At 44.7% G+C, this 144179-nt stretch overlaps 3 protein-coding genes across 3 annotated transcripts; 2 read left to right on the forward strand and 1 right to left on the reverse strand.

The window, feature by feature from the left end:
• The first annotated feature begins 11625 nt into the window (after positions 1-11625).
• Positions 11626-49230, forward strand: LOC139544140 (brevican core protein-like). The gene is made up of 13 exons (XM_071350927.1): positions 11626-11790; positions 19926-19997; positions 21774-22163; positions 23830-24004; positions 24118-24245; positions 24345-24649; positions 39229-39331; positions 39517-39630; positions 42081-42239; positions 42961-43043; positions 44935-45079; positions 45782-45964; positions 46077-49230. Exons 2-13 carry the CDS (start codon positions 19937-19939, stop codon positions 46226-46228), a joined length of 1998 nt encoding a protein of 665 aa, XP_071207028.1. The 5' UTR covers positions 11626-11790; positions 19926-19936; the 3' UTR covers positions 46229-49230.
• A 4592-nt stretch (positions 49231-53822) lies between these two features.
• Positions 53823-60874, reverse strand: LOC139543435 (hyaluronan and proteoglycan link protein 1-like). Its single transcript, XM_071349538.1, has 6 exons — positions 60782-60874; positions 59451-59475; positions 55945-56033; positions 55518-55717; positions 54533-54697; positions 53823-53895 (listed from the first exon to the last, which is right to left on the reverse strand). Exons 1-6 carry the CDS (start codon positions 60872-60874, stop codon positions 53823-53825), a joined length of 645 nt encoding a protein of 214 aa, XP_071205639.1.
• A 5403-nt stretch (positions 60875-66277) lies between these two features.
• Positions 66278-87081, forward strand: LOC139544141 (uncharacterized). The gene is made up of 9 exons (XM_071350928.1): positions 66278-66436; positions 66604-66630; positions 70705-71041; positions 83188-83309; positions 83586-83780; positions 83958-84023; positions 84158-84232; positions 84760-84837; positions 84938-87081. The coding sequence occupies exons 4-9, from the start codon at positions 83276-83278 to the stop codon at positions 86257-86259; spliced, it is 1770 nt and encodes a 589-aa protein (XP_071207029.1). The 5' UTR covers positions 66278-66436; positions 66604-66630; positions 70705-71041; positions 83188-83275; the 3' UTR covers positions 86260-87081.
• Positions 87082-144179: the final 57098 nt, after the last annotated feature.

Here is a 144179-nt window from a genome sequence, read left to right on the forward strand (position 1 = left end):
CTGTTACACACTGAAAAGGATTCTACTAGTCTATGTGACATACAGTACTACAGTATATTAGTAATAATACTAAAACAGGAATATGACCTGTAATTGGTTTAATGGAATCATAAGCAAGCAACCATTTTGATGATGGTGATGTGTCATCTCTTCCTCTTCTCCTATCCTCCATTCATGTGTCTATTTCCCGCTCTCCTCCTCCCTCCATTTCTCACTCCACTTGTCTCTTTGGGCACTTTTCCCTATCCTCCCATCAGTCAAACATGCTGACCTGTTTAAGGAAGGAAGACACCTGTTCTCCCTGAGAGAGAGGAGGGGGGGGGGGGGGGGGGGGTTAGAGAGACGAGGAAAGGAGGAACACACAACTCCTTCCTTCTGGACAACCCAAAAGTTGGTGGCTGCAGACCCAAACTCTGGTTGTGTTCACAGTCTGTTTAAGAAGCTGAGACACATGTAACTATGTAGTAGAAGTTTTAACATCTTATATAGTAGAGTCAAACATTCTGTTGTAGTCTATTGGTCTGAACCCAATCTTACAATTGGACTCCGTATTGACTCTATGTGACTCAGTAGCTCAAAGGTTAAGTTCATATATTTGACCTCTGTACTGACTCCTGCATGTTCTCTCCTCAGGGACATTGCGTAGCCGAAGCCCATTGGACGACAGTCTGAATGACATCACCGACATGGTGCCCTGCCGTAAACGCCACTTCCGCCACCTGCAACCTCCTGACACGGTTGCTAAGAGACCAACCTCAGAGCCAGCGTAGAAACAGACATACTGATACAATGCACACACACACAGCCTCACTCACTCATACTCTCCCTCTCGCACACTCTCTCTCGCTCTCTCTCTCTCTCTCTCTCTCAATTCAATTCAAAGGGCTTTATTGGCATGACAAAGCAAGTGAAATAGATAATAAACACAAGTGAAATAAACAGTAAAAAATAACAGTAAACACCTCTCTCTCTCTGCGGTAAGTCTCTCCATGTTTCCTTCTCAGACATGTGTACTGCCAGACTGTAAATCATTAGGTAATCCTCAAATGGGTCTACTTAGTAAGGGTGTTACACCTGTGATTGAAAATACCCCCCCCCCACACACACACACACACGCACTCACAGACACATATAGAGGAAAAGGTGGCTGAGAAACAGAGGGGTGACGTGATGATGAGTTTCCCAACATGGTCTCCTGAAAGCTTGTTTCCAGTCTGCCAAACACACATCCACTGGGCTTTGGTCTTTCTCTGTATTCCTCTTCTCTCAAATAGATATGTTACTTTGTTGCCCTCCCCACCCCCCCCACACACACTTCTCTAGCTCTCTCTCTCTCCCTCCCACCCCACCTCTCTCACTGTCTGAAACTTTGCCAGAGACATGTAAAAGCTTTGCCAGAGACATGTAAAAGGCTTTTCCACTGTCTGTTTCTGGATGGTACAGCTTTACACTCCTAGCTTCAGATGAGCTCTCAAACTAGACTGCAGTTGCCTCTTTAATAGCCACAACATAGGGACATACTGTACCTTTGAAAACCAAAATATTTGAGCCAAATGGCGTATAGGATTTACATGGTAGCTGTCATAAACTGGTCCACTGGCCACCTCACATTGGTGACAACATCTCTCAGACAGAGTGTGTGTGTGCGCTTGTGCATACGTGCACACTGGAATGTGTGTGTGAGTCAGTGCGAGTGCGTGTATAAACATGTGACAGAGCCTCTCTCCCTGCTCTTGTCCAGGAGTCACACATGACAGGCAGTGAAAACATTTCATCACCAGGCCAGCAGTCTATGTTTACTGTGAGAGCTAAAGAGCTCAAACTTTTGGCTGACTGACTGAAGTTAAGTCACTTTTGGACCGACTCAGAGGGTCTTGGAAGAGACTGACTTTTAAAAGTACCTTAAATAATCCCTATAAATAAAAACACCCTATAACCTACAGACAGTAGCTTGGCATAGAAAACAAACATGTTGTATGATGCAACATTAGATGAATCCAACAATGCTACTGGTCTGTCGCGATTAACTCATCACTGTTGGTTTATAGAGAGGAGGAGACAGGAGATGAGAGGAGAGGAGAGGACAGAAGGAAAGGACAGGAGAGGAGAGGAGGAGACAGGATGAGAGAAGAGGAGGAGAGGAGAAGACAGGACAGAAGAGGAGAGGAGACAAGACGAGAGGAGACAAAAAGAGGATCATGTTCATAACAAAACCCTTTGATATTTCCAACCACTTTAATAACTTTTTGTTAACAAGATTAGCAAACATAGGTATGACATAGAAACAACAAATGCTGAGCCTTCATATTCATGCATAATTGACCAAATAATGAAAGTCAAGCACTGTAGTTTTGAGTTTCACAAAGTGTGTGTGGAAGAGGTGATTTTTTTTGTTGCTATCTATAAATAAGGACAAACCACCTGGTACCGACAACCTGGATGGTAAATTGCTGAGGTTGGTAGCGGAATTCATTGTGACAAAAAATAAATAACTGAGACACTTCACATAGAGCTCCAGTCAGTTTAAGAATGGGTAACTAGCAATAGGCTGGTGATAAATATCTCAAAAACTAAAAAACATATTTTTGGGAAAGATCACTCTCTCAACAATAAACCTCGTTTAGATCTAGTATTGAATAATGTGGCTGTTAAGCAAGTTGAGGAGACGAAACTGCTGGGTGTAACCCTAGATAGCAAGCTGTCATGGTCAAAACATATAGACTCAATGGTTGCTAAAAGGAGAAGAGGTCTGTCCATGATAGGGCGCTGCTCTGCCTTCTTGACATCTCAGTCGACCAGACAGGTCATAGGTAAATTGCAGTTGGTCCAGAACAAAGCATCACATATCGCACTCACAGTTGAAGTCGGAAGTTTACATACACCTCAGCCAAATACATTTAAACTCAGTTTTCACAATTCCTGACATTTAATCATAGTACAAATTCCCTGTCAGGTCAGTTAGGCTTACCACTTTATTTTAAGAATGTGAAATGTCTGAATAATAGTAGAGAGAATGATTTATTTCAGCTTTATTTCTTTCATCACATTCCCAGTGGGTCAGAAGTTTACATACACTCAATTAGAATTTGGTAGCATTGCCTTTAAATTGTTTAACTTGGGTCAAACATTTTGGGTAGCCTTCCACAAGCTTCCCACAATAAGTTGGGTGAATTTTGGCCCATTCCTCCTGACAGAGCTGGTGTAACTGAGTCAGGTTTGTAGGCCTCCTTGCTCACACACACTTTTTCAGTTCTACCCACAAATTGTCTATAGGATTGAGGTCAGGGCTTTGTGATGGCCACTCCAATACCTTGACTTTGTTGTCCTTAAGCCATTTTGCCACAACTTTGGAAGTGTGCTTGGGGTCATTGTCCATTTGGAAGACCCATTTGCAACCAAGCTTTAACTTCCTGACTGATGTCTTGAGATGTTGCTTCAATATATGCACATAATTTTCATTCCTCAAGATGCCATATATTTTGTGAAGTGCACCAGGCCCTCCTGCAGCAAAGCACCCCCACAACATGATGCTGCCACCCCCGTGCTTCACGGTTGGGATGATGTTCTTTGGCTTGCAAGCCTCCCCCTTTTTCCTCCAAACATAACGATGGTCATTATGGCCAAACAGTTCTATTTTTGTTTCATCAGACCAGAGGACATTTCTCCAAAAAGTATGCTCTTTGTCCCCATGTGCAGTTGCAAACCGTAGTCTGGCTTTTTTTATTGCGGTTTTGGAGCAGTGGCTTCTTCCTTGCTGAGCAGCCTTTCAGGTTATGTCGATATAGGAATTGTTTTAGTGTGGATATAGATACTTTTGTACCTGTTTCCTCCTGCATCTTCACAAGGTCCTTTGCTGTTGTTCTGGGATTGATTTGTACTTTTCGCACCGAAGTACGTTCATCTCTAGGAGACAGAACGCATCTCCTTCCTGAGCGGTATGACGGCTGCGTGGTCCCATGGTGGTTATACTTGCGTACTATTGTTGGTACAGATGAACGTGGTACCTTCAGGCGTTTGGAAATTGCTCCCAAGGATGAACCAGACTTGTGGAGGTCTACAATTTTTTTCTGAGGTCTTGGCTGATTTCTTTTGATTTTCCCATGATGTCAAGCAAAGAGGCACTGAGTTTGAAGGTAGGCCTTGAAATACATCCACAGGTACACCTCCAATTGACTTATATTATGTCAATTAGCCTATCAGAAGCTTCTAAAGCCATGACATAATTTTCTGGAGTTTTACAAGCTGTTTAAAGGCACAGTCAACTTAGTGTATGTAAACTTCTGACCCACTGGAATTGTGATACAGTGAATTATAAGTGAAATAATCTGTCTGTAAACAATTGTTGGAAAAAGTACTTGTGTCATGCACAAAGTATATGTCCTTGTCACGGCTTTCTAATTCCTCCTCCTCGGACGAGGAGAGGCGAGAAGGATCGGACCAATACGCGGAGTGGTTAGTGTCCATAATTTATTAGCATCGAACTGAACACTATAATGAAACAAAATAACAAATAGAAAACCGACAAACAGTCCCGTGTGGCACAACGACTACACGGAAGACAAACACCCACAAAACACAAGTGAAACCCAGGCTGCCTAAGTATGATTCTCAATCAGGGACAACGATTGACAGCTGTCTCTGATTGAGAATCATACCCGGCCGGACACAAACATCCCAACATAGAAAATACCACATAGACAAACCCACCCAACTCACGCCCTGACCAACTAAATAAATACAAGAAAAAGGAAAACAGGTCAGGAACGTGACAGTCCTAACCGACTTGCCAAATCTATAGTTTGTTAACAAGAAATTTGTGGAGTGGTTGGAAAACGAGTTTTAATGACTCCAACCTAAGCGTATATAATCTTCCGACTTCAGCTGTAGAGAAAGTGTCAGCAATGTGCAAGTCAGTCTCTCCTGGCTCAAAGTTGAAGAGAGATTGACTTCATCACTATTGGTCTTTGTGCGAGGAATTGATGTGTTGAAGGTACCAAACTGTCTGTTCAAGCAGTTGGCACACAGTTCGGACACTCATCGGTACAACACAAGACACAGTTCCCAGGTCCAGAACAGAGGCTAGAAATCGCACAGTATTAAATAGAGCCATGACTTCATGGAACTCTCTGCCACCCCAGGTAACTCAAGCTAGCATTAAACCAGTTTAAAAAACAGATAAAAAACACCTTAATGCTCAAAGGGGACTGTGAAGAGACATAGCCATTTTATATATATTGTATTGTAATTTGCACTGTACTGTATTAGACCTATGTACAGTATTAGACCTATATACGGTATTGTGTGTATGTACTGATATGTACACTGTGTGATTTTTTAAATGTATCTATTTCAGTCCTTGACTAATAATGTTCTGTACTATGTATTTGTTCATGTTTCATGTGGACCCAGGAAGAGTAGCTGATGCTTTTGCGGTGGCTAGTGGGGATCCTGATAAATACCAAGTGTCATTAAAGAGTCTAGCTCTTAATAAGGATCTCTTATTCCTCATTCTCTCACCACACACTTAACTGTGTGACATCGTTCCTGGTGTCATGGATCTGCTTGTGGCTGTCATGCAGTGACAGATGAAGAAGACATAATGACACTGCCTCCTAGTCCTGAGGAGGGGAGAAGGAGAGGAGAGGAGATTCAACAGAACAGAACAGTGTTTTCATTGGTCCATAGTCTCTCCATGTTGTAGCTGCTCGCTCGGCCGTTCCTGAACTCACCCCATCAGCTGCAGTCATATTTTCCACTCCTGCAGTTTGGGGGAGGACAACCTGTAGAAAACACCTGCTCTCCTGCAGTTTGGGGGAGGACAACCTGTAGAAAACACCTGCTCTCCTGCAGTATGGTGGAGGACAACCTGTAGAAAACACCTGGTCTCCTGCAGTATGGTGGAGGACAACCTGTAGAAAACACTTGCTCTCCTGCAGTTTGGGGGAGGACAACCTGTAGAAAACACCTGGTTTCCTGCAGTTTGGGGGAGGACAACCTGTAGAAAACACCTGGTCTCCTGCAGTATGGTGGAGAACAACCTGTAGAAAACACCTGGTCTCCTGCAGTATGGTGGAGGACAACCTGTAGAAAACACCTGGTCTCCTGCAGTTTGGGGGAGGACAACCTGTAGAAAACACCTGGTCTCCTGCAGTTTGGGGGAGGAAACCTGTAGAAAACACCTGGTCTCCTGCAGTATGATGGAGGACAACCTGTAGAAAACACCTGGTCTCCTGCAGGCTCTCTGGCTTTATGGTAATGCTGATTGTGTTTTAGACTGGAACACACAGACTCACGCACATACTCGCACACTCAAATGCATGCACACAGAATATACACACACACACACACACACACACACACACACACACACACACACACACACACACACACACACACACACACACACACACACACACACACACACACACACACACACACACACACACACACACACACACACACACACACACACACACACACACACACACGCACACGCACACAAACACACACACACATATGGTAGCTTCAGGCGGTCCAGCTGGTCATGAGGAGGCTGGTACCCCAGGAGAAATAACTGTTAACACAATAAGACCTGAAGCAGCCGTGTTCTAACTGCTGCTCTCTGCTCTGATTGATTTCTCAGCCTGGCAGTCTGGTGTTGATATAACAGCTGGTCTAGTCATCTGCTTGTATGTCTGATGGTTAGAAAATCAATTGAGAGTTTATTGGTCTTATACACAGTTTAGCAGGTGTTATAGCGGGTGCAGCAAAATGCTTGTGTTACTAGCTCCTAACAATGCAGTAAAATGTCAAATAATTAAAATGTATAGGGGGAAAAAGGCAAGAAATCAAGAACAGTGGGACAAATTTATTTAGCAACCCAAATAGCAGTAGCAGTAATCAAATGCAATCTATATGTCACATTGTATAATGATTGGAGACAGGCGCCGGAATACGTAATAGGGTTTTTTATTTTCTCCACCCAAACAAAATAGAGAGGTGTAAACCTCTAAATAATACATGGGACGAGACCAGAAAAACTAGTGCACAATAACACGCAGCATGGAAGCCGATATAATACCACAGGTACTCACACAACCAACGGACATTATAACAATAACCGACAAGGACAATGGGGAACAGAGGGCACATAGATGTTCCACATTGTCCTTGTCGGATATTGTTATAATGTCCGTTGGTTGTGTGAGTACCTGGGCTGTTGTATCGGCTTCCATGCTGCATGTTATTGTGCACTTGTTTTACGGGTCTCGTCCCATGTATTATTTAGAGGTTTATACATACGTATACTACCGTTCAAAAGTTTGGGGTCACTTAGAAATGTCCTTGTTTTTGAAAGAAAAGCAAAAAAATGTGTCCAATAAAATAACATCAAATTGATCAGAAATACATTGTAGACATTGTTAATGTTGTAAATGACTATCGTAGCTGGAACGGTAGTGTACACTGAGCATACCAAACTTTAGGAACACCCCTTTTTTGCTCTCAGAACAGCATCAACTCGTCGTGGCATGGACTCTATAAGGTGTCGAAAGCGTGCCACAAGGATGCTGGCCCATGTTGACTCCAATGCTTCCCACAGTTGTGTCAAGTTGGCTGGATGTCCTTTGGGTGTTGGACCATTATTGATGCACATGGGAAACTGTTGAGCGTGAAAAACCAGCAGCGTTGAAGTTCTTGACTCAAACCGGTGTGGCTGAGCCTGCCAACTACTACCATACCCCGTTCAAAGGCACTTAAATGTGTTGTCTTTCCCATTCATCCTCTGAATGGCACTCCTACACAATCCATGTCTCAATTGTCTCAAGGCTTAAAAATCCATCTTTAACCTGTCTCCTCCCCTTCATCTACACTGTGTGGTGGATTTAATAAGTGACATCAATAAGGGGTCATAGCTTTCACCTGGATTCACCTGGTCAGTCTGTCATGGAAAGAGCAGATGTTCTTCATATTTTGTACACTCAGTGTATTAGAGTAAGCTATGTCAAGAATCCAATGTATTAAAATAAATATGTTGTGTGTAGAAACAGTGGAACTAAAATACAATGTACAGTAGTAGAAATATGATAAATAAAGTATTGTGAGGACATTGGATATTATGAGCAGATTCTGTGTAAAGCTAAGGAGGTTGAGCAGACTGACAGTCCACTGGTAGCTCTCATAATAAGACATTATGTGACACATGGTATTATTGTCATGTCCTTGTGTTAAAGGCTTTATACTAGTTCAAGAGAATGCATTTGTCAGTTTACAGTTCTGCTGTGCATTGGCTGATTTTCCCATGACAAACTGACCCTCTCTGGTTGAAGTTAGACTGCAGTACACACACACACACACACACACACACACACACACACACACACACACACACACACACACACACACACACACACACACACACACACACACACACACACACACACACACACACACACACACACACACACACACACACAAACACACACAAGCTCTGCAAACCATAAGCACTGATAATCGCTACAAGACCTGGTATTGATACAGCGCTGTGTGTGTACTCCATGTGTGTGGTTGCATGTGACTGGTTTGCGTGGATTTGTAAACAATACCTGGCGCACACACACACACACTAATCTCCTCCATCTGAGGCTCAGAGACGGACCTGTGTTTACATCAGTCAGTACTACCTTCTGTTTCATACAGAAACATTACCCTGGAGGGGGTTACTGATGTGTCACAGGACCACCTGTATGTATGTGTGTCCAACCGTGTTCTACTGTTCTCACCTCTCCATGCACTCCCCTAGGCCTGTGTGATCTCACCTTGCCTAACTACTTTCAGGAGTTTAAACATGTTCATATTGGTGATAATGATTTATAACAAGTTGAATGGCTTTGCTCTCTTCTCACACACACACACACACACACACTCAGGATGAGTAACACTATGCTATACTATACTAAATGTAGTGAAAAGCTGATATAAATTTGTAAAAATGTATTAAAGTTTAACCCTTTAACAAGCCAACCTGTGGTGTCAGACCGACTGTAGTCAATCACACTACTGTCTTCTGTTTGATGGAGGTCGTTCAGCAGGTGAGTGAAGCACACACACACACACACACACACAGGTATTCAACATGCCCATGTGTTTCCAGTCCTGCCTAACAGGCCACCTGATACACACTTCCAGTTTCCACATGGAGACCAGGCTGTAAACCTGCTTCATTAGCCCAATGACCTGTTCCCCCTCCTTCCTTGAACTTGGATCTCAGTAGCATACATTCCAATGGGGTTTTCATACAGACATACAGCCATTGGTTTGGATCTCAGTAGCATACATTCCAATGGGGTTTTCATACAGACATACAGCCATTGGTTTGGATCTCAGTAGCATACATTCCAATGGGGTTTTCATACAGACATACAGCCATTGGTTTGGATCTCAGTAGCATACATTCCAATGTGGTTTTCATACAGACATACAGCCATTGGTTTGGATCTCAGTAGCATACATTCCAATGGGGTTTTCATACAGACATACAGCCATTGGTTTGGATCTCAGTAGCATACATTCCAATGTGGTTTTCATACAGACATACAGCCATTGGTTTGGATCTCAGTAGCATACATTCCAATGGGGTTTTCATACAGACATACAGCCATTGGTTTGGATCTCAGTAGCATACATTCCAATGTGGTTTTCATACAGGTACTGTATACAGCCATTGGTTTGGATCTCAGTAGCATACATTCCAATGTGGTTTTCATACAGGTACTGTATACAGCCATGGTTCGAGGGAAAAAAAGAACCCAGCACACTCTCATTGCTCTGATGCAGTACATGCAATAAATACCAGTACATTGTTTTACTGCTTGGATTATACGGATGTTTTAGTGTGTGTGTTGGCAGGAGGGACCCCCGTCATCGTCCAAGGCTGCAACCAATGAGGATCAGGCTCTCCAGCGTTCTACTGATGTCAGACCTGACTCTGAAGACCTGTTTAAGGACTTCTGAGTATTGACCTTTCACTCCTCCATCAAATTCTGTCTATCCCTCACTCCTTTTATCTCTCTATCCTCCATCACTTACTTCTCTGTCACTCTATCAGCTGGTCCCAGCTCGCTCCCTACCCCTTCCCCTTAGCCCTAATAAACCCTTCTATGTTTGTAAATCTACAAGATCTGGATAGGTATAAGCAGTGTAGTGATGGAGCATCCACCACATTCCTTCCACATCTGCAAACATCAAAGGGTTAGGGCCAAGGGGAAGGGGTAGGGAGCAAATTGGGATATTCTATCACTCACTATTTTCCCTTTCTATCCTCCATCCCTTGCTTTCTCTGTCTCTCTTTCCCTCTACACAGGGGTGGCCAACACCTGGTACTAATCAGCTGCTCATCATAAGGACCTTGGCAAGCTGAATCAGGTGTAATGGCAGAGCTGGAACAAAAGCCCACTAGCTCTAGAGAAAAGGGTTGGCCACCCTTGCGCTATCCTCCATCTCTCCACCTATCAAGACGTTCTAGTTCCAGCTGTATAGATGTAACGGCAGATTTCCTCCTCTTCCTCTGAAGAGAAGGTGTAGCGGGGATCGGACCAAAATGCAGCGTGGTAAGTGTCCATGTTTTAATAGAATCAACTGAACATGACACAATACAAAATAACAAAGTGAATCTAACCGAAAACAGTCCTGTGTGGCACAAACACTGACACAGGAAACAATCACCCACAAACCAACAGTGAAAACAGGCTACCTAAATATGGTTCCCAATCAGAGACAATGAATGACAGCTGCCTCTGATTGAGAACCATATCAGGCCAAACTAGAAAACCCCACATAGAAACAGACAACATAGAAAATACCCACCCAACTCACGCCCTGACCAACAAAATAAAGACAAAACAAAATAAATAAGGTCAGAAACGTGACAATAGAGCCCCCCGACCACTCAATCCTGTGCCATCCTCTATCACTGAAATTACTGAACAGAATTACAGAGGATGTCAAATAGACTGTTAAATAGACAGAAGTGAGGAAGTGTGTTTATACCGTACCATTGTTTACCAATGGGATCATTTATAATAATGTAAGGGATATTTGTATCCTCAAGATGGAGGAACATGAACTAAAGCTCAGGGTGCTTATTTTAAGATGATTACAGTTCTTTATGTAATGCTATATGTGTATGAAACTCTAATAAAGTGAAGGCTAATATAAAATATAACAAGGGCTGTTTTGTTCTCTAGTATGTTAACTGTGGTTTGATAATTATCTGTTTTGGGGAGGCTACACACAGACAATGATGGAAAGACAGTTATCTTATATGGCATCCTTTATATCGCATCCCGGAGGACATTGAAAACATTGTGAAATGATTACCGGTAACTTATTTTGTTGGGATTCTGCCTGGGTGCGCTACTGAGTCATTTGAACTTATGGAGCATAAATTGTTTTAGGCAATCTCTCTCTCTCTCTCTCTCTCTCTCTCTCTCTCTCTCTCTCTCTCTCTCTCTCTGTTTTATGATACGGGGCGGTATGTAGGGTGTAGGGCATGTGCGCCCCTCCTCTAGCTGGTGACGGATAATAGTAGTGGGTGTGAGGTGGATTTGAACTTGAAGCCGGGGCAGAGTGGAGGAGACTCCTAACTGATGTCAGAGTAGACTGCGCTCTGAGGAGAGAAAGAGAGCGCTATACAGCGGGAACTAGAACGTATATTAGTCTGGTTCTGGAACTAGAATCCGGGATCTTTGGAAACTTGATCGAAAACTTAGTTGGTGGATATCTGGACCCAAGGTAGGATATTATCGTTGCTTGATTTAATTGCTTTTTTATGTATGCCTGTTGTCATTTATCATAGGCTAAGTAAGGGTAGTCTTAAAATTACTTTTTAATAAACTGCCGTTTTCTCCTTCGCATATGAGTCGATTTGCAGTGGACATTTTTGTAACAAGGCCTCAGTTGTCGATGATGGTTCACATTGATGTCTGCTCATTGACATTTTTCACGCTTTGCTTGCTGTGATTTATCACCGTATATACTGTATATCCACGGTCATTCAGAGAGAGAGGTGTTTGGGTGGTCAGGTTGAGGTTCTCACAATGATCGAGGATCTATAGCTTACAACACCTCCATTAACAGACCTCACACCAGGGGTTAGCGCTTTAATGGTCAGGCCATTTACAGTGATCGATAACATATAACCTTTTCAGCACAGCGGCTGCTGTAGACGATCGAGAGGCAAGCGAATTTATAATTTCTGTTTCAGGGACGCCTCTGAGTGGCGCGCGTCACAGTTGTCCAATTGCGCGAAGGGACATCTGGAGTGAAGTTGTCCCCATTGCCCTCAGCTTCAGCCAGGTGTGTGTGTGTTTAGCCATTTTCCACGGAGCTGCTGGAGAGATGTCCCTGCTTGTCAAAGCTGTTTTCAGTGTGTAATTTCACTGATTGTTCCAATACGACTCAACGCAGTGTCCCAACAAAGTTTTTATTACTTCCATTATCCTACTTAGTGGCTGTAGCTTTTATAGTCATGAGTCTCTTGTCCATCGGTTCCCCTGTTCCAGAGCAGCACCACTCTCTATTGTCAGACAATAGGGCTCATAGCTCTGTGTTTTGTGTTTTACCTTTAAACACCATAGTGAAGTGAAGTAGGTTGTAGTAAATTTAGCATGTAGGCATTTCAACACAAAGGCTAAACAAAAATAATCATGTAAAGTACATAGTCTACTGAAAGGCTGGTAATGGCTCACATCAACATCATTATCCCAGAAACCCCAGACCCACTCCAATTTGCATACCGCCCAAACAGATCCACAGATGATGCAATCTCTATTGCACTCCACACTGCCCTTTCCCACCTGGACAAAAGGAACACCTATGTGAGAATGCTATTCATTGACTACAGCTCAGCGTTCAACACCGTAGTGCCCTCAAAGCTCATCACTAAGCTAAGGAACTTGGGACTAAACACCTCCCTCTGCAACTGGATCCTGGACTTTCTGACGGGCCGCCCCCAGGTGGTGAGGGTAGGTAGCAACACATCTGCCACGCTGATCTTCAACACTGGAGCTCCCCAGGGGTGCGTGCTCAGTCCCTCCTGTACTCCCTGTTCACCCACGACTGCATGGCCATGCACGACTCCAACACCATCATTAAGTTTGCAGACGACACAACAGTGGTAGGCCTGATCACTGACAACGACGAGACAGCCTATAGGGAGGAGGTCAGAGACCTGGCCGGGTGGTGCCAGAATAACAACCTATCCCTCAACGTAACCAAGACTAAAGAGATGATTGTGGACAACAGGAAAAGGAGGACCGAGAACACCCCATATTCTTATCGATGGGGCTGTAGTGGAGCAGGTTGAGAGCTTCAAGTTCCTTGGTGTCCACATCAACAACAAACTAGAATGGTCCAAACACACCAAGACAGTCGTAAAGAGGGCATGACAACGCCTATTCCCCCTCAGGAAACTAAAAAGATTTGTCATGGGTCCTGAGATCCTCAAAAGGTTCTACAGCTGCAACATCGAGAGCATCCTGATAGGTTGCATCGCTGCCTGGTACGGCAATTGCTTGGCCTCCGACCGCAAGGCACTTCAGAGGGTAGTGCGTACGGCCCAGTACATCACTGCGGCAAAGCTGCCTGCCATCCAGGACCTCTACACCAGGCAGTGTCAGAGGAAGGCCCTAAAAATTGTCAAAGACCCCAGACACCCCAGTCATAGACTGTTCTCTCTACTACCGTATGGCGAGCGGTACCGGAGTGCCAAGTATAGGACAAAAAGGCTTCTCAACAGTTTTTACCCCCAAGCCATAAGACTCCTGAACAGGTAACCAAATGGTTACCCGGACTATTTGCATTGTGTGCCCCCCCCAACCCCTCTTTTACGCTGCTGCTACTCTCTGTTTATCATATATGCATAGTGTCAGGTTTTGGCCAAGACTGTTCGGGTTTTGGTCACTAGATGTCCCCATTGCACCTTTTTTGTACCTTTTGTTTTTCTTGCTCTAATTATTGTTTGCACCTGTAGGTCATTCCCTTGTTAGTATTTAAACCCTGTGTGTTCCTCAGTTCCTTGCTCAGTGTTTGTAAGTTAGCACCCAGCCCCAGCCCAAGCCTTGTTTTATTCAGATATTTCTCTTGTTGGATTTTCCAGAGGTTCTCTGGTTTAGTTCTTGTGTATTATTTGAGTAGTCTTTTGAGGTTTGTTTTTCCCTGCTGTTTTTTACCACTTTGTGGAGTTTCTTTTGTATTTTGGAGGATTTCCATTTTGTGCCTTTTGGCTTTATTTTTGGACATTGTGGATTTAGTTTCTTTGCCTGAAGATTTTGTTCTTTAATTAAACCACCATCTCTAGTACTGCTGTGTCTGCCTCATCTTCTGGGTTCTGACGATTATTAGTGACTGTTTCTCGCACCGGGTCCTGACAGAAACACTGAGCCCTTATAATGAACCCAGAGGCAGCCAGTACCCAGGATCTTTTTTCCATGCTGTCCCACCACGAGGGGACTGTCCAATGCCACGAAGCTGCTCTGGTTCAGCAAGAGGCCTTAATGGCTAGACATTCTCAACTTCTGTCAGAGATGCTGACTTCCATAAAGCAGATTACGAAATCGACTTTCCCCGGCAACCGCTTCTGCTCCAGTTCATCAGATTCAAGTGCCCCTGGCAGTTAACCCCCTGGCTGAACCTCGTCTACCGCCTCCCCAACGGTTCTCAGGGGATCCGAGTGTTTGTAAGGGGTTTTTCACCCAATGTTCTCTCTCCTTTGAGCTGCAACCATCGTCGTTTCCCACCGACCGGTCCAAGATAGCATATATCATCACCCTGCTGTCGGGAAAAGCCCTAGCCTGGGCTACTGCTGTGTGGGATGCCCAAAGTCCCTGCTGTGCCAGCTACTCTACCTTTGCTGAAGAATTCAAGCGAGTGTTTCAAGGTCCTACCAACGGCCCTGACTCAGCCAAACAGCTCCTGACTCTCCGCCAAGGTCGGCGCAGCGTGACGGACTATGCCATCCAGTTCCGCACTGTGGCAGCAGCAAGTGGCTGGAACGACGAGGCGCTCACAGTGTGTTTTTTGAAGGGTCTTTCTGACACCATCCAAGATGAACTGGCCACTCGGGAACCACCGGACAACCTCGAGTCCCTTATCAAGTTGGCTTCACGCATAGACCAGCGTCTGAGAGAGAGAGAACTCAACCGTAGACCGCTCACCCTAGCTCCTATCGGTTCCAGCTCCGAGTCTCCACCTTTATCCTCGCTGGCTCCACCAGAACCCATGCAGGTTGGACGCATCTCCCAGGCTGAGAGAGACCGCCGGATGAGGGAGCGATGCTGTCTATATTGCGGCAAACCGGGCCATTTCCGCTCCACGTGTCCCGGGCTCCAGGGAAACGCACTCTCCCGTGCAGGCCTGGGAGGACTGTAACGGGAAACATAACCTCCTCCCATCCATCCAACTCCCGCCTGCTCATTCCAGTTACCCTTTCCTGGGACGACCACGAGTTTTCTCTTCAAGCCTTGGTAGACTCTGGAGCCGCAGGTAACTTCATGGATGGGGTCTGGGCGAAAGAGAATGGCGTTCCTTCTGAACCTCTGAGTGACCCCATAAGGGTTACTACGTTGGATAGAAGCCCTTTGGGATCTGGACTTGTTACTCGTGCCACTACCCCCTTGCGACTTTCAGTTTCCCAACACCAGGAAGTGATGAACTTTCATCTGATCTCCTGTTCCGAGTTCCCTCTCGTCCTTGGTTATCCCTGGCTTCACAGCCATAACCCTCACATCGACTGGTCTGTGGGCACTATCAAGCAGTGGGGTCCTACGTGCCAAGCCACTTGTATCTTCCCGAGTTCCCCGAGTTCCCCTTCCGAGTCTCTAGAATCCATCGACCTGTCCCGAGTTCCCGAGTGTTACCATGACCTCAAACTGGTATTTAGCAAACAGAGGGCCACCAAACTACCACCCCATAGACCTTACGATTGCACCATCGACCTGTTTCCGGGGACCTGCCCTCCCAGGGGTCGGATCTTTTCCCTTTCTCCTCCCGAACGAGCTGCTATGGATACCTACATCAAGGACGCTCTGGCAGCAGGCCTCACGCGTCCATCTACCTCGCCGGTGGGAGCAGGGTTTTTCTTTGTGGCCAAGAAAGACGGTGGATTACGACCTTGCATCGACTACCGGGGACTCAATGCCATAACCGTCCGTAACCGCTACCCGCTACCCCTTATGGCCACAGCCTTTGAGCTGCTCCAGGAAGCAGTTGTCTTCACTAAGCTTGACCTGCGGAACGCATACCATCTTGTGCGGATCAAACCCGGGGACGAGTGGAAGACCGCTTTCAACACGCCTACTGGTCACTACGAATACTCAGTGATGCCCTTCGGCCTGACCAACGCTCCGGCTGTGTTCCAAGCGCTCATAAACGATGTGCTTAGGGATATGCTTAACATCTTCGTGTTTGTTTACTTGGATGACATCCTCATCTTTTCGAGCTCCCTTCAAGAACACACTAAGCATGTCAGACAAGTGCTCAAACGCCTCCTAGACAGCCATTTGTACGTTAAGCCGGAAAAGTGTGAATTCCATTCCTCTCGAGTACAATTCCTGGGATTTATAGTGGAACCCGGTCGAGTCCAGATGGACCCTAAGAAGGTAGGGGCGGTAGCGGATTGGCCCACCCCCAAGTCCGTTAAGGAAGTTCAGCGTTTCCTGGGCTTCACCAACTTTTACCGCAAGTTCATCAAGAACTTCAGCTCGTGGCAGCCCCTCTCTCAGCTGTAACCAAGGGTGGCAACACAAGGTTTCTGTGGGGAAGAGAAGCTGAGACGGCCTTCCAAGGACTCAAGCAGCGCATCCTCTTTGCTCCCATCCTGACACTACCAACGGCGGATGAACCTTTTGTGGTGGAGGTAGACGCATCAGAGGTTGGGGTTGGAGCTGTCCTGTCTCAGAGGGGTGAAGACAAGAAGCTTCATCCTTGCGCCTTCTTCTCTCACCGGCCTCCCCCTTCCGAGAGGAATTACGATGTGGGGGATCGTGAACTCCTAGCGGTTAAGATGGCATTGAAGGAATGGAGACGCTGGCTCGAGGGGGCTTCTCAACCGTTTCAAGTGCTTACGGACCACAAAAATCTGGAGTATATCCAGCAGGCGAAGCGGTTGAACTCCAGACAAGCTCGATGGTCTCTTTTCTTCAGCCGATTTCAGTTTATCCTCCCCTATAGACCCGGGTCGAAGAATCTCAAACCGGACGCCTTGTCACGAATCTACTCTCCTGCCATTCGAGAAGATACTGACATGACTGTCCTTCCGGCCGCTAAGATCGTGGCTCCGATCTCGTGGCAAGTGGAGGATACCGTGAAACAAGCTCAAGCCATCGAACCGGGCCCTGGAGGAGGTCCTGCTAATCGGTTGTTTGTTCCCAAGGCAGTAAGGTCCCAAGTCCTTCTGTGGGGGCACTCCTCTCGCCTCACCTGTCACCCGGGCGTAGGTCGCACCTTGGAGTTCATCCAGCGTAAGTTCTGGTGGCCCACCATAAAAGAAGACGTTGCCACTTTCGTCAAGGCCTGTTCCGTGTGCTGCCAGGGCAAATCTTCTCACCTCCGCCCTCAAGGACTCCTTCACCCTCTATCTATTCCCCACCGACCCTGGTCCCATATCTCGTTGGACTTTATTACTGGCCTTCCTCCGTCCCATGGTAATACTACGATCCTAGTCATCATCGACAGGTTTTCTAAGGCGGCCAGGTTTGTTCCCTTGACCAAATTACCTTCTGCCAAGGAAACAGCTGAGTTGGTGATTAACCATGTGTTCCGAGTCTTTGGGATTCCGCAAGATATGGTTTCCGACAGAGGTCCCCAGTTCGCCTCAAGGTTTTGGAAGGCCTTCTGCCAACTCATAGGGGCCACGGCCAGTTTATCTTCAGGGTACCATCCGGAGTCCAATGGCCAAACTGAGAGGATGAATCAGGAGCTGGAAACCACCCTCAGATGCATGGTTTCCAACAACCCGTCCACATGGTCATCCTTCATTGTTTGGGCCGAGTACGCGCACAACACCTTGTGCTCCTCCTCCACTGGTATATCCCTGCATGAGTGTCAGTTTGGCTATGCGCCTCTATTGTTCCCGGACCAGGAGGCAGAAGTCAGAGTGCCTTCAGCCTCGAGGTTCATCAGACGCTGTCGGCTTACGTGGAAGAAGGCACGTCTTAATCTTCTGCGTTCCTCTCAGCAGTACCAACGACAAGCTAACAGACGTCGCCGTCCCGGTCCTACCCTGTACCCCGGCCAGAGAGTATGGCTCTCAACTAAGAATTTACCACTACGGGTGGAGTCTCGCAAGCTGTCCCAGAGGTTCATCGGTCCCTTTAAGATTGCCAGGAGAGTCAATCCCGTTACTTTTCGCCTGCACTTACCCAGATCCCTTAAGATCAATCCAACATTTCACATTTCTTTATTAAAACCTGTTGTTTTTTCTCCCCTTATCCCGGCAGGCAGACCTCCCCCTCCGCCCCGTGTCATCGGTGGCCAGTCGGCTTATACCGTCCACCGGATACTGGATTCCCGCCGGGTGCAGCGGTCCTGGCAGTATCTGGTGGACTGGGAAGGCTACGGTCCCGAGGAGCGCTCCTGGGTTCCTGCCAAGGACATACTGGACCCTGACCTCATTCGTCAGTTCAGGACCCTCCAGCCTGAGAAGGCTGGTAGGAACGTCAGGAGCCGTTCCTAGGAGGGGGATTCTGTCAGGTTTTGGCCAAGACTGTTCGGGTTTTGGTCACTAGATGTCCCCATTGCACCTTTTTTGTACCTTTTTGTTTTTCTTGCTCTAATTATTGTTTGCACCTGTAGGTCATTCCCTTGTTAGTATTTAAACCCTGTGTGTTCCTCAGTTCCTTGCTCAGTGTTTGTAAGTTAGCACCCAGCCCCAGCCCAAGCCTTGTTTTATTCAGATATTTCTCTTGTTGGATTTTCCAGAGGTTCTCTGGTTTAGTTCTTGTGTATTATTTGAGTAGTCTTTTGAGGTTTGTTTTTCCCTGCTGTTTTTTACCACTTTGTGGAGTTTCTTTTGTATTTTGGAGGATTTCCATTTTGTGCCTTTTGGCTTTGTTTTTGGACATTGTGGATTTAGTTTCTTTGCCTGAAGATTTTGTTCTTTAATTAAACCACCATCTCTAGTACTGCTGTGTCTGCCTCATCTTCTGGGTTCTGACGATTATTAGTGACTGTTTCTCGCACCGGGTCCTGACACATAGTCACTTTAACTATACATTCATGTAAATACTACCTCAATTGGCCCGACCAACCAGTGCTCCCGCACATTGGCTAACCGGACTATCTGCATTGTGTCCCACCACCCGCCAACCCCTCTTTTTACGCTACTGCTACTCTCTCTTCATCATATATGCATAGTCACTTTAACCATACCTACATGTACATACTACCTCAATAAGCCTGACTAACTGGTGTCTGTATATAGCCTTGCTACTGTTATTTTCAAATGTCTTTTTACTGTTGTTTTATTTCTTTACTTAGCCACACACACACACACACACACATACCTTTTTTTTCGCACTATTGGTTAGAGCCTGTAAGTAAGCATTTCACTGTAAGGTCTACATCTGTTGTATTCGGCGCACGTGACAAATCAACTTTGATTTGATTACTTACATCAGCCGACAGTATGTCACTTGCTCAGACTTGGTCAATACTTGTAGTAAAAACTGACTGTGCATAGTTGTTCCAATAGGGCCATGCAAGGTGAGGCCCCTTGAGTGTGTGCATGTGTGTACAGGTAGAGTCACTAGTTTAGGTCCCACTCTGGATTTCCCCCCTCAATCGCTACAGTTTATGTTAAAGTAGGTATATACTGTATGTCATTCATGATCATTTTGATATGATGAACTCAGTGGGTATTGGTTCCACAGGTTCTATAGAGATGTTACATCTCAGGCACCTGCTCTGGCTGATGTTTCTCTGTTCTGCTTTAGCTGAAAAAGGTGAGTCTTGCTGTGTGTGTATGTGTGTGTGTGTATGCGTGTGTGTGTTTTTTCACTGACAAACTGGAAACAGGTCATTAGTTTTACACAAAAGCAGAAAGAGACATTCACGCAGCTCCATTCATCTTTCTCAATCCTCAAGACACACACACATGCACACATGGTTGGTTAAGTAACTTTCTAAATGTAATATGTTAGTTACTAGTTAACTGTCCAAAGTTGTAATCATTAACGTAACGTTTGCATTACCCAAACTCAGTAACGTAATCTGATTACTTTCTGATTACTTTTCCCTTAAGATGCATTAGAAGAAGACAAAAATTATCCATCAAACACATTTGGTATCATCCTGGTGGTCTCTGACTTGTGGTCAGACTTGCTCTGGTGGAACAAACATAAACTTGTGCATTTTTTCATTGTCATTGAGAAAACGGAAAGGTGTCATAGTGTATTTTTTTCTGCAAAAATTCTTTCTGAATTTAAAAGTAATCCAAGAAGTAATCATCTAGTTTTTCAAAAGTATCTGTAATCTAGTACTGAGATGTAAAAAAAAAAAAAAAAAAGGGTTATTAAACAACTAATTGACCAACTTTAGTTCGTTTTTTGTGAGTCCAACGCACCGTTTCTCTAGAGAGAAATAAAATAATTCACGAGAGAAATCAAGTCAAGAACTGTAATGTCTTTAGTCATACTATTTAGCTAGCCTGCCTAAGTATGCTGCAGAGCTGTATGACATAATCCTTTGACAAAGACAATGGAATATGTTTTATATGTTTGCAATTGAAAGTTCACAATTCTTGGCTGTGAAATTTCCATTAAAAAGCTCTAAAATCATTTTAATGTAACTATTTCAGAATACTATTTCAGAATACATTTAATGTTGAAAAAAAAGAAAAAAGCACTACTGTAATCTGATGACAGTTAGATTTTTGTAATCAGTTTACATGTAATCAATTACTCTCCAACCCTGCACACACATGTTTCCAGTTACTGTACCTACATCTGGGGTTGGATTAATCACACTGTAAGCCATCCGCACCACATACAGCCCTCCACTAAACCCATTCACAAACTAAACCCATTCACAAACTAAACGCATTCACAAACTAAACGCATTCACAAACTAAACCCATTCACAAACTAAACCCATTCACAAACTAAACCCATTCACAAACTAAACCCATTCACAAACTAAACGCATTCACAAACTAAACCCATTCACAAACTAAACGCATTCACAAACTAAACGCATTCACAAACTAAACGCATTCACAAACTAAACCCATTCACAAACTAAACCCATTCACAAACTAAACCCATTCACAAACTAAACCCATTCACAAACTAAACCCATTCACAAACTAAACCCATTCACAAACTAAACCCATTCACAAACTAAACACATTCACAAACTAAACACATTCACAAACTAAACACATTCACAAACTAAAACCATTCACAAACTAAACACATTCACAAACTAAAACCATTCTCTGTGTATCTGTCTGCTCTTTGTCATTTAGTGACTTGCAGGCGATCTGTCCTGAATTACACCCATCCACCCTGTGTGCTATCTGACCTGATATAACTGTACATGCTCATTCTGTAGTCATTTGAACTATTAACCCCTGACCTAGACCCTCACTTTATGACCTTTAACCCGACCCCTAGCCATGACCCCAAACCTCATATACTTGCTCATCAGTTTTGATAATATAGACACTTGTGTCCTTACTTGAATGGCTAGATAGTAACTCCCTCTTTCTCTGTCTTTAGATCCATCATGGAGGATGACGGTAGAGAAGGCTGCCCCCATTAGTGGTTCGTTGGCTGGCAGGGTGGTGCTACCATGCCACTTCTCCATCACCCCCACCACACACACCCCCACACTCACCCCTAGCACCCAGGGCCCAGAGGACCAGCTGAGGATCAAGTGGAGCAAGCTGGAGGGAGATGGGGAGCGTGTGGTGCTGGTGGCCCATGGAGGAGTGATCAAGGTGGGGCAGGAGTACAAGGGAAGGGTGTCTGTGCCCAGCCACCCCCAGGCAGTAGGGGATGCCTCGCTGATCGTTGTCCACCTGAGAGCTAGCGACGCTGGGCTCTATCGCTGCGAAGTCATGCATGGGATGGAGGACACCCAGGATACTGTTCATCTCAATGTCAGTGGTGAGTGGACACACACACGGTAGCAGGCACACACAGTAGCACACACTCACACACACATTTCGCCCATTAGAATGTGTAAATAACATAATATACGCCATTTAGCAGAATCTTTTATCCAAAGCGACTTACAGTCATGCGGCATACATTTTACGTAGGGGTGGTCCATGCGCTTTTGTCATTAGTTCCAGTAGTTGTTGGGTAATATAAATAATGTGAAACTCCCTAATACTAACTGTTTCCTGTTATTCCCACTCAGACATGCTGGTCCATAGGGAGCCTTAAGTTAGTCTGTAAAGGTGCCACGGTGTGGTCATGTATCAGCCTTATTATGGTGGAATAGTGCAGTTAGCTTTCTTGGACAGCAGAGCTGAGCAGCAGGCCAAGTCATCATCGCTAGACTGAGGAAGTAACTGGCAGACAGTGGTGTTGTAGGACTCCAGGAGGGGGATGGTCTTGTACATCTTGAGACCTGAAGACTGGTGTTAGTGACTCAGCTTCATCATTACCTGCTCAGATGTCAGGAGATTCAGACTGGGGCTGTGATGTGTGAGGCAGAGCAGATGGCTGGCTGAAACATTTAGCAGGTCTGCATACGTAGATGGAGAAATATTATTGTGTATCCTGCCCTGGGAGTACTGCTATGTTACTCTGGTTGTAACACATTACCTCATGCTGGGTCTGATCTGTGCAGACCTACAGAGCTGGTGTAGGTCTTCTGAGGATAAGGTAGAGGTGGTCTGCTCTTTGGTCTCCTCTGCCCAAGGACACTAAGAGAGGGAGAGAGACTGAGAGTACTCCTGAGAAATTAACCTAGAAATGTATCCCTCATCTGACAAATTCATCAGTAGTCTACAGTAGCTAATATCACCATGTTTCACAGCACGGCAGTCAAGTGTCCATTAGCTGTGCCAGAGTAAACAAAACCACAGATTGTCTGCAGGTCTCCCTCTCTGAGTCTTTCTGGGTAGCATGCTGATGTCAGCTGGCTCTACACCTGTAGTGTTGTTCACTAAACATACAAACCTGTGTTCCAAATATTCTGCTCTGATAGATTTGTCCTATACATTGTGTTATGTAGCTCATTTTGGGGGGTGGTGGGGGTTACAATGTACTACTGTGTGTGGCGTTCAAGCTGGCTATCTTTCAAAAGGAGAGACCCCCTAAATAGCCCAGATTATCATAGATTCCACATTAGAGATGAACAACAGCCTGTTGATATAGTACAGCCTTTGTGTGTAGATACAGCCCCTGTTCAGTCTCTGTTCACTAGGCAACAGACAGAGACTGCTCTATCAGACTAACAACTGTCCTTTTACTGCACGTCAATCTACTCAGTCGACTCTATAACTGGAGCCAGCTTCCTAGAGGGAAAAATAATCAACTCTTATGAACTTGGAAAATAGGGGTCTGATTCCTCTGCAGAATGGTACTCGTGTTACTTGGTTGTCGCAGTTTCCTTATTTGAATGCACTTTTTGTACAGTAAGTGGATCTGGATAACAGTGGATCCAAAACTACACACACACACACACACACACACACACACACACACACACACACACACACACACACACACACACACACACACACACACACACACACACACACACACACACACACACACACACACACACACACACACTGACCTCCTGTCTCTGTCTCTCCAGGTGTGGTGTTTCACTACAGGTCTAGCTCTAGTCGTTACACCTTGTCCTTCCCTGGGGCCATTGACGCGTGTCTCGCTGCCGGGGCCACCATCGCTACAGCCGAACAGCTGACCGCCGCCTTCGAGGACGGACTGGACCAGTGTGACGCCGGCTGGATAGCCGACCAGACTGTCAGGTGTGTGTGTTACCTGAGCTCTCAACTGATATACCCATCTCAGGGATACCTCCATCCTGTCAGAGTTTGTATTGAAGATTACATTTCCCATGCTCCCTCTCTCTTCCCTGCAGATACCCAATCACGAAGCCCCGTCCTGGTTGCATGGGCGATATGAAGCACAGACCTGGGATCAGGACGTATGGGCTCAGAGACCCTAAAGAGACCTATGACGTCTACTGCTATGTAGACAAACTACACGGTGAGGGAGTGTTATTGTTGGTGTTTCATGATAGTGAGCTAAAGCTATGTCAGCGTGCCTCTTTGGGTAAAGTGTGTGTATATCTCCCCTGTACTGTAGGTGAGGTGTTCTACGCTCTTGTCAGCTACAAGCTGACCCTTCGCCAGGCCAAGCATGAGTGTGAGAGGCAGGGGGCGGTGCTCGCCTCCCCTGGTAACCTGTTCGCCGCGTGGCGTGGAGGATTGGATCGCTGTGATTACGGCTGGCTGTCAGACGGCAGCGCCCGCTACCCCATCTCCGTCCCCAGGCCCCAGTGTGGAGGAGGGCTGCTGGGGGTCCGGACCCTGTACCGATTCCCTGACCAGTCAGGCTTTCCCAACCCTATTGACAGACATGGAGCTTTCTGTTTCAAGGGTAAGACTACTGTAATACTATTACCACCACTGTTACTGAAGCTGCTGTCGCTGCTGCTAAGAAAATGATGACAATGGCAATTACATTTATGCTGATGAGGATAGGAAGGAAGAGGAGGAGGACGAGGATGAGGAGGGAGAAAGTGAAGAGGAGGAGGATAATGAGAAAGAGAGGGAGGAGGAGGAAGAGAAAGGGGGAGAGAGGAGACATGCTCTCTCTCTCTCTCTCTCTCTCTCTCTCTCTCTCTCTCTCTCTCTCTCTCTCTCTCTCTCTCTCTCTCTCTCTCTCTCTCTCTCTCTCTCTCTCTCGAGAAAAGACAAGAGAAAAAGTGAGAGAGTTGATCCTCTATTGTAGTAACAGACAGGCAGACTTGGCAGGGGAGTATCACCAGGGGTATTTATGCAGCTTGAGTTTCTCTCAGGCTCAATGAGTTATGACCCGTCCTGTGTGAGGAAGAACTCTCACCCTGTTTTCACTTCCTGCTGAGGGTTGTCTAAATGGCCAAGCCTGGGGGGACAGATCACATCTCAGTAGAGAGAGCAAGGAGGGGATGGGGAGAGAGAAAGTGAGGTATGGAGGGAGGAGTAGAATGAGAAAGAGTGAGAGAGACAAAAAGGGGGGAGAGGAGGAGGGCAGTGTTAGGTGAAAGTCCTTTTACAGCAAAAGACTTAAGAAATATGCATGTAACTCACATTTATTCCTACATCTCCGGTTGATATCAATGCATGATTTATGTAATAGTTAACGTTACGGGCATGTGTTCTACGTTAGGATCTGGCCCACAAAGTGTTTAAAGCTTTTATTGTGTTATCATGTTGGACATGTCTGTTTACGCACTGAGCGTTTACTTTATATCACATCTGGAAAGACAACGGCCCGCTCCCTTCCTCTCCCAGACCTACTGTATCACCCCATACTCCCAGACCTACTGTATCACCCCATACTCCCAGACCTACTGTATCACCCCATACTCCCAGACCTACTGTATCACCCCATACTCCCAGACCTACTGTATCACCCCATACTCCCAGACTTACTGTATCACCCCATACTCCCAGACCTACTGTATCACCCCATACTCCCAGACCTACTGTATCACCCCATACTCCCAGACTTACTGTATCACCCCATACTCCCAGGCCTACTGTATCACCCCATACTCCCAGACTTACTGTATCACCCCATACTCCCAGACTTACTGTATCACCCCATACTCCCAGACTTACTGTATCACCCCATACTCCCAGACTTACTGTATCACCCCATACTCCCAGACTTACTGTATCACCCCATACTCCCAGACCTACTGTATCACCCCATACTCCCAGACTTACTGTATCACCCCATACTCCCAGACTTACTGTATCACCCCATACTCCCAGACTTACTGTATCACCCCATACTCCCAGACCTACTGTATCACCCCATACTCCCAGACTTACTGTATCACCCCATACTCCCAGACTTACTGTATCACCCCATACTCCCAGACCTACTGTATCACCCCATACTCCCAGACTTACTGTATCACCCCATACTCCCAGACCTACTGTATCACCCCATACTCCCAGACTTACTGTATCACCCCATACTCCCAGACTTACTGTATCACCCCATACTCCCAGACTTACTGTATCACCCCATACTCCCAGACTTACTGTATCACCCCATACTCCCAGACTTACTGTATCACCCCGTACTCCCAGACCTACTGTATCACCCCATACTCCCAGACCTACTGTATCACCCCATACTCCCAGACTTACTGTATCACCCCATACTCCCAGACCTACTGTATCACCCCATACTCCCAGACCTACTGTATCACCCCATACTCCCAGACTTACTGTATCACCCCATACTCCCAGACTTACTGTATCACCCCATACTCCCAGACTTACTGTATCACCCCATACTCCCAGACTTACTGTATCACCCCATACTCCCAGACTTACTGTATCACCCCATACTCTCTGCCTTACTGTATCACACCATACTCCCAGACGTACTGTATCACCCCATACTCCCAGATCTACTGTATCACCCCATACTCCCAGACTTACTGTATCACCCCATTCTCCCAGACTTACTGTATCACCCCATACTCCCAGACTTACTGTATCACCCCATACTCCCAGACTTACTGTATCACCCCATACTCCCAGACCTACTGTATCACCCTATACTCCCAGACTTACTGTATCACGCCATACTCCCAGACTTACTGTATCACCCCATACTCCCAGACCTACTGTATCACCCCATACTCCCAGACCTACTGTATCACCCAATACTCTCTGTCTTACTGTATCACCCAATACTCCCAGACTTACTGTATCACCCCATACTCCCAGACTTACTGTATCACCCCATACTCCCAGACTTACTATATCACCCCATACTCCCAGTCCTACTGTATCACCCAATACTCGCTGTCTTACTGTATCACCCCATACTCCCAGACTTACTGTATCACCCCATACTCCTTGCCTTACTGTATCACCCCATACTCCCTGCCTTACTGTATCACCCCATACTCTCTGCCTTACTGTATCACCCCATACTCCCAGACTTACTGTATCACCCCGTACTCCCAGACCTACTGTATCACCCCATACTCCCAGACCTACTGTATCACCCCATACTCCCAGACTTACTGTATCACCCCATACTCCCAGACCTACTGTATCACCCCATACTCCCAGACCTACTGTATCACCCCATACTCCCAGACTTACTGTATCACCCCATACTCCCAGACTTACTGTATCACCCCATACTCCCAGACTTACTGTATCACCCCATACTCCCAGACTTACTGTATCACCCCATACTCCCAGACTTACTGTATCACCCCATACTCTCTGCCTTACTGTATCACACCATACTCCCAGACGTACTGTATCACCCCATACTCCCAGACCTACTGTATCACCCCATACTCCCAGACTTACTGTATCACCCCATTCTCCCAGACTTACTGTATCACCCCATACTCCCAGACTTACTGTATCACCCCATACTCCCAGACCTACTGTATCACCCTATACTCCCAGACTTACTGTATCACGCCATACTCCCAGACTTACTGTATCACCCCATACTCCCAGACCTACTGTATCACCCCATACTCCCAGACCTACTGTATCACCCAATACTCTCTGTCTTACTGTATCACCCCATACTCCCAGACTTACTGTATCACTCCATACTCCCAGACTTACTGTATCACCCCATACTCCCAGACTTACTATATCACCCCATACTCCCAGTCCTACTGTATCACCCAATACTCTCTGTCTTACTGTATCACCCCATACTCCCAGACTTACTGTATCACCCCATACTCCTTGCCTTACTGTATCACCCCATACTCCCTGCCTTACTGTATCACCCCATACTCCCAGACCTACTGTATCACCCCATACTCCCAGACCTACTGTATCACCCCATACTCCTTGCCTTACTGTATCACCCCATACTCCCAGACTTACTGTATCACCCCATACTCCCAGACCTACTGTATCATCCCATACTCCCAGACTTACTGTATCACCCCATACTCCCGGACTTACTGTATCACCCCATACTCCCAGACCTACTGTATCACCCCATACTCCCAGACTTACTGTATCACCCCATACTCCCGGACTTACTGTATCACCCCATACTCCCGGATTTACTGTATCACCCCATACTCCCGGACTTACTGTATCACCCCATACTCTCTGCCTTACTGTATCACCCCATACTCCCAGACTTACTGTATCACCCCATACTCTCTGCCTTACTGTATCACCCCATACTCTCTGCCTTACTGTATCACCCCATACTCTCTGCCTTACTGTATCACCCAATACTCTCTGCCTTACTGTATCACCCAATACTCTCTGCCTTACTGTATCACCCCATACTCTCTGCCTTACTGTATCACCCCATACTCTCTGCCTTACTGTATCACCCAATACTCTCTGCCTTACTGTATCACCCCATACTCTCTGCCTTACTGTATCACCCCATACTCTATGCCTTACTGTATCACTCCATACTCTCTGCCTTACTGTATCACCCCATACTCCCTGCCTTACTGTATCACCCCATACTCCAAGACTTACTGTATCACCCCATACTTACTGCAGTCACCAACCTCTCCACTCTCTCTCTAGCTTACTGCATTCTCCAACCTCTCCATCCTCTCTCTACCTTACTGCAGTCACCAACCTCTCCACTCTCTACCTTACTGCAGTCTCCAACCTCTCCATCCTCTCTCTACCTTACTGCAGTCTCCAACCTCTCCATCCTCTCTCTACCTTACTGCAGTCTCCAACCTCTCCATCCTCTCTCTACCTTACTGCAGTCTCCAACCTCTCCATCCTCTCTCTACCTTACTGCAGTCTCCACCCTCTCCATCCTCTCTCTACCTTACTGTAGTCTCCAACCTCTCCATCCTTTCTCTACCTTACTGCAGTCTCCAACCTCTCCATCCTCTCTCTACCTTACTGTAGTCTCCAACCTCTCCATCCTCTCTCTACCTTACTGCAGTCTCCAACCTCTCCATCATCTCTCTACCTTACTGCAGTCACCAACCTCTCCATCCTCTCTCCACCTTACTGCAGTCACCAACCTCTCCATCCTCTCTCTACCTTACTGCAGTCTCCAACCTCTCCATCCTCTCTCTACCTTACTACAGTCACCAACCTCTCCACTCTCTCTTCCTTACTGCAGTCTCCAACCTCTCCATCCTCTCTCTACCTTACTGCAGTCACCAACCTCTCCATCCTCTCTCTACCTTACTGCAGTCACCAACCTCTCCATCCTCTCTCTACCTTACTGTAGTCTCCAACCTCTCCATCCTCTCTCTACCTTACTGCAGTCTCCAACCTCTCCATCCTCTCTCTACCTTATCTGCAGTCTGCAACATCTCCTTCTTCTACTTGCCTTGCTGTTGTCTGCAGTCTCCTACCTCCCATTATTCTGCCTTACTGCAGTCTCCAAGTCTCCAACCTCCCCTTCTTGTCCCTGCTTCCCTGCCATACTGCAGTCTCCAACCTCCCCTACCTCTTCAACCCTCTCCCTACCTTACAGTCTCCAACTCCATGGCTGATTTAGCCCAATGTCTCCAACATGGTTGGTTAAGGCCAATTCTTTAAGCGTCAGGGCTTAAGACTGGATCCTGGCTCGAAACATGGCTCTGATTTGTTGGGTCACTAGAAAACTTTAAAAACTGTAGGTGGGTCGCAGCAGAGACCCAGTTACAGTTAGGAACCCAAGTTTATAGTGTGGTGTTGCAAGGTGGATGAGTTCTGCAGAGAAATAGGGCTCTGTTTAACTATATCTCTCTCCTGTTCCTCACATTTGGGGCTGTGTGTTTTTTACGAGGGGAAAACCCAACTCATGCTTTCTAAGACAGAAACAGGACAGGTCCCTAATGCACTACAGCTGGCCCCTTCCCAGAGAGAGAGTGTAACGAGAGAGAAAGAAAAAGAGGAGGGAGAGAGAGATACTGAGTAGGAGAGCGAGCAGGCAAGTCTTACTTGCCCAGGAGTATCATTATCATCATCATGATCATCATCATCATCAGAATAGATTTACGCACTTGCAACCTTCTTTTTCCAGGAACAAAATATTATGTTGCAATCTACTGGTTTCTAAAATACCAGAAAATGAAATCCATGACATAATTCCCACCTGAAACAGTAAGGTCTCTGACAGTGTGGTAGTGATTTATACAGCTCAGAACGTACAGTATATGTGAGCTGCCTCATGCACAGTGGACGTGACATAGCTATAGGGACAGGGGACAGACTGCAGCCCAGCCAACCAGATGGCCTGGCCCAGCCAAACCAATGACATCAGACCTGGGCTGGAGCTAAGCAGGAGCTGGTCCCCTCACAGTGTGAGTGAGAAGCTTACTAACTCCCCTGAGGGTCTCTGCTCAGAGTAATGCCAGCTATAAACGCCCCCAACACTCACACAGAGAGAGAGAAAGAGGGAGGTGGGGGTGGAGAGGACAATAAAGTGATGGAGAGAGGGATTGAACGACTGAGAGAGAGAGAGGGAAAGAGAAAACGTAAGGTTGGGGAAGAGAGAGAGGGAGCGAGAAGGGGTAAGGGGGGGGTCCCAGCTCCTTCATCTATACATGGCCTCAACATTTTGAGAGGAGGTGGGGTGCTGAAATGGAATATATACATTAAACATAATTATGTCATTACCGTGTGTCAATAAGGTTAACATGTGTCAGCTGCCCATGTGTGTGTGTGTGTGTGTGTGTGTGTGTGTGTGTGTGTGTGTGTGTGTGTGTGTGTGTGTGTGTGTGTGTGTGTGTGTGTGTGTGTGTGTGTGTGTGTGTGTGTGTGTGTGTGTGTGTGTGTGTGTGTGTGTGTGTGTGCTTATGCCAAAGAATCTCCCAAGGGAAAAAGGAGGTTGGAGGTGTACAGTTGTTGTAAAACAGCACGTTTTGGCACAGTTCAGACACCATGCTGTCTAAAAACACAGACCTCCTGGCAGTTAGAGAGAGAGGGTTATTATCCTGACAGACTGACACCACTGGCACTGGCACTGACACTTCCACTGGTTTATTCTTGACGGCTGACGTCTCTCTTTAAAAATAAAACTCTGAGTTGGATTGCCTTTTACAGCCTGTTGCTGTGAGCTGACACGGTTCTGATTCTGACAACACCATGTTTAGCATTCTCTGTTAACGTTGAGATTCTTGTTAGTTTTTTATTTACTATGGCACAGCATCGAACATCTGACCCCAATCTGACGCCCATGGTTCATCTGGATATCTGACCCCCATCTAACCCTCATCTGACCCCCATGGTTCATCTGGAACATTACTGTACCTTGACTGTTATCTCAGGTGGGGGTATATGTTCCTGTTAAAGGTGTTGTGACCACAGCTCAGCATCTCCCGTCTCTCTGTCTCTGCAGGGAAGGAACCCGAGATCACCTCTCCTGGACCTGTGACGACCACAGACGCTCGCAGGACAGACACAGCTACAGACAAACCTGATGCCATCTACCACACAGGCAGAACTGACCACACAGTTACAGACCCTATTCACTCAGCCAGAACTGACCACACAGTTACAGACCCAACTCACACAGCCAGAACTGACCACACAGTTACAGACAGAACTCACTCAGCCAGAACTGACCACACAGTTACAGACCCTATTCACTCAGCCAGAACTGACCACACAGTTACGGACAGAACTCACTCAGCCAGAACTGACCACACAGTTACAGACCCAACTCACACAGCCAGAACTGACCACACAGTTACAGACCCAACTCACACAGCCAGAACTGACCACACAGTTACAGACCCAACTCACACAGCCAGAACTGACCACACAGTTACAGACCCAACTCACACAGACAGAACTGACCACACAGTTACAGACAGAACTCACTCAGCCAGAACTGACCACACAGTTACAGACAGAACACACTCAGCCAGAACTGACCACACAGTTACAGACAGAACTCACTCAGCCAGAACTGACCACACAGTTACGGACAGAACTCACACAGCCAGAACTGACCTCACAGTTACAGACCCAACTCACACAGCCAGAACTGACCACACATTTACAGACAGAACTCACACAGCCAGAACTGACCTCACAGTTACAGACCCAACTCACACAGTTACAGAGAAACCTCACCCCACAGACAGACCACACCAGACTACTGCAGAGCAAGACAGAAGTCAGCATGCAGGTGGACTACATGAGACAGCTTATACAGGCACAGACAGACATCACACAGCTACTGACAGAACACACACCACCAAACACAAACATCACACCACTGACTACACGACAATAGACAAAGACAGAACTACAGAAGACATAACTACAGGCAGAAAGACAGACTCCTCTGTTGGTACCACTCTGTTCCCTGAGAATGACGTGGATGACTTTGGCCCAGACCTGACCAAGGTAGAGTCAGTCCCAAGCTGGGGTGATACCCTGTTCCCTATGCAGCTGCCCCCTCTCCCCACCACCCACTCCCAGCCCATCCACCCCCACCTCGACATCAACCAGGGGGGAGACCAGGTGGGAGAGGGAGAGACTCAGATAGGCTCAGGCAGAGGGGAGAGCAGTGGGAGTGGGGAGGGGAGCAGTAGTGATGGGGGAAGTGAGGGGGAGGACAGGGTAGTAGTGATTCCTACACAGGGCTTCATGGCCGGGACAGGGATGGGATCAGACCCTTCACGCCCAGGACAACCAGGTTACTCAGGACGTCCAGGGTCGGTCACCCCAGAGCAGGGCCAACCAGGCTGGGACAGAGTGACAGGACAGAAGCCTGCTGTGGTCTACAAGGAGGAGGAGGGCCAGAGCTCTAGAACAACAACCCATAGCATACCAGGAGCCACGGAATCATACAGCGTGGACCAATCATACAGCGTGGAGATCCCTCATGAGGCATCTCCCACCAAACCACCCTTCCACCTCATCATTGTCAACGTGCATGACAAGAACCAAACAGGTGAGAGTTTACTGTTGACTCTAGTGACATGGTGTGGAGATAACACAATATTGTTTAATGTACTTCACAACCAACCTAACTCTTATCTCAGGACTGCTAAGTAGACGCACTGTAACACCTGTGTTTAGAGGGATTTTCCTCATGATTGTATCACCAAACTATGCAGTGTCTCAGCCCTCTTGTTGTGAAGTGACTTTAATAACTTCTGTTGTGTACTCTAATATTCGGAGTCTCTGTGGGTGACTGTGTGCTGAAGGACTCTGTACTCGCTGTACCAACAGTGGCCTGCTTCTATTGATGCTCTGTAGGCAGACAGAATAGAGAGATCGCATGGAAAGAGAGTATACAGGACACACTGTTAAAGAGTGTGTGTGCCATGGACAGGAAGGAGACAGTGACCACTCTTAAACCAGGCTACTGCTGGACAACTGTGACCTAAACTGACCTGATACATCTCCATAATATATTCATATCTCCAGATTACCACACAAGACACATTTACGAGGGGTCTCTGAGATCTGTCATGTCAGGAAGCCTTGGCTGCTGTAGGACTTCAGGATCTGTGGGAGCATTTTTAGATTCAGGGCTGACCTCATTTAGCTGCGTGTGTGTGTGAGTGCTTGCAGTCATGCCTTGAGGAAATGTGTGGCTTGACGAGGTTGAGCTCTGGATGCTTTCTAGGTGTTTTAAGTCTTGTTTTGATAGAGAAGTTGTATCATTATCACCCCTGTCCATTTACAAGCAACACCAGTTTACATGCAAACACATCACATTCTGCACAAACAGAATCTGTTGGTCTTAACTTGGTCCTCCAGAGAGAGCGAAAAAGAGAGAAAGACACGCATGCGGATGCACACACGCACACGCACACGCACACGCACACACACACACACACACACACACACACACACACACACACACACACACACACACACACACACACACACACACACACACACACACACACACACACACACACTGCAAGTAGGCCTAAGCATTTCGTTGGATGGTGTATACCATGTGTATCATGTACATTACGACCAATAAAACTTGAAACTTAAACTTGGAACACACACAACCCGGAGGTCAAATGGCAGAGCCTCTTTTAGATCAATCAGCGATGTAATCATTGTCAACTAATTACTCCCTCCTTCTCCAACCTTCATCCCCCCTAACTCCCTGTCCCCGTGCCTCTCCCCCTTTCCCCTTTGATGTGCGTGAGTCGACCCTGCTCCCCTACCCCCATCCAAGGTATAACATTTATGAATGGCTATTGTTTATTATTAAAGGGGCATATTGTATTAGGTAACATTTCACCCAGTAACTCAATAAGAGCTCAGTTATTAAGTGGGTTATAGTCCCACTGTTTCTACATTAGAGGAAATTGAGAAATTGAAATATATAGTATTATGGTTCACACATCCTGTTTCACATATAGTAGATCTTTTTGATTCAGGGTCACAATTGGACACCTCTTTAGGTTGGGAGTGGGTTTTATTAAGATGTGTAAGTCTGACGCATGCACACACACACATTTAAGTAATTTATTAGATGCTCTTATGCAGAGGGACTTACAGGAGCTCAAGGGCATGTCGACAGATCTTTCACCCAGTCGGCTCAGGGATTTGAACCAGTAACCTTTAGTTTACTGGCCCAACGCTCTTAACCGCTAGGCCGGATATATATATATATACATACATACATACACACACACACACATGCACACGCACACAAACACACACACAGATTAAAATGATTTATTTATACCATCTCGTCACGGTTTTTATTTGTCCCCAGAGATATAACTAACCTCAGGTTTAGTGCTGCCTGTCCATATGTGCTTCCCCCTTGCACCCGTTCCCACGATATATGTTCCATGTGTACCATAAAGACCTAATGAAGACACACAAACCTGCCTTGTTCCAGTAATACGTCTGGCTCGGATCGACCCACTCTTTGTGGATGGTATTGCAATGCTGAAACAATTATAATTTATCAGCAATGTGCATGAGGGATTCCCCATGGTGTTTCTGGTAGACCTTAATCTGCAGGATCTGCAGGTCCTGATGCACGCATGCACGCACGCACGCACACACACACACACACACACACACACACACACACACAGAGATGTACACACACACACACACACACACACACACACACCCTTATTTGGATCCACAATGTAGATTTCAAGAGGTATACATGGACACTGAAAGATAAAGAAAGCTCCTTCTCCAAACAGCTAGGCTGCCTCTAACAGCTGAAACAGAGCACTACCTAGCCAACTGCTTTGCTTGGGTCTGGAGGCCACGTACTGCAAGCCTATGAATGTGGCTGAGACTGCCAAATATAAGTATCACAGTATATCAGAGGCTGTCCAAGCGTGCTACGAGGGGCTGGTATTTTATGTAGCAGTCAAATGAGCAGCTTCTGGAATCAGCCCCCCCCCCCACCATGCAAGAAAGCACATCATCATCAACATCGTGGGAAATGTCCACAAGGGAGAATTGTTATTGTTTTACTATCCTTGTGGGTCCCCACTAGGATAGAACCAACCCACACACACACACTTTCTGACTTCTCCCTGTGTTGCTCCTGTGTTTCCAGTGGACCACATCCTGCAGATACTTGGCCAGCCTCTAGGGGGTAATGGAGATTTCCAGTCCCCTCTCATCCCGGCCTTCCCATTCATCCAGACTGAGGCCATCCAGGGCAGCGAGGACTCTGACAGTATCCATCCCATCACTCTCCCCCCAACACTCAGCTTCATCAACGGGAAACACCAGGTCAGATTTACTGTGGTTGTCTGGATTTGTCAGATATATTCAGCCTCTCTTTCAAGGACAATGGAAGTAGAAAAGCATAATCAGGATGGGTTGCATAAAGTGACACAAAAGGAAAATGAAAATGAATTCATTCATTTAGGTGACTCTGGAGCCAGAGCTGCCGGGGAAGGAGCAGGAGGCGAGAGGAGACCAGTTTGAGACGGCCACACCAGTCCACAGTGAACTGGGAGAAGAGATGGATCATGACGAGGAGGAGGAGAGCCTCACTCCCTTTGACTATGGAACCATTCATACTGGAGAGACCAGAGAGTCCACTACTACAGACAGAGACACAGACAGAGACACAGACAGAGATACAACTACAGACAGAGACACAACTACAGACAGAGACACAACTACAGACAGAGACACAACTACAGACAGAGACACAGACAGAGACACAGACAGTCACACAACTTCAGACACAGACAGCGATACAGACAGAGACACAGACAGAGACACAGACAGAGACACAGACAGAGACACAGACAGAGACACAGACAGAGACACAGACAGAGACACAGACAGACACACAACTTCAGTCACAGACCGATATACAGACAGAGAGAGGACACAGACAGGAGGAAAGACAGAGAGCTCCAAAGAAACATCCCCTTCTTCCCTACACACATCCCCAGTCTCTTCCCCGGTCTCTTCCCCAGTCTCTTCCTCAGTCTCTTCCTCAGTCTCTTCCCCAGTCTCTTCCCCAGTCTCTTCCCCAGTCTCTTCCCCAGGCTCTTCCTCAGTCTCTTCCCCAGTCTCTTTCCCTGTCTCTTCCCCAGTCTCAGCCTCATCCCCTGGTTCCCCCGATACTTCCCCAGATGGCATCTTCCCCTATGAGGACACGGAGGGGTCGGGCGGCCTTACCCAGGAGGGCTCAGCAGATGCTACCCTGCCCACCCCAGCCTTAGATAGCCAACCAGGTGTGGTCACGGACGAGACAGAGATTGGAGGGGCAGAGAGCGTCACACACGCTTCATCTCACACACACTACACTTACACCAAAGACACACAAACTCCCTCCCAGACCGAGGTAGGAGACTTTGAGGGGTCTACGTCGACAGAAGAGGAAGGCTCGGCCCAGGATGTGTACCCACCTGAAGACCCCAGATTCACCAGCCCTGGCAGCCCTGGAGCCATTGAGGCTCCCCTGGTGGGGCCTGGGGTGGAGGGACAGGTGACTGTTACACCCGAACCGGGAGCCAGACCAGGAGCCAGACCAGCCCAGGCAGGAGGGACAGTAGGAGACCGCACTGCACATCACATAGACTCTTCTACACAGCACACAGACTACCCCCTCCAGCCTACCACGCAGGATAAAGATCTCTCGACTCATACTAAGGATCAGACCAGATACCCACCTACACATGGGAAGGACCAAACCACCCAGCATCCAACAGACGATAGGGATCACTCCACATACACTAAGGATCATACCAAATACCCCACTACACAAACCACCCAGCATCCAACACACGATAGAGATCACCCCACACACACTAAAGAGCAAACCAAACAACCCTCTCACCCTAGATTCCCCACCACCCACCACCAGGAGCAAACCAGCCTCTCTACCACAGATCAGAAGACCACACAGCACCTGAACCTGACACACACACCCGCTGCACACCCCTCCACTCCACCTCCCACCCACTCCTCCACTCCACATCCCACCCGCCCCTCCACTCCACCTCCTGCACACCCCTCCACTCCACCTCCCACCCGCCCCTCCACTCCACCTCCCACCCGCCCCTCCACTCCACCTCCCACCCGCCCCTCCACTCCACCTCCCACCCACTCCTCCACTCCACCTCCTGCACACTCCTCCACTCCACCTCCCACCCGCCCCTCCACTCCACCTCCCACCCGCCCCTCCACTCCACCTCCCACCCACTCCTCCACTCCACCTCCTGCACACTCCTTCACTCCACCTCCCACCCGCCCCTCCACTCCACCTCCCACCCGCCCCTCCACTCCACCTCCCACCCGCCCCTCCACTCCACCTCCCACCCACTCCTCCACTCCACCTCCTGCACACTCCTCCACTCCACCTCCCACCCGCCCCTCCACTCCACCTCCCACCCGCCCCTCCACTCCACCTCCCACCCTCCCCTCCACTTCATTTCCCACCCACCCCTCCACTCCACCTCCTGCCCGCCCCTCCCGCCCCATCCCTGACTGGGCCCTGACCACCCAGACCCTCCTGCCTGACGGGGAGGAGTTTGTGGATTATGACCATGTGAATGGTTCTCCTCTGCTGGAGGCCAGTCCCCCTGTTCCTGAGGAACCCCAGTCCACCTATCAGCCTGAAACAGGAACTGACTACTACATCGAGGCCCAGACCGTCGATGTTAGACGTAGGTGTAAATCTCAGAGCCTATTCAATGTTTAACGATGGGTGTATGATGTCATCATGGCCATTAGTTGTTGTTGAATGTTGATGATAATAATAATGTTATTGATGATAATAATAATGTTATTGATTATGATAATAATGTTATTAATGATGATAATAATGTTGTTGATGATGATAATAATGTTATTAATGATGATAATATTGTTATTGATGATATTAATAATGTTATTGATGATGCTAATAATGTTATTGATGATGATAATAATGTTATTAATGATGATAATAATGTTATTGATGATAATAATGCTATTAATGATGATAATAATTTTATTCTTGATGATAATAATGTTATTAATGATGATAATAATGTTATTGATGATGATGATAATGTTATTGATGATGATAATAATGTTATTGATTATGATAATAATGTTATTGATGATGATGATGATACTGTTATTGATGATAATAATGTTTTTGATGATGATAATAATGTCCTTGATGATAATACTAATGTTATTAATGATGATAATAATGTTCTTGATAATGATAATAATGTTATTGATGATGATAATAATATTCTTGATGATAATAATGTTATTGATGATGATAATAATGTTATTGATGATGATAATAATGTTATTGATGATGATAATAATGTTATTGATGATGTTAATAATGTTATTGATGATGATAATAATGTTATTGATGATGATAATAATGTTATTGATGATGATGATGATGATGATAATGTTATTGATGATGATGATAATAATGGTCTTGATGACAATGATGATGCTGATGATGATGACAATGATAGCGATGACGATGTTAACTTTGCGATGATGCTAATGATAACTGCTGTGATGATGATGATATGTGTGTGTCTGTCTCAGCTCTGCAGCAGTGCACGATAAATGTGTGTCTGAACAAAGCATCTTGCTACCAGAGAGGCAACGAAAGCATCTGTGTGTGTGCACCTGGATACACCGGACAGCGTTGCGAGACAGGTACACACACACACACACACACACACACACACACACACACACACACACACACACACACACACACACACACACACACACACACACACACACACACACACACACACACACACACACACACACACACACACACACACACACACACACACACACACACAGTTATATTATATTCTATGTCATTTGTGTAGATGTTGATGAGTGCCAATCCAACCCGTGTGCTAATGGAGCCACCTGTATGGACGGAGTCAACTCCTTCACCTGTGTGTGTCTACCCAGCTACACAGGACAGCTCTGTGAACAAGGTAACACACACACCAGTGCAGCTGCTTTAAAACCCTAATCAAAGCTTTTACAAAAAGAGGCAGCCTTTCAAGACAACTCACAGTTCTGTCCAAAAGTGGTAAATGGTTCTCGTGGAACTGCCAGCTCTTGGTCGTATTTAGTCAGTAAACAGACTCCATTCTCTGGATCAGGCTGAGAACACCATTGTCCAAGGTTGACTACGGCTGTGTATAGGGTGCATCACACACACACACACACACACACACACACACACACACACACACACACACACACACACACACACACACACACACACACACACACACACACACACACACACAGTGAGTCATGTCTATGCTCCCTGGATATCCCCTAATGCTGGGCGTTGGCTGCACACTAGATTAGTTCCAGCTCCATCCCCAGTACTGCTACTTTTACTCAGCACCTATACTGTACATACATGCATGCTCACATGCATACACCCAATAACATGTGCATTCACCCTCGTACTGTATCTGTAACAGTACATACACAAATATCATGCTAAACAAACACACTGACAGCCACACCTGGAGAGCCACATCTGTGTTCTGATGCTAGTGGGCCAGAGGAGAGAGAGCAAGGACAGAATCAGTCCATTATTTTATTAGAAAGATGTTGCAGCTGTGGTGAACTGGATCAATGCAGGCTGTACTAACCACTGGCATGGACCAAACCAACTCTTTATCCAATACAGCGCTGATCGTTGACAAGTTTGTGTATGTTTGTGTTTGTGTGTGTGAGCATGTGTGTATGTAAGCGCGTGTGTTTGTGAGCATGTGTGTATGTAAGCGCGTGTGTGTGTGAGCGTGTGTATGTAAGCGTGTGTGTGTGTGAGCATCTGTGTGTGTGTGTGTAGCCAGTGACAGGGGTATGATAAGTTAATAGAGCTGATCTGAAGCTCGCTGATGATAGACGCACCCTGAGGCCTTGATTAAAAGTCATTTCATTGTCAATTGCACTCAAGGTCCAACTGAAACTTCCTCCTTTAACCCATCCCCTCTGAATCTGAGAGGGCGTTACCTGCCTTGCTCACGGGCAGAAATACAGATTTTTCACCTTGTTGGCTCAGGGATTCAACTGGTCAACCTTTCGGTTACTGGCCCAGTGCTCTAACCGCTTGGCCACCTGCCGGCCCATAACCCCCCACCTGACACACATCACAGACATGCTCAGTCTACCAGTCTTGCTTTAACCCTTTATAATGTTTGCATGTTTCTCTAGACATTATAAATGATGATGTAACAAACACCTGCTCGTTCAGCCTGTACGATATGAATAACACTGGTCATTCCCTTGCAACGGACTTAGCAACAAGACCCACGGGAAACCCGCAAAACAGACCTGAGAAGGGATTTTTGCTGTCACGTTCTGACCTTTATTTCCTTTGTTTTCGTCTTTATTTAGTATGGTCAGGGCGTGAGTTGGGGTGGGCAGTCTATGTTTGTTTATCTATGTTTTTCTATTTCTGTGTTTGGCCTGATATGGTTCTCAATCAGAGGCAGGTGTTAGTCATTGTCTCTGATTGGGAACCATATTTAGGTAGCCTGTTTTGTGTTGGGTGTTGTGGGTGGTTGTCTTCAGTCTTCGTGTGTCTGCACCAGATAGAACTGTTTCGGTTTTGTTTATGTTCACCTTTATTGTTTTGTATTTCTTAGTGTTCAGTTTATGTTTGATAATAAACGTGATGGACACTTACCACGCTGCACCTTGGTCCTCTTCTTCTCCTCCAGACGACAACCGTTACATTTGCAGATTGGCATTCGTCGTATCAAGTGTCTCATCATTAAATTATGTCAACACATGATGTGTTGCTTTTCATAACATATTGAACCCGTTCAACATTCTACAGTAGAACACTCAGAAGAAACTTCAAGAAGAATGGAACTACTCTAAACAACTATTCAGAATTCTAATTCTATGACAACAGCTCATCCAAGCCAGCAGCATGCCGGATCATGGTTTTCTGACATAGCATTGTGGACCCACTAACATACACAAATCTTGCAAAGTCCCAAAACTACAAAGAGGGTTCAGTATGGAGCTACAGTCCCTTAATGATGTAATACATGCTCTTCTATTCTCCACTAACACAGGTGGATCAATGTGGGTGAATGCATGTGAGGGTGTGTGTGTGTTTGGCCTAGAGAACAGGGGAACTTGTGAGGGTTTCCAAAGCGGATAATGAGCTCCAACTGTGAGTCTGTGAGCTCATTCAGTCAGGGACCTTTCTAAACCAGCTGGAGCTCTTTCTCTTTTACAGTCCACCCTTCGTTTTAGTTTCTCTCTCTAACTCTCTCACTCTGTTTTGATCTCTTTCGCCCTCTGTTTCTCTCTCTTCTCCTCTAATTTTGTGCAATTTGTTTAATCTCTGTGGATGTTGTTAGCCATTGATTCATCTGTTAATCATTGATTCCTCTCTCTCCCACAGACACGGAGGTGTGTGAGTATGGCTGGCAGAAGTTCGAGAGCCATTGTTATAAGTACGTCACCCACCGTCGGACATGGGATGCTGCTGAGAGAGAGTGTCGTGTCCAAGGAGCCCACCTAGCCAGTGTCCTGTCACAGGAGGAGCAGCTGTATGTCAACCGTAAGTCCCGCCTCCCTTAGGTTGTCATTAGTCACAGGTAACAGGTCCAGGTTAGGGTGAGAGGTCAGAGGGTAGAGAGTATGGAGCGTAGAGATATTGTGTGTCATATGTAGCACTCAGGACTCCATAATGAAACTGTTTTGATGAGTCTGCACAACAAACTGTAAAAGACTGATGTTTGTGCAACATGCAGCTCAGGCTGTGGTAACAACATGACAACAGTTTTCCTAACTAGTTTATTGGGGACAGTTCAGAGTAGGGGGGACTCATACCCTAGGGCTGCTTACTTACTGTACAGTAAGTACCCCCTCTGATTTGGTCTGTATCATTCATACACACACCGCAAACTACCCACTGGGCACAAACGTCAGCTCAACGTCTAGTTTTTATTTACATTTGGAGTTGTCAGCTAACGTGAATTCAGCGTAAAATCAACACATTTCACCATGTCATTGGTTTTAAAAGTTGGGTGACAAAAATATCCAATCAGTTTTCCACATGGATTCAACATCATCACATAAAATCTTTGGTTGAAATGACGTGTAAACAACGTTGATTCAACCAGAAAGGGGGAAAGAGGGAGAGATCGGCAGTGTTTTGGGCCTTAGAAAGCAGCCTTTGGGAACAGGAAGCTGGTGATTCACACATCTTAAAATGTATTTGTGATTTGCTGTTGTAGAGTTAGACAGATGCAGTCTTAACTGTTGTTTCTCACCCCCAGGTCTGGGCCATGACTACCAGTGGATCGGTCTGAACGACAAGATGTTTGAGAGAGACTTCCGCTGGACAGACGGCAGCATCATGGTAAAACAGGAGAAAATCCCCTGATAAGATTCACTACATGGTAAAAAGTATGTGGACACCCCTTCAGATGACTGGATTCGGCTATATCAGCCACACCCGTTGCTGACAGGTGAATAACATCCAGCACACAGCCATGCAATCTCCATAGACAAACATTGGCAATAGAATAGCCCGTACTGAAGAGCTCAGTAACTTTCAGTGTGGCACCGTCATAGGATGCCACCTTTCCAACGAGTCAGTTCATCAAATTTCAACTGTAAGTGCTGTTAATGTGAAGTGGAAACGTCACAAAGTGGTTGGCCACACAAGCTCACAGAACGGGACCGCCGAGAGTTGAAACGCGTAGCGTGTAAAAATCGTCTGTCCTTGGTTGCAACACTCACTACCGAGTTCCAAACTGCCTTTGGAAGCAACGTCAGCACAATAACTGTTCGTTGGGAGCTTCATGAAATGGGTTGCCATGGCCGAGCAGCCACACACAAGCCTAAGATCACCATGTGCAATGCCAAGCGTTGGCTGGAGTGGTGGAAAGGTCGCCGCCGCCATTGGACTCTGGAGTAGTGGAATCACGCTTCACCATCTGGCAGTCCGACGGACGAATCTGGGTTTGGCGGATTCCAGGAGAAAGTTACCTGCCCGAATGCAGTGCCAACTGTAAAGTTTGGTGGAGGAGGAATAATGGTCTGGGGCTGTGTTTCATGGTTCGGGCTAGGTGCTTCCAACTTTGTAGTAACAGTTTGTGGAAGAACTTGACTGGCTTGCACAGAGCTCTAACCTCAACACTATCGAACACCTTTGGGATGAATTGGAACGCCGATGGCCTAATCGCCCAACATCAGTGCCCGATCTCACTAATGCTGTTGTGGCTGAATGGAAGGAAGTACCCACAGCAATATTCCAACATCTAGTGGAAAGCCTTCCCAGAAGAGTGGAGGCTGTTATAGCAGCAAAGTGGGGACCAACTCCATGATTTTGGAATGAGACGTTCGACGAGCAGGCTTCCACATACTTTTGGCCATGTAGTGTATGATATGATGTGATATGGGTGTTACAAATGGTTTTAAGACACAAACACACACACACACACATACTACGCAGAGAATGTCTAGCTGTTTTCCCTGTATGAAGTATGAGCTGAGATATGGAGTAAGGACAGTGTGTGTGTGTTTGTGTGTGTGTGTGTTGCTATCGCTCAGTACTGCAAGACACAACCTTGTTCAGTTCTAAGTGTACATGTGTGTGTTTGAGTTAACATGCATTGATGCATAGCTGTAGCCGTTTGGACCAGGGACACTGCAACAAAAAAATCCTAAAGAAGAGAAGGGGGAGGCGGGGAAAATTGGGGAGAATTCCCCCTGTCCCAATGCCAGAGGGTGGTGCTGGTGGTCGGTGGTTAGCTAAACATCTGGTTCAGTTTCACAGTAGAGATTACAGGTCTGGCTCACTGAGATGGAGCAATAGCGCCCCCGTATGACCTCTTTGTGTATTACAGCCACATGCTAACTCCACCTCAGCACTATTCTGTCACAGTAGGAGTCTCCACTGGGTTCTTTCCTCTAGAGGCTGTTCTAAGTAAAGCTTCTGACAGCTTACAGAAAAGCAGGGTTAACAAAGGAATCTTGTTTATAAACCGATAGGCTTGTTAAAAGGTACTGTCATCTGGTTCCTATAGTGGCGAGTGATGAATGAGATAGGTAAAGAAGTTACAATGAGATTCCTCCCTATGTTATACAGTGACTACCTTATAGGTTAGGTATACTGTGAATGATGATCTTATACAGTAAGGGCTGTGTGAGCTATCAGGGTAACTGTGGAGCTGCTAATGAATATGACTGTAGTAAAAAGGTCTAAACTTTTGGGATGATGAGAGTGTGTGATTGTTTGTTTGCAGCAATATGAGCACTGGCGTCCCAACCAGCCAGACAGTTTCTTCCAGTCTGGAGAGGACTGTGTGGTGATGATCTGGCATGAGGGAGGACAGTGGAACGATGTACCCTGCAACTACCACCTCACCTTCACCTGCAAGAAGGGCACAGGTAACACAAACACAAATGGGTCAATTCCAGTTCAATTCCAGTCAATTCAGAAAGTAAACCAAATTTCAATTTTTCTTGTTGAAAAACATTGAAGAGAATTGGCATGGGTCCTCAGATCCTCAAAAGGTTTTACAGCTGCTCCATCGAGAGCATCCTGACTGGTTGCATCACTGCCTGGTATGGCAACTGCTCGGCCTCCGACCGCAAGGCACGACAGAGGGTAGTGCGTACGGCCCAGTACATCATCGGGGCAAAGCTTCCTGCCATCCAGGACCGCTATACCAGGCGGTGTCAGAGGAAGGCCCTAAAAATTGTCAAAGACCCCAGGCACCCTAGTCATAGACTGTTCTCTCTGCTACCGCACGGCAAGCGGTACCGGAGCACCAAGTCTAGGTCCAAGAGGCTTCTAAACAGCTTCTACCCCCAAGCCATAAGACTCCTGAACAGCTAATCAAATGGCTACCCAGACATGCACTCTCACACTCTCTCACTCACACACACTCACACACACTCACACACACACACACACACACACACACACACACACACACACACACACACACACACACACACACACACACACACACACACACACACACACACACACACACACACACACACACACACACACACACACACACACACACACACACACACACACACACACACACACCTTAACCCTGTCCTCTCTCCTCCCTCCAGTCTCTTGCAGACAGCCCCCATTAGTGAAGGATGCCTGTGTGTTTGGTTCTATGAAGCCTCGTTATGAGATCAACAGTCTGGTTCGTTACCACTGTAAAAACGGCTTCATACAGAGACATGTCCCTACCATCCGCTGCCGTGACAATGGCCAATGGGACAGCCCCAAGATCACCTGTATGAGCCGTGAGTACCTTCCATTTCCGCTGTCTCAATGACTACCGGAACTGACTACAGCCACCAACTAATCAGGGCCTTGATGCAACGACATTAACAATCTCTGCTTTTGTTTTTTCAGCCGCTACCTACCAGAAGGCTTTCGTTTCTAGGCAACGTACCGATAATCACAATCATAACCAGAATCAGTACAATCACAACAATCAAAACCAGCACCAATACAACTATCGAAACCAACAATACAACTATCGAAACAAACAATACAACAATTAAAACAACCAAGACCAACAGAAGAACTACAACCAGCAACGTCACGGCAGCCGTAACCAGCAGCAACAGAGCCAGAGAGAGATGAGACATCAACACTAATCTGATCTCTGGTCAGTCCTTAAAAGCGCAGATAAGGTTGCAAAATTCCAGTAACTTTCCCAAAATTCCAAAGTTTTCCAGAAATCCTGGTTGGAGGATTCTGAATTTCCTGCTTATTCCCTCCTGATTCCAGGACTTATTCCCTCCTGATTCCAGGACTTATTCCCTCCTGATTCCAGGACTTATTCCCTCCTGATTCCAGGACTTATTCCCTCCTGATTCCAGGACTTATTCCCTCCTGATTCCAGGACTTATTCCCTCCTGATTCCAGGACTTATTCCCTCCTGATTCCAGGACTCTTCCAACTGGGATTTCTGGAATTGTGAGTAATGTACTAATCCCAGACCAAGTCAGATCGGATCCAAGGGGCTAGCTAGGGCCAGACCCATTGACATACATTCAGAACTATTTATAAATATGTATAGCTATGGCTCTGGATAGGGACATGCGGTATTTCACAAGGCATAATCATAATCAGCAAGCTAACTCTGATCAACTCTGATATAACACAGGTTTAATAAACATTGTTACATAGAGTATTGAGTCCATTTCAAATTCAACTAGGACAAATTAAGTTTCAGAATATTTTTGAAGTTAGTTGGCTAACTTGATCTTGATCTTGCTTAGTGAAATCCACCCCAGATCACGTCTGATTCTTCCTACAACAACACACAGTGTCTTAATGGTTAACACAGCAACAGGGTCCATCTCTAGAACAGGAGAGCTTTTCTATGCCTGCTCTAGAGGGACACATCTCAATCCAATGCTTTCTGAAAATGTCCATTTGATCCTGTTTCTTTCTCCTGATAAATAATCCACTGAAAAGACATATAAAATATAGAATTGTCTCACTACTAGAATGTCTGCCTGTGCCCTGGTGACAAGTTTGCAATTATTCCAGTGAAAGAGACCCTAGTTTATTATTTGGAATAATGAGCATTCACATAATCACATCAGCAAGTTGGGAAGGTTTATATGAATCATTCCATATTTTCTGCTCACAGAATGGAAGATAGAAGTTGATTGTTCTCATATACAACCCCCCCCCCCCCCCCCTTCAGAACAGCTTCAATTCATCTGGGCATGGACTCTACAAGGTGTTGAAAGCGTTCCATGCTGGCCCATGTTGACTCCAATGCTTCCCACAGTTGTGTCAAGTTGGCTAGATATCCTTTGGGTGGTGGACCATTATTGATAAATACGGAAAACTGTTGAGTGTTAAAAATCCAGCAGCGTTTCAGTTCTTGACACAAACCAGTGCACCTACTACCATACCCTGTTCAAAGGCACTTACATTTTTTGTCTTGCCCATTCATCCACTGAATGGCACACATACACAATCCATGCCTCAAGGCTTAAAAATCCTTATTTAACCTGTCTTCTCCCCTTCATCTACACTGATTTAAGGGGATTTAACAGGTGACATCAATAAGGGACCATAGCTTTCACCTGGATTTACCTGGTCAGTCTATGTCATGGAAAGAGCAGGTGTTCTTAGTGTTTTGTATACTCAGTGTAGACTTGGTTCAATATTGTGCATACAGGCAAGGCAGTATGTCATGTGAATTCATTTTATGTAAAAAATAAATAAAAAAAGGAGCCACATGTTTATCACCATCTTTGGTCAATTAAAAAGTCAATATGAAGTGCAATCATTGTTCATGACAAGTGACTGTTAACATATGGAGCATAGAACTGATATCTGTGACAGTCACCTCCTGCAGTGGCTCTCCAGCGTATTAAAAAACATCAGTAATACCTTCATCTTAAAGATAATGTTTTTAAAAGGGAGTGTTTACAAAAAAAATATTCTTATACAAACAGTATGTATACAATGATAAAGAGGGAAAATATAGAGTATAATGAATGTCAGGTATGTGGGTGAACGTGTGCTGTGGCTAGAGGCCTGACTCATAAGATAGAGGATAAAAGTTATATATGAAGACATATCCATTTAATTTATTGTATATGTTACACCAATGAATGGACTGTGATACTGTTAAAGGTCATGAGAACTGAAGGGATTTTTACAACAATGACTTCTTTTGCTGCTTACAGAAATCTGTCTTGTTGTACGTTGCAGAGAAAGACCCTAACCTTACATTATGTCTCCTTTCAGTTCTTTATGTTGCACACGACCTGTTTAGTAAAGTTAAACAATCCAGATATCTGAGCTGTTACCGTGCTGGGCAGGGGGTTGACCTGTACCCGAGAATCACCCCAAACTGCTCTCAACAGAACCAACTTTGAGAAAAAACTCAGGTCGTGTTCCCCTGCTCAGACAATGCATGTATCAACCAATGGATGCGTGCCAGATCATTGACTGTGCCGTTAGGCGCCAGATTGCTGTAACATATGAATTTGTTGGCTGATACGTAAAATACCTATCCAGGCACATCTAAGCAGAGTAACACAACCTCAAAGACACTTGAACTATGACCTTTTAGAAATACAAATGATTTCTTTTTACGTAAGGAACATTATTGGTCCTCAAAAAATAGCTCAAATACTTTTTCAGTATATCCTGTTACTATCGTCTGTAAAATATCTGTATAAATCAATTGCTCCTGATTAAGCATGAACAACAGTACAAAGAGGAGACTGTATTGAACGTTTATCGGCTAATATCGCTGTTCCTCAGTTAGAGGATTCTGCTGCATTTGTCTTCTTTGTTTACTGCTTTCATACATTCTGTTTGCTCTGTTTTATCATCCATGTCTGTTTCTACCCAGAGAGTGTTGGGGATACTGTATCGGAGGAGGCAGTGGGAATGTGATTTATCAGAGAATACTTTGTCTGTTTTTATGTTTATGTTTATGTTGTGTATGTCGCCAAAGACCCACTAATAATGTACCTATACACCATCGCAACTTCTGCTGTGTGTGCAATAAAAATATTATAACGGATTTCATCCTTGTGTATCAATGTTCTCTCGCTTCATATCTCAATGCAGAAGAACAGAACAGGAATACCACCAAAAACACCTGTGTACTTCTGTAATTCCTCAAACTGGCAGGAAAACACTTATGCAAACGTCCCCCACGTTTGGAAACACGTGCATTACTGAGGGCCTGCATGTGTGTGTTGGTACCCCTATCCTCCTACTATATCTTCTACCCCTATCCTCCTACTATATCTTCTACCCCTATCCTCCCACTATATCTTCTACCCCTATCCTCCCACTATATCTTCTACCCCTATCCTCCTACTATATCCTCTACCCCTATCATCCCACTATATCTTCTACCCCTATCCTCCTACTATATCTTCTACCCCTATCCTCCTACTATATCTTCTACCCCTATCCTCCTACTATATCTTCTACCCGTATCCTCCTACTATATCCCCTAACCCTATCCTCCTACTATATCTTCTACCCCTATCCTCCTACTATATCCCCTACCCCTATCCTCCTACTATATCTTCTACCCCTATCCTCCTACTATATCCCCTAACCCTATCCTCCCACTATATCTTCTACCCCTATCCTCCTACTATATCCTCTACCCCTATCATCCCACTATATCTTCTACCCCTATCCTCCTACTATATCTTCTACCCCTATCCTCCTACTATATCCCCTACCCCTATCCTCCTACTATATCTTCTACCCGTATCCTCCTACTATATCCCCTAACCCTATCCTCCTACTATATCTTCTACCCGTATCCTCCTACTATATCCTCTACCCCTATCCTCCTACTATATCCCCTAACCCTATCCTCCTACTATATCCCCTAACCCTATCCTCCTACTATATCCCCTAACCCTATCCTCCTACTATATCCCCTACCCCTATCCTCCTACTATATCCCCTAACCCTATCCTCCTACTATATCTTCTACCCCTATCCTCCTACTATATCCCCTACCCCTATCCTCCTACTATATCCCCTAACCCTATCCTCCTACTATATCCCCTAACCCTATCCTCCTACTATATCCCCTAACCCTATCCTCCTACTATATCCCCTAACCCTATCCTCCTACTATATCCCCTACCCCTATCCTCCTACTATATCCCCTAACCCTATCCTCCTACTATATCCCCTAACCCTATCCTCCTACTATATCCCCTACCCCTATCCTCCTACTATATCCCCTAACCCTATCCTCCTACTATATCCCCTAACCCTATCCTCCTACTATATCCCCTAACCCTATCCTCCTACTATATCCCCTAACCCTATCCTCCTACTATATCTTCTACCCCTATCCTCCTACTATATCCCCTAACCCTATCCTCCTACTATATCCCCTAACCCTATCCTCCTACTATATCCCCTAACCCTATCCTCCTACTATATCCCCTAACCCTATCCTCCTACTATATCTTCTACCCGTTTCCTCCTACTATATCTTCTATCCCTATCCTCCTACTATATCTTCTACCCCTATCCTCCTACTATATCTTCTACCCCTATCCTCCTACTATATCTTCTACCCCTATCCTCCTACTATATCCCCTAACCCTATCCTCCTACTATATCCCCTAACCCTATCCTCCTACTATATCCCCTAACCCTATCCTCCTACTATATCCCCTAACCCTATCCTCCTACTATATCCCCTAACCCTATCCTCCTACTATATCCCCTAACCCTATCCTCCTACTATATCCCCTAACCCTATCCTCCTACTATATCCCCTAACCCTATCCTCCTACTATATCCCCTAACCCTATCCTCCTACTATATCCCCTAACCCTATCCTCCTACTATATCTTCTACCCGTTTCCTCCTACTATATCTTCTACCCCTATCCTCCTACTATATCTTCTACCCCTATCCTCCTACTATATCTTCTACCCCTATCCTCCTACTATATCTTCTACCCCTATCCTCCTACTATATCCCCTAACCCTATCCTCCTACTATATCCCCTAACCCTATCCTCCTACTATATCCCCTAACCCTATCCTCCTACTATATCCCCTAACCCTATCCTCCTACTATATCCCCTAACCCTATCCTCCTACTATATCCTCTAACCCTATCCTCCTACTATATCTTCTACCCCTATCCTCCTACTATATCCCCTAACCCTATCCTCCTACTATATCCCCTAACCCTATCCTCCTACTATATCTTCTACCCATATCCTCCTACTATATCCCCTAACCCTATCCTCCTACTATATCTTCTACCCATATCCTCCTACTATATCCCCTAACCCTATCCTCCTACTATATCCTCTACCCGTTTCCTCCTACTATATCCTCTACCCGTTTCCTCCAACTATATCCTCTACCCCAATCCTCCTACTATATCCTATTCCCCTATCCTCCAACTAAATCCTCTACCCCTATCCTCTTACGATATCCTCTACTACTATCCTCCTACTTTATCCTCTACCCCAAGGGCTCCTGCTATATCCTCTACCCGTATCCAACTACTAAATCCTCTAACCCTGTCCTCCTACTATGTCGTCTACCCCTGTCCTCCTACTATGTCCTCTACCCCTATCCTTCTACTATATCCTCTACCCCATCCTCCTACTATATCCTCTAACCCTATCTTCCTTCTATATCGTACTACTATATCCCCTACCCCAGGGCTCCTACTATATCCTCTACCCCTATTCTACTCCTATATCCTCTACCCGTATCCTCCTACTATATCCTCTAGCACTATCCTTCTACTTGATCCTCTTCCCCTATCCTCCTACTATATCATCTACCCCATTCTCCCACTATATCCTCTACCCCATCCTACTATATCCCCTGCCCCCATCCTCCTACTGTATCCTCTACCTCTATCCTCCTACTGTATCCTCTACCCCTATCCTTCTACTTTGTCCTCTGCCCCATCCCCCTGCTATATCCTCCACCCGTATCCTCCTTCTATATCCTCTACCCCTATTCTCCTACTATATCCTCTACCTCTATCCTCCTAATATATCCTCGACTCCTATCCTTCTACTATGTCCTCTACCCCTATCCTTCTACTATGTCCTCTACCCCTATCCTCCTACTATATCCTCTACCCCCATCCCCCTGCTATATCCTCTACCCCTATCCTCCTACTATATCCTCTACCCCTATCCTCCTACCATGTCCTCCTACTATATCATCCTGCTATGTCCTCTTCTTTAGGGCTCATACTATATCCTCTACCCCTATCCTCCTACTAAATCCTCCACCCCTATCCTCCTACTATATCCTCTACCCCTATCCTCCTACTATATCCTCTACCCTTAAATGGGGTGATTTTCTGGCCCATTCATGGGCTAGTCTAGAGACGGCTGCTCTACTAGTGATGAGTGAGGGTATTGCAGGCTCTGTGTTAATGCAGATAGATCGGCCTGAGCTGTAGGCCTGATCTGAGCTCAGACATGCAGACTAACTTAGCATTGTTAGCTTGCTAACAGCCGGTCACTGTTCAGACGACCAGCTCCACAGATATCACTGGGTCTACTCATTCACTCTAAGAAACAATTTGTATAAAAAATATCTGTTTTTTTGTTTTGTTTTAAGAAATATGAAATTACACTGCAAGTGTTTTTTTTGCCTTTCTGCAGTGCATACAAGCTCAGATGCTCGCCTTGTGTTTCTAGACTCTAGAGGCTAAGCCATACATAGAGGTACAGAAACTAGTGTCTTACATAATGATTATACTGCAGGTCTGCATGTCACGATACTACCCAGTGGCACAATACTCTATTGCCAGGCATTTTGTGTTGCTACTGAGGACTTAATACTGTTTACCTTGTCCCTTCTAGGCCATCGTAAGTCTTCTGACATAAACACAGTGTTCAGTGCAACATTTTTATTTTTATGTTCCTTGTTTTTATGTTTCTGGGGTTAGTTTCAACACTTTAGCCCTTTGACTGATCATGAAACTCTGGGATAGCATAGAAAATAAAACCATAATGTTAATATTTATATCTCAAAAGATATTCATAAACAGAAATACAATTCTAGATAATCACATTCTACACATTCATATTTGAAAACCGAAACAATGCTAATGGTTGGCTTCTCCTTTTTATCCATTTCTATAATGAGACTGATGTTTGGTCCATACATTATAAAATAAACTACTCAAAATGATGATGAAGTACATGACACTGTTGTAGCACCCTGCAAAGATGGACAGTAGACAGGCTTTTCATTGTGCTATACACTGAGTGTACAAAACATTAGGAACACCTGCTCTTTCCATGATATAGACTGACCAGGTGAATCCAGGTGTAAGCTATGATCTCTTAGGGATGTCACCTGTTAAATCCACTTCAGTGTAGATGAGTGTAGATCTGTAGATGAAGGGGGAGAGACAGGTAAAAAAAAAAAAAAAGAAGCCTTGAGACAATTGAGCGATACAATGGGAAATACAAGATTTATGTGCCTTTGAACAGGTTATGGTAGTAGGTGCCAGGCACACCGATTTGAGTGTGTCAAGAACTGCAACGTTGCTGGGGTTTTCATGCTCAATCATTTCCCGTGTGTATCAAGAATGGTCTACATCCAGCCAACTTGACAACAGTGGGAACCATTGGAGTCAACATGGGCCATCATCCCTGTGGAACGATTTCGACACCTTATAATCCATGCCCCAACGAATTGAGGCTGTTCTGAGGGCAAAAGGGGGTGCAACTCAATATTAGGAAGGCGTTCCTAAAGTTTTGTACACTCAGAGTAGTTGCGTTCTGTAATATAATAATAGCTTGATCTACGCCATCTTTGCGTTTAGTTTTTGTGTAAATAGTGTTGTTCTTTTGTTGTCCTAGGTTTAATTGCGCAGAACAGGTAAGTGCCCAAAGGTATCAGTCCAATTATCAGAAGTTGTACCAGGTTGTTCTCAGTCCAAGCACGTCCTTCGGGCTATGGCACTTTGGGAATATGTGACATCATCTTTCCCTCCCTCCCTCCCTCCCTCCCTCCCTCCCTCCCTCCCTCCCTCCCTCCCTCCCTCCCTCCCAAAATCCATCTTCCCTTTCTATTCCTGCATAGAAATAACAGATTAAATAACATGAACCTTAAATATGCATAAACTATGCCCGTACAATTTCAGGTCCCAGATTACAAAAAATCATGGATTTTGTCTCACACCTCGTGTTTTACAGTATCTAAAAAGAAAACATCACAGTTTTAGTGATACCACTAACTTCCTCCGCATGACCTCCCTCTCTCCTATCTCCTCTCCCACATCCCCCTCTCCCTTCTTCTCTCTGTAAATGTAATAGGTTCTCAATGTGTGTGAGAACCTACCTATCACTCCGCCACACTGCGTTGCACCAGTCCAAACCCCCATGCCAAGCCTCATACAGCTGGTCAAACGACGCCATGATGGAGTCCTGATCGCGACACGCCCACTCAGCGTCAAAGAAGTTCAGGTTGTAACGACCCAGCTGAGGGAAGTAGGGGTAGACGATAACAGGGAGAGGAGAGAGGAGAAGAGAGGGAGAAGAGAGGGAGAGAGAGGGAGAAGAGAGGGAGAGAGAGGGAGTGAGAGGGAGATGGGGAAGAGAGAGGAGAAAATCAATACCATAACAGCAATAAATAAAACGTCAATTTGCTACGGGTTTTATGTCTTCACTTAATCTCTCTTTAAACAAAACAGTAGTTGTAAAAAAACGAACTGTAATAGCTAAACCCCCATTACCTTAAAGCCTTTTATCAAATCCTACTTTTTCTATTCCAGTGTTGTGTTCGTGTGTGGTGGCTGTAGGCCTGTAACTTCAGGCTTTAGATTGGCAATGGTTGATCATTCTCATATATAATAAAGCAGGTCTGGCTGGGTGATGTATGGAGTTATACCCTGTCCCATGGAGGAGAGCCAGGAATGGAAATCTAATTGATGAAATCCATTACTCTGGCCTGACTCTGTGTGTGTGTGTGTGTGTGTGTGCTTCTGCATGAGCGTGCTTGTGTGTGCACCTGCATGCGCATGCCTGTTTGTGTGCACGTGCGTGTTTGTGCGCGTGTGTGTGCCGCTGACAGTCCTCCTGGGTAGTCTCAGCTCGTGGTGCATTATATAGCCAGAACCCTGGGCTAGCTAGACAAGGACCGGCTGCTGCGGAGTTGACACAGTCACTTTACCACAGCCCAGTCACTTAAAATGATGGTTCTCCCAAAGAGTTAGTCAAACATTTCCATACCTCATAAGTGATCGGAGTGCATTTTAAATGCTGTGTGAGGGCATACTTTCAGTGTCTGTGTGTGTGTGTGTCTACGAGCATCCATGCATGTGTTACCTTGCAGGTCCAGAGACACCACACCTGATCCGTTTTCCATCCCGTCGATGACCTCACACTTATATCTCCCATAATCCTCCAGTGTGAGCTCTGTGATGACCAGCGACGCATCGGTAGGAGTCGAGTCCTGTAAGTAGACGCGTCCATGGAAATGTCTGTAACTCCGCTTGTGGAAACCCACTGCAATGAACACATCCACCTAGAACAAGATGAAGAATGATTTGTAATTGATGTCATCAGTTGGTACCAATGGATACTTCCTGGTCTCTTTTATGACAGACTATCCCCCATAGTGCAATACTTTTGACCAGACCTGTAGAGTATCTGACTCTGAACAAAAGTCCTGCATTATATGGATGGAAAAGGAGGTTTGATTCAAGTTTTACCCTGGTCTATTTTATGACATTGGTTCTTGTAGAAACACACCTCTTTGAGGTATTCTGAGGCCAGCTTGGTCCATTTTATCCTCAGTTTGGGGTTGGTGGGCAGTGACACGTCTCTGTGGTCTGACCAATCTGATTCCACGCTTCAAGATTGCTTCGATCACGTGGACTGGGATAGGTTCCGGATAGCCTCAGACAACAACATTGATGTATACGCTGATTCGGTGAGTGAGTTTATTAGCAAGTGCATAGGTGATTTCGTACCCACGGTGACAATTAAAACCTTCCCCAACCAGAAACTGTGGATTGATGGCAGCATTTGCGCAAAACTGAAAGCACGAACCATTGCTTTTAATCATGGCAAGGCAACCGGAAACATGACCGAATACAAGCAGTGTAGCTATTCCCTCCGCAAGGCAATCAAACAAGCTAAGCGTCAGTATAGAGACAAAGTAGAGTCGCAATTCAACGAATTACAAAAAGAAAACCAGCCCCGTCGGGGACACCGACGTCTTGCTCCCAGACAAACTAAACAACTTATTTGCTCGCTTTGAGGACAATACAGTGCCACTGACACGGCCCACTACCAAAACATGCGGGCTCTCCTTCACCGCAGCCAACGTGAGAAAAAACATTTAAACGTGTTAACCCTCGCAAGGCTGCAGGCCCAGACAGCATCCCTAGCCGCGTCCTCAGAGCATGCTCAGACCAGATGGCTGGTGTGTTTATGGACATATTCAATCAATCCCTATCCCAGTCTGCTGTTGCCATATGCTTCAAGTGGGCCACCATTGTTCCTGTTCCCAAGAAATCAAAAGTAACTGAGCTAAACGACTATCGCACCGTAGCACTCACTTCCGTTATCATGAAGTGCTTTGAGAGACTAGTCAAGGATCATGTCACCTCCACCCTACCTGACACCCTAGACCCACTCCAATTTGTTTACATCCCCAATAGGTCCACAGACGACGCAATTGCAATCACACTGCACACTGCCCTAACCCATCTGGACAAGAGGAATACCTATGTTAGAATGCTGTTCATCAATTACAGCTCAGCATTTAACACCATAGTACCCTCCAAACTTGTCGTTAAGCTTGAGACCCTGGGTCTCGACCCCGCCCTGTGCAACTGGGTCCTGGGCTTTCTGACGGGCCGCTCCCAGGAGGTGAGGGTAGGAAACAACATCTCCACCCCGCTGATCATCAACACTGGGGCCCCACAAGGGTGCGTTCTCAGCCCTCTCTTGTACTCCCTGTTCACCCATGACTGCGTGGCCATGCACACCTCCAACTCAATCATCAAGTTTGCAGACGACACAACAGTAGTGGGCTTGATTACCAACAACGACGAGACAGCCTACAGGGAGGAGGTGAGGGCACTCGGAGTGTGGTGTCAGGATAGAGCAGTCTGACTGAGAAAACCACCTCTCACTCAACGTCAACAAAACAAAGGAGATGATCGTAGACTTCAGGAAACAGCAGATGGACCCCCTCCCATCCACATCAATGGGACAGCAGTGGAAAGTTTTAAGTTCCTCGGCGTACACATCACGGACAAATGGTCCACTCACACAGACAGTGCGGTGAAGAAGGCACTGCAGCGCCTCTTCAACCTCAGAAGGCTTAAGAAATTTGGCTAGTCACCTAAAACCCTCACACACTTTTACAGATGCACAATTGAGAGCATCCTGTCGGGCTGTATCACCGCCTGGTATGGCAACTGCCGCACCACGGTGGTGGGGTCTGCACAACGCATCACCGGGGGCAAACTACCTACCCTCCAGGACACCTACAGCATGGTGAGCCACTGCCTGTTTACCCTGCTACGATCCAGAAGGTGGGGTCAGTACTGGTGTATCAAAGCTGGGACCGAGAGACTGAAGAATAGCTTCTATCTCAAGGCCATCAGACTGTTAAACAGCCATCACTAACACAGAGAGGCTGCTGCCTACATACAGACTTGAAATCATTGGCCACTTTAATAAATGTATCACTAGTCACTTTAATAATGCCACTTTAATAATGTTTACATACCCTGCATTACGCATCTCATGTATATACTGTATTTTATACCATCTATTGCGTCTTGCCTATGCCACTCGGTCATTGCTCATCCATATATTTATATGTATATATTCTTATTCCGTTCCTTTACTTAGATTTGTGTGTATTAGCTAGTTGTGGAATTGTTAGATTACTTGTTAGATATTTCTGCACTGTCAGAACTAGAAGCAGAAGCATTTCACTACAATCGCAATAACATCTGCTAACCGTGTGTATGTGACCAATACCATTTGATTTGATTTGATAAAGAGCTTTTCACTGATCCTCTATGCACTTTATATGGAATAGTAACCTACTACATTCAACAGTAACTAAGATCTCTCTCGGGCCCTGAGAGCTCTCTTCATCTCCACCAGGAATTTGAAAAGAAAGATCCTTTATTATTGGCATTGGACTGAAATAGTATTCCCATAGTGCCAGAATGATGTTTCTATGTGCTGTAGTTGAATGTTAGCTTGGGTACCTGACTTTCTGCTTTCAACAATGCTATATAGACTTAGTTTTTCAACAACAACATTGGAACTGTTGCTGTTAAAATACAATAAATAAGTATTATTCTGAACTGGAATTAACTGATTGATCACATCACACAGATGTAGACCAGAAAAAAAAAACACACACACACACACACACACACACACACACACACACACACACACACACACACACACACACACACACACACACACACACACACACACACACACACACACACACACACACACACACACACACACACACACACACACACACACACACTCATTGAGCTATCCTGATTGCAGGGGCGTGGTATAGCTCTCTAACTTACAGCTGACCGATGGTATCATACCATTACTGTGAACTAACCAAACACAACATGCTATTAACACTGTTATCAGGTGTGTTGGGTTCTGAGAATATGAAATTTACTTATTCATGTCACTGAGGGAGAGAGGGTAATGTACAACATTTACATTATGTCAGGATATGTTATTGTTAGCCATCAGGGATCCTATGGGAGGGATCCTCTGGGAGGAGAAGAGACACAGTCTGGTACCAGGCACCATGACAGCCGTGAGTTGGGGAGGGGTGAGCACTTCGGGGTAGAGATCAGGTCAGAGGAAGTGAGGAAGAACAGATATCACTAAGGTTCTGTCTAGCAACAGAGATGCATTGGCTGTTCAGATGTGTAGGAGGAGACTCAGTATAGGAGAAAGGGTTAAATATCAGTGCTTGTGTGAAATGTTGTTGTCTAATGCAGCTGTATTGATCCTCTGGAAGAATTAAACTTGGTTAGGCTTTCATAATGTCCGTTGAGTTTTTTACTCTGAGAATTCGAACTTCATAGGTTTAATGACATCAGTATTACTGTGGATCTTAAAGTAATTACAGAGAGGTCACACCTTGGTGCAGGTACCTATAACCTTGCTATGATGCTCTTACCATGCTAATAGCCTAATATCATGGGCAGAGGTAAACGTCAGTGCTCAAGTCACACTCTTACGTTTCACCAGCTTACACCATTGGCTCTCAAACAAAAAGAGAGACAGAGAGATAACTTGCACTGACAAAATTACTGATATTAGCGATTTTACTGACAGATGTAGATATTTTAGGGATTTGAATTTTTTATCTCTAAACTCAAGTGGGACATGATACACAGTCAAAAATAAGGAGAGACACTCCGGCACTTTGAGGGAGAGATAGTAGCTCTCCAGGACCAGGGATGGTGACTGACCATTGTCTTCTCCTGTACACTAGTCTAAAACAAGCCAAAACTACAGCGTGGAATTGTCATGTTCCTGACCTGTTTTCCCTTGTTTTGTATTTATTTAGTATGGTCAGGGCGTGAGTTGGGGTGGGTTGTCTATGTGTGTTTTTCTATGTTGGTATTTTGTGTTCGGCCTGGTATGATTCTCAATCAGAGGCAGCTGTCTATCGCTGTCCCTGATTGAGAATCATACTTAGGCAGCCGGGGTTTCACGTGTGGTTTGTGGGTGTTTGTTCCTGTGTTAGTGTTTCGCCACACGGGACTGTTACGGTATGTTCGTTTGTTGTTTTGTATCGTGTATTGTTTTCGTGTTCATTAAATTACCATGGAAACTTACCACTCTGCAAATTGGTCCTCCGATCCTTCTCGCCTCTCCTCGTCCGATGAGGAGGACGACTTAGACTGCCGTTACAGAAACACCCACCACCAAAGGACCAAGCAGAGTGGGAAAGGACAGCAGCAGCAGCGGAGAAAGACACAGGACTCATGGACTTGGGAGGAGATCCTGGACGGCAAGGGACCCTGGGCTCAGCCAGGGGAATATCGCCGTCCCAAGGCAGAGTTGGAGGCAGCGAAGGCAGAGAGGCGCTGGTATGAGGAGGCAGCGCGGCGACGCGGTTGGAAGCCCGAGAGTCAGACCCAAAAATGTCTTGGGGGGGGCTCACGCGGAGTGTGGCTAAGCCGGGTAGGAGACCTGAGCGTCATACTGGTCAGGCACTGTGTTATGCGGTGGAGCGCACGGTGTCCCTAGTACGCGTGCTTAGCCCAGTGCGGGCTATTCCACCTCGCCGCACTGGCCGGGCTGGTTTGGGCATCGAGCCGGGTGCCATGAAGCCGGCCCAACGCATCTGGTCTCCAGTGCGTCTCCTCGGGCCGGCGTACATGGCACCAGCCTTACGAATGGTGTCCCTGGTTCGCCAGCATAGCCCAGTGCGGGCTATTCCACCTCGCCGCACTGGCAGGGCTACGGGGAACATTCAACTGGGTAAGGTTGGGCAGGCTCGGTGCTCAAGAGCTGTGGTACTCCTTCACGGTCCGGTATATCCGGTGCCACCTCCACGTACCAGTCCTCCGGTGGCAGCCCCCCGCACCAGGCTGTCTCTTCGGGTTCTCTCTAAAGTTGCTCCCGCCTGTCCAGCGCTGTCAGAGCCTTCCATCTTCTCCAGCGCAGCCAGAGTCTCTCATCTGCCCAGAGCTGTCTGAGCTGTCTGCCTGCCCAGAGCTGTCTGAGCTGCCTGCCTGCCCAGAGCTGTCTAAGCTGTCTGCCTGCCCAGCACCGTCTGAGCTGCCTGCCTGCCCAGCACCGTCTGAGCTGCCTGCCTGCCCAGCGCCGTCTGAGCTGCCTGCCTGCCCAGCGCCGTCTGAGCTGCCTGCCTGCCCAGCGCCGTCTGAGCTGCCTGCCTGCCCAGCGCCGTCTGAGCCGCCTGCCTGCCCAGCGTTGTTAGAGCCGCCCGTCTGTCCCGAGCCGTTAGAGCCGCCCGTCTGTCCCGAGCCGTTAGAGCTGTCCATCAGTCAGGAGCCGCTAGAGCCGTCCGTCAGTCAGGAGCTGCCAGAGCCGCCAGCCAGCCAGGAGCCGCTAGAGCCGTCCGTCAGTCAGGAGCTGCCAGAGCCGCCAGCCAGCCAGGAGCTGCCAGAGCCGCCAGCCAGCCAGGAGCTGCCAGAGCCAGCCAGCCAGGAGCTGCCAGAGCCAGCCAGCCAGGAGCTGCCAGAGCCAGCCAGCCAGGATCTGCCAGAGCCAGCCAGCCAGGACCTGCCGGAACTGTCAGCCAGCCAGGACCTGCCAGAGCCAGCCAGCCAGGACCTGCCGGAGCTGTCAGTCAGCCAGGACCTGCCGGAGCCGTCAGTCAGCCAGGACCTGCCGGAGCCGCCAGCCAGCCAGGATCTGCCAGAGACGCCAGCCAGCCAGGATCTGCCAGAGACTGCAGTCAGCCAGGCGATGCCAAAATCGCCCTTCACCCTGGAGCTGCCGGAGGCGTCCTTCACTCCAGCGCTGCCGGAGTCTCCCGCCTGTCCGGTGCTGCCGGAATTCTCCGTTCATTCGGGACCCATGGCTAGGGTCCCCAAGGCCAAGGTCGGCGGCGAGGATCGCCGCTCATAAGAGGCCACGGGGGCGATTAAGGAGGCGGACAAAAACATTGTTGAAGTGGGGTCCACGTCCCGCTCCAGAACCGCCACCGCGGACAGACGCCCACCCAGACCCTCCCCTAGAGTTTTAGGTGGTGCGCCCGGAGTTCGCACCTTGAGGGGGGGGGGGTTCTGTCACGTTCCTGACCTGTTTTCCCTTGTTTTGTATTTATTTAGTATGGTCAGGGCGTGAGTTGGGGTGGGTTGTCTATGTGTGTTTTTCTATGTTGGTATTTTGTGTTCGGCCTGGTATGATTCTCAATCAGAGGCAGCTGTCTATCGTTGTCCCTGATTGAGAATCATACTTAGGCAGCCGGGGTTTCACGTGTGGTTTGTGGGTGTTTGTTCCTGTGTTAGTGTTTCGCCACACGGGACTGTTACGGTATGTTCGTTTGTTGTTTTGTATCGTGTATTGTTTTTGTGTTCATTAAATTACCATGGAAACTTACCACTCTGCAAATTGGTCCTCCGATCCTTCTCGCCTCTCCTCGTCCGATGAGGAGGACGACTTAGACTGCCGTTACAGGAATGCTAAACAGCACTTGTGGATTCCAATTTTTTCAATCCTCTCTCTCATAGCTTTCTGCCTGTTCTAGCCTCTCAGTCATGACTGAGAAGTATGGCTGGAATCTTGATGTTTATGTATCTTTGAAATGAAACCCCCATGATGTATTTCATCTAAGATCACTCAAGAAATCTATCAGTAATTTTAAGTTTTTGCAGAAGAAATCTTAGTCGCACGATTTTACATCAAGCTAACACGGAACCCAAACCGGTTGCGCACGGGCGCCATCGTGCGCTATCGTGCATACATTTATTTTACCCCCCCACACCAAACGCAATCACGACACGCAGGTTAAAATATCAAAACAAACTCTGAACCAATGACATTAATTTGGGGACAGGTCAAAAAGCATTAAACATGTATGGCAATTTAGCTAGTTAGCTTGCACTTGCTAGCTAATTTGTCCTATTTAGCTAGCTTGCTGTTGCTAGCTAATTTGTCCTGGGATATAAACATTGAGTTGTTATTTTACCTGAACTGCACAAGGTCCTCTACTCCGACAAATTAATCCACTCATAAAACGGCCAACCGAATCGTTTCTAGTCATCTCTCCTCCTTCCAGGCTTTTTCATCGTTGAACTTATATGGGGATCGCATCTAAACTTTCATAGTATTACCACGACTACCGGCAAAACAGTTCGTCTTTCAATCACCCATGTGGGTATAACCAATGAGGAGATGGCACGTGGGTACCTGCTTCTATAAACCAATGAGGAGATGGGAGAGGCAGGACTTTCAGCGCGATCTGTGTCAGAAATCGGAACGACTTCTATTTTAACGCAGACGCTCGTTGGCGCACGCGAGCAGTGTGGGTGCAATAATTGAATAACATGGATTTCAAAATTAATTTTGCGACGCTCGCGCACGCGACTTGTCCGGTCTGGTCAGCATGTAAGATGTTTGTTGCAGTATTTCTCAATTAAAAAATGTTCATGAAAACGAGTTGTCTCTCGTTGAATGACAACAAATACTTTTTGGAAGAATCCCTACTTTTGACCAATCACCAATGAAGGGGCTTGTTTTGAGCCCCACATTTTTTGCAAAACAAAATAAAACATGGTTAAAAAGAAAAATCGGGCTTGCCTGTTTTGCATTAATACATGTCACATTTCAGTTTGCAAACAACATACAAAGACAATAAAAATAATTGAGTTAATAAAGCCACATACAAACATGGTCTCTTTGTTGCTTTCTTGAGTAAGGCAGCTAAAAAATGCAGGTGTTTTAGCCTAGCTCAGTGCTTTCTGTGGTGGTGGGGCAGCCAACGGAAAATATGGAGCGTAGGTGTTGGTAATGTTCTCTAGTTGATCCGTGATTGGCTCAATGTTCTGTCACTCGTACAAACACTACGTCACAGCAAAGTCTAAGGGTAGAGCTCGAAAATTCAAGCCCCTTGGGTGCTGCAATAAAATTTGTGGGCAGAACTGAAAAAGCGTGTTTGAGCAAGGAGGCCTACAAACCTGACTCAGTTACACCAGCTCTGTCAGGAGGAATGGGCCAAAATTCACCCAACTTATTGTGGGAAGCTTGTGGAAGGCTACCCGAAACGTTTGACCCAAGTTAAACAATTTAAAGGCAATGCTACCAAATTCTAATTGAGTGTATGTCAACTTCTGACCCACTGGGAATGTGATGAAAGAAATAAAATAAAAATAAAAATTATTCTGACATTTCACATTCTTAAAATAAAGTGGTGATCCTAACTGACCTAAGACAGGGAATTTTTACTTGGATTAAACGTCAGGAATTGTGAAAACTGAGTTTAAATGTATTTGGCTAAGGTGTATGTAAACTTCCGACTTCAACTGTATGTTTTTTTTAAAGCAGTAAATGAGTCTGAATGAACTGTTTCGCTGCCAGACAATAGCCAGGTGTAGCAGTTTTAAGATTTTGGGACTGCTGTTCAGACTCTGCTGTTGGGACAGCTTTATGTAGGCCCTAACAGTGTGTGGGCCCCATTTGTCATCGTTATAGTGCAATTCATGTATTGTTTAGTATTGTGTTGTGTTGTGTAGTGGCTTTTCTGGCATGCATCACACAAGATTTACATGCTCAAATCGCCATTGGTCATAATATATGCAAGAACTCTTCAGAACTTTTTTGTCTGGGAAGCATGCAGACACTTTAACTCTTCCCCCCAGCCTCCCCTACTCACAGCACTTACCCTCAGCCCTGTACCCTGTACCCTGCACACCCTAACCCCAACTCACCCCCTAACCCGGACGACGCTGGGTCAATTGTGCACCGCCCTATGGGACTGGTGGTAGAGAGTAAGTTGGGAATTGCAGTGAATTTACAAATCAGAAAGTCAGACATACCATACCAGTAGACTTAACACGCATTCACACATGCACCCAACTTAAACCAAGGGGGTGCATGTGTGAATGTGTGGTAAGTCTACTAGTATGGTATATCTGACTTTCTGATTTGTAAATTCACTGCAATTCCCAACATACTCTCTTCTCAGACTGTAAGTTACCACCAGTCAGCTATATTTTTTGGGGTTAGGAGGGGATGGAAAAGCATTGAGACGATTTCTGCCATCTATATAGAATAAGACTATTATTAGCAGGTTATATAGAATAAGCAAGAAAGTAATACCAAGTTTATCAAGACTCAGGATAAGACCCAGATGCAGACATAGGAGGCGCATAGTACTAGTCTCAGAGTTTATAACATAACAAGGGGCAGGAAAAAGATAAGTCAAGGCAGGCAAAGGTCTGTGAGACAGAGGTTTAATCCATCTAATCAATTTCACGCATGTGAATGGGTCCAAGGAGTTTGTCTTCTTCATTGAATTGAAACAGTTTTAGAACTTAGAGATGATTAACTAAAATATGGTTGAGAGATATGAGATGTGATCATAAAAGAGGGCACCATGCTGTATAATAGCATAAACCCTCTAATGGTTGTCACTAGTTAACAAAGTCACAAAGTCATAACCCCTGCCCATTTTTTGTACTTTAAAAAAAAAACTTTATTTAACTAGGCAAGTCAGTTAAGAACAAATTCTTATTTACAATGACGGCCTACACCGGCCAAACCCGGACGATGCTAGGCCAATTGTGCGCCGATTGGGACTCCCAATCACGGCCGGTTGTGATACAGCCTTTAAAATTTATATTTTTAAAATCTGATATTAAACCTAACCCTAACCTTAACCTTAACTGCCCTGCTAACCTTATGCCTAACCTTAAACTTAAATTAAGACCAGACAGTACATTTTTGTTTTTCATGAAATTTTACGACAGGCCTACAGATCATTTTGACTTTGTGGGTGAGTTATCTAACAAGCAGATGCGAGGAGTATGGAACTATGAAACACAGTTTGTGTTTTTGCGTATGAGGGGGGATGTAACGGCGTTCCTCCTCCTCTTCATCCGAAGAGGAGGAGCAGGGATTGAACCAAACTGCAGCGTTGTATTTAGACATAATGAATTTATTTAAGTGTAGACGAAAAACACGAACTTCACTTGAATACTTACAAAACAACAAAACGAATGTAGACAAACCTGAACATACGAACTTACATATAACACGAAGAACGCACGAACAGGAAAAATGACTACATAAAACGATGAACGAACGAAACAGTCCCGTATGGTGCAAACAAACACAGACACGGAAGACAACCACCCACGACAAACAATGTGACCCCACCTACCTTAATATGATTCTCAATCAGAGGAGATGAAAACCACCTGCCTCTAATTGAGAACCATATCAGGTACCCATTAACCAACATAGAAACAGAAAACATAGACTGCCCACCCAAACTCACGTCCTGACCAACTAACACATACAAAAACTAACAGAAAACAGGTCAGGAACGTGACAGGGGAGGAGTTTACTCCCATGTGCCTGCTCAAATGTGAAAGTGAAAGGTCTGTCTCAGTATAGGACTGAGGTGCAGCTAGTTCTATAAAAACCTGTTGATACTGTATGTGTATATAATTAATATTACAGTATGGCTATGGATTTAAATCATTTATTTTTTAATCTAAAGTAGAGGACGTGAAAACCAGTAAAGGTAAAAGGAGATCTTAGTTTATGTCACTTTGCAAACTAGACACAAGAGTCCTGTTTTAAAACGATGAGGAAAGAGGAAGTGATGTTTGTATCTGTGTGCTTGAGAAAAAGATAATTTGAATAGATGGTGTAATGATGTAAATATAAATGTTTCCTATTTTATTGCAGGGAAAATGGAAGAGTCCAGAGTTCATAGTAAGTCACCATGTCAGAATTCATTATGAGCTTTTCTTTCACAATGAAATGTGCTTGTGGTTTTATTTCTCTTTATGTGTAAATGTGTGTCACTGGATGAAATGTGTTAGGAACATGAGGAGTTGTAGCTGAGTATGTGTCTGTGAGAAATAGCTCATTGCTCCACAGTGACCTCTCCCTCCAAGCATCTCCATTCATTATAGAGCCCATTTAATCCAATCGGTCACAATACAGAAGGAAAAAACACTTTTGTTCTTTACAGGCTCTAGAGAAGTTAAAGTTGAACTTAACAACACATTTTTTTTTAACCTGGTAGGCAAGTTGAGAACAAGTTCTCATTTACAATTTCGACCTGGCCAAGATAAAGCAAAGCAGTTCGACAAATACAACAACACAGAGTTACACATGGAGTAAAACAAACATACAGTCAATAATACAGTAGAAAAATAAGTCTACATACAATGTGAGCAAATGAGGTGAGATAAGGGAGGTGAAGGCAAAAAAATGCCATGGTGGCGAAGTAAATACAATATAGCAAGTAAAACACTGGAATGGTAGATTTGCAGTGGAAGAATGTGCAAAGTAGAAATAGAAATAATGGGGTGCAAAGGAGCAAAATAAATAAATACAGTAGGGGAAGAGGTAGTTGTTTGGGCTAAATTATAGATGGGCTATGTACAGGTGCAGTAATCTGTGAGCTGCTCTGACAGCTGGGGCTTAAAGCTAGTGAGGGAGATAAGTGTTTCCAGTTTCAGAGAGTTTTGTAGTTCGTTCCAGTCATTGGCAGCAGAGAACTGGAAGGAGAGGCGGCCAAAGTAGGATTTGGCTTTGGGAGCGCGTGCTACAGGTGGGTGCTGCTATGGTGACCAGCGAGCTGAGATAAGGGGGGACTTTACCTAGCAGGGTCTTGTAGATGACCTGGAGCCAGTGGGTTTGGCGACGAGTATGAAGCGAGGGCCAGCCAACGAGAGCGTACAGGTCGCAGTGGTGGGCTCCTGACTGACGGGCGGCTCCGGCAGCTCCTGACTGACGGGCGGCTCCGGCAGCTCCTGACTGACGGGCGGCTCCGGCAGCTCAGGACAGACGGGCGGCTCCAGCAGCTCAGGACAGACGGGCGGCTCCGGCAGCTCAGGACAGACGGGCGGCTCTGGCAGCTCAGGACAGACGGGCGGCTCTGGCAGCTCAGGACAGACGGGAGAACCTGGAGGGAGGAGACGGAGAGACAGCCTGGTGCGTGGGGCTGCCACAGGACCCACCAGGCTGGGGAGACCTACAGGAGGCCTGGTGCTTGGAGGAGGCACCGGACGGACCGGGCTGTGGGGAGCACTGGAGCTCTGGTGCGCAGCCTTGGCACCACTCTTCCAGGCTGGATGACCACTTTAGCCCGGACCCTCCAGAGTGCAGGCACAGGTTGAACCGGGCTGTGGGGGAGCATTGGAGATCTGGTGCATACTACTCGCACCTCTCCCTTAGGCTCAATGCCGACATTCGCCCGGCACGGGCGGAGCGCAGGCATAGGATGTACTGCACCCTCCCAGCGCCCCGGAGACACAGCACGCAGAGCCGGCGCAGGATACCCTGGACCGAAACGGCGTACCGGAGACCAGACACGCTGAGCCGGCACAACACGCCCTGGCTGGATGCCCACTCTCGCATGGCACTTGCGGGGGGCTGGCCTATAGCGCTCCGGGCTATGAGCGCGTACTGGCGACACCGTGCGCTTGACCGCATAACACGGTGCCTGACCAGTACAACACTGCTTTCGGTAAGCACGAGGAGTGGGCTCAGGTCTACAACCTGACTCCGCCACACTCCCCGTGTGCTCCCCCCAAACAAATTTGGGGGCTGCCTCTCGTGCCTGTCGCGCTGCCGTGCTACCTCCTCATATCGCCGCCGCTCAGCTTTCGCTGCCTCCAGTTCTTCCTTGGGGCGGCGATATTCCCCAGCCTGTGCCCAGGGTCCCTTGCCTTCAGGTATCTCCTCCCAAGTCCAGGAGTCCAGAACCCTCTGCTCCTGGTTACCACGCTGCTTGGTCCTTTTTTGGTGGGTGATTCTGTCACGTTCGCTATAAGGAGGTGACCAAAGCGCAGCATGATGTGAATACATCTTCTTTAATGACAACGAAGAACAATAAACAAACTCATACAAAATAACAAAACAAACGTGAAGCTAAATATAACGAGTGCAGACATGCAACATCACATAGACAATCACCCACAAACCAAACTGGTAAATGTCAACCTAAATAGGATCCCCAATCAGAGACAACAATAAACAGCTGCCTCTGATTGGGAACCAATCCAGGCCACCATAGACCTACGTATGCCTAGACTACACACACAACCTAGACATACAAAACCCTAGACCAGACAAAAACACACATACCACCCTTGTCACACCCTGACCTAACCAAAATAATAAAGAAAACAAAGATAACTAAGGTCAGGGCGTGACAAATTGTCCCCTGTGATAAAACGTATTGCTGAATGGTAGACTGCGTCCAAGGGTTTTAAAACAGAGGTTGCTGCATGCATGTAAACAATATCACCAAAATCCAATACAGGGAGAAGCGTTATTTGAACAGTCTTTCTCCTATTTTTAATACTAAGGCATGATTTATTACGATATAAAAAACACTCTTGGATCTTAGCTTCTTAGTCAGATTTTTTATATGCGTTACGAAGGACAACTTATCATCAATCCAGACACCCAGGTACTTATATTGAGAAACAAGCTCAATAAGAGCTCTATTTATAGCGCAAATTTGCAGGTCCTCAGGGTCAACATTTTGTGATCTAGAGAACAGCATGAATTTGGTTTTACTTGTATTTAACACTACTTTAAGGTCTAAGTGATTTCTGGATTGTTATACCACTGTACTATGAGGGTATCTATGAAATGATTAGTGTATACAGGTCAGAGGTCACAGGACTAAGATATGCAAATAACAGGGTTGGGGTGTACAGCGAATACCTGGATATAGGTTACTATGGGTGACTTGGGGAATACAGGCCTAAGGAAACAGGGCTGAGATAGGCAAGTAACAGGGATGGGGTGTATTGGCAGAGGAACAAGGGTCTTGAGTAACAAATAGGTCATTTAGGGCCAGGATATGCCTGTATCGGAACTTGATTGTATACATTTGAGGGTATTGGCATGTGGGTGTTAGGGTTAGGGCATGGGGGTAACAGGGCTGGGGTGTGTGGGTCATTGAGTTTAGGTGTGTGGGTAGGTGGGCTGAGGTATTGTCACGTTCGTTGGTTGGATTAATGGACCAAGGCGCAGCGTGCGTAGAGTTCCACATCTTTAATAATGAAACTCACAAAAAACAATAAAGGATAAACGATACGTGAAGCTGATGTAGTGCTCGCAGGCAACTATACATAGACAAGATCCCACAAAAACCCAGTGGGAAAAGGCTGCCTAAATATGATCCCCAATCAGAGACAGCGATAGACAGCTGCCTCTGATTGTGAACCATACCAGGCCAACATATAAATGACAAAACTAGACTACCCACCCTAGTCACACCCTGACCTAACCAAAATAGAGAATAAAAAATAATCTCTAAGGTCAGGGCGTGACATTGTGGGTCATTGAGTTTATGTGTGTGGGTAAGTGGGCTGAGGTATATAGATATTGAGGCTGAGGAATAGGGGTAAATATCAGTTAATGTTATTATAATCAGAGCACTCTGTCACAATTGTGACCGGGAATAAAACATACTTTTTTACCTACTTTTCAATAAATAAAAAACGAATTGGATGACATGTTAGGCTTACTAGTGGCATAGTGGCATGTCTGGGAAAGATGTGGGAACAAATGGGATAATATCATTCAACATAGTAGCATTCACATCCTGCTATGACTTATACGTATATACTTTCCTTCAAATTAATACTGTATGTCTGTCTAGGATTGTGTGTGTTGTATTTTAGAATTGACATGGGTCCTGGTTTTTGTATGTCTATTGTAGTTTTTAATTCAGCTGTGTTTATAAATGTACTGAGAGTATTTCGTGTTCCTGACGCAGATGATGGCATTAAACCAGAAATGTTCTCTCTTTCTGAACAGATCAGTTTAAACTCACCTCAGAAGACTGTGTAAGGGCTGATGTTGGTAAAGATGTCACCTTCCCATGTCACCTCTCACCTGAGACCAGTGCTGTTTCTACGACGATCAGGTGGTTTAAAGAGACAGAGTGTATTTACCTGTATAAGAATGGGCAGGTGACAGAGAGGAGTGGCTATGAGGGAAGAGTGAGTCTGATCACCCAGGAGCTGGAGAGAGGCAACGTGTCTCTGAGGCTGAGAGACTACAGGGAGTCAGATATAGGAGTCTACATATGTCAGGTCATCCATGGAGAACAGAAGGAGGAGGCTGCAGTGGGTTTAAGGGTCAGAGGAGGTAAGTGTTCTATAACTCCAGTAATGTTTATAAACACCTAAACAACAACAATAACAACCAGCTTCTTTCCCTGTACAGAACACTTCTACTTTCTCATGTAGGTAGTTCATAATTCATAATTCATAGTTCATAGTAGGACTAATGCTGCCCTTCATTACGCGCAACTGTCACCATCATTATGCACATTAGCGCTCATTGGACTAACTTGGACTCCTTTACTTCGTTGATTGTCTTTCTATATCTGTCTGCTAATCAGTTTGTTCCCAGTGTCAGCATTATTGTTGTTTTGTTATCCCCTGTCCAGATGCTGTTGGTATTTGATAAGATAATGTGACAAATGGTTATTTGAAGGTTATGATAATAACTAATACATTCTGTTTTACATGACTCTCCATCTTGGACAATGGATGATCAGCTATGGGTGAGTAATTACTTATTTGTCTGTTTTGTTTATTGACAACCAATAACACAAGACAAAGAACAGACCATAGTGTTAATCTGATACTATAATGAAGTACAGGCCTTGTGAACAGCAATGTGAATTCTTCAAGGCTAAAAATTATATCAGTTTATTTTTCAAAACTCTTCCCAAATGTTTTCAAGGTGGCTTGGATTATGATGTAGAGATGTTCTTCAAACTTTCCCAAAATTACATAGCATAGCCCTCCCACAAAATATCTGCCATAGATGTCAACATTTCACAGAGCCTTCCAACAGTATATCTGTAATGGAGGTCAACGTTTCACACTCCAAAATGAACATGGAATCAGCTCGAATTCAGTTTGATTTCCTAGTATGAAGCATTCAGTCATTCTCAGACTGCTCACATTGTATTGCTGCTTACATCCCTTTCACTTGGTGTACATTAGTAATGCATGTGATGAACAGTCATTCCAATATGATGTATTGTATTTCATTAAATTATGTAATGAGACAGAAATTCAATGAACAATAATAACTAATGCATTCTGTTTCAAATTATCATTATTCATGACCTTCCATCTTGGATAATGGATGATCAGGAAGACGTGAGTAATTACTTATTTGTCTTTATTGTTTGTTGACAAGCAATAACACAAGACTAAGAAAAGACCAGAGTGTTAATCTGATACAATAAAGAAGTACAGGTCTTCTTCAAGACTACAAATTAAATCCGTTTCTTTACGTTCACCAATACTCTCCCCAAATGTTCTCAAGGTTCGTTAGATTATGATGTACAGATGCTCTTCAAATGATTGTGGATTTACATACCATAGCCCTCCCAAAAAATATCTGCCCTATACAGTAGCTCAACATTGCACACTCCAAAATTAACAATAGTAAGAACCTAGTATGAATCATTCAATGATTTTTAGACTGTTCCCATAGACGCACTGATTACATCCCTTTCCCTAGATGTGCATCAGTCTTATTTTATTTTATTTTTATTTCACCTTTATTTAACCAGGTAGGCTAGTTGAGAACAAGTTCTCATTTGCAACTGCGACCTCGTCTGGAGGTGTATTTGGAGGGCAAGTTGGTTAGGATGATATCTATGAGGGTTCCCGTGTTTACGGATTTGGGGTTGTACCTGGTGGGTTCATTGATAATTTGTGTGAGATTGAGGGCATCAAGCTTAGATTGTAGGATGGCCGGGGTGTTAAGCATGTCCCAGTTTAGGTCACCTAGCAGCACGAGCTCTGAAGATAGATGGGGGGCAATCAATTGACATATGGTGTCCAGGAAACAGCTGGGGGCAGAGTGTGGTCTATAGCAAGCGGCAACAGTGAGAGACTTGTTTCTGGAAAGGTGGATTTTTAGAAGTTGTCACGCCCTGGCCTTAGTATTCTTTGTTTTCTTTATTATTTTAGTTAGGTCAGGGTGTGACATGGGGAATGTTTGTGTTTTATCGGTTTTGGGTGGTTATATGGTAAAGGGGGTGTTGGGTGTAGTGTATGGGTTTGTGTTGAGTGTATGTGTCTAGCTGTGTCTATGTTGGGTGTAAGTTGTCTAGGAGAGTCTATGGTTGCCTGAATGGGTTCCCAATTAGAGACAGCTGATTTCTGTTGTCTCTGATTGGGAGCCCTATTTAAGGTAGCCATAGGCTTTCGTTTGATGTGGGTAATTGTCTATGTTATTACGTTTGTAGCCTGTATGTGCACTACGTTCATAGCTTCACGGTCGTTTGTTTGTTTTGTTAGTTTTGTAATAGTGTTTTGTTTTTGGTTCTCCTTCTTCATAATAAAAAGGAAGATGGCTTATTTTCCTAATGCTGCGTTTTGGTCCGTCAATCCTCCACACGATCGTGACAGAAGTAGAAGCTCGAATTGTTTTGGTACAGACCTGGATAGTAAGATAGAACTCTGCAGGCTATCTCTGCAGTAGATTGCAACCCTGCCCCCTTTGGCAGTTCTATCTTGTCGGAAAATGTTATAGTTAGGGATGGAAATTTAGTAATCAGTAATGAATGTGATGAACAGTCATTCCAATGTGATGTATGGTATTTCATTAAATTATGTAATGAGACAGAAATGTCAATGAACAATTTATAACTAATACATTCTGTTTCACATGATCATTATTCGTGATTCTCCATCTTGGATAATGGATGATCAGGAAGACGTGAGTAATTACTTATTTGTCTTTTTTGTTTATTGACAATCAATAACACAAGACAAAGAACAGACCAGTGTGTTAATCTGATACTTTAAAGAAGTACAGGCCTTGTGAACAGCAGTGTGTCTTCTTCAAGGATACAAATTAAATCAGTTTCTTTACGTTCATCAATACTCTCCCCAAATGTTCTCAAGGTAGGTTGGATTATGATGTACAGATGTTCCTCAAGTTATTCTGAATTTACATACATTAGACATGCCACAATATATCTGTCATAGAGATCAACATTTCACATAGCCATCCCACAAAATATCTGTCATAGAGGTCAACAATTCACACACCACAATTCAACTGGAATCATGTTGAATTCAGTTTGATGTCCTATTATGAAGCATTCAGTCATTCTCAGACTGCTCACATTGTAATGCTGCTTACATCCCTTTCCCTAAGTGTACGTTAGTAATGAACAGTCATTCGAATATGATGTATGGTATTTCATTAAAATGTAATGAGACAGAAATTCAATGATCAATAATAACTAATGCATTCTGTTTTTCATGATCTTTATTCATGACTCTCCATCTTGGATAATGGATGATCAGATGAGAGTGAGTAGTTACTTATTTGTCTGTTATGTTTAATGAAAACAAATAACACAAGACTAAGAACAGACCAGAGTGTTAATCTGATAATACAAAGAAGTACAGTCCTTGTGAACAGCAATGTGGATTCTTCAAGGCTACAAATGAAATCAGTTTCTTTACGTTCATCAAAACTCTCCTAAAATGTTCTCAAGGTTGGATTATGATGTACAGATGTTCTTCAAGTTATTCTGAATTTACATACATTAGACATTCCACAATATATCTGTCATAGAGATCAACATTTCACATAGCCATCCCACAATATATCTGTCATAGAGGTCAACATTTCACATAGCCATCCCACAATATATCTGTCATAGAGGTCAACATTTCACATAGCATCCCACAATATACCTGTCATAGAGGTCAACATTTCACATAGCCATCCCACAAAATATCTGCCATGGAGCTCACATTTCACATAGCCATCCCACAAAATATCTGACATGGAGGTCAACATTTCACATAGCCATCCCACAAAATATCGGCCATGGAGGTCAACATTTCACACTCCAAAATGAACATGGAATCAGCTTGAATTCAGTTTGATGTCCGAGTATGAAGCATTCATTCAGTGATTTTTAGACTGTTTCTATAGTAGCACTGATTACATCTCTTTCCCTAGATGTACATTAATAATGAATGTGATAACAGTCATTCCAATATGATATATTGTATTTCATAAAAATATGTAATGAGACAGAAATTCAATGAACCATAATAACTAATGCATTCTGTTTCACATGATCATTATTCGTGATTCTCCATCTTGGATAATGGATGATCAGGAAGACGTGAGTAATTACTTATTTGTCTATTTTGTTTATTGACAATCAATAACACAAGACAAAGAACAGACCAGAGTGTTAATCTGATACTTTAAAGAAGTACAGGCCTTGTGAACAGCAGTGTGTCTTCTTCAAGGATACAAATTAAATCAGTTTCTTTACGTTCATCAATACTCTCCCCAAATGTTCTCAAGGTAGGTTGGATTATGATGTACAGATGTTCTTCAAGTTATTCTGAATTTACATACATTAGATATTCCACAAAATATCTGTCATAGAGGTCAACAATTCACACACCACAATTCAACTGGAATCATGTTGAATTCAGTTTGATGTCCTATTATGAAGCATTCAGTCATTCTCAGACTGCTCACATTGTAATGCTGCTTACATCCCTTTCCCTAAGTGTACGTTAGTAATGAACAGTCATTCGAATATGATGTATGGTATTTCATTAAAATGTAATGAGACAGAAATTCAATGATCAATAATAACTAATGCATTCTGTTTTTCATGATCTTTATTCATGACTCTCCATCTTGGATAATGGATGATCAGATGAGAGTGAGTAGTTACTTATTTGTCTGTTATGTTTAATGAAAACAAATAACACAAGACTAAGAACAGACCAGAGTGTTAATCTGATAATACAAAGAAGTACAGTCCTTGTGAACAGCAATGTGGATTCTTCAAGGCTACAAATGAAATCAGTTTCTTTACGTTCATCAAAACTCTCCTAAAATGTTCTCAAGGTTGGATTATGATGTACAGATGTTCTTCAAGTTATTCTGAATTTACATACATTAGACATTCCACAATATATCTGTCATAGAGATCAACATTTCACATAGCCATCCCACAATATATCTGTCATAGAGGTCAACATTTCACATAGCCATCCCACAATATATCTGTCATAGAGGTCAACATTTCACGTAGCCATCCCACAATATATCTGTCATAGAGGTCAACATTTCACATAGCCATCCCACAATATATCTGTCAAAGAGGTCAACATTTCACATAGCCATCCCACAAAATATCTGTCATAGAGGTCAACATTTCACATAGCCCTCCCACAAAATATCTGCCATGGAGGTCAACATTTCACATAGCCATCCCACAATATATCTGCCATGGAGCTCACATTTCACATAGCCATCCCACAAAATATCTGCCATGGAGGTCAACATTTCACATAGCCATCCCACAAAATATCTGCCATGGAGGTCAACATTTCACATAGCCATCCCACAAAATATCTGCCATGGAGGTCAACATTTCACATAGCCATTCCACAAAATATCTGCCATGGAGGTCACCATTTCACATAGCCATCCCACAATATATCTGCCATGGAGGTCAACATTTCACATAGCCATCCCACAAAATATCTGCCATGGAGGTCAACATTTCACATAGCCATCCCACAAAATATCTGCCATGGAGATCACATTTCACATAGCCATCCCACAAAATATCTGCCATGGTCACATTTCACATAGCCATCCCACAAAATATCTGCCATGGAGGTCAACATTTCACACTCCAAAATGAACATGGAATCAGCTTGAATTCAGTTTGATGTCCGAGTATGAAGCATTCATTCAGTGATTTTTAGACTGTTCCTATAGTAGCACTGATTACATCTCTTTCCCTAGATGTACATTAATAATGAATGTGATAACAGTCATTCCAATATGATATATTGTATTTCATAAAAATATGTAATGAGACAGAAATTCAATGAACCATAATAACTAATGCATTCTGTTTTACATTATTATTTTTCATGACTCTCCATCTTGGATAATGGATGATCAGCTATACGTGAGTAATTTCTTACTTGTCTATTTTGTTTATTGACAACCAATACAATTGTTTACATTTTGATTTAACCTTTATTTAACTAGGTAAGTCAGTTTAAGAACAAATTCTTGTTTACAATGACGGCCTACCCCTGCAAAACCCGGATGACACTGGGCAAATTGTGAGTCGCGCTATGGGATAACACAAGACAAAGAACAAACCAGAGTGTTAATCTGATACAATAAAGAAGTACAGGCCTTGTGAACAGCAGTGTGTCTTCTTCAAGACTACAAATTAAATCAGTTTCTTTACGTTCATCAATACTCTCCCCAAATGTCCTCAAGGTTCGTTGGATTATGATGTATAGATGTTCTTCAAATTATCCTGAATTTACATACCATAGATATTTCAACATATATCTGTAATGGAGGTCAACAATTCACACACCAAAGTTAACAGGAATCAGCTTGAATTCAGTTTGATATTCGAGTATGAAGCATTCAGTCACTCTCAGACTGTTCACATTGTAATGCTGCTTACATCTCTTTCCCTAGATGTACATTAATAATGAATGTGATGACCAGTCACTCCAATATGATGTATTGTGTTTCATAAAATGATGTAATGAGACAGAAATTCAATGAACAATAATAACTATTGCATTCTGTTTCAAATGATCATTATTCGTGATTCTCCATCTTGGATAATGGATGATCAGGATTAGGTGAGTAATTACTTATTTGTCTGTTTTGTTTATTGACAACCAATAACACAAGACAAAGAACAGACCAGAGTGTTCATCTGATACTATAAAGAAGTACAGGCCTTGTGAACAGCAGTGTGTCTTCTTCAAGACTACAAATTAAATCAGTTTCTTTACGTTCATCAATACTCTCCCCAAATGTTCTCAAGATAGGTTGGATTATGATGTACAGATGCTCTTCAAATTATCCTGAATTTACACTACAGTTCAAAAGTTTGGGGTCACTTAGAAATGTCCTTATTTTTGAAAGAAAATAACATTTTCTGTCCATTAAAATAACATCAAATTGATCAGAAATACAGTGTCGACATTTTTAATGTTGTACATGACTATTGTAACTGGAAATGGCAGATTTTCTTTTTTTATAGAAAGAGGAGTGGGAGGCCCCGGTGCACAACTGAGCAAGAGGACAAGTACATTAGACATTAGCGTGTCAACAGTGAAGAGGCGACTCCGGGACACTGGCCTTCTAGGCAGAGTTGCCTAGAATGCAATATCTCAGACTGGCCAATAAAAATTAAGGATTTAGATGGGCAAAATAACACAGACACTGGACAGAGGAACTCTGCCTAGAAGGCCAGCATCACGGAGTTGCCTCTTCACTGTTGACGTTGAGACTGTGTTTTGCGAGTACTATTTAATGAAGCTGCCAGTTGAGAACTTGTGAGGCTTCTGTTTCTCAATCTAGACACTCTAATGTACTTGTCCTCTTGCTCAGTTGTGCACCGGGGCCTCCCACTCCTCTTTCTATTCTGGTTAGTGCCAGTTTGCGCTGTTCTGTGAAGGGAGTAGTACACAGAGTTGTACGAGATCTTCAGTTTCTTGGCAATTTCTCGCATGGAATAGCTTTCATTTCTCAGAACAAGAACAGATTGACGAATTTCAAAAGAAAGTTCTTTGTTTCTGGCTATTTTGAGCCTGTAATCGAACCTACAAATGCTGATGCTCCAGATACTCAAGTAGTCTATAGAAGGCCAGTTATATTGCTTGTTAAATCAGAACAACAGTTTTGAGCTGTGCTAACATAATTGCAAAAGGGTTTTCTAATGATCAATTAGCCTTTTAAAATGATAAACTTGGATTAGCTAACACAACGTGTCTTTGGAATACAGGAGTAATGGTTGAAGATAATGGGCCTCTGTACGCCTATGTAGATATTCCATAAAAAATGACTTGTTAGATATTACTGCATTGTCGGAACTAGAAGCACAAGCATTTCGCTACAATCGCATTAACATCTGCTACCCATGTGTATGTGACCAATAACATTTGATTTGATTTGATATGCTGTATGGTATTTCATAAAATGATGTAATGAGAGAAATTCAATGAACAATAATAACTATTGCATTCTGTTTCAAATTATAATTATTCATGACTCTCCATCTTGGATAATGGATGATCAGGATTAGGTGAGTAATTACTTATTTGTCTGTTTTGTTTATTGACAACTAATAACACAAGACTAAGAACAGACCAGAGTGTTAATCTGATACTATAAAAAAGTACAGGCCTTGTGAACAGCAGTGTGTCTTCTTTAAGGCTACAAATTAAATCAGTTTCTTTACATTTATCAATACTCTCCCAAAACGTGCTAAAGGTAGGTTGGCTTATGATGTGTAGATGTTCTTCAAATTATCCTGAATTTTCATGCCATCCCAGCCCTCCCACAAAATATCTGCCATAGAGGTCAACATTTCACACTCCAAAATGAACATAGAATCAGCTTGAATTCAGTTTTATGTCCTGGTATGAAACATTCAGACATTCTATGACTGCTGACATGGTAGCACTGAATCATTCCAATATGATGTATTGTATTTAATTGAATAATGTGATGTGACAGAAATTTGAAAGAATGTAACCGTAATAACTCATACATTTTGTTATACATTATCATTATTCATGACTCTCTATCTTGGATAATGGATGATCAGGAGCAATACCATATCCCTCCCACAATATACAGTTGAAGTTGGAAGTTTACATACACTTAGGTTGGAATCATTAAAACAAATTTTTCAACCACTCCACAAATTACTTGTTAACAAACTATAGTTTTGGCAAGTCGGTTAGGACATCTACTTTGTGCATGACACAAGTAGTTTTTCCAACAATTGTTTACAGACAGATTATTTAACTTATAATTCGCTGTATCACAATTCCAGTGGGTCAGAAGTTTACATACACTAAGTTGACTGTGCCTTTAAACAGCTTGGAAAATTCCAGAAAATGATGTCATGGCTTTAGAAGCTTCTGATAGGCTAATTGACATAATTTGAGTCAATTGGAGGTCTACCTGCGGATGTATTTCAAGGCCTACCTCAAACTCAGTGCCTCTTTGCTTGACATCATGGGAAAATCAAAAGAAATCAGCCAAGACCTCAGAAAAAAAATTGTAGACTTCCACAAGTCTGGTTCATCCTTGGGAGCAATTTCCAAATGACTGAAGGTACCACGTTCATCTGTACAAACAATAGTACGCAAATATAAACACCATGGGACCACGCAGCCTTCATACCGCTCAGGAAGGAGACGCGTTCTGTCTCCTGGAGATGGACATACTTGGTGCGAAAAGTGCAAATACATCCCAGAACAACAGCAAAGGACCCTGTGAAGATGCTGGAGGACACAGGTATAAAAGTATCTCTATCCACAGTAAAATGAGTCCTATATCGCCATAACCTGAAAGGCCGCTCAGCAAGGAAGAAGCCACTGCTCCAAAACCTCCATTAAAAAAAGCCAGACTACGGTTTGTAACTCCACATGGGGACAAAGATTGTACTTTTTGGAGAAATGTCCTCTGGTCTGATGAAACAAAAATAGAACTGTTTTGCCATAATGATCATCGTTATGTTAGGAGGAAAAAGTGGGAGGCTTGCAAGACGAAGAACACGATCCCAACCGGGAAGCACGGGGGTGGCAGCATCATGTTATGGGGGTGATTTGCTGCAGGAGGGACTGGTGCACTTTACAAAATAGATGGCGTCATGAGGTAGGAAGATTATGTGGATATGTTGAAGCAACATCTCAAGACATCAGTCAGGAAGTTAAAGCTTGGTCGCAAATGGGTCTTCCAAATGGACAATGACCCCAAGCATACTTCCAAAGTTGTGGCAAAATGGCTTAAGGACAACAAAGTCAAGGTATTGGAGTGGCCATCACAAAGCCCTGACCTCAATCCTATAGAAAATGTGTGGGCAGAACTGAAAAAGTGTGTGCGAGCAAGGAGGCCTTCAAACCTGTTACACCAGCTCTGTCAGAAATGAATGGGCCAAAATTCACCCAACTTATTGTGGGAAGCTTGTGGAAGGCTACCCGAAATGTTTGACCCAAGTTAAACAATTTAAAGGCAATGCTACCAAATACTAATTGAGTGTATGTAAACTTCTGACCCACTGAGAATGTGATGAAAGAAATAAAAGCTGAAATAAATCATTCTCTCTACTATTATTCTGACATGTCACATTCTTAAAATAAAGTGGTGATCCTGACTGACCTAAGACAGGATATTTTTACTTGGACTAAATGTCAGGAATTGTGGAAAAACTGAGTTTAAATGTAGTTGGCTAAGGTGTATGTAAACTTCCGACTTCAACTGTATATGCCAATTAGCTCAACATTTCACAAAGCCCTCCCACAATATATCTGCCATAGAGCTCAACAATTCACACACCACAATTCAACTGGAATCATGTTGAATTCAGCTTGATGTTCTAGTATGAAACATTCAGTCATTCTCAGACTGTTCCCATAGTAGCACTGTTTACATCCCTTTCCCTAGATGTACATTAGTAATGAATGTGATGAAGAGTCACTCCAATATGATGTATGGTATTTAATGAAATGATGTAATGAGACAGAAATTCAATTAACAATAATATCTAATGCATTCTGTTTTACATGATCATTATTCACGACTCTCTATCTTGGATAATGGATGATCAGAAGAGGGTGAGTAATTACTTATTTGTCTGTTTTGTTTATTGACAATCAATAAGACAAGACAAAGAACAGACCAGAGTGTTAATCTGATACTATAAAGAAGTACAGGCCTTGTGAATTCTCTTCAAGAATACCAATTCATTCAGTTTCTTTACGTTTATGAATACTCTCCCAAATGTTCTCAATGTAGGTTGGATTATGACGTATAGATGTTCATCAAATTACTCAATGTATATGCAAATCAAATCAAATCAAATCGAATGTATTTATATAGCCCTTTGTACATCAGCTGATATCTCAAAGTGCTGTACAGAAACCCAGCCTAAAACCCCAAACAGCAAGCAATGCAGGTGTAGAAGCACGGTGGCTAGGAAAAACTCCCTAGAAAGGCCCAAACCTAGGAAGAAACCTAGAGAGGAACCAGGCTATGAGGGGTGGCCAGTCCTCTTCTGGCTGTGCCGGGTGGAGATTATAACAGAACATGGCCAAGATGTTCAAATGTTCATAAATGACCAGCATGGTCAAATAATAATAATCACAGTAGTTATCGAGGGTGCAGCAAGTCAGCACCTCAGGAGTAAATGTCCTCGTCCTCTTCTGGCTGTGCCGGGTGGAGATTATAACAGAACATGGCCAAGATGTTCAAATGTTCATAAAATGACCAGCATGGTCAAATAATAATAATCACAGTAGTTATCGAGGGTGCAGCAAGTCAGCACCTCTGGAGTAAATGTCAGTTGGCTTTTCATAGCCGATCATTAAGAGTATCTCTACCGCTCCTGCTGTCTCTAGAGAGTTGAAAACAGCAGGTCTGGGACAGGTAGCACGTCCGGTGAACAGGTCAGGGTTCCATAGCCGCAGGCAGAACAGTTGAAACTGGAGCAGCAGCAAGGCCAGGTGGACTGGGGACAGCAAGGAGTCATCATGCCAGGTAGTCCTGACGCATGGTCCTAGGGCTCAGGTCCTCCGAGAGAGAGAAAGAAAGAGAGAAGGAGAGAATTAGAGAGAGCATACTTAAATTCACACAGGACACCGAATAAGACAGGAGAAGTACTCCAGATATAACAAACTGACCTTAGCCCCCCGACACATAAACTACTGCAGCATAAATACTGGAGGCTGAGACAGGAGGGGTCAGGAGACACTGTGGCCCCATCTGATGATACCCCCGGACAGGGCCAAACAGGAAGGATATAACCCCACCCACTTTGCCAAAGCACAGCCCCCACACCACTAGAGGGATATCTTCAACCACCAACTTACCATCCTGAGACAAGGCCGAGTATAGCCCACAAAGATCTCCGCCACGGCACAAACCAAGGGGGGGGGGGGGCGCCAACCCAGACAGGAAGATCACGTCAGTGACTATTCCATAGAACTATTCCATAGAACACTGCCTCCTGACACAATATACAGTATCTGCCATAGAGCCCAATGATGGTTATCACATCAAATGAAAATAATACATAATACAGCAGAGATAGGAAAATAATAAAAAAACGTTATTAATGAAGTTAACCAGATCTCATTGGTGCCCACAGTCCCTACATGAGAGAGGCTTGAGTGACAGGAGAAATCTAATTGGTCCTGTTTGTTCTGTGTATAGTGATGCAGTCTACCACACATAACTCACCTCTCTGTTTTACACCATAGAGTCAGGGTCAGACTATTTACAACATGAGACCCAGGAGAACATGCTGGAGAGGGAGGCATCAGCTGTTGAGCTTGGTAAGTATGAGAGAGTCTGGAGGAGAGAGGATTGGTTCAGGGAACATGAGTGATGTCATTCAGTTTTTCAGACTAATTCATTTGGTAATGTATCAATAGTCAATAGATCAGTTGATGATTGGTTCAACTCAGATACAGTAACTGTTGACTGTAGAAAATATTTATTGTACCACCACCACCATTAAATTATAATCTGTTTTATAGGCACAGTATTGAATGAATGATTTATGAATTAATTAATAAAACAACCATTAAATATGTTAATTGCTCTCTCAGAGTTGAAGATGGAAAAAGAACTAAAAGAGATATTAAGACAGGTGATGATGAAACTACTAGAGGAGAAAGACACACAACTAGAGGACAGAAACCACAGACTGGAAGAGAGAGACAAACTACTAGAGGAGAGAGAGAAGAAGTTAAAGGAAAGAGACAAGCAAGTGGAGGATGTCAACAATGAAAATGCTGAACTGGGTAAGATTATTACAACCATTAATACATTTATAGCCTACTGTACTTTCCTAAATTCCCAGATTATTGTAGACTCTGCTGAGAATACTGTTTTATATCACTTCATACTTTCCCTCTGCATCATATTTCTGTCTAAAGTCTTTAACACAGAATTCAGATCTTAATCCTTTGTAATTTCAGCTCAACAGATATGTGATGTGAAGACTGAAGTAGAGAGACTAAGAGAGACCTCAGCCCAGATGACTGGTGAGTGAGATATGTGATGCTTAACATTAACATTACTATAGAAACCCAGAACTACCCTTAAGTAGGTCTATGTGCCTTCATGTGTCACTGAGGTAAATGTTCCCATTCTAAATGGATGTTATTTGTTGTTGTAGAACATGGAGAGACCTCAGATACAGGTTCCATACCCCCAGTCAGGAGGAGACAGAGCATGGAGTTTCCTCCATCCAGTGAGTTATCAATATTGTCCTGCTTTCTCTTACTGTTTCTAGTCTATAGTGGACCATCCTTCACTTAGTGAGTTATCAATATTGTCCTGCTTTCTCTTACTGTTTCTAGTCTATAGTGGACCATCCTTCACTTAGTGAGTTATCAATATTGTCCTGCTTTCTCTTACTGTTTCTAGTCTATAGTGGACCATCCTTCACTTAGTGAGTTATCAATATTGTCCTGCTTTCTCTTACTGTTTCTAGTATAGTGGACCATCCTTCACTTAGTGAGTTATCAATATTGTCTATCAGATTACAGGTATATTGTCCTGCTTTCTCCTACTGTTTCTAGTCTATAGTGGACCATCCTCCACTCAGTGAGTTATCAATGTTGTCTCAAACTGTCATCAATTTTGATATTCTCTATGTTCTGCAATAATCTATATTTCACTATGATGTGTAATGTATTTGTAGTTTGTGTATACTATGTTCTTAAATGTGTCTCTGATGAGTCAATATGTTGACCAGTTCTCTATGTTGTGTTTCAGTGGGAGGAGATACCTCAGATACAGACCCCACACTTCCACTGAGGAGGAGAAACAGCAAGGAGTTAATACCTCCACTTAGTGAGTTATGGATGTAGCTTACATTATATTTGACACTGTGTTGTACATCCTCCAGAGAGTCAGTGTGTTGAGCAGTGCTGTATGTTGTGTTGTGTTTCAGTGAGAGGAGAGAGCAGCAATCCAGACTCCCCAGTGTTTCCCAGTGTGTCTGTGCTGAGACTGGTGCTGCTGGGGAGGACTGGGGCTGGGAGGAGTGCAGCAGAAAACACCATCCTGGGCAGAGAGGAGTGTGAGGCCCAGGCCAGCCCCTCTGCAGTGACCCAGAGGAGTAAGAGGAGAGAAGGGAACATGTGTGGGAGACAGCTGGTGCTAGTGGACACTCCTGACTGGTTCTGTCCTGGACTCTCTCTGGAGGAGATGAGACAGGATGCGGGGCTCTGTGTCCGTCTGTCTGCCCCGGGACCCCACGCCTTCCTCCTGGTCATACCAGTGGAGCCCTCCAAGGGGGAGGAGAGAGGGGTGCTGGAGAGAATAGAGGAGATGTTTGGGGAGGGTTGTTGGGGACACACTGTGATTCTATTCACCCATGCTGGTGGCCTGAAAGAGCAGAGCATTGAGGAGTTTCTCCAAGCAGGGAGTCAGGACCTCCAGCAGCTTGTAGAGAAATGTGGGAGAAGGTACCACATCCTCAACATTAAGGACAGGGCTCATGGCACTCAGGTCCCAGAGCTGCTGGAGCAGGTAGAGGAGATGGTGGCAGGAAACAGAGAGAGATTCTACAGCAGTCAGACCTACCAGGAGGCAGAGACCCAGGTTAGAGAGATGGAGGGAAAGATCAAGAGGGTGAACATGGAGAGGAAACAAAAAAAGGAGAGGGAGATGAGAGAGAGGTTTGAGAAGGAGCTGCAGGACTCTCTGAAGAAGAAAGATGGAGAAATCCAGAAGCTCAAGAGAGATATCAGAATTCTCAGAGAACGAATAACTGAACTGGAGAGACTATTGAAAGAAGATAGGGACGAGGAGAAGAAAAGAGAATTGGAGAGTGAGCTGAAGAGGGAGTCTGACAGGAGGGAGGAGATGGAGAGAAATCTGGAGAGATTGAAAGAGAAGAGAGATAATGAGAAGAGGGAGATGGAGAGACACAGACAGGAGATGATGGAGAACTATGAAGGAGAGGCCAGAGTTGAAGCAGAGAGAAACCTGATGAAGATAGTCCTACCTGAGTTACAGAGGAACATCATGATCTCTAAGACAAAGATGCAGAGGGAGTTCAGCAGACAAATGGAGGAGAAGGATAGACAGATGAAGGAGAAGGATAGAGAAATGGAGAGACTGAGACAGAACTTGAAAGAAGTCAGTGAAATTCACTCAGTGTTGGAGGAGAGACTGCTGCGAGAGGGGAGAGGTCAGAGGGCACTGATGGGAGTGTTGGGCTGGGTCAGGAGAAACTCATCAAGTTGGCTTCTCCACAATCTGATATGATTCTTCATCAACGTCTATGTGTAGAACCAGTTTAGATCTACTGCCCTGTGGTGAGTGGCATGGTGGGTGTGGGGAAAACAGGTCAGAATAATGTCTGGTCCTGTCTACTGTGTCTAGAGAAGAAGGGGGAGGGAGGTCTGTAAAGATCTTGAGATTTAGGCCAGAATTTAAACCAAAGTAGATTATTGAGTTCCTCTGTCCAGTGTCTGTGTTCTTTTGCCCATCTTAATCTTTTATTTTTATTGGCCAGTCTGAGCTGGATTTTTCTTTGCAACTCTGCCTAGAAGGCCAGCATCCCGAAGTTGCGTCTTCTCTGTTGACGTTGAGACTTGTGTTTTGCGGGTACTATTTAATGAAGCTGCCAGTTGAGGACTTGTGAGACGTCTGTTTCTCAAACTAGACACTCTAATGTACTTGTCCTCTTGCTCAGTTGTGCACCGGGGCCTCGCTCATCTTTCTATTCTGGTTAGCGCCAGTTTGCGCTGTTCTGTGAAGGGAGTACTACACAGCGTTGTACTGTAATCGAACCCACAAATGCAGATGCTCCAGATACTCAAGTAGTCTAAAGAAGGCCAGTTTTATTGCTCCTTTAATCAGCATAACAGTTTTCAGCTGTGCTAATATAATTGCAAAAGGGTTTTCTAATGATCAATTGGCCTTTTAAAATGATAAATTTGGATTAGCTAACACAACGTGCCGTTGGAACACAGGAGTGATGGTTGCTGATAATGGGTCTCTGTACACCTATGTAGATATTCCATAAAAAATCTGTCATTTCCAGCTACAATAGTCATTTACAACATAAAAAATGTCTACACTGTATTTCTGATCAATTTGATGTTATTTTAATGAAGAAAAAATGTGCTTTTCTTTCAAAAACAAGGACATTTCTAAGTGACCCCAAACAATTGAGTGGTAGTATGTACAGTGCATACGGAAAGTATTCAGACCCCTTCACTTTTTCCACATTTTGTTATGTTACAGCCTTATTCTAAAACGGATTACATAAATAGAAAATCTATACACAAAAACCACATAATGACAAAGCAAAAACAGGTTTTACAATTTTTTGCAAATTAAAAAAAGTATTCAGACCCTTTGCTATGAGACTCAAAATTGAGCTCATGCATCCTGTTTCCATTGATCATCCTTGAGATGTTTCAACAACTTGATTGGAGTCCACCTGTGGTAAATTCAATTGATTGGATCCTGTATGATTTGGAAAGGCACACACCTGTCTACATAAGGTCCCACAGTTAACAATGCATGTCAGAGCAAAAACCAAGCCATGAGGTCGAAGGAATTGTCCGTAAAACTCCGAGACAGGATTGTGTCGAGGCACAGATCTGAGGAAGGTACCAACACATTTCTGCAGCATTGAAGGTCCCCAAGAACACAGCGGCCTTCATCATTCTTAAATGGAAGAAGTTTGGAACCACCAAGACTCTTCCTAGAGCTGGCCGCCCGGCTAAACTGAGCAATTGAGAGAGAAGAGCATTTTACTTATTTTAACTAGGCAAGTCAGTTAAGAACAAATTCTTATTTTCAATGACAGCCTAGGAACAGTGGGTTAGCTGCCTTGTTCAGGGGCAGAACGACAGATTTTTACCTTGTCAGCTTGGGGATTTGGATCTTGCAACCTTTCGGTTATAAGTCCAACGCTCTAACCACTAGGCTACCTGCCGCCCCAGCATTGGTCAGGGAGGTGACCAAGAACCCAATGGTCACTCTGACAGAGCTCCAGAGTTCCTCTGTTGTGATGGGAGAACCTTCCAGAAGGACAACCATCTCTGCAGCACTCCACCAATCAGGCCTTTATGGTAGAGTGGCCAGACAGAAGCCACTCCTCAGGTACATGACAGCCCTCTTGGAGTTTGCCAAAGGCCCCTAAAGACTCTCAGACCATGAGAAGCAAGATTCTCTGGTCTGATGAAACCAAGATAGAACTCTTTGGTCTGAATGCCAGGAGTCACGTCTGGAGGAAACCTGTCACAATCCCTACAGTGAAGCATGGTGATGGCAGCATCATGTTGTGGGGATGTTTTTCAGCGGCAAGGACTGGGATGGAGGAGAAGGATAGACAGAGGAAGGAGAAGGATAGGTAGATAGAGATACTGAAACAGAACTCAGAGGAGGTCTATAAAACTAGTGTGAGGAGCAGCCAACATGTACAGAGAGAGACAAGAGGAGGAAGAGAGGATAAGAAGGATGGGTTTGATGAGGCAACTTTTTTGTGTAGGGGTCAGAGAGGAGACAAGTTATCGTACACTGTATTATCCTACATTGTGAGAGCAAAGTAGAAGTGTTATTATTTTACCACAGTCACACTGTGTTTTTCTATTTGCTGACCTTCTATCAAATACTACTACTACTACTACTACTACTACTACTACTACTACTACTACTACTGCTACTACTACTGAACAGCAGAGAAGACCAGAGGACGTGATGGAGCATCAGTCTGAATGTAGATACAGTTGAGGATTTAAAGAGATGCAGTAACTTTCTTTAACCAGAAGATGTCTCTGTTATACCACCAGAGGAACAGGAGGAACCATGAAGAGTATAGGAGCAGCAGTAGTCCATTCAACCTGATTCCTAACCCTTTTGATTTGATACCCAAACAGACACAGGGAGAAATACAAGTACTATATTGTTTGTTTTACTATATAGAAAGTTGTTTGTTGCTTTGTTTTAGATACAGTATATGTATATGGGCTCCCGAGTGGCGCAGCGGTCTTATGCATTGCATCTCAGTGTTAGAGGTTTCACTACAGACCCGGGTTTGATTCCAGGCTGTATCACAACTGGCCGTTATTGGGAGTCCCATTGGGAGGCGCCCAGTGTCAATAGGGTTTGGCCAGGGTTGGCCATCTTTGTAAATAAGAATTTGTTCTTAACTGACTTGCCTAGTTAAATAAAGGTTAAAAAAATATGTTACTTCAATCAAGATTGTATTAAATCAGTATTAATAAACACCATATCAGTGGTAATGTTGTAAGCACACTTTGGATTACATTTTCTGTCCCCAAAAAAGACCTTGATACTCACAATATAGTGTAAATAATGTTATAACTTTCCATTTACGATGTATGTAAGATGCCACCTTTTAAATGTTATGGTTATTTAATGGAGCTTTGTCCTTTGAGAGGGCTGTTTTTCCGTCAGAAACTGTGGCCCTTAGTAGTCAGGGAAGGAACAGTTGAAGGTTGGCCATGAAAAAGTTAACCCTGTATTGTTTTGGCACTACACTACTTTACAACTGTTGGAAATGGTATCTCACAGGAGCAAGATACAATAAAACATTAAAGAGCAAAAGTGCAGTACTGTGCAATCCAATAAATAAATAACACACTGTAAACCAAGCAAATCAAAATTACTTTACGTCCAAATATAATTTCCCATTGTCTCTGATGACCAGTGTCCACACCTCCACTTCCAGAGAGAGTGAGAGAGAAAGGGAGGGAGAGCGGGAGATGATCAGTCATCCTCTGTGCAGCCCAGTAGCTCCATCCTGAGTGTGACACGTCTGTACCAGAACCAGGGGATGAGGTGGAGGAAGAGACCATATATGTGCAGCTTGATGAAGTTCTTCCTGTGGGTGTTGTTGTCAATGTTACCATGGAACAACTGTCACCAAGACAACCACAGATACTGTCAGACACACTGCCACCAAAGCCTTGTTTATACCTGGTGCTAACAAGTGTAACAGTATAACTTTAGTACGTCCCCTCGCCCCGACCTCGGGCGCGAACCAGGGACCCTCTGCACACATCAACAACTGACACCCACGAAGCGTCGTTACCCATCGCTCCACAAAAGCCGCGGCCCTTGCAGAGCAAGGGGCAACACTACTTCTAGGTTTCAGAGCAAGTGACGTAACTGATTGAAACGCTAGTAGCGCGTACCCGCTAACTAGCTAGCCATTTCACATCCGTTACACTCACCCCCCTTTCGACCTCCTCCTTTTTCCGCAGCAACCAGTGATCCGGGTCAACAGCATCAATGTAACAGTATAACTTTATGGCGTCCCCTCGCCCCGGGCGCGAACCAGGGACCCTCTGCACACATCAACAACGGTCGCCCACAAAGCATCATTACCCATCGCTCCACAAAGGCCGCGGCTCTTGCAGAGCAAGGGGCAACACTACTTCTAGGTTTCAGAGCAAGTGACGTAACTGATTGAAACGCTAGTAGCGCGTACCCGCTAACTAGCTAGTTAGCGGGTAGCGGGTAAGTGTGTGAGGGTTTTAGGTGACAAGCCACATTTCCTGAGGTTTTAGGTGACAAGCCACAAGCCTCCTGAGGTTGAAGAGGTGCTGTTGCGCTGTCTGACATTTCAGTTTGTCCGTGATGTGTACGCCGAGGAATTTAAAACTTTTACCCTTCTCCACTGCTGTCCCATCAATGTGGATAGAAGGTTGCTCCCTCTGCTGTTTCCTGAAGTCCACGATCATCTCCTTTGTGTTGTTGACGTTGAGTGACAGGTTGTTTTCCTGACACCACACTCCGCACTCATCCTTGTGGGGCCCCAGTGTTGAGGATCAGCGAAGTGGAGATGTTGTTTTCTACCTTCTCCACCTGGGGACGGGCCGTCAGAAAGTCCAGGACCCAATTGCACAGGGCGGGGTTGTGACCCAGGGCCTCAAGCTTAATGATGAGCTTGGAGGGTTCTATGGCATTGAATTCTGAGCTGTAGTCAATTAACAGATATCTTACATAGGTATTCCTCTTGTCCAGATGGGATAGGCAAATGTATCGTCTGTGGACCTATTGGGGCGGAATGCAAATTGAAGTGGGTCTAGGGTGGTAGGTAAGGTAGATGTGATATGATCATTGAATAGTCTCTCAAAGCACTTCATGATGACAGAAAAGAGTGCTAAGGGGCGATAGTCATTTAGTTCAGTTATCTTTGCCTTCTTGGATACAGGAACAATGGTGGCCATCTTGAAGCATGTGGGGACAGCAGACTGGGATATGGAGTGATTGAATATGTCCGTCAACACACCAGCCAGCTGGTCTGTGCATGCTCTGAGGACGCGGCTAGGGATGCTGTCTGGGCCGGTAGCCTTGCGAGGGTTAACACGCTTCAATGTCTTACGTTGGCCACGGTGAAGGAGATGAGGGGCCCGCATTCCTTGGTAGTGGGCCATGTCGGTGGCACTGTATTATCCTCAAAGCGGGCAAAGAAGGTATTTAGTTTGTCTGGAAGCAAGACGTCGGTGTCCGGGATATGGCTGGTTTTCTTTTTGTAGTCAGTAATTGCCTGTAAACCCTGCCACATAGGTCTCGTGTCTGAGCATTTGAATTACGACTCCACTTTGTCCCTAAACCCACATTTCACTTGTTTGATTGCCTTGCGGAGGGAATAACTACACTGTTTATATTCGGCAATTCTCCCAGTCATCTTTCCATGGTTAAATGCGGTAGTTCGCACTTTCAGTTTTGCGTGCATGCCGCCATCTATCCACGGTTTCTGGTTAGGATAGGTTTTAATAGTCACAGTGGGTACAATATCTCCAATGCACTTCCTTATAAACTTACTCACCGAATCAGCGAATAAATCGATGTTATTCTCTGAGGCTGCCCGGAACATTTCCCAGTCCGCGTGATCAAAACAATCTTGAAGCGTGAATTCCGATTGGTCAGACCAGTATTGAATAGTTCTTGGAGTCGTTGTCAGATTTGCCGAAGGGAGGGCAGGGGAGGGCCTTGTATTCATTGCGGAAGTTAGAGTAGCAGTGATCCTGTGTATTGCCTGCACGAGTGCTACAAAAAATATGCTGATAGAGTTTAGGTAGCCTTGTTCTCAAATTTGCTTTGTTAACTTGGGTCAAACTTTTCGAGGAGCCTTCCACAAGCTTCCCACAATAAGTTGGGTGAATGTTGGTACATTCCTCCTGACAGAGCTGGTGTAACTAAATCAGGTTTGTAGGCCTCCTTGCTCGCACACGCTTTTTCAGTACTGCCCACACATTTTCTATAGGATTGAGGTCAGGGCTTTGTGATGGCCAGTCCAATACCTTGACTTTGTTGTCCTTAAGCCATTTTCCACAACTTTGGAAGTATGCTTGGGGTCATTGTCCATTTGGTAGACACATTTGCGACCAAGCTTTAACTTTCTGACTGATGTCTTGAGAGGTTGCCTCAACATATCCACATAGTTTTCCCTCCACATGATGCCATCTATTTTGTACAGTGCACCAGTCCCTCCTGCAGCAAAGCACCCCCACAACATGATGCTACCACCCACGTGCTTCACGGTTGGGATGGTGTTCTTTGGCTTGCAAGCCTCCCGCTTTTTTCTCCAAACGTAGCGATGGTCATTATGGCCAAACAGTTCAATTTTTGTTTCATCAGACCAGAGGACATTTCTCCAAAAAGTACAATCTTTGTCCCCATGTGCATTTGCAAACTGTAGGGTGGCTTTTTTATGGCGGTTTTTGGAGCAGTGGCTTCTTCCTTGCTGAGCGGCCTTTCAGGTTATGTCAATAGAGGACTCGTTTTACTGTGGATATCGATACTTTTGTACCTATTTCCTCCAGCATCTTCACAAGGTCCTTTGCTGTTGTTCTGGGATGTATTTGCACTTTTTGCACCAAAGTACGTTCATCTCTAGGAGACAGAACGCGTCTCCTTCCTGAGCGGTGTGACGGCTGCATGGTCCCATGGTGTTTATACTTGCGTACTATTGTTTGTACAGATGAACGTGGTACCTTCAGGTGTTTGGAAACTGCTCCCAAGGATGAACCAGACTTGTGGGGGTCTAAAAAATAAATCTGAAGTTTTGGCTGATTTCTTTTGATTTTCCCATGATGTCAAGCAAAGAGGCACTGAGTTTGAACGTAGGCCTTGAAATACATCCACATGTACACCTCCAATTGACTCTTATTATGTCAATTAGCCTATCAATTATGTCAATTAGCCTATCAGAAGCTTCTATGGCCATGACATAATTTTCTGGAATTTTCCAAGCTGTTTAAAGGCACAGTCAACTTAGTGTATGTAAACTTCCGACCCACTGGAATTGTGATCAAGTGAATTATAAGTTAAATAATCTGTCTGTAAACAATTGTTGGAAAAATGACTTGTGTCATGTTCAAAGTAGATGTCCTAACCGACTTGCCAAAACTATAGTTTGTTAACAACAACAAATTTGTGGAGTGGTTGAAAAACTAGATTTACTGACTCCAACCTAAGTGTATGTAAACTTCCAACTTCAACTGTACATACCCCAACCAGAAGCAATGAATTACAGGCAACATCCGCACTGAGCTAATGGGCAGAGCTGCCGCTTTCAAGGAGTGGGACGCTAACCCAGAAGCTTATAAGAAATCCCGCTATGCCCTTCGACGAACCATCAAACAGACTAAGCGTCAATACAGGACTATGATCGAATCGTACTACACCGGCTCCGACGCTCGTCTGATGTGGCAGGGCTAGCTAACTACTACAGACTACAAAGGGAAGCACAGCCGAGAGCTGGCAATTGAAACGAGCCTACCAGACGAGCTAAATTACTTCTATGCTCGCTTCGAGGCAAGTAACACTGAAACATGCATGAGAACATCAGATGTTCCGGACGACTGTGTGATCACGCTCTCCGTAGACAATGTGAGTAAGACCTTTAAACAGGTCAACATTCACAAGGCTGCAGGGCCAGATGGATTACCAGGATGTGTACTCTGAGCATGAGCTGACTAACTTGCAAGTGTCTTCACTGACATTTTCAACCTGTCCCTGACTGAGTCTGTAATGCCAACATGTTTCAAGCAGACCACCATAGTCCCTGTGCCCAACAACACCAAGGTAACCTGCCTAAATGACTACCGACCAGTAGCACTCACGTCTGTAACCATGAAGTTCTTTGAAAGGCTGGTCATGACTCACATCAACACCATTATCCCAGAAACCCTACCCCACTCCAATTTGCATACCGCCCTAACAGCTCCATAAATGATGCAATTTCTATTGCACTCCACACGGCCCTTTCCCACCTGTACAAAAGGAACACCAATGTGAGAATGCTATTTATTGACCACATCTCAGCGTTCAACACCATAGTTCCCTCAAAGCTCATCAATAAGCTAAGGACCATGGGACTAAACACCTCCTTCTGCAACTGGATCCTGGACTTCCTGATGGGCCGCTCCCAGGTGGTAAGGGCAGGTAACAACACATGCACCATGCTGATCCTCATCACAAGGGCCCCTGAGGGGTGCGTGCTCAGTCCCCTCCTGTACTCCCTGCTCACTCACGAATGCATGGCCAGGCATGACTCCAACACCATCATTAATTTTGCTGATGACACAACAGTGGTAGGCCTGATCACCGACAGTGACGAGACAGCCTATAGGGATGAGGTCAGACACCTGGCTGTGTGGTGCCAGGACAACAACCTCTCCCTCAATGTGATCAAGACAAAGGAGATGATTGTTGACTACAGGAAAAAGAGGACCGAGCACGCCCCCATATTCATCGACGGGGCTGTAGTGGAGGAGGTTGAGAGCTTCAAGTTACATGGTGTCCACATCACCAACAAACTATCATGGTCCAAGCACACCAAGACAGTCGTGAATAGGGCACGACAAAACCTATTCCTCCTCAGGAAACTGAAAAGATTTGGCATGGGTCCTCAGATCCTCAAAACGTTCTACAGCTGCACTATCGAGAGCATCCTGACTGGTTGCATCACTGCTTGGTATGGCAACTGCTCGGCCTCCGACCAAAGGGCACTACAGAGGGTAGTGCGTACGGCACAGTACATCACTGGGGCCAAGCTTCCTGCCATCCAGGACCTCTATACCAGGCGGTGTCAGAGGAAGGCCCTAAAAATTGTTAAAGGCTCCAGCCACCCTAGTCATAGACTGTTCTCTCTGCTACCACACGACAAGCGATACCAGAGCACCAAGTCTAGGTCCATAAGACTCCTGAACAGCTAATCAAATGGCTAACCAGACTATTTTTATTATCTATGCATAGTCACTTTAACTCTATCTACATGTAAATATTACCTCGACTAACCGGTGCCCCCGCACATTGACTCTGTACCGGTACCTCTGGTATACAGCCTCGCTATTGTTATTTTACTGCTGCTCTTTAATTATTTGTTACTTTTATTTCTTATTTTTTACTTATCAATTTTTTACTTAACACATCTTTTTTCTTAAAACTGCATTGCTGGTTAAGGGCTTGTAAGCATTTCACTGTCAGGTCTACACCTGTTGTATTCGCACATGCTTAAACGTAGGGATGGTGCCAGGCTTCCTCCAGACGCTTGGCGTTCAGGCCAAAGAGTTCTATCTTGGTTTCATCAGACCAGAGAATCTTGTTTCTCATGGTCTGATAGTCTTTAGGTGCCTTTTCGCAAACTCCAAGCTGGCTGTCATTTGCCTTTTACTGAGGAGTGGCTTCCGTCTGGCCATTCTACCATAAATACCTAATTGGTGGAGTGCTGCAGAGATTGTTGTCCTAACTCTACAGAGGAACTCTGGAGCTCTGTCAGAGTGACCATCAGGTTCATATCCCTGTTCTCCCGATTGCTCAGTTTTTGCAGGGTGGCCAGCTCTAGGAAGAGTCTTGGTGGTTCCAAACTTCCTCCATTTAAGAATGATGGAGGCCACTGTGTTCTTGGGGACCTTCAATGCTGCAGAAATGTTTTGGTACCCTTCCTCAGATCTGTACCTCAACACAAGGCTGTTGGGCAAACAGCTACACAACACAAACAAACACCGTAATTCACTTGGGTCCCCATACACTCTGCTGGTTGAACACATTTTCATGCTTTTTTCGTACTGGTCCCCCATGGGAATCGAACACACAACCCTGGCGACACAAGAGCCATGCTCTACCAACTGAGCTACACGGGACATTATCTTTTGTAGCTTAACAACAGTGGACAGTAGGACACTCACGAACATGCTGTCGTGTCTTTGACTATGCCAGATTAATTGCTATGACATGCTATTCTATAAAATAATTTCTCCGTAATTAATATTACCTGATTGAACTAATCATGTAAATATTAATTAACTAGAGAGGGACACCACGAAAGAATATTTATAGAGCTGTTATCTTCCGAATAAACTCTTAAAGATTTAGTAATATTTTACTAAATAGCAGTCACATTAATCGTCATTTTATTCAGTCTCATCTGAAAGTGGTAAATCCTTTGTTATCTGCAAGAATCCTGGCTAACAAGTTGAATCAGCAATACAAAATTGGGTTTAATTATTTATTTACTACTGTAAATACCTAACTAATCACACAGAAACACACATACACAATTAAATCATAACTTGATTACAAAGTACGTCATACAGAAAAACGTCCCTAGCGGGCGGAATAGATATGACAGCTTGTTACACAAAGGGAAGGGGCTGAGTCTTAGTGAAAGAGCGGGAGACTGGAACATAGGCGAGCTGTGCTATCGTAAATACAGTATCTGATGCATTCTAAATTACCGCCCATTTGAAAAGGAAAATGCAATAAATATTTACTCTGAGCTGCGCTTCAGTAGGTTGGTGGTAGATGGAAGACCGTATCGCCAACCCGAGTCCTCTGTCCTTTGGAGAATGTCTCTGGTAGTCACGGGATACGTTGTAGTAACGTTGTGTGTAGTAGACGGGATACTCGGACTGTCCTTCCTAACCTGCGTTTAGCTGTTGCTAACTCAACGGTTAGGAGATATCACTTCTGTAGTGAATACGAGTTCAAAGTTCATACCATTCACAATCAAAGTCCATGCTGATGTTGGCTTAGTTCTGTAGTTATTATCTGAACCATTCTGACACCGGACCGTCATCCTGGCGTACCCGGAACAGAAAGTTATATTTTCGTCAATGGCTTTATATAGTGGAGGGAGAGGGGTGTGTCTGAAAAGTTTATAACCCATGCCTCTTCACAGGGGCGGGCTACTGGTTGAGCTGAGGAAAACTTATGAAAGTCCAGATCTCTCATTTGGAAGCTAAAATTACATTTCACCTCTTCACAAACAATGTCATATTCAAACATTTGAATTAAACAACAATTCCATGTGAATCCGATACCTCTGACGTTCAGACTTTTCACAGTAGAGTTTATGTCATTCTATCATTGATGAGAATGTGTCAGAGGGCAACCGAACTGACATAATATACCTTAAGTACCACCGCATATGTTCAGTTGGTCGGATTACCAGAATATAGTTAATTCCCCCCCACCTTCTGATGTCCCCAGAATCTCTATGTTAACCAAGGGGTTTTCTTATGTCACATCAGTAGGGAAGAGGAACGGGGGAGGGGGGGAAGAGGTATTTATGACTGTCATCAACCTACCCCCACTGCCAACGTCATGACAATGCCATTAGTGAGTAGTCAACATGGGTCTGATAGAATTGACCCCTATCATGTTGGACTTTGAACTCTAAACTCTGACCCTTTTCCTGGAAGTTTCCCAATGTGGGGTAGACTATGTAGGTAGGTACACAGACTGACCCCCTTCTCCTTCCTCCTGAAGCGCCTTGCAGGGGAGGCCAAACTACACTCTTAGAAACAAAGGCGCTATCTAGAACCTAAAACGGTTCCTCGGCTGTCCCCATTGGAGAACCATTTGAAGAACCCTTTTTGGTTCCAGGTAATATGCTTTTGGGTTCCATGTAGAGCCCTTTCTACAGGGGGTTCTACATGGAACCAAAAAGTGGTCTACCTGGAACCAAAAATGGTTCTCCTAGGGTGACAGATGAAGAACCCTTTTGGAACCCTTTTTTTAAGAGTATACATTAAATTCTTGGCGGTGGTTCCCTTAAGTGCGTTGTGGGAGTGAACTATTTTTACCTGTCTGTGTGAGGTTATGATAGAGGGATCTGTGTCTAGGTAGAGGTAATGGTAAGGTGAGGAGGTTAGGGCTGAGGGTTAACGATGGGATGAGGAGGATAGGGGTGAGGGTTACGGATGGGATGAGGAGGATGGGGTAAGGGTCACGGATGGGGTGACGAGGATGGGGTGAGGTGAGGGTAAGGTGAGGCTAGGGGTCAGGACTAGTCAGAGTACATAGGTAATAGAGAGAGATGGAGAGGAGTGGTTGATGACCTATGCTCCCTGAGGAGTGATGTGCCTATGTTGGGAAGTAAAATGGTGAGTGGATTTGAGAATTTTGAAGCTTTCAGATGTCCATAGCCTAGAGCATCTGGTGTCTCTGGTGTCCACAGCTGTCTCTAGAGACGACTGTTACATCAGAGTGTAAAGCGTTAATTTCCCATCTCTACTATCATAGATGTTATTGGTACTAACATCTACGATACCCATCCAGTCCAGCCATCTCAGACCCAGTGTGTTCTATACTTATACCTATATACCTTTGTAGGATCTATGGTGGTGAGTCACATCAAAACCTGCTGAGGCATTAATAATACCTCACCCAGAAATAAATACAGAAATACCTCACCCAGAAATAAATACAGAAATACCCCACCCAGGAATAAATACAGAAATACCCCACCCAGGAATAAATACAGATATACAATTAATATCTCAAATAATCTCTCTCTCTCTCTCTCTCTCTCTCTCTCTCTCTCTCTCTCTCTCTCTCTCTCTCTCTCTCTCGCTCTCTCTCTCTCTCTCTCTCTCTCTCTCTCTCTCTCTCTCTCTCTCTCTCTCTCTCTCTCTCTCTCGCTCTCTCTCTCTGTGTCTCTCTCTCTGTGTCTCTCTCTCTCTCTCTCTCTCTCTCTCTCTCTCTCTCTCTCTCTCTCTCTCTCTCTCTCTCTCTCTCTCTCTCTCTCTCTCTCTCTCTCTCTCTCTCTCTCTCTCTCTCTCTCTCTCTCTCTCTCTCTCTCTCTCTCTCTCTCCTATATTAACAAGTCTAATATTACTACTCTGTCCTATATTAACAGGTCTAATATTGTTACTCTGTCCTTCATGACTCGTGACCGCCGGTGTGTCAGTAATACAGTCACGGTAACAGCCCGACTCTGACCTACACTTAGCATACACAGTCTAATAATTTAACCTGGATTCACCTGGTCAGTCTATGTCATGGAAAGAGCAGATGTTCTTAATGTTTTGTACACTCAGTGTATAGCCATGTGCTGATCATAGGACAGACAGTGAAAGAGGTCATATGTTGTCATGTACTTGTGCTTAGTGTAGAAAACCGATTGATACCAAAAAGTTGTTTGTGTGTCCAGGTTCGTCCCACAGTAAGAATGCACATGCATGCATCACTCAAACACACACACACTAACCTGAGGGACAGCTTGTCTAACGGCTGAGACCTAATATGTCCCCCCAGGCGGTGGGTCACACTGATGATGTCACACGTCCTCACGCTTTCATCGGTATAATGAGTTATGACAGCTCACACGTTGTGTGAATACACTGTAAATAGAAATAGCTGTAAGGAATAATGATAGTCCCATAAATGTATGTAACAAATGTTTTCATGGTTGGTGTTTGTGTTCCAGATGTGAATGAGTGTGAGAGCGGGCCGTAGAGGAACTTAGATGTGTGTAGAGACATGGAGGCCAACTAGTCATGTGTGTGTCCTGGAGAATACACAGGAAGAAACCTCCAGCACAGTGAGTGTGAACTTGTATAATGTTTTATGTGAGTCATCACAGGAGAAATATTATATGGCAGGTTTTAAGGTTCAATGTGTTACAATGATGCTTGTACGAACTCAAACGCAGTCGCAGAGAAACACAGCAAGCAGAGGTAAGGGTACATCCAGACCTTTACTTAAGTCTTGACAGAACCAAGGCAACAGTGCACTAAACAAAACATAAGGCCTAAGCACAGATACAAGCAACAGAGGAACCTAAATAGCAAGGCAACCAGGTGAACAGAGAAGGTCATCAAAACCAGGTGAACAGAGAAGGTCATCAAAACCAGGTGAAACCAATAAGTAATAATTAGGGTAACCTGGAAACTAGAACACAAGGCAAGGGTGCCCTCCAGCGGTAACCCAAGGGAACAACAATCAAATAAACAGAACCTGTGACACAATGCTTATATGGACACAATCAAATTAGGCCTCTTGCTGTTTTCCGTTTGAGTGTGCCTCTGTTTGTGTGTTTGTGTGTGTGCCTGTGTGTGTTAGCTATTTAAGCCCTCTGTGCTGTCCTGGTGGTGCTAGAGTCTCTCTGCTCTCTCTGCTCTCCATCAGAGCCAGCCAGAGGAGCCCGTTTGTAGGGGAGAATGAACGAATGAATGAGACGGATCCATTTGTCCCCCATCCTTCACAGGGACCAAGGACACACACGCTCCCCTACTTTACACACTCCTCCAGGACCAGATGTCTCTCCACTCACACTTCTCTAGGACCAGATGTCTCTCTACTCACACTTCTCCAGGACCAGATGTCTCTCCACTCACACTTCTCCAGGACCAGATGTCTCTCCACTCACACTCCTCTAGGACCTGATGTCTCTCAACTCACACTCCTCTAGGACCAGATGTCTCTCCACTCACACTTCTCCAGGACCAGATGTCTCTCCACTCACACTCCTCTAGGACCAGATGTCTCTCAACTCACACTCCTCTAGGACCAGATGTCTCTCCACTCACACTCCTCTAGGACCAGATGTCTCTCAACTCACACTTCTCTAGGACCAGATGTCTCTCAACTCACACTCCTCTAGGACCAGATGTCTTTTAACTCACACTTCTCTAGGACCAGATGTCTCTCCACTCACACACCTCCAGGACCAGATGTCTCTCCACTCACACTCCTCTAGGACCAGATGTCTCTCAACTCACACTCCTCTGGGACCAGATGTCTCTCCACTCACACTCCTCTAGGACCAGATGTCTCTCAACTCACACTTCTCTAGGACCAGATGTCTCTCCACTCACACGCCTCCAGGACCAGATGTCCCCCCACTCACATAGGACCTGTGAAGAAAGAGAGGAGAGCTGCGAGGACGAGGAGGATGTTTTTGTCATTTTGAAGTCTCAGCCAGTGAGAGTGAAGATGTTGGACTGATGAATGGAAATATGGATGGATGGACTGACTAATAGAAGTAAAGAAGTAAAGAAGAAAGAAAGAAATGATGTACAGCTCAACAGAGAAGATGACTGAGTTTTAACAGTAGAGACGCTGACTGTTGTCAGTAGAGATGTTGTCACGGAGACTGACGCTGTCCTTCAGAACAAGGAACACTGTCCAATGCCTTCTCTCCACCAATCGAAGAGCAGTACGTACGCATTTACCCATAAGTCTGCAGGGGCCACTGTGCTCTGCGCATAGAGCTTATGGACTCTGAGCTCACAGGTGAGTGACATCATCACCTGAAGGGTGGTGGTGTATGCTTATGATTAACGACTCATGGTGTAATCATAACAACATACAGGAATTCAAGTCCTTTTGTTCACCTGACCTAGAATTCCTTACAATCAAATGCCAACCATATTCTCTCCCGAAAATAATTCTCGTCGGTTACTGTCACAGCCGTGTATATTCCCCCTCAAGCCAATACCACAAAGGCCCACAAGGAACTTCCCTGGACTCTATGCAAACTGAAAGCCATAAATCCTGAGGCTGCATTTATTGTAGCTGGGGATTTTATTGATCTAGTCACTGCTGCTTCCTGCTTTAATTTTTGCTTGTAAGCAGGAATCAGGAGGTTAGAATTATGGTCAGATTTTCCAAATGGAGGGCGAGGGAGAGCTTTGTATGTGTCTCTGTGTGTGGAGTAAAGGTGGTCCAGAGTTTTTTCCCCTCTGGTTGCACATTTTACATTTAGCTGATAGAAATTTGGTAAGACTGATTTAAGCTTCCCTGGATTAAAGTCCCCGGGAACTAGGAGCGCCGCCTCTGGGTGAGCGTTTTCCTGTTTGCTTATGGCGGAATACAGCTCATTTGATGCTGTCTGGGTGCCAACATCAGTCTGTGGTGGTATGTAGACAGCTACGAAAAATACAGATGAAAACTCTCTAAGTGGATAGTGTGGTCAACAGCTTATCATGAGATACTCTACCTCAGACGAGCAAAACCTTGAGATTTCCTTAGATATCGTGCACCAGCTGTTATTTACAAAAAGACATAGTCCGCCGCCCCTTGTCTTACCAGACGCCGCTGTTCTATGTTGATAATGTCGTCATTCAGCCACGAATCTGTGAAGCATAAGATATTAGAGTTTTGAATGTCCCGTTGGTAGTTTCATGTTCCACGTAGGTCATCAAAAACAAAAAATCCAAAGATTGCACGTTTGCTAGCAGAATGGAAGGAAGTGGGGGTTTATTCGATCGCCTACGAATTCTCAGAAAGCATCCCGCCCTCCGGACCCTTTTTCTCCGTCTTCTCTTCAGGCAAATTATGGGGATCTGGGCCTGTTCCCGAGAAAGCAGTACATCATTCACGTCGGGCTCGTCGGACTCATTAAAAGAAAAAAAGGATTCTGCCAGTTCGTGGTGAGTAATCACTGTTCTGATGTCCAGAAGTTATTTTCGGCCATAAGAGATGGTAGCTGCAACATTTGTACAAAATAAGTACAAAGAAATTGGTTACAAACAATGCAAAGAAATGAATTAAAAAACACAATTGGTTAGGAATACGTAAAACATCAGCCTTCTTCCCCAGCGCCATTTTCACGTGTTATGTACTGGATAGATGGATAGCCATCTATTTTCAAAACATTGGATTACCAACTTGAGCAGTGACGTCTCAGTTTGTATCACATTTTCACATGGACGTATATACAATACTGAACAAAAATATAAACACAACATGTAAAGTGTTGGTCTCATGTTTCATGAGCTGAAATAAAAGATTCCAGACATTTTCCGTACGCACAAGAACCTTATTTATCTCAAATGTTGTGCACCCTGGTCCTGCCTCCGTAACAGTTTATAAATTCCTTTTAGAAAACATTTCAATTCAGCCTTTGTGGTTTGGAAAGTATAGGGACATCTGGTGGATGGAAAGTGAAATATATATTTTTAAATATATATATATATATATATATATATATTTATATTTATTTATATTTATTTATATATATATATGCTTGATACTCACCTTGATACTTCAGACAAGGAAAAATTATGGATAGCTAATTAAAATGAAAAAATACCTTTATGAATTATGAAGCGTTTATGTGCGTTTTTTCAATACATAAATGCTTTAAAAAATCACAAAATGTGACGTTAGCTACCAAATAAGTTGTTTTCATAAATTTTCCAAAAACAACTACAAAAACGCCATTCCTTAACCAATAGGCTGAACAGGTGTAATGAACACGTGTAAAAATGACCATAACAAGTGTTCTAATCACCTGTAAATGCACACTAAACAGGTGTGCATTTACCTTAGGGTGCTTTTTTAGTCTTTTGTTTTAAATTGTTATTATTTTGTTGTTGTTATCCTATTATGTTTCTTGTGTAGTAAATATTTCAGGTTTTTTTTCATAGTTTTTTCCTGTGAAGTGCATTGTGTTGCATTCATGTCTGAAATGTGCTACATAAATATAGCCTGATATGATTTATTATTCTGTTCCAGAATAAATGTGCTTTGGAATGACCCCGGTCCTTCCTCCACTGCAGCTTCCTCAATGAATTCCTTGGTAGAAACAATATTTTAATCCAGGCTTTGTGTCTTGGAAAGGGTAGTGACTATTAATACATTAATCTAACAATCAAATAGATGGGGTTTTGGAAAGGTAGATACTTTAGTAAAAAAAAACATCTAGTGGATGTATAGTGTCATTAGAATGAGTAGGAAATCACTATTAAAGACGAAGGCTGGAGGAACATATTGTTTCTATAAAATAATGAATAAACGATGGAAGGGATTTGTTTTCACAAATCTTATTTCACATATAAGAATAGCTTGTTACTTCAGAGGAAAAATTGTTGATGTATAGAAATTAAATAAGATCAACTGTATTTGTGGCATTGAGCTCTAGAATGACATTTGTTTGTCATCACACGAAGTCTGTGTAGCGCAGTCAGTCAGTCAATCAGTCAGCTTGACCCTTTTCTGCTATCAACGACAACAGAATTTGGTTTTATTGCTCACAGTAGAAAATAAAATAATACATTCTGAATTAACATAATAAAAATAGCATAAAAACACAATAAGAGCCAAACATGGATTACACAATGATTGAAGACACAGTATGCATCCCAAATTAGTCCATGGCCCAGATGGCCAAATTTCACAAATTTTTCCACTTAGGTGTGGCAAAGTCTAATGACAATTTTCTATAAGGTCCATGTCTGTGGGTTATGTTTTGGTATGATAAACACTTATAGGAGGTGGCTAAATGTGGATCACTGGCATTGGTTAATTGGACCAACAGGATTGAGGATATGCAATGTAATTTTGTATTATCAGGGAACAGGGAACAATCACAAGATTTATACGTTATTTCATACCTCAATAGGGGGGCGCTGTTCTCACTTTATAAAAATCGTTCCCAAATTAAACTGCCTCGTACTCAATTCTTGCTCGTACAATATGCATATTATTATTACTATTGGATAGAAAACACTCTCTAGTTTCTAAAACCGTTTGAATTATATCTGTGAGTAAAACAGAACTCATTTTGCAGCAAACTTCCTGTCAGGAAGTGAGAAATCTGAAATCGAGGGCTCTGTTCCAGGGTCAGTTTATTAATTTGCATGGAATCTATGGGTCTACATGCACTGCATACGCCTTCCCCTAGATGTCAGTAGGCAGTGAGAATTGGAATGGGGTGTATAGCTCTATCTGAGGCCGAATAAGACCTGTTGGAATGACGCGACCACTCTTTCTTTTCTTCACCATGGCGCGAATCGGTCACCTGGATTGCGTTCTGAAAAGCTGTCGTTATAGGCCTTAGATATATCCGGCTCTGATTTTATTCGATATATGTGTTAAAAACATCATCAACTAGTTATATTAAACCGACTTATATCAGTTTATATAAGTTTATTCCGATTTTCGGTATTTTCTTTGTGCTGCGTTCTGGGGATTTGGACACTTCTGTGCCGCATGGCTAACGTTGGCTAGCGTTCTACAGATGAAGACGACATTCTACAACCGAGCAACGATTATTCTGGACAAAGGACAACTTGTACAAGATTCTGATGGAAGCTCATCAAATAGTAGGAACGATTTATGATGTTTTTTCGTATATCTGTCGAAAATGTTTAGACGTAATTTGGGCGCTGATTTTGGGCGCTGTATCGCTATAACGTAAGCTGTAAGTCGTACTAAAGTTAATTTTAAAAATCTAACACAGCGGTTGCATTAAGAACTAGTGTATCTTTAATTTGCTGTCCAACATGTATTTTTTAGTAAAGCTTATGATTAGTTATTTGATTAGAATAGGTGCCTCTCCAAGATTTCTCCTGACAATATTTCTGCATTTTCACTACGTATTCACATTGTTCAACCACGATTTGTGCCGCTAAATATGCACATTTTCGAACAAACCATATATGCATTGTGTAATATGATGTTATAGGACTGTCATCTGATGAAGTTTGAGAAGGTTAGTGAAAAAATTAATATCTTTTGCTGGTTTATTCGCTATCGCTAACGTGTCTTGAATGAATGCTGCTGTGTGGTAGGCTATTGTAGTAAGCTCATATAATGCTATATTGTGTTTTCGCTGTAAAACACTTAAAAAATCTGAAATATTGGCTGGATTCACAAGATGTTTCTCTTTCATTTGCTGTACACCGTGTATTTTTCATAAATGTTTTATGATGAGTATTTAGGTATTTCACGTTGGTTTCTGTAGTTATTCTAGCTGCTTTGGTGAGACTACTGCAATGTAAAACTATGATTTATACCTGAAATATGCACATGTTTTGAACAAAACATATGCTATACAATAAATATGTTATCAGACTGTCATCTGATGAAGTTGTTTCTTGGTTAGTGACTATTTATATCTTTATTTGGTCGAATTTGTGATAGCTACCTATGCAGTAAAAGAAATTGTGAAAATATGCGGTTGGGTCTTTTGCTATCGTGGTTAGCTAATAGAAATACATATTGTGTTTTCCCTGTAAAACATTTTAAAAATCGGAAATGATGGCTGGATTCACAAGATGTGTATCTTTCATCTGGTGTCTTGGACTTGTGATTTCATGATATTTAGATGCTAGTATTTACTTGTGGCGCTATGCTAGGCTATGCTAGTCAGCTTTTTTACTGATGAGGGTGCTCCCGGATCCGGGATTGTGGGATCCGGGAGCACCCTCATCAGTAAAAAAGCTGACTAGCATAGCCTAGCATAGCGCCACAAGTAAATACTAGCATCTAACAGGGAACAGGGAACAATCTTTGCAAAATAAGGCAATTGATATGTATAAAATAATTGGAATGTTAATGACATCTCCATGGGTCCATCTTGGGGGGTTAAATGTCATACCTGTATGCATTTTGGGGTATATTGATGAGACAGAATGGGCAGCATTGGAATGTGCTTTATTATCACATCGTACCATAGAGGATAACTACACCAAACCTCCCACAGAACAAGGAGACCCATTGGAAAAGAAATTTGCTTCCTGCAACACAAATTCAAAAAAGTTCTGGGACACTGTAAAGTCCATGGAGAATAAGAACACCTCCTCCCAGCTTCCAACTGCACTGAAGATAGGAAACACTGTCACCACCGACAAATCCACTATAATTGAGAATTTCAATAAGCATTTTTCTACGGCTGGCCATGCTTTCCACCTGGCTACCCCTACCCCGGTCAACAGCACTGCCCTCCCCCCTGCTACTCGCCCAAGCATTCCCCATTTCTCTTTCTCCCAAATACAGTCAGCTGATGTTCTGAAAGAGCTGCAAAATCTGGACCCTTACAAATCAGCCGGGCTAGATAATCTGGAACCTTTCTTTCTAAAACTATCTGCTGAAATTGTTGCCCCCCCTATTACTAGCCTTTTCAACCTCTCTTTCGTGTCGTCTGAGATTCCCAAAGATTGGAAAGCAGCTGCGGTTATCCCCCTCTTCAAAGGGGGGGACACTCTTGACCCAAACAGCTAGAGACCTATATCTATCCTACCCTGCCTTTCTAAGGTCTTCGAAAGCCAAGTCAACAAACAGATTACCGACCATTTCGAATCCCACCATACCTTCTCCGCTATGCAATCTGGTTTCAGAGCTGGTCATGGGTGCACCTCAGCCACGCTCAAGGTCATAAACGATATCTTAACCGCCATCGATAGGAAACAATACTGTGCAGCCGTATTCGTTGACCTGGCCAAGGCTTTTGACTCTGTCAATCACCACATCCTCATCGGCAGACTCGACAGCCTTGGTTTCTCTAATGATTGCCTATCCTGGTTCACCAACTACTTCTCTGATCGAGATCAGTGTGTCAAATCGGAGGGTCTGTTGTCCGGGCCTCTGGCAGTCTCTATGGGGGTGCCACAGGGTTCAATTCTTGGACCGACTCTCTTCTCTGTATACATCAATGATGTCGCTCTTGCTGCTGGTGATTCCCTGATCCACCTCTACGCAGACGACACTATTCTGTATACTTCTGGCCCTTCTTTTGACACTGTGTTAACAACCCTCCAGGCGAGCTTCAATGCCATACAACTCTCCTTCCGTGGCCTCCAATTGCTCTTAAATACAAGTAAAACTAAATGCATGCTCTTCAACCGATCGCTGCCTGCACCTGCCCGCCTGTCCAACATCACTACTCTGGACGGCTCTGACTTAGAATATGTGGACAACTACAAATACCTAGGTGTCTGGTTAGACTGTAAACTCTCCTTCCAGACTCACATCAAACATCTCCAATCCAAAGTTAAATCTAGAATTGGCTTCCTATTCCGCAACAAAGCATCCTTCACTCATGCTGCCAAACATACCCTTGTAAAACTGACCATCCTACCAATCCTCGACTTCGGTGATGTCATTTACAAAATAGCCTCCAAAACCCTACTCAATAAATTGGATGCAGTCTATCACAGTGCCATCCGTTTTGTCACCAAAGCCCCATACACTACCCACCACTGCGACCTGTACACTCTCGTTGGCTGGCCCTCGCTAGATACTCGTCGCCAAACCCACTGGCTCCAGGTCATCTACAAGACCCTGCTAGGTAAAGTCCCCCCTTATCTCAGCTCGCTGGTCACCATAGCAGCACCTACCTGTAGCACGCGCTCCAGCAGGTATATCTCTCTGGTCACCCCAAAAACCAATTCTTCCTTTGGCCGCCTCTCCTTCCAGTTCTCTGCTGCCAATCACTGGAACGAACTACAAAAATCTCTGAAACTGGAAACACTTATCTCCCTCACTAGCTTTAAGCACCAGCTGTCAGAGCAGCTCATAGATTACTGCACCTGTACATAGCCCATCTATAATTTAGCCCAAACAACTACCTCTTTACCTACTGTATTCATTTATTTATTTTGCTCCTTTGCACCCCATTATTTCTATCTCTACTTTTCACTTTCTTCCACTGCAAACCAACCATTCCAGTGTTTTTTTTTTACTTGCTATATTGTATTTACTTCGCCACCATGGCCTTTTTTATATTTTTATTTATATATATATATATTTTGTTTGCCTTCACCTCCCTTATCTCACCTCACTTGCTCACATTGTATATAGACTTATTTTTCACTGTATTATTGACTGTATGTTTGTTTTACTCCATGTTGTCACACCCTGGCCTTAGTTATCTTTGTTTTCATTATTATTTTAGTTAGGTCAGGGTGTGACATGGGGAATGTATGTGTTTTGGTTTGTCTAGGGGTTTGTACGTTTAATGGGTCAATGTCTTGTCTAGGTGTTTGTATGTCTATGGCTGCCTAGATTGGTTCTCAATTAGAGGCATTTGTGGTTTATTGTCTCTGATTGAGAGCCATATTTAAGGCAGCCATAGGCATTTGGGTTTTGTGGGTAATTGTCTATGTTGTACGTTTGTAGCTTGTGTGTGCACTAACGTTTATAGCTTCACGATCGTTTGTTTCGTTTTGTTATAGTGTTCGTTACGTGTTTTTTTCCCTTCTCTAAAATAAAAGAGAATGTATTTTGCACACGCTGCGCCTTGGTCCTCTCTCTCTCCGCAAGACGATCGTGACACATGTGTAACCATGTGTTGTTGTATGTGTCGAACTGCTTTGCTTTATCTTGGCCAGGTCACAATTATAAATGAGAACGTGTTCTCAATTTGCCTACCTGGTTAAATAAAGGTGAAATAAAATAAATAAAATAAAAAATTACTAAAATGTAAATGTAATAATGGTAGAAATATGACAAAACGGCAAAAATAAGGTCTGAAGTTAAGACGGGCTTAAGATATCTTAAACGTTTTCTTCTATGAGATAATATCAGTCATATAACATGACCTTTAGGAATTATGAAGCCTTCATGTGCTTTATGTGCAGAAATGTTTTTTTTTAAATCACAAAAAGTGACGTTAGCTGATGAAGATTATCTCATAGTGTCTCCTGACCCCTCCTGTCTCAGCCTCCAGTATTTATGCTGCAGTAGTTTATGTGTCGGGGGGCTGGGGTCAGTTGGTTATATCTGGAGTACTTCTCCTGTCTTATCCGGTGTCCTGTGTGAATTTAAGTATGCTCTCTCTAATTCTCTCCTTCTCTCTTTCTTTCTCTCTCTCTCTCGGCGGACCTGAGCCTTAGGACCATGTGTCAGGACTACCGGGCATGATGACTCCTTGCTGTCCCCAGTCCACCTGGCCTTGCTGCTGGTCCAGTTTCAACTGTTCTGCCTGCGGCTATGGAACCCTGACCTGTCCACCGGACGTGCTACCTGTCCCAGACCTGCTGTTTTCAACTCTCTATAGACAGCAGGAACGGTAGAGATACTCTTAAAACTTCTTGCAACTATAGGGGGTGCTGTTCCGCATTAGCATATTTGGGTCTCCAAATTAAACTGCCTCGTGCTAAATTCTTGATCGTACAATATGCATATTATTGTTATTATTGGATAGAAAACACCTTCTAGTTTCTATAGAAGTTGGAATTTTGTCTCTGAGTGGTACAGAACAATATCTACAGCACTTTTCATGACAGGGGTCAGATTTCAGAAATTTTTACCCCTGATCTGGAGTCTGTTTTTAAGGCGACAGTGAATGCTATGAAGAAACCGACACTGCCTACGTCTTCCTCTGGGTGTCTGTACGTCATCACGTTTTGAATGGAGTCTATTGCACAATCCCAGCCCATATAAAACCACAAAACGTGGGAAGACCTTTCTCTCTCTCCGCGCGCCACAAGCAAGATGGACATCGGACCTGCCTCATTCCAAATCGTTGTTTAACTAGTTAGATTTCTCCGGTCATGTTTTCAGTCGTTATAGTTGTTAAAAACATCATAATGTAGTTAATTTGAACCGTTTTATAGCAATTTATATCCGTTTAGTGCGATTTTGAGGAATTTCTTTGTCGTGCCCTTTTTAGCTTTGGAAACGTTTCGGGGTGTCGGTCGTTGGTGGTGGACATTTCGAAGGACAGAGGACATCTATCGACCAAAAGACGTTTATAACATAGAAAGGATACATTGCCCAAGAATCTGATGGAAGAACAGCTCAAAGTAAGCAATATTTAATATGATAAATCGTTGTTCTGTCTAAATATTTTAAACGCATATTTCGCCATTTTGTTTGTTATCGCGTCACTTGGCGAACCCTGTATTGAAAAGTAAGGATAATTTTAAAAATGTAAGTCAGCGGTTGCATTAAGAACTAATTTGTCTTTCGATTCCTGTCAACCCTGTATTTTTTAGTCAAGTATATGATTAGCTTTCAATTAAACTAGATCACTCTGATAGATGACGTCAGACATATTGAGGCTTGATTTCCTAGTATTTTTATTGTGTAACCACGGTTTTGTATGGCTAAATATGCACCTTTTCGAACAAACTGTATATGTATGTTGTAAAATGATGTTACAGGAGTGTCATCTGAAGAATTCTGAGAAGGTTAGTGAAAAAATTAATATATTTTGGCGGTGATTACGTTATAGCGCTCTTTGGCTGGAATCGATGCTCTGGTAACGTTTGCACATGTGGTATGCTAACTTATCGATTTATTGTGTTTTCGCTGAAAAACGCTTAGAAAATCTGAAATATGGTCTGAAATCACAAGAACTGGGTCTTTCCATTGCTATGCTTTGTCTATTTTTATGAAATGTTTTATGATGAGTAAATTGGTCATACACGTTGCTCTATCTAGTAATTCTAGTCGATTTGTGATGGTCGGTGCAATTGTAAACTGTGATTTCTACCTGAAATATGCACTTTTTTCTAACAACACCTATCCTATACCATAAATATGTTATCAGACTGTCATCTGAAGAGGTTTTTTATAGGTTATTGGCTATCAATATCTTAGTTTAGCCGAATTGGTGATAGCACCTGAAGGAGTAAGAAACTGATGGAGTTAGAAAAGTGGTGTATTTTGCTAACGTGTTTAGCTAATAGATTTACATATTGTGTCTTCCCTGTAAAACATTTGAAAAATCTGAAATGGTGGCTTTATTCACAAGATCTGTATCTTTCATCTGGTGTCTTGGACTTGTGATTTAATGATATTTAGATGCTACTATCTACTTGTGAAGCTATGCTAGCTATGCTAATCAGTGTGTGGGGGGGGTGGGGGGTGATCCCGGACCCGGGGTAGAGGCTCGTGAAAGGTTAATGATCGGCTATGAAAAGCAAACTGACATTTACTCCTGATTATTATTTGACCATGCTGGTCATTTATGAACATTTGAACATCTTGGCCATGTTCTGTTATAATCTCCACCCGGCACAGCCAGAAGAGGACTGGCCACCCCTCATAGCCTGGTTCCTCTCTAGGTTTCTTCCTAGGTGTTGGCCTTTCTAGGGAGTTTTTCCTAGCCACCGTGCTTCTACACCTGCATTGCTTGCTGTTTGGGGTTTTAGGCTGGGTTTCTGTACAGCACTTCGAGATATTAGCTGATGTACAAATGGCTACATAAAATAAACTTGATTCATAGAACAAAGCGTATAACATTTCCTAAGCCTGTATTTACCAAATAAGTAATGTCCAGCGATAATCCCCCAAAAACTACAAAAACGCCATTCATTACCCCTAGGCTGTCGAACAAATCATGGCGGAGTCAAGGCCTACAAAAATACGCCATTACTCTTCATCTCTATAGCTGGAACAGGGAGCTGGCTGGATGAAGTGGCGCCCCCTGCTGGCCCTCATTGGGCACTCTCCCCTCTTCTTCTTGGGGCAGGGAGCTGGCTGGATGAAGTGGCTACAGCGGGGGTCGGATCCCCTATCCAGGGGTCGGCTCCGGCTCCCTGGGTGAATTTAGTAGAACCCACTTGGTGGCCACGGGCAGGGCCCTCTCTCCGGTGGTCGGACACCCCTCCCTGGGTTTGTCCATCCCTCTCTGGCCGTCTCCCCCCTTTCTGGCCGTCTCCCCCCTTTCTTCCTGGTGAAAAGAGTAGGGTGGATGTAGTGACGCCGCCTAGGGGGGTCGAGGGTAGGTTGTCGGCAGGGGTCGGCACCCCTCTCCGGGTGTTGGCCCCTCTCTCCCTGGGTAGGCCCCATCCCTCTCTGGCCCTCTGTAGGGAGCTACAGTGGCTTGCGAAAGTATTCAACCCCCTTGGCATTTTTCCTATTTTGTTGCCTTACAACCTGGAATTAAATTACAACCTGGATTTTTGGGAGGGTTGTATCATTTGATTTACACAACATGCCTACCACTTTGAAGATGCAAAATATTTTTTATTGTGAAACAAACAAGAAATAAGACAAAAAAAACAGAAAACTTGAGCGTGCATAACTATTCACCCCCCCCCCCAAAGTCAATACTTTGTATACCCACCATTTGCAGAAATTACAGCTGCAAGTCTCTTGGGGCATGTCTCTATAAGCTTGGCACATCTAGCCAATGGGATTTTTGCCCATTTTTCAAAGCAAAACTGCTCCAGCTCGTTCAAGTTAGATGGGTTCCTCTGGTGTACAGAAATCTTTAAGTCATAGCACAGATTCTCAATTGGATTGAGGTCTGGACTTTGACTAGGCCATTCCAAGACATTTCAATGTTTCCCCTTAAACCCCTTGAGTGTTGCTTTAGCAGTATGCTTAGGGTCATTGTCCTGCTGGAAGGTGAACCTCTGTCCCAGTCTCAAATCTCTGGAAGACTAAAACAGGTTTCCCTCAAAAATTTCCCTGTATTTAGCGCCATCCATCATTCCTTCAATTCTGACCAGTTTCCCAGTCCCTGCCGATGAAAAACATCCCCACAGAATGATGCTGCCACCACCATGCTTCACTGTCGGGATGGTGTTCTCGGGGTGATGTGAGGTGTTGGGTTTGCGCCAGACTTTGCATTTCCCTTGATGGCCAAAAAGCTCAATTTTAGTCTTATCTAACCAGAGTACCTTCTTCCATATGTTTGGGGAATCTCCCACATGCCTTTTGGCGAACACCAAACGTGTTTGCTTATTTTTTTCTTTAAGCAATGGCTTTTTTCTGGCCACTCTTCCGTAAAGCCCAGCTCTGTGGAGTGTACGGCTTAAAGTGGTCCTATGGACAGATACTCCAATCTCCGCTGTGGAGCTTTGCAGCTCCTTCAGGGTTATCTTTGGTCTCTTTGCTGCCTCTCTGATTAATGCCCTCCTTGCCTGGTCCGTGTGTTTTGGTCGATGGCCCTCTCTTGGCAGGTTTGTTGTGGTGCCATATTTTTTTTCAATTTTTTAATATTGGATTTAATGGTGCTCCGTGGGATTTTCAAAGTTTGGGATATTTTTTTATAACTCAACCCTGATCTGTGCTTCTCCACAATTTTGTCCCTGACCTGTTTGGAGTGCTCCTTGGTCTTCATGGTGCTGCTTGCTTGGTGGTGCTCCTTACTTAGTGGTGTTGCAGACTCTGGGGCCTTTCAGAACAGGTGTGTATATATACTGAGATCATGTGACAGATCATGTGACACTTACATACATATGCACGCACCACTTTTCCGTTTTTTATTATATTTTTTTCCATTTCACTTCACCAATATGGACTATTTTGTGTATGTCCATTACATGAAATCCAAATAAAAATACATTTAAATTACAGGTTGTAATGCAACAAAATAGGGAAAACACCAAGGGGGATGAATACTTTTGCAAGGCACTGTAGGTGGATGTAGTGGCGCCCTCTGGTGTCCCTGGGTGGAGGTGGACACCAAGGGTCGGGCCCCCCTCCCTGGGTCAGCCTCAGCCCTCTCTGGCTCCTCCCCCCATATCCCTGGGGAAGAGAGCTGGCTGGATTGGCCCCCGTCCCCAGGGGTCAGCCCACCCAGTCTCTGGAGCAAGACTCTAGACAGAGTCTCTGAGTTAGAGCATTTTTTAAATTATTACATTTTTTACCTTTATTTAACTAGGCAGGTCAGTTAAGAAAAAAATCTTATTTTCAATGACAGTCTAGGAACACTAATGGGAAAATACAGTGCCTCTAATTTATTCTATATATTTAGTCATAGCAGATAATTTTTTTCTTCAGTAGATTTAAGTTGAGTTCGGTTAAGGATATACTTGATCAAAATGATGTTACAGATTTTACCATTATTCATTAGCCTTTACTGACGTTTAAATCAGTGATTTTTACTGTAAAACATATTTTGTTATTTCAGGGGGAATTGGCCATGTATAGACCCATAAACTGAACTAGTATAATAATGTAACTGATATTTAATGTTATTAGGTTTGTTTAGTGTCTCTTGCACAATTGTAGACCTGGTTTGTATGAATGTTGAGGCTTGGGCATGTCACGTTCGTCTTACTCCTCTTCTGAGGAGGAGTAGTTGGAAGGATCGGAGGACCAATATGCAGCATGGTAAGTGTTCATCTTGAATTTATTTAGAAAAGAGAACACTGAACGAACTATACAAAAACAACGAACGTGAAGCAGACACAAAACAGTACACATAGACAATCACCCACAAACCCACAATGACAAAACAGGCTACCTAAATATGGCTCCCAATCAGAGACAACGACAAACACCTGCCTCTGATTGAGAACCATATCAGGCCAAACACATAGAAATAGACAAACTAGACATACAACATAGAATGCCCATACAGATCACACCCTGACCAAACAATACATAGAAACATACAAAGCAAACTATGGCCAGGGCGTGACAGTACCCCCCCCCCCCCCCCAAGGTGCGGACTCCGGCCGCAAAACCTAAACCTGTAGGGGAAGGTCTGGGTGGGCATCTGTCCGTGGTGGCGGCTCTGGCGCGGGACTTGGACCCCACTCCACCATAGTCATTACCCGCTTCAGTGGCCTCTTAGGAGCGGCGACCCTCAGCTCTGGACCGAGGGGCAGCTCCGGACCGAGGGGCAGCTCCGGACCGAGGGGCAGCTCCGGACCGAGGGGCAGCTCCGGACCGAGGGGCAGCTCCGGACCGAGGGGCAGCTCAAGACTGAGGGGCAGCTCAAGACTGAGGGGCAGCTCAAGACTGAGGGGCTGCTCAGGACTGAGGGGCAGCTCCGGACTGAGGGGCAGCTCTGACTGACGGACGGCTCTGGTGGCTCCTGACTGACGGACGGCTCTGGCGGCTCCTGACTGACGGACGGCTCTGGCGGTTCCTGACTGACGGACGGCTCTGGCGGCTCCTGACTGACGGACGGCTCTCGCGGCTCCTGACTGACGGACGGCTCTGGCGGCTCCTGACTGATGGACGGCTCTGGCGGCTCCTGACTGACGGACGGCTCTGGCGGCTCAGGACAGACTGGCGGCTCTGACGGCTCAGGACAGATGGGCGGCTCTGACAGCTCTGGACAGACGGGCGGCTCAGGCGGCGCTGGACAGACGGGCGGCTCAGGCGGCGCTGGACAGACGGGCGGCTCAGGCGGCGCTGGACAGACGGGCGGCTCAGGCGGCGCTGGACAGACGGGCGGCTCAGGCGGCGCTGGACAGACAGGCGGCTCAGGCGGCACTGGACAGGAGGGAGACTCAGGTGACGCTGGACAGGAGGGAGACTTAGGCGGCGCTGGACAGAGGGAGGCTCAGGCGGCGCTGGACAGACGGGAGACTCTGGCAGCGCTGGACAGACGGGAGACTCTGGCAGCACTGGACAGACGGGAGCACCTGTAGTGAGGAGACGGAGAGACTGGTGCGAGGGGCTGCCACCGGAGGCCTGGTGCGTGGAGGTGGCACCGGATAGACCGGACCATGGAGGCGCACTACAGGTCTCGAGCACCGAGCCTGCCCAACCCTATCTGGCTGAATGCTCCCCGTAGCCAGGCCAGTGCGGCGAGGTGGAATAGCCCACACTGGGCTGTGCTGGCGAACCGGGGACAACATGCGTAGGGCTGGTGCCATGTATCCCGGCCCGAGGAGACGCACTGGAGACCAGATGCGCTGAGCCGGCTTCATGGCACCTGGCTCAATGCCCACTCTAGCCCGGCCGATACGAGGCGCTGCTATGTACCGCACCGGGCTATGCCTGCTCACCGGGTACACCGTGCGCCTCACGGCATAACACAGTGCCTGCCCGGTCCCTCTCTCTCCACGGTAAGCACGGGGAGTTGGCTCAGGTCTCCTACCTGACTTAACCACACACCCCGTGTGCCCCCCCTCAAGAAATTTTTGGGGCTACCTCTCGGGCTTCCAACCGCGCTTTCGTGCTGCCTCCTCATACCACCGCCTCTCAGCTTTCGCTGCCTCCAGCTCTGCTTTGGGGCGGCGATATTCACCAACCTGAGCCCAAGGTCCCTTGCCGTCCAGAATCTCCTCCCAGGTCCAGGAGTCCTGCGATCACTGCTGCTGCTGCTGCTGCCCGTTACCACGCTGCTTGGTACTTTGGTGGTGGGTGATTCTGTCACGTTCGTCTTCCTCCTCTTCTGAGGAGGAGTAGTTGGAAGGATCGGAGGACCAATATGCAGCATGGTAAGTGTTCATCTTGAATTTATTTAGAAAAGAGAACACTGAACGAACTATACAAAAATAACAAACAACGAACGTGAAGCTATCGAATAATAGTGCTGACACAAAACACTACACATAGACAATCACCCACAACCCACAATGACAAAACAGGCTACCTAAATATGGCTCCCAATCAGAGACAACGACAAACACCTGCCTCTGATTGAGAACCATATCAGGCCAAACACATAGAAATAGATAAACTAGACATACAACATAGAATGCCCACACAGATCACATCCTGACCAAACAAAACATAGAAACATACAAAGAAAACTATGGTCAGGGCGTGACAGGGCACTGGGGTAGACCTGTTTTTATTAGCATGCCCATGGATTTACCTGGTTTATAATGGGGTGTAGGGATACACAAGGCTCATACAGGTAATAGGGCTGTATGGACATCTATTGCCCATTTCAAATCCTTCCTGGCAACAACGTTTGTGGTAGAAAAAAAGAGATTGGGGTTGGTCACATGTTATACCACTGTACTATTAGTTTATCTATGAATGTATTAGTGTATACAGGTCAGATGTCACAGGACTAAAATATGCCGATAACAGGGTTGGGGTGTGCAGCAAATAGCTGGATATAGGTTACTGTTGGTGACTTGGGGAGTACAGGCCTAAGGAAGGTGGGTAAAAGGGCTGAGATAGGCAAGTAACAGGGATGAGGTGTATTGGCAGAGGAACAAGGGTCTTGAGTAACAAATAGGTCATTTAGGGCCAGGATATGCCTGTATCGGAACTTGATTGTATACATTTGAGGGTATTGGCATGTGGGTGTTAGGGTTAGGGCATGGGGGTAACAGGGCTGGGGTGTGTGGGTCATTGAGTTTAGGTGTGTGGGTAGGTGGGCTGAGGTATTGTCATGTGGGTGTTAGGGTTAGGGCATGGGGGTAGCAGGGCTGGGGTGTGTGGGTCATTGAGTTTAGGTGTGTGGGTAAGTGGGCTGAGGTATATAGATATTGAGGCTGAGGAATAGGGGTAAATATCTGTTCATGTTATTATAGGCAGAGCACTGTGTGTCACAATTGTGACCGAGAATAAAACATACTTTTAAAGAAATAAACTAAATGGATTACATGATAGGCTTACTAGTGGCATAAGATTCGCATAGTGGCATGTCTGGGAAAGATGTGGGAACAAATGGAATAATATCATTCTAGATAGTAGCAGTCACATTCTTCTAAGGCACATATATACTTTCCTTCAAATTAATATGTTTGTCTGGGATTGTGTGTGTTGTATTTTAGAATTGACATGGTCCTCGTTTTTTTATGTCTATTGTCAGAAGACTGTGTAAGGGCTGATGTTGGTGAAGATGTCAACTCTCACCTGAGACCAGTGCTGTTGCAACGACGATCAGGTGGTTTAAAGAGACAGAGTGTATTTACCTGTATAAGAATGGGCAGGTGACAGAGAGGAGTGGCTATGAGGGAAGAGTGAGTCTGATCACCCAGGAGCTGGAGAGAGGCAACGTGTCTCTGAGGCTGAGAGACTACAGGGAGTCAGATATAGGAGTCTACATATGTCAGGTCATCCATGGAGAACAGAAGAAGGAGGCTGCAGTGGGTTTCTGGGGCAGTGGATGTAACATGCTGACCAGACCGGACACGTCGCGTGCGCGAGTGTTGCAAAATACATTTAGAAATCCATGTTATTCAAATATTGTACCCACACTGCTTGCGCGCGCCAACGAGCGTCTGCGACGCCAAGGCTAAAATAGAACTCATTCCTATTTCTGACGCAGATCGCGCTGCAAGTCCTGCCTCTCCCATCTCCTCATTGGTTTATAGAAGCAGGTACTGTCGTGTCTTTGACTATGCCAGATTGATTGTTATGACATGCTATTCTATTAATTAACTAGAGAGGGACACCACGAAAGAATATTTATAGAGCTGTTATCTTTCGAATAAACTCTTAAAGATTTTGTAATATTTTACTAAATAGCCGTCACATTAATCGTCATTTTATTCAGTCTCATCTGAAAGTTGTAAGTCCTTGATTATCTGCAAGAATCCTGGCTAACAAGTTGAATCAGCAATACAAAATTGGGTTTAATTATTTATTTACTAAATACCTAACTAATCACACAGAATCACACATATACAATTAAATCATAACTTGATCACAAATTACGTCATACAGAGAACGTCCCTAGCGGGCGGAATAGATATGACAGCTTGTTACACAAAGAAAAGGGGCTGAGTCTTAGTGAAAGAGCGGGAGACTGGAACATAGGCGAGCTGTGCTCTCGTAAATCAGTATCTGGTGCATTCTAAATTACCGCCCATTTGACAAGGAAAATGCAATACATATTTACTCTGAGCTGCGCTTCAGTAGGTTGGTGGTAGATGGAAGACCGTATCGCCAACCCGAGTCCTCTGTCCTTTGGAGAATGTCTCTGGTCTCTGGTAGTCACGGGATACTTTGTAGTAACGTTGTGTGTGGAAGACGGGATACTCGGACTGTCCTTCCTAACCTGCGTTTGTAGCAGCTGTTGCCAACTCAACGGCTAGGAGATATCACTTCTGTAGTGAACACGAGTTCAAAGTTCATACATTCACAATCAAAGTCCATGCTGATGTTGGCCTAGTTCTGTAGTTATTGTCTGAACCATCTTGACATCGGATCGTCATCCAAAATGTGCCCGGAACAGGAAGTTGCATTTTTGTCACTGGCTTTATATAGTGGAGGTAGAGGGGTGTGTCTGAAAAGTCTATTACCCAGGTCTCTTCACAGGGGCGGGCCCCTGGTTGAGCGGAAGCCAAATTTATGAAAACACAGATCTCTCATTTGGAAGGTAAAATTACATTTCACCTCTTCACAAACAATGTCATATTCAAACATTTGAATTAAACAACAATTCCATGTGAATCCGATACCTCTGACGTTTAGACTTTTCACAGTAGCGTTTATGTCATTCTATCATTGATGAGAATGTGTCAGAGGGCAACCGAACTGACATAATATACCTTAAGTACCACCGCATATGTTCAGTTGGTTGGATTGCCAGAATATAGTTCATTTCCCCCCAACTTCTGATGTTACCCAGAATCTCTATGTTAACCCATGGGTTTCCTTATGTCACATCAGTTATAGTGGGGAGAGAGAAAAAGGGGGAAGGAGGTATTTATGACTGTCGTAAACCTACCCCCAACCCAACGTCATGACAGTACCCACGTGCCATCTCCTCATTGGTTATACCCACGTGGGTGATTGAAAGACGAACTGTTTTGCCGGTAGTCGTGGTAATACAATGGAAGTTTAGATGCGATCACCATATAAGTTCAACGATGAAAAAGCCTGGAAGGAGGAGAGATGACTAACGATTCGGTTGGCCATTTTATGTGTGGATTAATTGTCGGAGTAGAGGTCCTTGTGCATTTCAGGTAAAATAACAACTCAATGTTTATATCCCAGGACAAATTAGCTAGCAACAGCAAGCTAGCTAAATAGGACAAATTAACGTTAGCTAGCAAGTGCAAGCTAACTAGCTAAAGTGCCATACATGTTTAATGCTTTTCGACATGTCCCCAAATTAATGTCATTGGTTCAGAGTTTGTTTTGATATTTTAACCTGCATGTTGTGAATGCGTTTGGTGTGGGGGGGCAAAATAAATGTTTACACGATAGCGCACGATGGCGCACGCGTGCAGCCGGTTTGGGTTCCATGTAAGTGTTCTATAACTCCAGTAATGTTTATAAACACCTACACAACAACAATAACAACCAGCTTCTTTCCCTGTACAGAACACTTCTACTTTATCATGTAGGTAGGAGTTCATAGTAGGAGTTACAGATGAGTAGACTAGATGAATTCTGAATATCAACTAGTTAGAATGCATATTACAATCACTCTGAGCTTTGAGCTTGATGTCCTAAAGCATTTGAACCATTCCAACATTACTTTCACGTCCCTTGATTGTCATTAGTAATGAATGTGATGAACACTTATACCACTCTGATGTATATCACATCACTATGGTATTTGATAGGATAATGTGACAAATGGTGATTTGAAGGTAATGATAATAACTAATACATTCTGTTTCACATGATCATTATTCATGACTCTCCATCTTGGATAATGGATGATCAGATCGACGTGAGTTTTTACTTATTTTGTATTTTTTGTTTAATGAAAACTAATAACACAAGACAAAGAACAGACCAGAGTGTTAATCTGATACTGCAAAGAAGTACAGGCCTTGTGAACAGCAGTGTGTCTTCTTCAAGGATACAAATTAAATCAGTTTCTTTACGTTCATCAATACTCTCCTCAAATGTTCTCAAGGTTGGTTGGATTATGATGTACAGATGTTCCTCAAGTTATTCTGAGTTTACATACCATAGGCATTCCACAATATATCTGTCATAGAGGTCAACAATTCACACTCCAAAATTAACATGGAATCAGCTTGAATTCAGTTTGATGTCCTAGTATGAAGCATTCAGTCACTCTCAGACTGCTAACATTGTAATGCTGCTACATCCCTTTCACTAGGTGTAGATTAGTAATGCATGTGATGAACAGTCACTCCAATATGATGTATTGTATATCATTAAATTATGTAATGAGATTGTCATTCAATGAACAATAATAACTAATGCATTATGTTTTGCATGATCATTATTCATGACTCTCCATCTTGGATAATGGATGATCAGGAAATTATCCTGAATTTACATACCATAGCCCTCCCACAATATACAGTGGGGAGAACAAGTATTTGATACACTGCCGATTTTGCAGGTTTTCCTACTTACAAAGCATGTAGAGGTCTGTAATTTTTATCATAGGTACACTTCAACTATGAGAGACGGAATCTAAAACAAAAATCCAGAAAATCACATTGTATGATTTTTAAGTAATTAATTTGCATTTTATTGCATGACATAAGTATTTGATACATCAGAAAAGCAGAACTTAATATTTGGTACAGAAACCTTTGTTTGCAATTACAGAGATCATACGTTTCCTGTAGTTCTTGACTAGGTTTGCACACACTGCAGCAGGGATTTTGGCCCACTCCTCCCTACAGATCTTCTCCAGATCCTTCAGGTTTCGGGGCTGTCGCTGGGCAATACGGACTTTCAGCTCCCTCCAAAGATTTTCTATTGGGTTCAGGTCTGGAGACTGGCTAGGCCACTCCAGGACCTTGAGATGCTTCTTACGGAGCCACTCCTTAGTTGCCATGGCTGTGTGCTTCGTGTCGTTGTCATGCTGGAAGACCCAGCCACGACCCATCTTCAATGCTCTTACTGAGGGAAGGAGGTTGTTGGCCAAGATCTCGCGATACATGGCCCCATCCATCCTCCCCTCAATACGGTGCAGTCGTCCTGTCCCCTTTGCAGAAAAGCATCCCCAAAGAATGATGTTTCCACCTCCATGCTTCACGGTTGGGATGGTGGTCTTGGGGTTGTACTCATACTTCTTCTTCCTCCAAACACGGCGAGTGGAGTTAGACCAAAAAGCTCTATTTTTGTCTCATCAGACCACATGACCTTCTCCCATTCCTCCTCTGGATCATCCAGATGGTCATTGGCAAACTTCAGACAGGCCTGGACATGCACTGGCTTAAGCAGGGGGACCTTGCGTGCGCTGCAGGATTTTAATCCATGACGGCGTAGTGTGTTACTAATGGTTTTCTTTGAGACTGTGGTCCCAGCTCTCTTCAGGTCATTGATCAGGTCCTGCCGTGTAGTTCTGGGCTGATCCCTCACCTTCCTCATGATCATTGATGCCCCACGAGGTGAAATCTTGCATGGAGCCCCAGACCGAGGGTGATTGACCGTCATCTTGAACTTCTTCCATTTTCTAATAATTGCGCCAACAGTTGTTTCCTTCTCACCAAGCTGCTTGCCTATTGTCCTGTAGCCCATCCCAGCCTTGTGCAGGTCTACAATTTTATCCCTGATGTCCTTACACAGCTCTCTGGTCTTGGCCATTGTGGAGAGGTTGGAATCTGTTTGATTGTGTGTGGACAGGTGTCTTTTATACAGGTAACGAGTTCAAACAGGTGCAGTTAATACAGGTAATGAGTGGTAATGAACAGGAGGGCTTCTTAAAGAAAAACTAACAGGTCTGTGAGAGCCGGAATTCTTACTGGTTGGTAGGTGATCAAATACTTATGTCATGCAATAAAATGCAAATTAATTATTTAAAAATCATACAATGTGATTTTCTGGATTTTTGTTTTAGATTCCGTCTCTCACAGTTGAAGTGTACCTATGATAAAAATTACAGACCTCTACATGCTTTGTAAGTAGGAAAACCTGCAAAATCGGCAGTGTATCAAATACTTGTTCTCCCCACTGTATATGCCATATAGGTCAACATTTCACACTCCAAAATTAACACAGAATCAGCTTGATATCCGAGTATGAAGCATTCAGTCATTCTCAGACTGTTCCTATAGTAGCACTGATTACATCTCTTTCCCTAGATGTACATTAGTCATGAATGTGATGAACAATCATTCCAATATGATGTATTGTATTTAATTGAATAATTTGATGTGAAAGAAATTTGAAAGAATGTCACCGTAATAACTCATACATTTTGTTATACATTATCATTACACATTACTCTCTATCTTGTATAATGGATGATCAGGAGCAATACCATATCCCTCCCACAATATACAGTTGAAATCGGAAGTTTACATACACCTTAGCCAAATACATCTAAACTCAGTTTTTCACAATTCCTGACATTTAATCCTAGTAAAGATTCCCTGTTTTAGGTCAGTTAGGATCACCACTTTATTTGAAGAAAGTGAAATGTCAGAATAATAGTAGAGAGAATTATTTTTTTCAACTTTTATTCCTTTCATCACATTCCCAGTGGGTCAGAAGTTTACATACACTCAATTAGTATTTGGTAGCATTGCCTTTAAGTTGTTTAACTTGGGTCAAACATTTCGGATAGCCTTCCACAAGCTTCCCACAATAAGTTGGGTTCATTTTGGCCCATTCCTCCTGACAGAGCTGGTGTAACTGAGTCAGATTTGTAGGCCTTCTTGCTCGCACAAGCTTTTTCAGTTCCGCCCACAAATTTTCTATAGGATTGAGGTCAGGGCTTTGTGATGGCCACTCTAACACCTTGACTTTGTTGTCCTTAAGCCATTTTGCCACAACTTTGGAAGTATGCTTGGGGTCATTGTCCATTTGGAAGACTGATTTGCGACCAAGCTGTAACTTCCTGACTGATGTCTTGAGATGATGCTTCAATATAACAACATAATTTTCCTGCCTCATGAAGCCATCTATTTTGTGAAGTGCAACAGTCCCTCCTGCAGCAAAGCACCCCCACAACATGATGCTGCCACCCCCGTGCTTCACGGTTGGGATGGTGTTCTTCGTCTTGCAAGCATCCCCCTTTTTCCTCCAAACATAACAATGGTCATTATGGCAAAACAGTTCTATTTTTGTTTCATCAGACCAGAGGACATTTCTCCAAAAAGTACGATCTTTGTACCCATGTGCAGTTGCAAACTGTAGTCTGGCTTTTTTATGGTGGTTTTGGAGCAGTGGCTTCTTCCTTGCTGAGCGACCTTTCAGGTTATGGCGATATAGGACTCGTTTTACTGTGGATATAGGTACTTTTGTACCTGTTTCCTCCAGCATCTTCACACAGTCCTTTGCTGTTGTTCTGGGATAGATTTGCACTTTTCGGACCAAAGTACGTTCATCTCTAGGAGACAGAACGCGTCTCCTTCCTGAGGGGTATGATGGCTGCGTGGTCCAATGGTGTTAATATTTGCATACTATTGTTTGTACAGATGAACGTGGTACCTTCAGGCGTTTGGAAATTGCTCCCAAGGATGTACCAGACTTGTGGAAGTCTACAATTTATTTTCTGAGGCTGATTTATTTTGATTTTCCCATGATGTCAAGCAAAGTGGCAATGAGTTTGAAAGTAGGTCTTGAAAAACATCCACAGGTACACCTCCAATTGACTCAAATGTTGTCAATTAGCCTATCAGAAGCTTCTAAAGCCATGAAATCATTTTCTGGAATTTTCCAAGCTGTTTAAAGGCACAGTCAACTTAGTGAATGTAAACTTCTGACCCACTGGAATTGTGATAAAGTGAATTTTAATTGAAATAATCTGTCTGTAAACAATTGTTGGAAAAATTACTTGTGTCATGCACAAAGTAGATGTCCTAACCGACTTGCCAAAACTATAGTTTGTTAACAATACATTTTTAAGAGTGGATGAAAAACAAGTTTTAATGACTCCAACCTAAGTGCATGTAAACTTCTGACTTCAACTCTATATGCCATATTGCTCAACATTTCACAAAGCCCTCCCACAATTTATTCGCCATAGAGCTCAACAATTCACACACCACAATTCAACTGGAATCATGTTGAATTCAGCTTGATGTCCTAGTATGAAACATTCAGTCATTCTCAGACTGTTCCTATAGTAGCACTGTGTCACGCGGGACTAGGTGGGTGAAGGAATCAGACGCAGAGAGTTCCACTTGGGAAAAGTGCTCCTTTACTATTGCACACAAAAAATGAATAAGCCCAAACATACAGGGCGCAGCGAACAACTTGAATAACCCAAAACACAGGGTGCCAAGTAAATAGTAAAAATAATACACCGAAAACACACACACGTAACATAAAGACAATCCCGCACAAAACAAGGGCGGGTCTACCTACTACATATAGGGAAGCTCATTAACCGAAAACAGAAACACAGGTGAAACTAATAAGAAAAAAACAAACAGACAAACGAAAAAGGGATCGGTGGCGGCTAGTAGGACAGTGACGACGACCGCCGAGCACCGCCCGGACAGGCAGGGGAGCCAACTTTGGCGGAAGTCGTGACAGTGCCCCCCTCCTGACGCGCGGCTCCCGCAGCGCGCCGCCACCGGCCTCGAGGACGACCCGGAGGGCGAGGCGCCGGGCGATCCGGGTGGAGGCGGTGGAAGTCTCTCAGTAGAGAAGGATCCAAAATGTCCCCCACTGGAACCCAGCATCTCTCCTCCGGACCGTACCCCTCCCAGTCCACGAGGTACTGTAGGCCCCTCACCCGGCGTCTCGAGTCCAGAATGCCACGTACTGTGTACGCCGGGGACCCCTCAATATCCAGAGGGGGCGGAGGGACCTCAGGCACCTCACCTTCTTGCAGGGGACCAGCCACCACCGGCCTGAGGAGAGACACATGAAACGAGGGGTTAATACGGTAATACCTAGGAAGTTGTAACCTATAACACACCTCGTTTATTCTCCTCAGGACTTTAAACGGCCCCACACACTGCGGCCCCAGCTTCCGACAGGGCAGGCGGAGGGGCAGGTTTCGGGTCGAGAGCCAGACCCTGTCCCCCGGTGTGAACACGGGGGCCTCACTGCGGTGCTGGTCAGCGCTCCTCTTCTGCCGTTGTCCCGCTAACCTTAGCGACTCCTGGACGGCTTTCCAGGTGTCCTTGGAGCGCTGTACCCATTCCTCTACTGCAGGAGCCTCGGTCTGGCTCTGATGCCATGGGGCCAGGACCGGCTGGTAACCTAACACACACTCAAAAGGGGACATGTTCGTTGAGGAGTGGCGGAGGGAGTTCTGAGCGAGCTCAGCCCAAGGAACATACCTCGCCCACTCACCAGGCCGGTACCGGCAATATGACCGCAGAAACCTGCCCACATCCTGGTTTACGCGCTCCACCTGCCCATTACTCTCGGGGTGAAAACCCGATGTCAAGCTGACCGAGACCCCCAGTCTCTACAGAACCACCCACCAAACTCGGACCAAGCAGCGTGGCTACGGGAAGCAGCGGCAGCAGCAGCAGGAGCTAGCTAGGCAGAGTGGCTGGAAGCCCGAGAGGCCCACCCAAACATTTCTTGGGGGGAGGCACACGGGGAGTGTGGCTGGGTCAAGTGGGAGACTTGAGCCAGTTCCCCGTGCTTACCATAAGGAGCAGTTGGCTAAATTGAGGTACGAGTTGGAGAATGTGGAGGAGTTATTGGACAGATTGGAGGAAAGTGAAAGGATGGGAGATTATGAGACATTCGATGAGTTGTTGGTGATATTGGAGGAGAGCGAAGAGAGAGAGATGTTGGTTTGGCGTAGTATACACGGTACTCGCCCTGAGGTGTGTGATTACCGTGGAGAGCGGGAGTACGGGCAGACACCGTGTTATGCGGAAGAGCGCATGGTGTCTCCTGTACGGGTGCATAGCCCGGTGCGGTACATCCCAGCTCCACGTATCGGCCGGGCTAGATTGAGCATTGAGCCAGGTGTCATGAAGCCGGCTCAACGCATCTGGTCTCCAGTGCGTCTCCTCGGGCCGGTGTACATGGCACCAGCCTTACGCATGGTGTCCCCGGTTCGCCAGCACAGCCCAGTGCGGGTTATTCCACCTCCCCGCACTGGTCGGGCTACGGGGAGCATTCAACCAGGTAAGGTTGGGCAGGCTCGGTGCTCAAGGGAGCCAGTACGCCTTCACGGTCCGGTATATCCGGTGCCACCTCCTCGCTCCAGTCCAGTACCACCAGTGCCAACACCACGCACCAGACTTCCTGTGCGTCTCCAGAACTCTGTTCCTCCTCCACGCACTCTCCCTGTGGTGCGTGTCTCCAGCCCGGTACCACCAGTTCCGGCACCACGCACCAAGCCTATTGTGCGTATCCAGAGCCCTGTACGCACTGTTGTTTCTCCCTGCACTAGCCTTGAGGTGCGTGGCTACAGCCCGGTACCACCAGTTCCGGCACCACGCACCAGGCCTATAGTGCGCTTTGAGAATCCAGTGTGCCCTGTTCCTGCTCCCCGCACTAGCCTAGTGGTGCGTGTCTCCAGTCCGGTACCACCAGTTCTGGCACCATGCACCAGGCCTACTGTGCGCCTCAGCAGGTCAGAGTCGGCCGTCTGCCCAGCGCCATCTGAGCTGCCTGCCCAGCGCCATCTGAGCTGCCCGCCTGCCCAGCGCTATCTGCGCTGCCCGTCTGCCCAGCGCCATCTGAGCTGCCTGCCTGCCCAGCGCCATCTGAGCTGCCTGTCTGCCCAGCGCCGTCTGAGTTGCCCTTCTGCCCAGCGCTATCTGCGCTGCCCGTCTGCCCAGCGCCGTCTGAGCTGCCTGCCTGCCCAGCGCCATCTGAGCTGCCTGTCTGCCCAGCGCCGTCTGAGTTGCCCTTCTGCCCAGCGCTATCTGAGCTGCCTGCCTGCACAGCGCCATCTGAGCTGCCTGCCTGCCCAGCGCCATCTGAGCCGTCCGTCTGCCCAGCGCCATCTGAGCCGCCCGTCTGTCCCGAGCCGCCAGAGCCGCCCGTCTGTCCCGAGCCGCCAGAGCCGCCCGTCTGTCCCTAGCCGCTAGAGCCGTCCGTCAGTCAGGAGCCGCCAGAGCCGTCCGTCAGTCAGGAGCCGCCAGAGCCGCCCGCCAGTCAGGAGCCGCCAGAGCCGCCCGCCAGTCAGGAGCCGCCAGAGCCGCCCGCCAGTCAGGAGCCGCCAGAGCCGCCCGCCAGTCAGGAGCCGCCAGAGCCGCCCGCCAGTCAGGAGCCGCCAGAGCCGCCAGCCAGTCAGGAGCCGCCAGAGCCGCCCGCAAGTCAGGAGCTGATAGAGCCGCCCGTCAGTCAGGAGCTGATAGAGCCGCCCGCCAGTCAGGAGCTGCCGGAGCCGCCCGCCAGTCAGGAGCGACCAGAGTCGCCCGCCAGTCATGAGCTGCCCGCCAGTCATGAGCTGCCCGCCAGTCATGAGCTGCCCGCCAGTCATGAGCTGCCCGCCAGTCATGAGCTGTCCTCCAGTCATGAGCTGCCCTCCAGTCATGAGCTGCCCTCCAGTCATGAGCTGCCCTCCAGTCATGAGCTGCCCTCCAGTCATGAGCTGCCCTCCAGTCATGAGCTACCCTCCAGTCCGGAGCTGCCATTAGTCCGGAGCTGCCCTTCAGTCCGGAGCTGCCCCTCTGTCCTGAGCTACCTCTCTGTCTTAAGCTACCTCTCTGTCTTAAGCTACCTCTCTGTCATGAGCTGTCCCTCAGTCCGGAGGAGTTTCCTCAGTTTAATGGGGACCTTTGTGAAGGTTCCTAGGCCAAGGTCGGCGGCGAGGGTCGCCACTCAAAGGACGCTAAGGAGGGGGACAAAGACAATGGTGGAGTGGGATCCTCGTCCAGCGCCGGAGCCGCCACCGCGGACAGATGCTAACCCAGACCCTCCCCTAGAGTTTTAGGTGGTGCGTTCGGAGTCCGCACCTCAGGAGAGGGGTACTGTCACGTTCTGACCATAGTTCTTGTGTGTTTTACTTGTTTTAGTGTTGGTCAGGACGTGAGCTGGTTGGGCATTCTATGTTGTGTGTCTAGTTGTCTGTTTTTATGTTTGGCCTAGTATGGTTCTCAATCAGAGGCAGGTGTTTTGTGGTGTCTCTGATTGGGAATCATATTTAGGTGGCTTGTTTTGTGTTGGGGTTTGTGGGTGGTTGTCTTCTGTCTTTGTGTTCTGCACCAGATAGGACTGTCTCGGTTTTCATGTTTGTTATTTTGTATTTTGTATAGTGTTCACGTTATCGTCTCTTTGTATATTAAACATGTTGAACACTAGCCGCGCTGCATTTTGGTCCTCTCCTTCACCAACGGAAGAAAACGGTTACACACTGATTACATCTCTTTCCCTAGATGTACATTAATAATGAATGTGATGAACAGTCACTCCAATATGATGTATTGTATTTAATTGAATAATTTAATGTGACAGAAATTGGATTGAACGCACTTGCTCCTCTCTGATCCAGTGATCACAAATGTTTGCTGTTTTTGGAGGGAGCAGGTTGTTCAGTGGATGGTCAAGAGTGTGCATGTCCTTCAACAGATGCACTGCAGCCTGCTCTCGCCTGCTCTGCAGAGGAGTATAACTACCCGTACGAACCACCTGCGACACGCCACTCTACCCACTGCTGACAGACTGTATAATAACTCTAGCTCTTAAATGGTTATCCCTAAAATTATATTTTTTAACATCATTATGAAAAATGTCCGGTAATGTTTCAAGTGTTTCAATATTCTATTTATGTCACGTATTATGTGGTATGTATTTTTAAATTAGTGTTTTGCAATTCTTAGTAATGTGAATACTGCATTTTTTTTGTTTTATCTGTGAGCAAGAATAAATAAACTCAAACTCAGTCCAGACTCTCCAGTGTTTGAGACTGGTGCTGCTGGGGAGGACTGGGGCTGGGAGGAGTGCAGCAGGAAACACCATCCTGGGCAGAGAGGAGTTTGGGGCCCAGGCCAGCCCCTCTGCAGTGACCCAGAGGAGTAAGAGGAGAGAAGGGAACATGTGTGGGAGACAGCTGGTGCTGGTGGACACTCCTGACTGGTTCTGTCCTGGACTCTCTCTGGAGGAGATGAGACAGGATGCGGGGCTCTGTGTCCGTCTGTCTGCCCCGGGACCCCACACCTTCCTCCTGGTCATACAAGTGGAGCCCTCCAAGGGGGGGGAGAGAGGGGTGCTGGAGAGAATAGAGAAGATGTTTGGGGAGGGTTGTTGGGGACACACTGTGATTCTATTCACCCATGCTGAAAGAGCAGAGCATTGAGGAGTTTCTCCAAGCAGGGAGTCAGGACCTCCAGCAGCTTGTAGAGAAATGTGGGAGCAGGTACCATGTCCTCAACATTAAGGACAGGGCCCATGGTACTCAGGTCCCAGAGCTGCTGGAGCAGGTAGAGGAGATGGTGGCAGGAAACAGAGAGAGATTCTACAGCAGTCAGACCTACCAGGAGGCGGAGGACCAGGTCAAAGAGATGGAGGGAAAGATCCAGAGAGAGAGAGAGAAGAGGAAAAAGAGGGACTTGAGAAAGATGCTTGAGAAGGAGTGCAGGACTCTCTGAAGAAGGAAGATGTAATCCATAAACTCAAGAGAAATATCAGGGTAAAAAAGAAAAGAGGACTAAGGCACTTTTCATATAATTAATTAAAATGCCTTTATTTGTATGGCATATTTAATGGAAACCAAGATTAAAACACTGACACATTTCGGCTGCATGGCCTTTGTCAGAGAGTACAGTACGATAATACAATGTCTTCTTTTGAACAGCATTTTCCAAGAGATATCAGGATGTTCACCACTTCACCGAATTAGAGATGAGATGACTCTTTCATGGAGGGATTGGAGAAGTTAGAGAGAATCACGTTATTCATTCCACAATGTAAGAGCAACATGGCAGTCTTCCTTTTTGACCAAATCTATTTGTATATTTTCATGAATCAAACTGCACAGGCATACTGTGTCATGTTTTATATTTACTTTTTAAACATTAACACAGTAAAGGTTGAATAGTAAAGCATTTTTTTATTGTTCAGTGTTTGTAGTTGAATGAAGAAACCCCATTGTGAAGAAGGGTTAGGGTTTTGGTTGAGTCCAGGGTTAGGGTTAAACCAGGATATGTAACTGTTTGGAAATTATTATGCTCTGTATCATATGTGTTTGTTATTTTCTGTTTGCTCTTTATTGTCGAAAATAAAGAAATCAAATAAGATGAACTTAATGAAAACAAAAATATATAAGAAATACACGATGTGGACATTAAGCTATGGTTAGTGGTAGGGCTATGGTTAGTGGTAGGGCTATGGTTAGTGGTAGGGCTATGGTTAGTGGTAGGGCTATGGTTAGGGTTAGACTCATTTAGATAACTGCATCAAGCTCCCTGACCTCAGCAAGATGAGGGCAAAGGGCTTCAGTCCATTCCAACAGCTGATTCCAACCTTTTGATTTGACACCCAAACAGACCGAGAGAAACACAAGTATTATGTCTCTTGTTTGTTGCTTTGTATCAGATACAGTATATGTTACTACAATCAATATTGTATTATATCAGTATCAATAAATACCATATCAGTGCTAGTGTTGTACAGTAGTAAGCACACTTGGATGACATTTTCTGTCTGTCAAACGGCCATAAAATACATTAACACTCACACAATGTTGTGTTGTAACTTTTCTTTTATGATGTCTATGAGATGTCCCCTTTCAAATTGTAGGATTATTTAAGGGAACTTTGTGCTTTGAGAGGGCTGTTTGGCTGTCAGAAACTTTGGCCCTTAGTAGTTGGGGAGGGAGCCAGGGCTGGCGCCAGAACGAATCAGTTGGATAGGCCTTTGATTTGCATAGACGGGCACGTTTTTTTCCTGGGACCGCCTGTGTGTGCAAGCACGTTCACATTCGTTTTTTTTATGCGTGTTCGTATATGCAGCTCGTGATTTTCAAGTTTGGGGAAGCTCATTTAATATGTTTACATACACACTAATAATTTGACATTAAACTGATTTTGGCAATAGGCAGATTATGCAATAGTCATGGAGCACATTTACATTCACACTAATAATTAGATATTAACCTGATTATTAGTCATGTAAACACTGTACTCTGCTTATCTTAATTGGTGTATGGTCATCATCGAAGTAAGCATACACTGATTAAAACACCTAGTTTTCTGTGCAATCTTTTGAATTATTAGGACATGTAAATAGCTTAATTGGTGTTCCAGTGAGCCTATAACTTCCATCATCAACTAAGTACAATAGACTGAACTAAAATACAAACGCAACATGTAAAGTGTTGGTCCCGTGTTTCAAAATCTGAAATAAAAAATCACAGAAATGTTCCATGTGCACAAAAAGCGTATTTCTTTCAAATGTTGTGCACAAATGTGTGTCCATCCCTGTTAGTGAGCATTTCTCCTTTGCCAAGATAATCCATCCACCTGACAGGTGTGGCATATCAAGAAGTTGATTAAACAGCATGATCATTACACAGGTACACCTTGTGCTGGGGACAATAAAAGGCCACTTTAAAATGTGCAGGGGGGGTTCTGTAATAAAGCCTTTTTGTGGGGGAAAAAAACGATTTCTGATTGGCAGGGCCTGGAGCCCCAGTGGATGGGCCTATGCCCTGCCAGGCTTACCCATGGCTGTACCCCTGCCCAGTCATGTGAAATCCATAGATTAGGGCCTCATTTATTTATTTCCTTATATGAACTGTAACTCAGTAAAATCTTTGAAATTGTTGCATGTTGCGTTTATATTTTTGTTCAGGCCTAAAGTTGACAACAACAAAAAACTAGAAAATATCCTGATGAAAATGACGGTTCTTTCATCTCTCTACCCCGCCTGTCTGCCTCCCTTTCTATCTGTCTTGACTTGAGCTATTGCTAGTGAAGTGCAACATTGTATCAAATCATCAACTGGGTCCAGCCCTGAACTGTTGCTAGCAACAACATTGGATCAAATCTGCTATTATATTCCCGGGACCTATTCCAGCGCCAGCAGCTGTTTTGTATGATGTTTGTTCCAATAGATATATGGGATCATCAGATCATGATATTTTGCTCTCTCACACATTGGCCGTGCAGCATTTATGATGATGTGGTCTCTGCAGAAGTCAGGGCATTCCTACTTGCACTTCATTAAGCAGTGCAGAGCTGTTGTGAAGGAAGTTGGCAAGGAAGTGAGTTTGTGTTTATACAGGATCTCCCGCCCTCACCTACCGTCAACCCATCATGTCAATGCAGAGCTATATGGAGCCCTCCACATTATTACAAAATGTGAGAGGTGCACGGCAATGCGATGCCGTACGGAGCTCAAGTTGGCCTCTGCGTGCCTCCACAATTGTTGTTATTATTGCGTAACACTAACCACATGGTACCTCCGACCACATTTTCGGATCAAGCTTAAATTGGTTCTTACTGTGTGAGGTGAAGAAAAAATGACTGAGACACTCAGCGTATTAGTCGTGGACGTGGTTAGTTAAGACAATCAGAAATCAGACATTGCCAAATGGGCACTTTAACACACTTACATGCAGCAGACCAGGTAGGCTACTACTTTGCATGGTCTGGCACGCTCTCTCAACATTGTCAAGACAGAGAAATCAAGTGTGGCAGATTGTGAACTCTGCAAAGAACGTTTCCACCCCGAGAATGAGAATGGTAAATGACTGTAATTAATACATGTATTAACAGAAATGTATGTATCCAAATGACATGTGATTAAAGGTACATTTACTATGCCTACTGGTGACATATGTAATGGGGAATTGATAAAAAACTAAAACATCTATCATAGGACAAACAATTCACAGAATGAAACAAATTCTTGTTGTTGCAGCAGTTTAAATTATACCCAAGACACATTATCTTCATACATATTTTAGATTCTTTTCACTGACAGCTGCAACTCAATCAACTACACATATTGCCACACGCGCTGCCCAAATTGCGGGCTCCCAAATAAGCATAATCATACATGCTTGTGAGTGGAAACAATCAAGAAGATTTCTTTTCAAATTAGCTAATGGTCCTCTGTGGCTAAGTCACATGCCCTCTGGTGAAGTATTCTGAATGTTTTTATTTATTTGGAGTAATTATATCATTTAGGCCAAACCTCAATGTACTTTAGGGAAAGCCAGCATCCTAACAGTGCACTGTGCACACGCCAACTTTCCTTTCCAATTCGGCAAGAAGCTGAAGCCAGAGATCTGTATAATGAGGAGATGCTCATGTCTCCGCCCTAACAGTGGGAATAGTTGTCCCAAAGGGGTAGCGCTTCGATCACACCGACCACGCAGTTCTACATTCATTTCTAATGGAATGCTGCGTTTGCCTTGCAGCATCGCGTTGCGGAGGCAGTTGCAGTGCGTTCTGTGTTGGTAATAGGTTGGATTTATCCAATGTATGCGTCAAACTGTATGCGTAGACGACTTGACAGAAATGCTAGCAGAATGTTGAACTTTTGTTGCACACATATCCAGATGATGATGTGTAACATTTTGCGCAATGACGCTGTTGGTGTGATCAAGGTGTCAGGCAGGCTACAAGCTTAGGTCTGCATATCATGCTCATAGAAACACGTTGGCTTACTCTGGACAGATTTTGTCGAAAGGTTCCCCTCTCTCCACTGGGATTCTCTGCCTCTAACCCTATTACAGGGACTAAGTCACTGGCTTACTGGTGCTCCTCCATGCCGTCTCTAGGAGGGGATCGTCACTTGAGTGGGTTGAGTCACTGACGTGATTGTCCTGTCCGGGTTGGTTCCCCCCCCCCCCCTTGGGTTGTGTCGTGGGGGAGATCTTCGTGGGCTATACTCGGCCTTGTCTCAGGATGGTAAGTTGGTGGTTGAAGATATCCCTCTAGTGGTGTGGGGGCTGTGCTTTGGCAAAGTGGGTGGGGTTATATCCTGCATGTTTGGCCCTGTCTGGGGGTATCGTCGGATGGGGCCACAGTGTCTCCCGACCCCTCCTGTCTTAGCCTCCAGTATTTATGCTGCAGTAGTTTATGTGTCGGGGGGCTAGGGTCAGTCTGTCTTATCCGGTGTCCTGTGTGAATTTAAGTATGCTCTCTCTAATTCTCGTTCTCCCTTTTTCTCTCTTTTTCTCTCTTTCTTTCTTTCTTTCTCTCTTTCTTTCTATCTTTCTCTCTCTCAGAGGACCTGAGCCCTAGGACCATGCCTCAAGACGACCTGGACTGATGACTCCTTGTTGTCCCCAGTCCACCTGGTCGTGCTGCTGCTCCAGTTTCAACTGTTCTGCTTGCGGCTATGGAACCCTGACCTGTTCACCGGACGTGCTACCTGTCCCAGACCTGCTGTTTTCAACTCTCTATAGACAGCAGGAACGGTAGAGATACTCTGAATGATCGGCTATGAAAAGCCAACTGACATTTACTCCTGAGGTGCTGACTTGCTGCACCCTCCACAACCACTGTGATTATTATTATATGACCCTGCTGGTCATCTCTGAACATTTGAACATCTTGGCCATGTTCTGTTATAATCTCCACCCGGCACAGCCAGAATAGGACTGGCCACCCCTCATAGCCTGGTTCCTCTCTAGGTTTCTTCCTAGGTGTTGGCCTTTCTAGGGAGTTTTTCCTAGCCACCGTGCTTCTACACCTGCATTGCTTGCTGTTTGGGTTTTTAGACTGGGTTTCTGTACAGCACTTTGTGACATCAGCTGATGTAAGAAGGGCTTTATAAATACATTTGATTGATTGATTGATAGGAGGTGGGGTTCATTGAGGAACCTCCTTAGTTGGTGGGGGTTCTTGCAGGAACCTAACTGCCCACCTGAAACATTTGAATTTGAATTTGAAAGGACAGCAGGTGAAGGCACTTCACTGAAAAATGTTAATTAAGATCTCCTCTATTTAAGGTAAGGTTTGTCCCTTGTAGGATCTAAATTTATATTATTTTATGATGATACCATCTAGCTGTTAATATTTGTGCCAATCTTTCTAAAACAGAAAATGGACACAATTTATTGGATATCAATCAACAAAGAGGTAAGAATATGTAGGCTATAAGAACATGTTGAAGGATAGCTGTACTGGGTGCTGATGACTGAACTGCTCACTTTTGTGTCTGTCTGCAGGTTTACAGACGAGGAGGAATACAAAGGTATGTCTATTGGTATGTTATGTTATGCAGATCATATGTACCATTGTCCTCCCTTACCTGTTCAATGAATATCCCATAGGCCTCTACATTATGGACAAGGTACGTGTATGAAAACCATTATCAAAAAAGTTTTTTTCATTCACATTGACCACAAAAACCAGGGTATGAATTCTGTCACGTGCATCATCTGTATAATTACTATTTTGCGATTCACAGACTTCACCCTTCCTACACCTCTAATGAATATGACAGGAAACATGTTCGATCACCATGCACTGCAAAATCATTCTGGCTATGGATACGGAGAACATCAACACATTAAAATCAACAGGCCAGAGGATTTTTTTATATTGCCATTCCATTAAAATCATAATAAACACTGAGAAGTAAGAATAATAAATACTAATAAATACTGAACACAGAGAACTAAAATATTGTGTTATTGTTGTGTGTAATATTATGAATAATAATAATGGGGGGGTATTTAAAAAATGAATCTCAAAAGGTTCTACAAAAGGTTCTTAGTGTCACGCTCCTCAAACTCCCCGTCATAAATCAACCCAGACGCAGCGTGCATGTCGTTCCACATCTTTCAATAGGAGTGAAACCTTAACAAACAAAAACAAGCAGGTAAACAGCAATGAACGTGACGCAACCGAGATGCACACAAACACACACGGAAAATAATAATTACCCACACATTAGGTGGGAAAAAAGGCTGCCTAAGTATGATTCTCAATCAGAGACAACTGTCCCTGATTGAGAACCATACCCGGCCAAAACATAGAAATACAGAAACCTAGAAAACAAAACATAGAATGCCCACCCCACATCACACCCTGACCTAACCAAATAGAGAAATAAAACGGCTCTCTCAGGTCAGGGCGTGACACTTTAAGGATCTGTCCTACTGATACTGTAATGTAATGGACGGTTCCTGTGGTTATGTCCTACTGCTACAGTAATGTAGTGGACGGTTTCTGTGGTTATGTCCTACTGCTAGAGTAATGTAGTGGACGGTTCCTGTGGTTAGGTCCTACTGCTACAGTAATGTAATGGACGGTTCCTGTGGTTATGTCCTACTGCTACAGTAATGTAGTGGACGGTTTCTGTGGTTATGTCCTACTGCTACAGTAATGTAGTGGACGGTTCCTGTGGTTAGGTCCTACTGCTACAGTAATGTAATGGACGGTTCCTGTGGTTATGTCCTACTGCTACAATAATGTAGTGGACGGTTCCTGTGGTTATGTCCTACTGCTACAGTAATGTAATGGACGGTTCCTGTGGTTATGTCCTACTGCTACAGTAATGTAGTGGACGGTTCCTGTGGTTAGGTCCTACTGCTACAGTAATGTAATGGACGGTTCCTGTGGTTATGTCCTACTGCTACAATAATGTAGTGGACGGTTCCTGTGGTTATGTCCTACTGCTACAGTAATGTAGTGGACGGTTCCTGTGGTTATGTCCTACTGCTACAGTAATGTAGTGGACGGTTCCTGTGGTTATGTCCTACTGCTACAGTAATGTAGTGGACGGTTCCTGTGGTTATGTCCTACTGCTACAGTAATGTAGTGGACGTTCCTGTGGTTATGTCCTACTGCTACAGTAATGTAGTGGACGGTTCCTGTGGTTATGTCCTACTGCTACAATAATGTAATTTACGGTTCCTGTGGTTATGTCCTTCTGCTACAGTAATGTAGTGGACGTTCCTGTGGTTAGGTCCTACTGCTAGAGTAATGTAGTGGACAGTTCTTGTGGTTAGGTCCTACTGCTACAGTAATGTAGTGGACGTTCCTGTGGTTAGGTCCTACTGCTACAGTAATGTAGTGGACAGTTCCTGTGGTTAGGTCCTACTGATAGAGTAATGTAGTGGACGTTCCTGTGGTTATGTCCTACTGCTACAGTAATGTAGTAATGTAGTGGACGTTCCTGTGGTTATGTCCTACTGCTACAGTAATGTAGTGGACGTTCCTGTGGTTAGGTGCTACTGCTACAGTAATGTAGTGGACAGTTCTTGTGGTTAGGTCCTACTGCTAGAGTAATGTAGTGGACGTTCCTGTGGTTATGTCCTACTGCTACAGTAATGTAGTGGACGTTCCTGTGGTTAGGTCCTACTGCTACAGTAATGTAGTGGACAGTTCCTGTGGTTAGGTCCTACTGCTAGAGTAATGTAGTGGACAGTTCTTGTGGTTAGGTCCTACTGCTAGAGTAATGTAGTGGACGTTCCTGTGGTTATGTCCTACTGCTACAGTAATGTAGTAATGTAGTGGACGCTTCCTGTGGTTATGTCCTACTGCTACAGTAATGTAGTGGACGGTTCCTGTGGTTATGTCATTCTGCGACAGTAATGTAGTGGACAGTTCTTGTGGTTAGGTCCTACTGCTAGAGTAATGTAGTGGACGTTCCTGTGGTTATGTCCTACTGCTACAGTAATGTAATGGACGTTCCTGTGGTTATGTCCTACTGCTACAGTAATGTAATGGACGTTCTTGTGGTTAGGTCCTACTGCTAGAGTAATGTAGTGGACGTTCCTGTGGTTATGTCCTACTGCTACAGTAATGTAATGGACGTTCCTGTGGTTATGTCCTACTGCTACAGTAATGTAGTGGACGTTCCTGTGGTTATGTCCTACTGCTACAGTAATGTAGTGGACGGTTCCTGTGGTTATGTCATTCTGCGACAGTAATGTAGTGGACAGTTCTTGTGGTTAGGTGCTACTGCTACAGTAATGTAGTGGACGTTCCTGTGGTTAGGTCCTACCTTTACAGTAATGTAGTGGACAGTTCCTGTGGTTAGGTCCTACTGCTACAGTAATGTAGTGGACAGTTCCTGTGGTTAGGTCCTACTGCTACTGTAATGTAATGGACGGTTCCTGTGGTTATGTCCTACTGCTAGAGTAATGTAATGGACGGTTCCTGTGGTTATGTCCTACTGCTACAGTAATGTAGTGGACGGTTTCTGTGGTTATGTCCTACTGCTAGAGTAATGTAATGGACGGTTCCTGTGGTATGGCCTACTGCGAGAGTAATGTAGTGGACGGTTCCTGTGGTTATGTCCTACTGCTAGAGTAATGTAGTAGACGTTCCTGTGGTTATGTCCTACTGCTACAGTAATGTAATGGACGTTCCTGTGGTTATGTCCTACTGCTACAGTAATGTAATGGACGTTCCTGTGGTTATGTTCTACTGCTACAGTAATGTAGTGGACGTTCCTGTGGTTATGTCCTATTGCTACAGTAATGTAATGGACGGTTCCTGTGGTATGGCCTACTGCGAGAGTAATGTAATGGACGTTCCGGTGGTTATGTCCTACTGCTACAGTAATGTAATGGACGTTCCTGTGGTTATGTCCTACTGCTACAGTAATGTAATGGACGTTCCTGTGGTTATGTCCTACTGCTACAGTAATGTAATGGACGTTCCTGTGGTTATGTCCTACTGCTACAGTAATGTAATGGACGTTCCTGTGGTTATGTCCTACTGCTACAGTAATGTAATGGACGTTCCTGTGGTTATGTCCTATTGCTACAGTAATGTAATGGACGGTTCCTGTGGTATGGCCTACTGCGAGAGTAATGTAATGGACGTTCCTGTGGTTATGTACTACTGCTACAGTAATGTAATGGACGTTCCTGTGGTTATGTCCTACTGCTACAGTAATGTAATGGACGTTCCTGTGGTTATGTCCTACTGCGAGAGTAATGTAATGGACGTTCCTGTGGTAAGTCGCTCTGGATAAGAGCGTCTGCTAAATGACTTAAATGTAAATGTAAATGTTATGTCCTACTGCGAGAGTAATGTAGTGGACGGTTCCTGTGGTTATGTCCTACTGCTAGAGTAATGTAATGGACGTTCCTGTGGTTATGTCCTACTGCTAGAGTAATGTAATGGACGGTTCCTGTGGTATGGCCTACTGCTACAGTAATGTAATGGACGTTCCTGTGGTTATGTCCTACTGCTAGAGTAATGTAATGGACGGTTCCTGTGGTATGGCCTACTGCTAGAGTAATGTAATGGACGGTTCCTGTGGTTATGTCCTACTGCTAGAGTAATGTAGTGGACGGTTCCTGTGGTTATGTCCTACTGCTACAGTAATGTAGTGGACGTTCCTGTGGTTATGTCCTACTGCTACAGTAATTTAGTGGACGTTCCTGTGGTTATGTTCTACTGCTACAGTAATGTAGTGGACGGTTCCTGTGGTTATGTCCTACTGCTACAGTAATGTAGTGGACGTTCCTGTGGTTAGGTCCTACTGCTACAGTAATGTAGTGGACGGTTCCTGTGGTTATGTCATTCTGCGACAGTAATGTAGTGGACAGTTCTTGTGGTTAGGTCCTACTGCTAGAGTAATGTAGTGGACGTTCCTGTGGTTATGTCCTACTGCTACAGTAATGTAATGGACGTTCCTGTGGTTATGTCCTACTGCTACAGTAATGTAATGGACGTTCTTGTGGTTAGGTCCTACTGCTAGAGTAATGTAGTGGACGTTCCTGTGGTTATGTCCTACTGCTACAGTAATGTAATGGACGTTCCTGTGGTTATGTCCTACTGCTACAGTAATGTAGTGGACGTTCCTGTGGTTATGTCCTACTGCTACAGTAATGTAGTGGACGGTTCCTGTGGTTATGTCATTCTGCGACAGTAATGTAGTGGACAGTTCTTGTGGTTAGGTGCTACTGCTACAGTAATGTAGTGGACGTTCCTGTGGTTAGGTCCTACCTTTACAGTAATGTAGTGGACAGTTCCTGTGGTTAGGTCCTACTGCTACAGTAATGTAGTGGACAGTTCCTGTGGTTAGGTCCTACTGCTACTGTAATGTAATGGACGGTTCCTGTGGTTATGTCCTACTGCTAGAGTAATGTAATGGACGGTTCCTGTGGTTATGTCCTACTGCTACAGTAATGTAGTGGACGGTTTCTGTGGTTATGTCCTACTGCTAGAGTAATGTAATGGACGGTTCCTGTGGTATGGCCTACTGCGAGAGTAATGTAGTGGACGGTTCCTGTGGTTATGTCCTACTGCTAGAGTAATGTAGTAGACGTTCCTGTGGTTATGTCCTACTGCTACAGTAATGTAATGGACGTTCCTGTGGTTATGTCCTACTGCTACAGTAATGTAATGGACGTTCCTGTGGTTATGTTCTACTGCTACAGTAATGTAGTGGACGTTCCTGTGGTTATGTCCTATTGCTACAGTAATGTAATGGACGGTTCCTGTGGTATGGCCTACTGCGAGAGTAATGTAATGGACGTTCCGGTGGTTATGTCCTACTGCTACAGTAATGTAATGGACGTTCCTGTGGTTATGTCCTACTGCTACAGTAATGTAATGGACGTTCCTGTGGTTATGTCCTACTGCTACAGTAATGTAATGGACGTTCCTGTGGTTATGTCCTACTGCTACAGTAATGTAATGGACGTTCCTGTGGTTATGTCCTACTGCTACAGTAATGTAATGGACGTTCCTGTGGTTATGTCCTATTGCTACAGTAATGTAATGGACGGTTCCTGTGGTATGGCCTACTGCGAGAGTAATGTAATGGACGTTCCTGTGGTTATGTACTACTGCTACAGTAATGTAATGGACGTTCCTGTGGTTATGTCCTACTGCTACAGTAATGTAATGGACGTTCCTGTGGTTATGTCCTACTGCGAGAGTAATGTAATGGACGTTCCTGTGGTAAGTCGCTCTGGATAAGAGCGTCTGCTAAATGACTTAAATGTAAATGTAAATGTTATGTCCTACTGCGAGAGTAATGTAGTGGACGGTTCCTGTGGTTATGTCCTACTGCTAGAGTAATGTAATGGACGTTCCTGTGGTTATGTCCTACTGCTAGAGTAATGTAATGGACGGTTCCTGTGGTATGGCCTACTGCTACAGTAATGTAATGGACGTTCCTGTGGTTATGTCCTACTGCTAGAGTAATGTAATGGACGGTTCCTGTGGTATGGCCTACTGCTAGAGTAATGTAATGGACGGTTCCTGTGGTTATGTCCTACTGCTAGAGTAATGTAGTGGACGGTTCCTGTGGTTATGTCCTACTGCTACAGTAATGTAGTGGACGTTCCTGTGGTTATGTCCTACTGCTACAGTAATTTAGTGGACGTTCCTGTGGTTATGTTCTACTGCTACAGTAATGTAGTGGACGGTTCCTGTGGTTATGTCCTACTGCTACAGTAATGTAGTGGACGTTCCTGTGGTTAGGTCCTACTGCTACAGTAATGTAGTGGACGGTTCCTGTGGTTATGTCCTACTGCTACAGTAATGTAGTGGACGTTCCTGTGGTTATGTCCTACTGCTAGAGTAATGTAGTGGACGTTCCTGTGGTTATGTTCTCCTGCTACAGTAATGTAGTGGACGTTCCTGTGGTTATGTCCTACTGCTACAGTAATGTAGTGGACGGTTCCTGTGGTTATGTCCTACTGCGAGAGTAATGTAGTGGACGTTCCTGTGGTGATGTCCTACTGCTACAGTAATGTAATGGACGTTCCTGTGGTTATGTCCTACTGCTACAGTAATGTAGTGGACGTTCCTGTGGTTATGTCCTATTGCTACAGTAATGTAATGGACGGTTCCTGTGGTATGGCCTACTGCGAGAGTAATGTAATGGACGTTCCGGTGGTTATGTCCTACTGCTACAGTAATGTAATGGACGTTCCTGTGGTTATGTCCTACTGCTACAGTATTGTAATGGACGTTCCTGTGGTTATGTCCTACTGCTACAGTAATGTAATGGACGTTCCTGTGGTTATGTCCTACTGCTACAGTAATGTAATGGACGTTCCTGTGGTTATGTCCTACTGCTACAGTAATGTAATGGACGTTCCTGTGGTTATGTCCTATTGCTACAGTAATGTAATGGACGGTTCCTGTGGTATGGCCTACTGCGAGAGTAATGTAATGGACGTTCTTGTGGTTATGTACTACTGCTACAGTAATGTAAAGGACGTTCCTGTGGTTATGTCCTACTGCTACAGTAATGTAATGGACGTTCCTGTGGTTATGTCCTACTGCGAGAGTAATGTAATGGACGTTCCTGTGGTTATGTGCTACTGCGAGAGTAATGTAGTGGACGGTTCCTGTGGTTATGTCCTACTGCTAGAGTAATGTAATGGACGTTCCTGTGGTTATGTCCTACTGCTAGAGTAATGTAATGGACGGTTCCTGTGGTATGGCCTACTGCTACAGTAATGTAATGGACGTTCCTGTGGTTATGTCCTACTGCTAGAGTAATGTAATGGACGGTTCCTGTGGTATGGCCTACTGCTAGAGTAATGTAATGGACGGTTCCTGTGGTTATGTCCTACTGCTAGAGTAATGTAGTGGACGGTTCCTGTGGTTATGTCCTACTGCTACAGTAATGTAGTGGACGTTCCTGTGGTGATGTCCTACTGCTACAGTAATGTAATGGACGGTTCCTGTGGTTATGTCCTATTGCTAGAGTAATGTAGTGGACGGTTCCTGTGGTTATGTCCTACTGCTACAGTAATGTAGTGGACGTTCCTGTGGTTATGTCCTACTGCTACAGTAATGTAGTGGACGTTCCTGTGGTTATGTTCTACTGCTACAGTAATGTAGTGGACGGTTCCTGTGGTTATGTCCTACTGCTAGAGTAATGTAGTGGACGGTTCCTATGGTTATGTCCTACTGCTACAGTAATGTAGTGGACGTTCCTGT

This window comes from Salvelinus alpinus, chromosome 18 (genome assembly GCF_045679555.1).
Source record: "Salvelinus alpinus chromosome 18, SLU_Salpinus.1, whole genome shotgun sequence".
NCBI lineage: Eukaryota > Metazoa > Chordata > Actinopteri > Salmoniformes > Salmonidae > Salvelinus > Salvelinus alpinus.

Excerpts from the sequence above, each read along its gene's own strand:
- LOC139544140 (XM_071350927.1), top strand. The coding sequence starts at position 19,937 with ATGTTACATCTCAGGCACCTGCTCTGGCTGATGTTTCTCTGTTCTGCT. Across the intron at positions 19,998-21,773 it reads TTCTGCTTTAGCTGAAAAAG|ATCCATCATGGAGGATGACG; the intron begins GTGAGTCTTGCT and ends CTCTGTCTTTAG. Across the intron at positions 42,240-42,960 it reads GGAGCAGCTGTATGTCAACC|GTCTGGGCCATGACTACCAG; the intron begins GTAAGTCCCGCC and ends TCTCACCCCCAG.
- LOC139543435 (XM_071349538.1), bottom strand. The coding sequence starts at position 60,874 with ATGGAAGGCTCTGACAGCGCTGGACAGGCGGGAGCAACTTTAGAGAGA. Across the intron at positions 54,698-55,517 it reads GTGTCTCTGGACCTGCAAGG|TATCGTCTACCCCTACTTCC; the intron begins TAACACATGCAT and ends TCCTCTCCCTGT. Across the intron at positions 53,896-54,532 it reads GCAGTGTGGCGGAGTGATAG|AACAGCCTCAATTCGTTGGG; the intron begins GTAGGTTCTCAC and ends TTTTGCCCTCAG.
- LOC139544141 (XM_071350928.1), top strand. The coding sequence starts at position 83,276 with ATGCTGGAGAGGGAGGCATCAGCTGTTGAGCTTG. Across the intron at positions 83,781-83,957 it reads CAATGAAAATGCTGAACTGG|CTCAACAGATATGTGATGTG; the intron begins GTAAGATTATTA and ends TTGTAATTTCAG. Across the intron at positions 84,024-84,157 it reads GACCTCAGCCCAGATGACTG|AACATGGAGAGACCTCAGAT; the intron begins GTGAGTGAGATA and ends TTGTTGTTGTAG.